This window comes from Lepidochelys kempii, chromosome 23 (assembly GCF_965140265.1).
Source record: "Lepidochelys kempii isolate rLepKem1 chromosome 23, rLepKem1.hap2, whole genome shotgun sequence".
NCBI classification, from domain to species: domain Eukaryota; kingdom Metazoa; phylum Chordata; order Testudines; family Cheloniidae; genus Lepidochelys; species Lepidochelys kempii.
The window spans coordinates 13,024,946-13,164,429 of record NC_133278.1 but is presented as its reverse complement, the minus strand read 5'-3'; the positions used below and the strand labels follow the sequence as shown (position 1 = coordinate 13,164,429).

Here is a 139,484-nt window from a genome sequence, read left to right as displayed (position 1 = left end):
CCGTGCTGCCGGCCCACGGTGGGGATGTGGAACTCGGCCCCGTCCCCAGCAGGGTCCATGTGTCGCGGCGGGTTCCGGTCTCCAGCCTTGTGCAGGAAGAACCTCACGTCCCGCCGCTGCCCCTGACACCGGATGGTGACGTCTGCCCCTGGGGCGGTGACCCCAGTGGGGCTCAGAGAGATGGAGGGTCTGGGTAAGCTGGGATCTGTGCACAGGAGACAGGCTGTGAGAGCCAGACCCGGGCACCCACCCAGCCCCGGCCTCCAGCTGCAGAAGAGAAGAGTGAGGGGGGATTTGAGAGCAGCCTTCAACTCCCTGAAGGGGGGCTCCAAAGAGGATGGAGCTGGGCTGTTCCCAGTGGGGGCAGATGACAGAACAAGGAGCGATGGTCTCAGGTTGCAGTGGGGGAGGTCTCCTTTGGATATTAGGAAACACTATTGTGACGGTGCTCCCATAAGGCTTTATGAAAATATACTTGTCAATCTATAAATGACATAACTAGAATGTGTTTTATGCTACATATGCCACATGACATATCTCTGTCAAGGTTATCAGCTACTGAATCTATTCACCCTATTTGTATGCATGTGTCCTTATCGTATTCGAAGTTATGAGTATTGGCTGCGTACTTGTTTGATTGTGAGTAGCTTTCAGTGAAGCAGTTGGTCAGCTTCCTGAGAAAGGACTGTTCTCAGTAAGTGCCCAATCAAGAAGCCCTTAAGCCAACAATGAACTTGGAGATGCCAGTCCACATCTGGGCTTTCCCAGGAATGTGGCGTGGCTGGTAAGGAACTCAGTCATGTGTGGACATGTGACTTGCCCAGGTGACTCCAAAACTCCATTTTGTAGCTGGACTTTGCATAGGAGAGAGGAGGGGATCTCCACCCACAAGAAAAGTCTAATTAAACCTCTGGAAGACCCCTCCATTTTGTCTTCAGCTGGCTAAAGAGAGAGCCTCTCCACCCCCAAAGATACCTGAAAGAAACTGGAACAAAGGACAGTAACTACAGGGGATGAGAGTGATAGCTGGACCCAGACTAGAAGGAGATTTGTCTGTAAAAGGAAGCTTCCTGGAACTGGTGAGGTTTTTATCTGTCTTCAGTTTGATTAGACATAGACATGCGTGTTTTATTTTATTTTGCTTGGTAATTCACTTTGTTCTGTCTGTTATTACTTGGAACCACTTAAATCCTACTTTCTGTATTTAATAAAATCACTTTTTACTTATTAATTAACAAAGAGTATGTATTAATACCGGGGGGGCAGAGGGGCAAACAGCTGTGCATATCTCTCGATCAGTGTTATAGAGGGCGAAAAATTTATGAGTTTACCCTGTATAAGCTTTATACAGAGTAAAACAAACTTATTTGGGGTTTAGACCCAACTGGGAGTTGGGCATCTGAGTGTTAAAGACAGGAACACTTCTGTAAGCTGCTCTCAGTTAAGCTTGTAGCTTGTGGGACGTGGTTCAGACCTGGGTCTGTGTTTCTGGCCGGCAAGCGCGTCTGGCGCAGCCAGGCAGGATTCTGGAGTGCCAAGCTGGCAAGGAGGGCAGGGGCAGAAGTAGTCTTGGCACATCAGTTGGGAGCCCCAAGGGGGTTTCTGTGATCCAACCCGTAACAACTATTTCACTAGCAGGGTGGTGAGGCACTGGAATGGGCTCCCTAGGGAAGTGGTGGAATCTCCATCCTTAGAGGTTTTTAAGGCCTGGCTTGACAAAGCCCTGGCTGGGATGATTTGGTTGGCGTTGGTCCTGCTTTGAGCAAGGGGTTGGACAAGATGACCTCCTGAGGTCTCTTCCAACCCTAATCTTCGATGATTCCCTGTCTGGCCCTGGCATGGGCAGATCCAGGGTCCCCCTGGCAGAGATTCTCTCCCAGATTCCAGAGTCCCCCTGACCCTGTGACCTGGGCTCCCAGTCCCACACACATGGAGCCGCGGCGGCCTAGTTCTTGGGGTCCTCATATGCCGTGTGTGGCCCCTGCCTCATTCACTGCATCCGCCCCCCCCCCCCCCCGAGCACAGGGCGACTCAGAGGCTGCTCTCTGGAGCCTGGCACTATAGGGCCTGAGCCCCACACAGGAAGGAAGTCAGCCCCTGGGAGGCAGCGAGGAGTCTTTATCCCCATTCTACGGGGGAAACTGAGTCACAGTCAGATTCACTTTCCTTCGTGAGCTCCCAGGGCAGGGACAGTCTCTTCACTCTGTGTTTATGCAGCGCCCGGCACAACGGGGTCCTGACCATGGCAGGGGCCTATATGCTCCCCCAACACAAGGGATCCAGCGCTACTGAGGCCAGTGTTTGCAGAGGTCTCCATTAACTGTGGGCATCTCTGTTTGTGGGCGGTTGGTCTGAGATCCCCCAAGATTGAGGCCCCCCGACAAAGAAGGACACTTCTGAAAACCGCGATGTGCTCCCATCACACAGAGTCTGTGGCCGCACCAGGAGAACAGTGGGGAGGGGATCACGGGATTAAATAGCGACTCACGGTTCCTACGCACAAGGGGCAGCGTTAAAGTCGCCTCCCTGCCCCGAGCCTCCAGGGGCTGCTGCTCCCCCCTGGCTGGGGAACCCCCCAGTGACTCCATCCCTGCTCCCCGGCTGGGCGTCCCCACTGTGGGGTCAGGGCTCAGGGCAGAGCCTGGCTCTGAGCATCCCACTAGCACCGAGCCCCCGTGAGGGTCAGACTGGGGGTGGGGCTGGGAATGGGGACACCGAGCTGAGCCCCTCACCTGTCACCACCAGCTCCACGGGGTCGCTGGGGGACGACGCGGCGGCTGACCCCGATCTGTTCTGATAGGAGCAGTTGTATCTCCCCCGGTCCTCCCGGCTCACGTTGCTGATGAAAAACACAGCCCCAGACCCGCTCGAAGCCACAGCTGGGAGATGGCGTCCCTCTTTGTTCAGCATGAACCGCATGCCCTGGCGCTGCCCCCGACACCAGATGGCCACGGCTCCCCCCAGGGAGACCCCCCCGCTGGGGCTCAAGGAGATGTTGGGTTTGGGGTAGCTGGGCTCTGCAGGGGGAAGCAGACAGGCCGTGAGACGCAGGCCCCGTCACCCAGTCCTGGGACCCGTCCTCACCACGCGGCCTCAGTGGGGGGTCAGACCTGGCAGCCCTGGGGACGGGCTCCTGGATGCCTTTCCACAGGGGCCCAGAGTTTCCTCTGAGCCCTGGGCTAACAGCATGAGACATGGAGCAACCCCAGCCCCTGGGGGCCCAAAGCTCTGCTCCCAAGTGGGTGACAGGCCAGTCCAGTCTCTAGGGGTCCATTCACAGGAAGCATCCAGCGCAGAGAGAGCACCCTGGAGAGGGGACACCCTCGCCCCTTCCTGAAGTGACCACAACCAGGTTGGGGGTCGAGCCCCCCGGGAATCTGGGCCCCAGTCTTGCCGGGGTTACGAGGACTCTGCCACATGGGAGGGAGGAAGGGGAGCCCTCGAGGTCAGGCAGGCCGCTGGGTAAAGGGAGTGGGAGCGAGGACTCAGATCCTTTCACCAGCCAATCCCACCGGGGCGAGTATAAGCCAGGAAAGTTTCCCCCAATAGCGGGACCATTCCCCCGCTTACACGCAGCACCACCCCTGACTTGTAGGGGACTGTGCAAGTCTCTACTATCCACTGAGGTTTATAACCTTCAGCTCCGCCCATCACCCCCTAACTGATGTGTTACCTGGGAAAGGCCCCCCTGCTCTGCAGCTCCCGCTGGGGGCAGGAATCCCCCCTCCCTCAGCCCTGAATGTCCAGTGGCTGCTTCTTCCCCCGGCTGATAAACCCCCCAGTGACTCTGTCCCCTCTGCTGGGCTCAGGGCAGAGCCTGGCTCTGAGCGTCCCAACAGTGCAGAGACCCACCTTTCCCCAGGCCTTGGGATCACGGGGTGGGCGGCTGTGAGTGCAGGGGAGGGAGGTGTTGGGAAGGGGGCTGATCTGGGGGGGGTCTTCCCCACGGCTGCACTGACCATGAATGTTTCGGTTACCCCGAGGGGATCTAGAGCCCACGGATGGGCCCTGTTAGTGTTTGTATGAGCTGAAATAAATCCACATTCCCCCCGCCCCCCACAATCTTCCCAGTCTGCGGGGGCAGGACACTGAACCAGTGGATGGTCCCCATCCGCTTTGTCAGACCCCGGGAGCCAAGGTCGGCTTCTCGTTACTCCCTGGTGGGGCGGGGCAGAGAAGAACTGGGACAGGTCTGAGCGCCCAGGGGGAGTTTGTGTTGAGTTTTGGGTAACGTTCAGGACTCAGATCCCCTCCCCCATCCTTGATGTTACTGTTCTCCCCCCAGACTGATACTCACCTCCCCACACGCCGCTGTGACCGGCCAGCCAGCAGCCTGGAGAGGAGACGGCTCGTTAGTGACCAGATCCCAGAGAAACTCGATCCCGCACCCTGGTCTCATTTCCACCCCACCCCACCCCGCCATGGGCACATGCCCTGGTCTCAGATCCACCCCCCACATGGACACACGCCCTGGCTGTCTCACTCGATACTCACCGAGGAAGAGGACAGTGAGAGCAGACGCCATGATGGGGCAGTGGGGGGCCCCTCAGCGCTGCCACCAACACCCCAGTGCTGAGCTCCACTGAGCTTGAGGCCCGAGTGCGAGCAGAATGAGGAACTGCGCTGGGGGCTGCAGCCCCAGGAAGCCCGTGATGCGCTCGGCCCCTTTCTTCCCCATCAGCTGGTTTCTCTGCAATCTCCAGCCCAAATCTACAGCAGTCAGAGCAAAGCCATCTCCCTGCAACGCCCAGCAAACCACATCCCCTCCTGCAGCTGCCTGGTCTCATGCCACCCCCCAGCCCCATCACCCCCCAGCCCCTCATGGGAGTTGCCTAATCTGGGTACCGGCTGGGAACAGGGAAATCTCAGGAGGTGTCATGAGGTGTCCAGGCTTCCCTGAGCTTTTCCAACAGGCCCGTCTTATCACCCTCGAGCAGCAGCTCAGAGCAGAGGAGGGCTTCTACCCCCCCCACACAGTGCCCCCCACAAAGAAACCCTCTCCCAAGGAGCGGGACAGAGATTCCTTCCTGACCCAGCTGGGCCCAGCCCCAGCCCTGGAGCATGAGGGTGGAGGGACCTGGCCAACCTCCTTCTCAGGTACCATCGCTGCACACGCCGTTCTTAGCTGAGTGATGTGGCACAGAGACATGACGGGGGGTTTGAGGGGGGGTGGGAGTTGTGGTTTCTGGTCCCCATGAGCAGGGGAGGGAGGGGTAAATGTAGATCCTGAGTTGATAAAGGAGCAGTGGATAAATCTGGGAAAGGGGAAGTCTGGCCAGAGCCGGCGCTCGCTTCCTGTCTCTGCTACTGCCAGTGAAATTCTGTGAAAACCTGATGCCCGGCACCTAGCCTGTTCTATACCCCGGCTCTGGGAGGGGAATGGGGTCTAGTGATTGGGGGGTGGGGGTGGCTGGGAGCCAGGACTCCTGGGTTCTCTCCTGGCTCTGGTTGGGGGGGTGGGGTCTAGTGCTAAGAGAAAAGGATGCAGATTTGAGCCAGCCCCCTAGAGGTGAAAGGTCCCGTGTACCTTCCCGATCCCATACCCGGGGCAGTGGGTCTGCGCATCTCAGGGCCCAGAGCACAGCTCACCTCAGGATGCTGCAAAAGGGACATGGGGGGTCGGGGGGAGCCAACCAGCCCCCCAGAAAGGGGAGGAGGCAAGTTAACAGGGACAGAGCTCAGGAGAATCTCCCCTCCCCCATGCCCGGCGGATGCCCAAGCTCTGGCTCCCCAGCTTGTTTACCCTTCACTCCCCACCCCTGACATTCACGCATTGGGATCCTCAGCCTCCTGGCCTGTATCCCCTCCCCCCTACATGTCCCACCATCCCATGTCCCCTCATGTCTCTGTCCCCATCTTTCTGCCCCCTGGCCTGTGTCCCTGTGACGAAGTGTGACTGTTCTTAATGTTTCCTCTGAATACTGTAGGGGTGCCTCAGTTTCCCCTATGCATTTCTTCAGTCTCTCGGTGGTGGGATAAGGGGGTGTAATTGTTGCAGAGCAAAGGGCCAGTGTACATAAATGGCCAACACTCTGTCTCCTGGCAAGTGATGGCCTGGGCCCTTCCCCCCTGCAAGGTGAGAGCTAAAGGGTTGGAGAACAAAGGAATCAGGTGCCCTCCTGGCCCAGGAAAGGGATGTCAAAGTTTGACTCAGACTCACAATTTATCAGACCACTCTGTTTTATTGGCAAAGCTGCTCTGCTAATACATTTAGAAGTGAGCCCCCTGAGTGGGGCTTGTGTCTTTTAATTTATACAGTTTTTTGGAGAACAAGTTACAGAGAAGTTACAGACAAAAGAAGAAAAAGATTTTAGTCGCCACCCTTCAAGATCCCTGAGACCAGTCATGTATCTTCAATTACCTACCACCCTTAACAATCTCCTTTAACAGCTTCCAGTTAACTTAACTAATTGCCCTTCACACCTTCCATTCTGATACCTGCTTCTTAGACGTGCTGGCTGTATCTTAATTGCTTCTCCATTCAAAAGCTAACTGTCCCTACGTGTGTGTCCCCTTATACAATGTTATACTTCCACAATCCCGCCTTTTGGTCAAGGCTACGCCCATGACCAATGACTTACTGGATTCCATACATCAATCGTTCTTTTCATTACTTTCACTGGTGACATTTAACAACATTAGATTAGCACTCTGGTTAGGGGTAACCTGATGGATGGTGTGTCTTGTGCAGTTTTGGATACAACAAGAAATCAATTGAAAACACACAAAGATTATTAGAATTCCAAATAGGATAGTCAGGATTCCTTGAAACAACCAGTTTCCCAGACTAGAGAAATTGAATAAGTTACTTATCCATTTCCACAAGGAACTTGGTTCTTCGTGGGGAAGGTATGCAATTTGCTCCAGATCGCTAGCACGATTTATTACCTCATTAGTATTATCAGGTATGTATACACAGCTTTCTGTTCCAATTAGAGCACAGGTCCCTCCTTTGGCTGCCAGTATTATATCTAATGCCTGACGGTTTTGGAGGGCCACTTGTCGGACCGTTCCTGCTTCTTTGGCTAGAGCTTTTAAGCTCTCTCCTGTTTCATTGGCCATGATCTCAACCACCGCTTGTAACCTTAAAAGCCTTTTTGCATGGTGGATTACCCCGCCTACTGGGACTAAAGAAATGCCAACAGCTTCTTCCCAAGTTAGGGGGCTTATGTTATCCACATACCATTTAGCATCTGGCAAGTCCCTCCTTTTTCGCCTGAAATTACGGAGGCGATTTCGTGGGAGGGATTGAAGCACCCGGAATTGTGGGAAAAGCTGATCAGGATAACAGATACCTGACCAATTTGCTGGTAACACCGTGTAAACATTTTCCCCACAAACCCAATGATGTCCCATTAAAGCTGGGAAGGGTTGACTGCAACCCTTTGACATGTAAGAATTTACGAAGGAGGAATAGTATCCCCCAAAGGGCACAGGATGATTTTCACTGGGAGAAGAGGTAGCATTCACATGACATTTGTAGATGGTGCTGTTTTTCTCAGGGAGGCTGTAGGGAGAGCAAGAGATTGAATCTTTGGTTTGATCGCAGGTTGAGAGGAAGTTTATCTTTCCATACCTGGTTCGCCATTCTCCAACCTTGTTTGAATAGTCCCATACACCATGGGACACGATGTATTGGAGACAGCTGCTCCTCCCTAGATTCAGCCCTGTCCCATTACACACCCAGCACCAGTGGCCCTTTCCTTTCACCACACTTATAAGTTTAGGAACATATGTTTTTCCCAGCCCCCAAGTGTCATTTTCCTTCCATGTCCTTTTAAGTGGATAGGGTTCTCCAGCAGGCTCTGAGGAATTCAAAGGGATTGCCATGGTGGGGATACTAGTTTGTGAGTGAGCTGGGATGTGGCTGCAGACCCAGCAATTAGAAATATTCAGGATCTGGGCTATCTGCCCCTGTTGTTGGATGAAAGAATTGTCACTGTCACTCTGGATTCCCCAGACCCTCAGGACACAGGAGCTGAGGATTAAGCTTCTCAAAGGACACATGTTGGAAGCAGGACCCTTTCTGGTTCCGACAGCCCCTTTCGAGGGATCCGCAGTCACGGTTTTACGTCCACCAGGCAGCAGACGCTAGGCTCACTACGGCTTCCTGTTTGTTGGGTCCTGCTGTCTGCTTACCCTCTGCTTCTGGCAACCCTTACGAGAGCGCAGATTGTAAGGTATTGCAGGCGGTTCCTCTTTGTCTTCTGGGGTTGAAGCTGGTTCGGCGTGGTCTTGCAGAGGTGCTGGGTCCCCTTGAGGTGGCGCTGGCTTACACTGTGGGGCGTGGATCCATGCAGCGATGCCGGATAATTTCGCTGCTGTCTGGGTGGTGAGCAGTACCTGGTACGGACCCTTCCACCAGGGTTCCAAGGCCGCAGGTAGACCCAGTCACCAGGCTCAGGGGTGTGACAGGCAGCAGAGGTGGGTTCCCTCGGCCAAGCTGCGCGAACGGAAGGAGCTCACCGCTTGCATTAACCCTTTGCAGTACTGGAGGAGCGTGCTGTGAGTTAGGTTTAGGTCTGGGGCTGGGCTAATAGTAGCCATTGTTCGCATAGGGCGTCCCATGACAATTTCAAATGGACTCAGTTTGTGTCTCTGGGATGGGGATGACCGAATTTCCATAAGGGCCAGTGGTAAAGCAGCTGGCCAGTTTAACCCTGTGGAACTACAGATTTTTGCCAGCTTATTTTTAAGCTCACCATTTCGCCTTTCAACTGCCCCTGCACTCTGTGGATGGTAAGGGCAGTGCAACAGGGGGGTGACATGTAATACCTGGTTTAGATGTTGAACAATTTTTCCAGTAAAATGTGTTCCCCGGTCACTAGACAAAGTGGCAGGAATTCCCTTGGTCAGGATAATGTGATTTAACAGACATTTTGCAACGGACAATGAATCAGCTTTGCGACAGGGAAAGGCTTCAATCCAACCCGAAAACAGACATATTATAACTAAAATGAATTCATATTTCTGACACTTTGGCATTTGTACAAAATCAAGTTGCCAGTGTAGGAAAGGTGCTTGAGGCAAACCCCGGAACCCTTGTGTTACTTTTACAGATTTGCCGACATTGTGGCTTTGACAAGTAACACAAGCGGCACAGGGGCGGGTTGCAAAGGAGCTGAAATGGGGAGCCCACCACCCCACCTTACTCATAGCAGAGACCATCCCCTCCTTGCCGACATGCGAAACACCATGTAGCAGGACGGCTAGAGACGGGTAGAGTGAGAGGGGGGCTACAAAGGTACCGGTGGGCGATTGCCAAAGGGAATCAGAATGCAAAGAGAAACCCAAAGCACTCCAGGAGTCTTTCTCTGTTTCTGGGGCAGAATCCTGGAGCTGAGCGAGATGAGACAGGGATGGTGGCGTTACAGAGACAGAGAGGGGACCAAGAAACGCTTCTGGTGAAGGTTTTATAGTGGTGGCATGTTTTACAGCAGCATCAGCAAGTGCATTACCTTTTGCCACCTCGGTGTCTGCCGCTGAGTGGCCAATACACTTAACAATTGCCAAGGCAGACGGTAGTAAAACTGCATACAGGAGGGCGGCAATGTAGGGGCCATTCTTGATAGGGGTACCAGTAGAGGTAAGAAAACCTCGAGCCTGCCAGAGGGTGCCAAAGTCATGCACAACCCCAAAGGCATACCGAGAATTAGTAAAAAGATTTAAGATTTAAAAAGATCTATCTGGCTTTAAGATTAAACTCAATAAGTTTATGGAGGAGATGGTATGATAGGATAACATGGTTTTGGTAATTAAATATTCATGGTAAATAGGCCCAATGGCCTGTGATGGGTTATTAGATGGGGTAAGATCTGAGTTACCCAGAAAAGAATTTTCTGTAGTATCTGGCTGATGAATCTTGCCCATATGCTCAGGGTTTAGCTGATCGCCATATTTGGGGTCGGGAAGGAATTTTCCTCCAGGGCAGATTGGAAGGCCCTGGAGGTTTTTCACCTTCCTCTGTAGCATGGGGCACGGGTCACTTGCTGGAGGATTCTCTGCTCCTTGAAGTCTTTAAACTACGATTTGAGGACTTCAATAGCACAGATATAGGTGTGAGATTTTTTTTTTTTTTGTAGGAGTGGTGCGTGAAATTCTGTGGCCTGCGTTGTGCAGGAGGTCAGACTAGATGATCATAATGGTCCCTTCTGACCTAAATATCTATGAATCTATGAAAAAATAGTGGCAGAGAGCCCCTCGGCTAGAAAGCAGGCACAGGTTAGAGCAATCAGTTCAGCCACCTGGGCAGAGGTCACAGAGGGTAAGGGCGCAGCTTCTATGGTCTCAGAGAGAGAGACCACAGCGTACCCTGCAAGAAGGTGGCCTTGGTCATTTCTATAACAGGACCCATCAGTGAATAATACCAGGTCAGAGTTAGGGAGAGGTACATCTGAAAGGTCGGGGCGCGGGAGAGTGATAGCGGAGACAGTTGCAAGGCAGTCATGGGGTTCACCATCACTAGGTAAAGGAAGGAGGGTAGCAGGGTTTAACCGGGAGCAGCGCTTAACAATCATATGTGAGGCTGAAAGCAGCAAAAGTTCATACCTAGTGAGGGCAGCAGAGGAGAGGTGAGCCGTGTTGCGTTGCAGAAGGAGAGTTTCCACAGAATGGGGAACCATGAGAGTGAGAGGAGAGCGGAGGACAAGGGACTCAGACATCTCGACCAGGCGCTCTGCAGCAGCTACAGCGCATAGGCAAGGGGGTAAACCCTGGGCTACAGGGTCCAAGGTTGCAGAAAAATAAGCCACCAGGCGATTTCTGTCACGGTGCTCCTGAGTAAGAACCCCGAGGGCACAAGCAGATTGTTCATGACAGAAAAGGGTAAAAGGCTTCTCATAGTTAGGTAACCCTAAGGCAGGGGCAGAGGCTAAATTCTGCTTAAGGGAGATGAAAGCAGCATTTGCTTCAAGTGGCCATGGCATGGGGTTAGGTACAGAGGATCGAGTGAGTTCTTGGAGTGGTTTAGCCAGAGAAGCATATTGGGGAATCCATTGCCTACAGAACCCTGTCATGCCTAAGAATTTTCTGACCTGGTGTGGAGAGCAAGGCTGGGGAAAGCTAAGGATGGCTTGTACCCGGGCTGGATAGAGTGTACGGGAGCCCTCGGAGAGAAGGAAGCCTAGGTATGTGACAGAGGTTTGGCAGAGCTGCAATTTTGTGCAAGAAGCCTTATGACCCTTGTTCGCTAAAGCTGTGAGAAGTGTTAGTGAATCAGTTTCTGAGGCAGACAGAGAGGGGGAGCACAGGAGTAAGTTGTCCACATATTGGATCAGTGTGGATCCTGACGGGAAAACCAGATCAGCGAGATCCCTGGCTAGGGCTTGAGAAAAATAGGATGGACTCTCTGTATACCCCTGGGGAAGGGTAGTCCATGTATATTGCTGACCCTTGTAGGAGAAGACAAAGAGATACTGGGAGTCAGAGTGAACTGGGACAGAGAAGAAAGCGGAGCACAAATCTACAACAGTGAAGTGGGTTGCATTTGGAGGAATAGACGCTGGTATTGTAGCAGGGTTAGGAACCACTGGAAAAGAAGGTCTGACAATACGGTTAATAGCTCAAAGGTCTTGAACAAATTGCCACGATTTGCCATCAGCCTTTTGAACTGGGAGGATAGGGGTGTTACAGGGGCTGGAACAAGGGACAATAATTCCTTGTTCTTTTAATGCAGATATAACTGGAGCAATCCCAGCCTCTGCCTCAGGATTCAAAGGATAGGAATTGTCTACAGGTTTGGAATTGTCTACAGTAATCCGAACTGGGTCAGTATTTAATCGGCCCGCTTCAGATGGGTGAGATGGCCATAGGGAGGAAGGAACCTGAGAGATTAGACGCCCTAGGGACGGAGTTAAGGGACAGCAAGGGACCGGAGTGGAGAGGGAAGTTTCAGACAGCAGGGAGGCTACAGAATCACATAAGGAAGACTGAGGGATTTGCAGATAGACACCATCTGGGGAGCAGTAAATAGAACAGCCAAGTTTGCATAGCAAGTCCCGTCCCAGAAGGTTTGCAGGGGTGGAATCAGAGAGGAGGAATGCATGCTCCTCAGAGAGGGGACCGACCTGAACAGACAAAGGTTTTGAGAGGGGAAAAGAGGTAGGGATCCCTGTAATGCCAACAGCAGACAAAGATTTTCCAGATTGGGGAACCTCAAGCAAGTCAGTGGTGTGGATTGTAGAAAGAGAAGCTCCAGTCAAGAGAATCTTTGCAGTCTGCTTTGGATTTCTTCTTCATAATATTTTGCAGAGCTGCGAGGCCAATGAGGGTATCTTCTTCACTTTCATTATCTGTAGTCACTGAAGATTTTTCCTTTTCTGATTTCTGATTTGCGCAGGAGTATGGTGGGGGTCGGGTTTGATCCGGATCATTGCACAGGACTGGGCAAAGGGGAGCGCTCAGACTAGTGGTGGGAGGGACTGCATCCAATTGAACTGTTAGTTTTTGGATAGAATTTTTAAGAGAGGTGAGTTTTGACTCAGTCCATCTACGATTTGCCTCTTCCCACCACTGCATGAAGCAGTCTACTTCTCCTCTCTCCAATTTGGTTTTTGGGAGGACGAGTTTGCTTTTTAAAGCGTCCACTCGATCCTTGTCCCAAGAACCTAACAGTGGCCACTGTAATTTGGGGTTCTCTAGAGCTAATTTGGACCATTTTTCAAGAAACCTACAAGAGTCCGGACGCCTCCTAAAATACATAAAATAAGCTGGAGTTCCCTTAGGGAACTGTTCTACCTTAGACTTCTGATTACCCATCCAGGAGGACTTCACACAGCACTCACACAAGAAGGAAATTCGGGCTCAGCAGAGCGGTGCCCGGTGCCACACACAGAAAGGAGCCCACAGGCTACTGCCTCAACTGCCCTTGCTTTCACACCGGGGTTATACCCAAGGCGTGGTGCGGCTGCAGCTGTGCAGATTCCACTTATTCAGACCGTGGGGACGGGGACCCCTTGGTCAGCCAGTCTCCGGACAGAGATGGCTCCCAGATTCACACACAAACCACGGGGAAGACGGATAGACACAAAGACAAGACAGTCCTCAAACCGGTTAAAGCACAAAAATAATAATTACCTGAGACTTCTGATTCCAGAAGCTGGATCCAAAGACCCCTGCCCGAACAGAGTGGGAACCAACAAGTTCAATGGCGTAGACTGCGCTGCTGCTGTGTACCTTTCTGTCTTGTGGAGGATCGCTTGGACTAAGCGCCCAGGCGCCAGCTGCCACGATCGTCCTGCAAGGCAGACAGGGATCACACAGCCTCAGTGAAGCCGCTTGCCATCTCGGTGGGACCTCCAAATTGTCAAAGTTTGACTCAGACTCACAATTTATCAGACCACTCTGTTTTATTAGCAAAGCTGCTCTGCTAATACATTTAGAAGTGAGCCCCCTGAGTGGGGCTTGTGTCTTTTAATTTATACAGTTTTTTGGAGAACAAGTTACAGAGAAGTTACAGACAAAAGAAGAAAAAGATTTTAGTCACCACCCTTCGAGACCCCTGAGACCAGTCATGTATCTTCAATTACCTGCCACCCTTAACAATCTCCTTTAACAGCTTCCAGTTAACTTAACTAATTGCCCTTCACACCTTCCATTCTGATGCCTGCTTCTTAGACGTGCTGGCTGTATCTTAATTGCTTCTCCATTCAAAAGCTAACTGTCTCTACGTGTGCTCCCTCAGATACTTTGTAACATGTTTTGGCATGCCCTCTCATATACAATGTATCCAGCATGTCCCCTTATACAATGTTATACTTATACAATGTTATACTTCCACAGGGACAAAGCCCAGAGGAGAAGGGGCTGGAGAGAGTTTCAGTTTGGGGCTGGCGGGGGACATGGAGTGAAGGGCAGACGTGGTTGTCTGGCTCACTGCCCCCCAAAATGGACCAGGCTGAGGGGTCTGGTTCTCTGCACCCACAAGCTCTGTTTTAGACCATGTTCCTGTTGTCTAATAAACCTCTGTTTTACTGGCTGGCTAAGGGTATGTCTACACTATGAAATTAGGTCGAATTTATAGAAGTTGGTTTTTAGAAATCGTTTTTATATAGTCGAGTGTGTGTGTCCCCACACAAAATGCTCTAAGTGCATTAAGTGCATTAACTGGGCGGAGCGCTTCCACAGTACCAAGGTTCGCGTCGACTTCCGGAGCGTTGCACTGTGGGAAGCGATCCCACAGTTCCCGCAGTCTCCGCCGCCCACTGGAATTCTGGGTTGAGATCCCAGTGCCTGATGGGGCAAAAAACATTGTCGCAGGTGGTTCTGGGCACATGTCATCAGCCCCCCCACTTCCCTCCCTCCCTCCGTGAAAGCAACGGCAGACAATCATTTCGCGCCTTTTTTCCTGAGTTACCTGTGCAGACGCCATACCACGGCAAGCATGGAGCCCGCTCAGCGCACTGTCACCCTACGTCTCCTGGGTGCTGGCAGACGCGGGACTGCATTGCTACACAGCTGCAGCTCATTGCCTTGTGGCAGCAGACGGTGCATAGGCCTGATAATCATTGTCCTTATGTCCTAGGAGCTCTTGGCCACCTCAGTAAGGTCGGTCAGGAGCTCCTGGGCAGACATGGCCACAGGGACTGAAATAGGAGTGACTCGAGCAGGTCATTCTCTTCAGTCCTGCCGGCAGCCCTATTACACCATCTTCTGCCGACCAGCCAGGAGATGTGGATGGCTTGCAGTCCTATTGCACCGTCTTCTGCCGAGCAGCCAGGAGCTGAGGATGGCTAGCAGTCCTATTGCACCGTCTTCTGCCGACCAGCCAGGAGATGTGGATGGCTAGCAGTCCTATTGCACCGTCTTCTGCCAGCCAAAAATGTAAAAGATAGATGGAGTGGATCAAAACAAGAAATAGACCAGATTTGTTTTGTATTCTTTTGCTCCCCTCTCCTTCCGTGAAATCAACGGCCGACGATCGTTTCAGTGAGCTCTGTCCGGGGCACCTGGAAAAGTTTAATGGAGATTCAGTCCTGCCTGGAATAGCAGGGGGAGGGATAGCTCAGTGGGTTGAGCATTGGCCTGCTAAACCCAGGGTTTTGAGTTCAATCCTTGAGGGGGCCATTTTGTGTGACAGTTGTTCCTGTTTCTCCTTGATGTAAAGCCACCCCCTTTGTTGATTTTAATTCCCTGTAAGCCAACCCTGTAAGCCATGTCGTCACTCGCCCCTCCCTCCGTCAGGGCAACGGCAGACAATGGTTCCACATTGTTGGGGACACTGGGGCATGGCCACTAGGTAACTCGAGGGGATGGAAGACCACGAGTGTCGATGGAGCCCTCTCGCACTAGGCCCAGGGTGTCTTTGCCCCCCGCCCCCCCTGGAGGCACTCGCAACAGCTCTGCGTACTAGGCCCAAGTGTCCTTGGCCCCCCCCGCCTGGAGGCACACACAGTAGTTATGCTGAGGATCTGCAACAATATGTTGCAGAGTCAGACTGCCTGAAACTAAACAAGGCCAAACAGGGCAGATATGGAAGAACAATGCTGAATAAAGCAGCTTTATGTGTGCTTTAACAGATGATACAGAGAACAAGGGAACTAGCTGGTAACTGGATTGGCTGGCTACATGGATACTTAGGGCAGCTTGCTATTGGATAAGTATGCTGAAGAAAGGATGTATAAAAGCCCGTGTAACTTTCTGCTCTGTGTGCAGGATTTGAGATTCAAATCTCCCTGTACCTTGTTTGCAGCTGCAAATAAACTTTTCTGCTTCTCCACCCCGTTGTGATTATTGGGTGACACACACCAGGTAACAAACCCCTGCTGTTGTTTTGCCTCTCGGCACTGGGTGCCAGCAACAGCTTTTGGTGTCCCTGGGTGGGTGACGAAGCTGCTATTTAGCCTTGCCCGGACCCCTCCTGGAGGTCGAGGATTGCGGCGAGAACCGACGCCCAGCGCGCACCGGTGAGTTCATCGGGGGCCTCGGAGGAGAAGTGATTTGATCGACCCCGGAGGGCACAACGGTGCAACACACTCATATAGTGGAGAAGCAGCTGTGGGCGACGGTGAGGAGCCGGTCCCTTGGACATAGGGGAGGAGCAGCTGCAGGCAACGATGAGGAACCGGTCCCTTGGATAAGGTAGGAACCTTTTGAAATCCGGATTGTATGCTCTGTTGGAACCTGGGGACGCCCAGAGTTACCCTGTAGGTATGGGACAGGGACAGAGCTCGGGGGTTAGGGCACGGTGCACGCCCCTAGAATGCATTCTAGCAAACTGGAAGGTATTTGGTGCAGATCTGATGACTAAGAGCCAATTAAAACGATTCTGTACAGTTGACTGGCCTCAATATCAACTGGAGGACCAGGAGTGGTGGCCACCAGGAGGGTCTATTAATTACAACACGATCCTTCAGTTACTCCTGTTCTGTCAGAGAACAAGGAAATGGAATGAACATAGGTATGCGCATTTGTTTCTGACTTTATGTACTCGACCAGATATTTTACAGCGCTGTAATCTGACTCCGACTGGTTCGGTAGCAGCTAATGTTAGTCCCCAGACCCCCACCCCCACTGTAATGGCAGAACCGGTGTCTGCTTCAGCCCCTACACCCACACCTTGTAAGTCCCCAATGGTTGGCCTATACCCCTTAATCACCGAAACTAAAGTCGCCCGGTCTGGATTGGACAGGCGTCCGGCCATGAGTATGCAGGTTTATACTCATGTGCCCTTTAATACTCTGGATTTGGCTGCTTTGAAAACACAGGCTGGGGAATTCTCCATGAACCTAAGCCGGTTTATTTCAGTCTTTGAGGGGTGCCTCAGTAGTCACAGCCTCACCTCAGTCCCTGGAAAAATCATGGAGCAGATCCTCAAGGAATCAATTCTGAAGCACTTAGAGGAGAGGAAAGTGATCAGGAACAGTCAGCATGGATTCACCAAGGGCAAGTCATGCCTGACTAATCTAATTGCCTTCTATGACGAGATAACTGGCTCTGTGGATGAAAGGAAAGCAATGGACGTGTTGTTCCTTGACTTTAGCAAAGCTTTTGACACGGTCTCCCACAGTATTCTTGCCAGCAAGTTAAAGAAGTATGGGCTGGATGAATGGTCTATAAGGTGGATAGAAAGCTGGCTAGATTGTCGGGCTCAACGGGTAGTGATCAATGGCTCCATGTCTTATTGGCAGCCGGTATCAAGTGGAGTGCCCCGGCGTCGGTCCTGGGGCCGGTTTTGTTCAATATCTTCATATATGATCTGGAGGATGGTGTGGATTGCACCCTCAGCAAGTTTGCAGATGACACTAAACTGGGAGGAGAGGTAGATATGCTGGAGGGTAGGGATAGGATACAGAGGGACCTAGACAAATTGGAGGATTGGGCCAAAAGAAATCTGATGAGGCTCAACAAGGACAAGTGCAGAGTCCTGCACTTAGGACAGAAGAATCCCATGCACCGCTACAGACTAGGGACCGAATGGCTCGGCAGCAGTTCTGCAGAAAAGGACCTAGGGGTTACAGTGGACGAGAAGTTGGATATGGGTCAACAGTGTGCCCTTGTTGCCAAGAAGGCCAATGGCATTTTGGGATGTATATGTAGGGGCATTGCCAGCAGATCGAGGGACGTGATTGTTCCCCTCTATTTGACATTGGTGAGGCCTCATCTGGAGGACTGTGTCCAGTTTTGGGCCCCACTCATAGAATCATAGAATCATAGAATATCAGGGTTGGAAGGGACCCCAGAAGGTCATCTAGTCCAACCCCCTGCTCAAAGCAGGACCAATTCCCAGTTAAATCATCCCAGCCAGGGCTTTGTCAAGCCTGACCTTAAAAACCTCTAAGGAAGGAGATTCTACCACCTCCCTAGGTAACGCATTCCAGTGTTTCACCACCCTCTTAGTGAAAAAGTTTTTCCTAATATCCAATCTAAACCTCCCCCACTGCAACTTGAAGGATGTGAAACTTGCACTCTACAAGAAGGATGTGAAAAAATTGGAAAGAGTCCAGCGGAGGGCAACAAAAATGATTAGGGGACTGGAACACATGACTTATGAGGAGAAACTGAGGGAACAGGGGTTGTTGAGTCTGCGGAAGAGAAGGGGGAGGGGGGGATTTGATAGCTGCTTTCAACTACCTGAAAGGGGGTTCCAAAGAGGATGGCTCTAGACTGTTCTCAGTGGTAGCAGATGACAGAACGAGGCGTAATGGTCTCAAGTTGCAGTGGGGGAGGTTTAGGTTGGATATTAGGAAAAACTTTTTCACGAAGAGGGTGGTGAAGCACTGGAATGCGTTACCTAGGGAGGTGGTGGAATCTCCTTCCTTCGAAGTTTTTAAGGTCAGGCTTGACAAAGCCCTGGCTGGGATGATTTAGTTGGGGATTGGTCCTGCTTTGAGCAGGGGGTTGGACTAGATGACCTCTTGAGGTCCCTTCCAACCCTGATATTCTATGATTCTATGACTGTAATATTCTCCTGAGAACCCTGTTGTCTGAGGTAGAGCAGAATCAGGTTACAGCTAAGGCAAGGGAAGTGTCAGCTTTCAAGCGAAAAAAAAAAAAGAAAGGAAGCTATCTGTCAAGTTCCTACCCCAAGTAATCGTAAGCGGCTCAGGGCATTTCTGGGTACGGCAGGCTTTTGCAGGATATGGATCCCAGAGTTTGGACTGTGGGCTAAACCCCTGTACGACTGTGTAAAAGGAGCAAATCGTGACCCCTTCTATTGGACCCGAGAAACTGACAGGGTATTTAAAATCCTGAAAAGAAAATTGATGGAAGCCCTGGCTCTGGGCCTGCCGGATCTCTCTAAGCCGTTTCAGTTGTATGTACATGAACGAAAGGGGGTGGCCCTAGGAGTACTCACATAGCTGTTAGGCGCATGGAGACGTCCCGTGGCTTATTTGTCTAAGCAACTGGATCAGATTGCAAAGGGTTGGCCGGCATGTTTACGGGCGGTCGCAGCTACTGCCCTAGTGCTTGAGGAAGCCGAGAAGCTAACATTGGGAGGGCTTATGCAAATCTATACTCCCCATACGGTCCAAGCCTTATTGGATGCAAAGGGAGGGCTTTGGCTCACCCAAGCTCGGATTGCTCGGTACCAGGCTAAGCTGTTAGAGAACTCTGAAGTCACCCTACAGCCTTGCCCCTCCCTTAACCCAGCCACTCTCTTGACAGAAACAGAGGAACAGAAACATGACTGTTCAGAGATCATAGATGTCCAGTACTCCAGCCGTCCGGATTTAAAGGATGTACCCCTCCCAAATGCAGATTATGAGTGGTACGCTGATGGTAGCAGTACTGTAATAGATGGGCAAAGGAGGGCGGGTTATGCTGTTGTGACCCTCCATGACATTGTGGAAGCTGAAGGTTTGCCTGCTGGGACCTCTGCCCAGCTTGCCGAACTAATAGCCCTGACCCGTGCACTTGAACTGTCAAAAGGAAAGCGGGTCAACATTTTTACCGATTCAAAGTATGCTTTTGGTGTGCTGCGTGCTCATGCTGGCCTATGGAAGCAAAGGGGAATGCTGACAGCCCAAGACTCCCCAGTCAAGTACGGGCCCCAAATCCTCCGGCTCCTAGAAGCCGTACAACTCCCCTCGGAAGTGGCGGGGGTACACTGTAAAGCCCATCAAAGGGAGGATCAAGATGTGGCCAGAGGTAACGCCCGGGCAGATAGAGAGGCTAAGCATGCTGCCACCCTGCCATCCCCTCAGGCTGAGAACGCCCATATGCATGCCCTTGTCCCATCAGTAGGGGAGCTTCCAACCCCTCAGTACTCTGGGGAGGAGAGACAGCTAACTGACAAACTCGGTCTCCGGGAAAAGGAGGGATGGCTCCATTCCCCAGAAGGGAAGGTCCTCTTACCAAAGAGCCTGATCCAGCCGGTGCTGCAGAAACTACATCAAACCACTCATGCTGGCAAGAAAACACTTATCCAACTAATGGGAAAATACTTTATCACTTCCGGACTCCAACCCCTGGCTGCCCAGGTACAGGCGGACTGCTTAGTCTGCCAAAAGAATAACCCCCGACCGGGACATCCTGTGCCACCAGCTGCCCTAGAACCCACTCCGGGCCCCGGACAAGTGTGGCAAATAGACTTTACTGAGTTTCCCCGGACCCAAGGGTTCAAATATCTCCTTGTTATAGTGGATCGGTTCAGCGGATGGCCAGAAGCCTTCCCATGCCGTAACTGCACTGAGGAAGTGAGCTGTAGCTCACGAAAGCTTATGCTCTAATAAATCGGTTAGCCTCTAAGGTGCCACAAGTCCTCCTTTTCTTACTGCCAGGACAGTGGCCCTCAAGTTTGTTAAGGAGATCATTCCTCGCTTTGGACTCCCCCTGTGGATGGAATCTGACAATGGGACACACTTCACATCAAAAATCATTCAAAGCATCTCACATGCCTTACAGATCCCCTGGAAACTCCATACGCCCTGGAGACCGCAAGCCAGTGGGGTCGTGGAGCGGACCAATCAGACCCTTAAACGGCATCTCTCAAAAGTGTGCCAAGAAGCCTCACTGCGATGGCTTGATGCTTTGTCCCTCGTCCTACTCCGTATCCGCGTTCTCCCAAAGGGTAGATTAGGGCTCAGTCCCTTTGAAATTATGTTTGGAAGGGCATGGCCTATGAATGGCACCCGGTTCTGTCAGGGGAATGGGAGCTGGGTAATGGTTTTTTGTCACAGTATATGTGTTCCCTGTCTGCTGTTCTCTTGTCTCTTCACAGGTATACCAAGGATTCCCAGCCTCTCCCCTTGGACTCTCCTGTCCACTCCTTACAGCCCGGTGACTCTGTGCTTGTTCGCACCTGGAAAGACGAGCATCTCCAGGAAAAGTGGAAAGGACCCTATACCGTCCTGCTGATTTCCCATACAGCGGCAAAGATCGAGGGACACAAGAACTGGATCCATCAATCTCGTCTGAAGGCAGTACCTGCCCCCTCGTCAGCAGAACAGTGGACCGTCCAGCCTGCTGACTCCTCATCTAGTGACAATCTCGAGCTAAAGCTACTGTTTAAAAGACACAAATAGCGGGCATCTTAACGCTAAAATGGGCCACCCAGGTACTGGAGACCCTGGGTTGGGAAGACTCTGGTGATAATTAATTGGGTAACATTGTTATTCTCTGTATTGGTATTTCCAAACTGTGCATATCGGGAGCATAACTCCTTTGTTTCGCTTGCGCACCATGTCGCCACTTTAACAAACCAGACTGATTGCTGGGTGTGTGCTCTGACTCCACTGTCCCCCAGAACGGGAATGCCCCTTGACATGCTGCCCCTGACCCTAGCAGAATTAGCCACCACCAAAGAACGAAGTCGCCGTTCTGGAACAAGACCTCTTTACAGCAAGTCACCTATCAGGACCAGGAGTATTCGGTTACAGTACTCACTGAGGGAGTGTTATGTTTTACCCCAAACCAATCTGATCACTATGGGCGTCCTGTGGGAAAAAGCTCCTGTGTTATTACACAGTGGGCTGATGGGTGTTGGATCAAGACCAAAAGGGGAGGCCAGCAGTGTGGGTGTAATGGTTCCTCCCCTTTTAGGGAAACTCTTACAAATAATCTTACCACAAAAGAGGGGTTTGGAAATATAACTTGCCGTCCAGTTAATATCTCCAATGTAGCAAGCCAATGGTGGGTTTGTAGTGGTCCCTATGGCGAGTGTAATTTGAACGGCACAATTAGAAACGCCCCCACTTGTACCCAGTCAGGAGGATGGGATGCCCCTTTAGGGGCATATGAACCGTTTGGAAAAGCAGCCAAAGCAGCCTTAAAGATCCCAGGAACCCCCTTAAGAAACAGTCCTTCCTGGGCCCTACAGGGTCACTATTTTGTATGTGGCCGAAAGGCTTACAAGGTGCTGCCAGCCAACTGGACAGGTAGCTGTTATATAGCTCATGGAGTTCCTCATCTGTCCATAACTGCCACACGCCCAAAGGAAAGATTAGAAATGCCCGAGACACCTCTGTTGAGTCATGAGAAAAGACCCTGCGGCGACTGACTACAGCATTGGAGGGCAATGTGAAGAATTCCCTCACAACCGAGAAGCTTGTAGGGTGCTCTGTACTGGGAATAGCGCCACTGTTTACCGGGCCAGCCATGGCACGCATAGGCCGCTATAATGTAAGGCTGCAAATGGTACTTGAGAAAGTTGCCTTAGAGTTAGAGGACTCGGTTAGTGATTTAGGGTCAGCAGTAAAAACATTAAATAAAGAGGTACAGCAGCTCAGGACGTTTTCCCTCCAAAACAGGCTGGCTTTGGACTATCTCTTGGCACCCCAAGGAGGGGTTTCTGCCCTCGTCGCGCCCCGATGGTGTGTATCTGTAAATGATAGCAGTTATGAGATCTATGAAAAGGTGGTACAGGCTGAGGCCCATGCCCGAGCCGGAGCACAGGTTGCCTATACTGCCCCCGAGAGCGATTGGTTGCAAACCTTGTTTTCAGGCTGGGGTTTGTCATCTTGGCTTGGTGGTTTATTTAGCCTGTTATTGAAACTTCTCTTTCCTGTATTGCTTGTATTAATGGTATTATGCTGTGCAGTCTCTTGTGTCAGGGCCCTTTTTGCAAAAGTTAATAAGTCATTCTCTTCAGGGCTATCACAAAGTGCTTATGCAAAGTCCTATTGTAAAGAAATAAGTAGCCCAAGTGAGAAAACTCAGACCCCAGGCTGTTGAGTGTTCTCAAAGGAGGGAGTTGTTGGGGACACTGGGGCATGGCCACTAGGTAACTCGATGGGATAGAAGACCACGAGTGTCGATGAAGCCCCCTCGCACTAGGCCCAAGTGTCCTTGGCCCCCTTGCCTGGAGGCATTCGCAGCAGCTATGCTGAGGATCTGCAACAATATGTTGCAGAGTCAGACTGCCTGAAACTAAACAAGGCCAAACAGGGCAGATATGGAAGAACAATGCTGAATAAAGCAGCTTTATGTATGGTTTAACAAATGATACAGAGAACAAGGGAACTAGCTGGTAACTGGATTGGCTGGCTATATGGATACTTAGGGCAGCTTGTTATTGGATAAGTATGCTGAAGAAAGGATGTATAAAAGCCTGTGCAACTTCCTGCTCGGTGTGCAGGATTTGAGATTCTATTCTCCCTGTACCTAGTTTGCAGCTGCAAATAAACTTTTCTGCTTCTCCACCCCGTTGTGATTATTCGGTGACACATACTGGGTAACGAACCCCTGCTGTTGTTTTGTCTCTCGGCACTGGGTGCCGGCAACAACGTCTTTTTTCCGTGCGGACGCCACACCACGGCAAGCATGGAGCCCGCTCAGATCACTTTGGCAATTAGGAGCACATTAAACACCACATGCATTATCCAGCAGTATATGCAGCACCAGAACCTGCCAAAGCGAAACCAGGTGAGCAGGCGACGTCAGCGCAGTGACGAGAGTGATGAGGATGTGGACACAGACTTCTCTCAAAGCACGGGCCCTGGCAATGTGGGCATCATGGTGCTAATGGGGCAGGTTCATGCTGTGGAACACCGATTCTGGGCCCGGGAAACAAGCACAGACTGGTGGGACCGCATAGTGTTGCAGGTCTGGGACGATTCCCGGTGGCTGTGAAACTTTCACATGCGTAAGGGCACTTTCATGGAACTTTGTGACTTGCTTTCCCCTGCCCTGAAGCGCAAGAATACCAAGATGACAGCAGCCCTCACAGCTGAGAAGCGAGTGGCAATAGCCCTGTGGAAGCTTGCAACCGCAGACAGCTACCGGTCAGTCGGGAATCAATTTGGAGTAGGCAAATCTACTGTGGGGGTCACTGTGATGCAAGTAGGCAACGCAATCAAAGATCTGCTGATATCAAGGGTAGTGACCCTGGGAAATGTGCAGGTCATAGTGGATGGCTTTGCTGCAATGGGATTCCCTAACTGTGCTGGGCCATAGACAGAACCCATATCCCTATCTTGGCACCGGAGCACCAAGCCAGTGAGTACATAAACTGCAAGGGGTACTTTTCAATAGTGCTGCAAGCACTGGTGGATCACAAGGGATGTTTCACCAAGATCAACGTGGGATGGCCAGGAAAGGTACATGACTCTCGCATCTTCAGGAACTCTGGTCTGTTTCAAAAGCTGCAGGAAGGGACTTTCTTCCCAGACCAGAAAAACACCCTTGGGGATGTTGAAATGCCTATAGTTATCCTTGGGGACCCAGCCTACCCCTTAATGCCGTGGCTCATGAAGCCGTACACAGGCAGCCTGGACCGTAGTCAGGAGCTGTTCAACTACAGGCTGAGCAAGTGCAGAATGGTGGTAGAATGTGCATTTGGACGTTTAAAGGCGCGCTGGTGCAGTTTACTGACTCAGTTAGACCTCAGTGAAACCAATATTCCCACTGTTATTACTGCTTGCTGTGCACTTCACAATATCTCTGAGAGTAAGGGGGAGACATTTATGCTGGGGTGGGAGGTTGAGACAAATCGCCTGGCCGCTGCTTACGCACAGCCAGACACCAGGGCTGTTAGAAGAGCACAGGAGGGCGCCGTGCACATCAGAGAAGTTTGAAAACCAGTTTCATGACTGGCCAGGCTACGGTGTGAAAGTTCTGTTTGTTTCTCCTTGATGAAACCCGCCCCCCATTTTGGTTCACTCTACTTCCCTGTAAGCTAACCACCCTCCCCTTCCCCTTCGATCACCACTTGCAGAGGCAATAAAGTCATTGTTCCTTCACATTCATGCATTCTTTATTAATTCATAACACATATAGGGGGATAACTGCCAAGATAACCCGGGACGGGTGGTGGAGGAGGGAAGGACAAGGCCACACAGCACTTTAAAACTTATTGAATACCAGCCTTCTGTTGCTTGGGCAATCCTCTGGGGTGGAGTGGCTGGGTGGCCGGAGGCCCCCCCACCGCATTCTTGGATGTCTGGGTGAGGAGGCTATGGAACTTGGGGAGGAGGGCGGTTGGTTACAGAGGGGCTGTAGCGGTGGTCTGTACTCCATATTAGTTTGATCCTCCAGCAGCTTCAGCATTGAATCCTGCCTCCTCTAATCACGCTGCCGCCATCTTTCAGCTTCAGCCCTCTCTTCAGCCTGCCACCTCTCCTCCCCGTCATTTTGTGCTTTCCTGCACTCTAACGTTGTCTGCCTCTATGCATTCATCTGTGCTCTGTCAGTGTGGGAGGACAGCATGAGGTCAGAGAACACATTTCATCGCAAGTGCGTTTTTTTCACCTTCTAATCTTCACTAGCCTCTGGGAAGGAGAAGACCTGTGATCCTTGAAACACATGCAGCTGGTGGAGAAAAAAAAGGGAGAGTGGTATTTAAAAAGACACATTTTATAGAACAATGGGTACACTCTTTCACGGTTGCTGTTAACATTACATACATAGCACGTGTGCTTTCGTTACAAGGTCTCATTTTGCCTCTCCCCACCATGTGGCTAACCCCTCTCCCCACCGCATGGCTAACAGCGGGGAACATTTCTGTTCAGCCACAGGCAAACAGCCCAGCAGGAACGGCCACCTCTGAATGTCCCCTGAAGAAAAGCACCCTATTTCAACCAGGTGACCATGAATGATATCACTCTCCTCAGGATAACACAGAGAGATAAAGAAAGGATGTTGTTTGAACGCCAGCAAACATACACTGCAATGCTTTGTTCTACAATGATTTCCGACTACGTGCTACTGGTCTGGCATGGTAAAGTGTCCTACCATGGTGGAGGAAATAAGGCTGCCCTCCCCAGAAACCTTTTGCAAAGGCTTTGGGAGTACATCCAGGAGCGCTTTATGGAGATGTCTCTGGAGGATTTCCGCTCCATCCCCAGACATGTTAATAGACTTTTCCAGTAGCTGTACTGGCTGTGAATGCTAGGGCAAATTAATCATTAAACACACTTGCTTTTAAACCATGTACACTATTTAAAAAGGTACACTCACCAGAGGTCCCTTCTCCACCTGGTGGGTCTGGGAGGCAGCCTTGAGTGGGTTCGGGGGGTACTGGCTCCAGGTCCAGGGTGAGAAACAGTTCCTGGCTGTCGGGAAAACCGGTTTCTCTGCTTTCTTGCTGTGAGCTATCTACAACCTCATCATCATCATCTTCCTCGTCCCCAAAACCTGCTTCCGTGTTGCCTCCCTCTCCATTGACGGAGTCAAAGCACACGGTTGGGGTAGTGGTGGCTGAACCCCCTAAAATGGCATGAAGCTCGTCATAGAAACAGCACGTTTGGGGCTCTGACCTGGAGCGGCCGTTTGCCTCTCTGGTTTTCTGGTAGGCTTGCCTCAGCTCCTTAAGTTTCACGCGGCACTGCTTCGGGTCCCTGTTGTGGCCTCTGTCCTTCATGCCCTGGGAGATTTTGACAAATGTTTTGGCATTTCAAAAACTGGAACAGAGTTCTGATAGCACGGATTCCTCTCCCCATACAGCCATCAGATCCCGTACCTCCCGTTCGGTCCATGCTGGAGCTCTTTTGCAATTCTGGGACTCCATCATGGTCACCTCTGCTGATGAGCTCTGCACTCACCTGCAGCTTGCCACGCTGGCCAAACAGGAAATGAGACTCAAAAGTTTGTGGGTCTTTTCCTGTCTACCTGGCCAGTGCATCTGAGTTGAGAGTGCTATCCAGAGCGGTCACAATGGAGCACTCTGGGATACCTCCTGGAGGCCAGTACTGTCGAATTGCCTCCACACTACCCCAATTTCGACCCAGCAAGGCCAATTTCAGCGCTCATCCCCTTGTCGGGGTGGAGTAAAGAAATCGGTTTTAAGAATCCTTTCAGTCGAAAAAAAGGTGCAGGGTTAAATCAATTTAATGCTGCTAAATTCAACCTCAGCTCCTAGTGTAGACCAGGGCTGAGAGTCACGTCTGACTGCAAAGTTGGGGGGCAGGACCCCGCCTGGGCAGACCCGCTGTGGGAAGCGCACAGAGGGGCAGGGGATGCTGAATGCTCTGAGGTCAGGCCCAGGAAGGTGGAAGCCGTGTGAGTTTCTTGCCCTGGAGACAGGCTGCTCACAGAGAGGAGACTTCCCCAGAGTCCTGCCTGTCATCGTAGGGAGCAGTTCCAGAGCATTGCCCGGGGTCTCCGTGACAGTCCCATCCCCTGTCCCCCCCATTAGGTCCCCATCCCCCCAATTCTGCCCCCTGTCCCATGTCCCTTCACCACCCTTGTGTCCTCTCACGCCGCTGTCCCCTCCCCCGTTCTGCCCTATCCCCATCCCTTATCCCCTCATACATCCCGACCTCCCTCCCTGGGGCAGAGGGGGTTGTATGGTGTTGTGGAGGCAGGAGACTGAGGGGAAAGAAAGTGAGGGACCCAGGACTGAGGGGGCAGGAGTAGGAGGGGGGTAGTGAGAAGGGGAAGCTGCCGAGGGGTGGAAATGGCAGCTCCCTCCTGGGGGGCACTGTCTGCCTCCTCCCCCCTCACACCCCCAAACAATCCTGGCCCCCGGCTCTGACCTTTGCGGGGGGCCTGTCTATCCTCAAACTCCTGCACCCATCCCGACCCCTCTCCCCCCAACCCCCCTCCCAACATCCCCAACCTACTTCCCTCAAATTCCCGGCTCCCCCCAGCTGGCTCCCCCCAAACACCCGCCTTGGGTGGGCCCAGAAGGCCTGGCAGCTAAATCACTCTGGGCCCTGTTGTGTTCATGGAGACGCAATAAAGGGCTGGAGGTGCCAACACGCCCCAGCTCCTGCCCCACATTGAACAGGGTTAATCACGGGCCGGGGCAGGGTCCAGAGCCCACAGCCTGCTCAGCCCCACGGCAAACCCCCCAGTGACCCCTGGGACCGGCTGTGACAGACCTAGCAGAGCAGGAACCAGGGAGCCGTGGCAGGCGCCGTGTGAAACGAGGGGTTTGTTCCAGCCCCGGCCCCATTCGCTGGAGCGAGTCTCTAGCTGGAAAATCCCCCGGGTTTGGGCATCGGAGACGCTAGTGACTGTCCTGGGGGCAGAGGAGATGGTGGAGCTGTGAAAAGTCCAACCCCATTTCCTCCTGGGTTGGGGGTTCAGCCAGGGGAGGAGCGATGGTGTCAGGGTCCCTCTCTCCAGCCACTCTGCTCAGGACGTCTCCACGGAGCAGGGTCAGGACGGCCTGGGGGGCCCAGGAAACAGGGGGTGGCAGCCAGGAGGGTGAAGCGAGTCTCTTGCTTCAAGGCCCCAAAGGGAGGTGGGTGGCACAGCCCGTCCCCGCAATATTTTATCCACCAATGAGGCCTCGTTTCTGACACCCCAATTTTGGGTCACAGATTTCTGCTCCCCAACTTCTCCCATGTCCCAGGTGGGCCCCAGCCCAGCCCAGCCCGTGGGGTCTGTCTGGTGGTCGCTTGGGTTGGACAAATCCCGTCTTTGTGTCTCACCGACTTTCCCCACAAAGTTAATTCGTCCAGGTTCTCGTGAGGCTGCCTGAACTTCTCACTCACCTTCGTCGGCTAAACCCACCACGGGGGGACATTGAGAGGCTCCGGTATCACAGCCCACCCTGGGGTGGGGAGATTTGGGGGCAGGGGAGCAGGAAACTCTGAGGGTTTGCACAATAGAAATACAGGGCAGGGGAGGTCTAGGGAGAAAGGGGGAGAGAAAAGAGGCTGGGGGACCCCGCTGCAGAGACAGGAGGGGGATGAACAGCGTGGGGGGGGGCAATAAGTGCCATTATTCCAGTGCCATGCAAGATGCAGCCTCCCCGCTGTCCACTGACAGCCCTGGGTAGAGACTGGCCCGTTTGGCGCTGTCCAGGGGCTGCTCTGCGGGGAGCCCAATGAGCCCAGCACAGGGGCAGTTCCTCTAACTGGTGCTGCAGGGGCTGGTGATTGCAGGGTTCGGGGTTCAATCCTGGGGTGTTGCTGTCAGGTCAGGAGCTGTTGAGGGGGGGATTCACCGAGGCAGGGGTGTTTGGGAGCAGGAGGTTTTGTGCCGGCGTTTCAGCCCCCCAAGGGGGAGCAGCTCGTCCTCCGGGGAGATTTTCTTCTCTGAACGGCTGGATCCAGGCTCCTGGGGGTGCAGAGAGATGGCAGGTTAGAGGGGCCCATGTCGCACTAGACCCAGCCCCTGGGGGCAGCAAGGGGCACAGAAGTGGGGGTCACCTCACCTAGGACACCAGCCTTGGGCGGCTGTAGTGGGCCTCAGCCAGGATCAGCCCCACGATGAGCAGGACCATGGCGCTCAGCGCCAGGCGGGCGATGTCTGCGTGGGTGAAAGCTGGGCATCCCGGGGGGCTGCTGCTGGGGGAAGGGGAGAGTCACTCGGCGGCTCAGACGGGGAGATCAGCAGCTGGGGGCCAAAGAGAGTGGGTGAACTGCCCCCCTGAGCCACCCGGCACCCAAGGGCCTGGCCAGGGGACTGTGACAGTCAGAGATGCAGGGTCCCAGGCCCCCCACGACAGGGAAGCACCCCAGCTCCCTGTCCCCGTAGGACCCCCTCAGTTTACGCCCACAGGTGCCTCTGCCCCGGCCTGTCTGCTGCGCAGTGAGCCCATCCCTGGGGTATCTCGGCTGCTGCCAATCACAGCCAGGCAGTGCGCACTGGGGGAGGCTGGGACGTAACCCGCTGCTCCCCCAACCCCGTGGTGCCCAGGGAGCAGCCAGAGGCAGCAAAACATCTGTGGGGGGTGGGGGAGGGCAAGCAAGAGCAGAGGGAATTCTGGATAATGATCACCCCTATTACCAGGGGGAGATCATGAGGCCCAGGGAGGGGGCTCATTGCCCCAGCCCCTGTGCACCCAGCAGGGCCCAGCCCCCACAGCCCCGTCCCTCCCCTGGGATCCCCCCACAGCTCCCAGGCAGTGACCTGCAGGGCAGCAGGCGTCCGGGGAGCTGAGGGCCTGGCAGTGGGCGAGGGGCAGTGGGTCTGTTTCTCCTTCCCCCCATGTCAATGAGCCCCTCCCTGTGGAGTCTGGGCCTCACCCACCCAGCTTCTCTCCCCCGTCATTCCCTGCAACCAACCCCAGCCCCTGGGCACCACAAGGCTGTTTCCAGGGCTGGCTGGACGGTGATTCCCGCCCCAGCCCTGGTACCTGGCCCTGCGCTGCTCGGGCAGGTGGGAGCCGGTGCCGCTCCAGGCTGGATCAGGGCGGTTCCCTCTGCGGGAATAGAACCAGCGTACACCAGGGCCTGGGGGGGGAAGAAACAGCGACTCAGCGATCTGCCCCCAGCTGCTGACTCAGCATCGATCTTCACTGTCAGTCCCAGGGAGAGGAGGGATGGATTTTAGTTGGTGAAGAATGGGGACCCCCCCCCGCCCTGTTCCCTCCCTGGGGGGGACGCTCACTTCCTCCTGTTTGCCTGTAGCAGAGGCAGGCCAGGAGGTGCCATTCACACCTGGAGTCACTGTGGAGCCGGTCTCGGTGCGGCTGTTCCTATTTGGGAGGAGGAACGTCCCTGTGTCTATAGAGCTAAAGGGGAGCTCGTCTGCCAAACGGGGCTGTATCAAACCCCGGCGGTGGGGTGTGGGGGTGGCTGGCTAATCCGACAGCCCAGACTTGTTCTGAGATTACCTTCGGGGGGCGGTTGGGAGCCACACGGGATTCGTCATTTCAGGTCCAGTTTTCATGTAGACAAGGTTTTAGTCCATCCTTCTATCCCTCACCAAACACGCTCCCATCTGTCCACCTCCCTACTTTCCATGGACCCACATTCCCACCGATCCGTGGCCGTCTGTCCCCATGGATCTGTCTATCACCCTCTATATAGAAGAAATGAGCCCATCAGCTCTGTCTGCAGGGACCATCCCCCTCCAAACAGCCCGACTGGCCCTGTGGGCGTCGGAGCGGGGAGCCCTGTTCCCTGGGGGATGAATTGTTCCATTTCTCCGGCTCACCTTCTCCCGCCGGCTCCGTCATGGGGGGATCCGGCTGCTGGGGCCCAGCTGGGTCGGTTCCCTCTGTGGGATGAAATCGAGCGTGGGCTGGGGCTGGGGAGGGACGGAACCAGCACCCAGGCCCGGGTGGGAAGAGGCTGAAATGGTGACTCAGTGACTGGGCCCCTCGCCCCATGACCAGGCATTTGTTATGGGTTTAATTATCCAGGTTGGTGGGGAGTGAATTCAGCGCTGGGGCAGGAGCCAGCTGGGCATCCTCTGAGCCCTGACTCCTCTGTGTGTCCCCAGAGCGGGGTCAGCTGGGGGAACATCCCCCTGGGAAAGGCCCCCCTGTTCTGCAGCCTCTCTGGGGGCAGGGATCCCCCCTCCCTCAGCCCTGAATTTCCAGCGGCTGCTTCTCCCCCCGGCTGGGGAACCCCCCAGTGACTCTGTCCCCTCTGCTGGGCTCAGGACAGAGCCTGGCTCTGAACGTCCCATCAGCGCAGAGACCCACCTTTCCCCAGGCCTTGGGATCGCGGGGTGGGCGGCTGTGAGTGCCGGGGAGGGAGGTGTTGGGGCGGGGGCTGATCTGGGGGGGGTTCTCCCCCAGGGCTGCACTGACCGTGAACGTTTTGGTAACCCCGAGGGGATCTAGAGCCCATGGATGGGCGCTGTTAGCGTTTGTATGAGATAAAATACACATTCCCTGAAATAAATCCACATTCCCCCCACCCCCCACAATCTTCCCAGCCTTGGGGGCAGGACACTGAACCAGTGGATGATTCCCATCTGCTTTGTCAGACCCCGGGAGCCATGGTCGGTTCCTCATTAGTCCCTGGTGGGATGGGGCAGAGAAGAACTGGGATGGGTCTGAGCGCCCAGGGGGAGTTTGTGTTGAGTTTTGGGTAAGGTTCAGGATTCAGTTCCCCTCCTCCATCCTTGATGTTACTGTCCTCCCCGCAGACTGACACTCGCCTCCCCACAGCCCCCTGTGCCCAGCTAGCCAGCAGCCTGGAGAGGAGATGGCTCGTTAGTGACCAGATCCCAGAGCAACTGGATCCTGCACACTGGTCTCATTTCCACCCCACCCCGCCATGGGCACACACCCTGATCTCAGATCCACCCCTCCATGAGCACATGCCCTGGTCTCAGATCCACCCCCCACATAGACACACGCCCTGGCTGTCTCCGATACTTACCGAGGAAGAGGACGGTGAGAGCAGACACCCTTCCAACCCTGATATTCTATGATTCTATCATATACTGGATAGGCTTTCAAAGTGTGTATTAATGTTTCAATTTCAATTCAAATTTCCAACCAGTGATTAAATTGGCAACACTGCACATAACTAGTTCACAACTGGGGAGGTGTTAGGGAAATTCACAGGGGGTGTAGGGAAATCCCTACTGCATGCCTTGCTGAGTCATAAGGTGTATCCCTTGCCTTCTCTCAGTGGGTCAGTTGTATAGCTGATGGCCCTTGATGGGCCGTCAAGCAGGCTAGGCAGTGCTGATGCCAGGCTATCTGGGGGTGTCATCCAGATACACAACACAAGTTTGGAACTACAGACATACTATAATATAGCTTACAATACAAAGGTGATACAAACACAGAAACGAGATTATCATACCTGGCAAATTATAACATTTTTGCAGATAATAACAAGGCATATCATAACTCATTGCAATTTTACAATATTGGTATTCATAATATCCTCACACGTCCCCCAAACTCCATACAGCATCACAGGGAGAGCACCGCCTGTGCCTGTGGGGAGCCCGGGGCACTGTGGGGCCAAGCACTCAATAACTAACCCTTTCCCGGCTGGATTTCCCACTCTGCCCGCTCCCTTTCCTTAGGGCCAGTACCCAGCATTTCACAGCCACGGTCACCCCACCCATCTGCCACCTGCCGCTTCGCAGCCAGCTCCTGCCAGGGGTCTCCATCAACTCTAAACCAGCCACCCCTCGGTTACAGCCTCCCCTCTAGGATCTAGGTCGTTCCCCGCCCATCCAGGGCCGCACTGGGCAGGGTGCGTTTGGCCCTAAATCCCCCCAGTAGTACCTATCAGGGCTCATCGCCCAGCCCTGAGCCAGGCCACCCGGCGTCCTAAGACAGAGCCCCTAGCCCCCTCTGTGTGGGGATGCTGCATCTGGTCCTGGTGATGGAATAACGGCACTTCCTGCCCCCCAGGTCTCTGTCCCCCTCCTCTCTCTGTAGCAAAGCCCCTTTTCTCTCCCTCTTTCTCCCTAGACCTCCCTGGCCCTGTATTTCTATTGTACAAACCCCCAGAGCTTCCCTCTCTCCTGCCCCCCAAATCTCCCCACCTCAGCGGAGGCTGTGATACCAGAGCCTCCCAATGTCCCCTCGTGGTGGGTTCAACCGACGAAGGTGAGTGAGAAGTTCAAGCAGCTTGATGAGAACCTGGATGAATGAACGTTGGGGGGAAAGTTGGCGAGACAGAAAGACGGGATTAGTCCAACCCGAGCGGCCGCCAGACAGAACCCACGGGCTGGGCTGGGGCCCGCCTGGGACACGGGAGAAATGGGGGAGAAGAAATCCGTGACCAAAATTGGGGTGTGTCACGGACTCACAGGATGTGCCCACTCTTGGCCCCATACACTCCCTGGGGGGAACCCCCTTCGGTGCCTTCTCAGGGGTCCACTCTCTCTCGGGGGTTAGGCCCCTCCGCCTCCTGGAACCGCACCTCTCTGAGCCTTAGCACACCTGTCTCCTGCCATGGGACCCCTCAGGGAATCCATTTCCTCTGGACCCCCAGGGCCTCCACTCCCAGAGGGAATAATGCCCCCCTGTTCTCTAGCCCGGAGCGACTCTCAGCCAGCGTAAAACAGGAGGGTTTATTGAGCATCTGAATCCAGCACAGGAAACTCTCCAGGCCTCAGGCCTGGCATCCCTCCGCACAGCACATCTAAGCTAATGCTTTATCATGGGGCGAGGGCCCTGAACTTCCCCAGGTGACTGGCTAAGTGACCCCGCTCAGTTCAGACTTGAAGGGGGAAGAGATCTGACAAAGTGGGGGGTTTTCTTGGTTTTTTCAATGGCTGCATGCAGAGGGGGTGGGACTCAGTTTCCCTGGGTGTTATTGGTTTCACAAGGTGATGGGAGAGGGAGTTGGTTGGTACAGGGGACCCGCGAGGGAACTTGGGACCCCGGCCAATGGCCTGGAGATCGGAGACCCCAGCGACTGGTGACCGGGAGGCCCAGCTCAGGAGTCACAGCCGGTCCGGCCAGTGGGAGGACAATGGGCTGTGAAGAGAGGACCCCGGTGACCGGACCGGCCGGTTCCGGCCAGAGGGGCCAGAGGACAGAAGAGGGGAGAGGGGGGCCTAGGCGACCCTGTTTACCTGGAGAGAAGACAATGGACAGATCGAGGGCTTGGGGCCGGTGATATCAGATGCCCAGCTGGGAAGCAGGGGGGCTCGGGACTGGAGAGAGGACCAGGTGTGACGTCGCCTAGCAGCCTGGACCCCGGACAAAGGCCTGGAGATGGGGAACCCCAGTGACTAGTGACCGGGAGTAGCCAGTTCTGGCCACTGGGAGGACAAAGGGCCAAGGAAGGAGGACCCCGGGGGCCTGACCAGCTGATTCCAGCCAGGGAGGAACAAAGGACAGAAGAGAGGAGACCCAGGTGGCCTGTTTAGCTGGGTCAGAAGACAAAGGGCGGAGGAGAGGGGCTGTAGGGGAAGGTGATATGGGGGGGGTCTGCTGGCCCCAGAGCAGGGACTGACTGGCTCAGGGGGGTGGGAATGGGGCACGAACCCTTTCCCCTCTAGGGGGCGCAGGCTCCCATCCAGCCCCAGGGCAGGGCCTGGCTGGCTCAGGGGGGCGGGAAATGGGGCAGGGGGCCTCTCCTCTCTAGGGCTGAGTTTTCTTGGAGTCCAGGGGGCATAACAGGGGGGCTGGGAGTCAAGACTCATGGGGTCTATCCCTGGCTCTGGGAGGGGAGTGGGGTCTACTGGTTAGAGCAGGGAGGGGTGGAAGTCAGGACTCCTGGGTTCTATCCTTGGCCCTGAAAGGAGAATGGGGTCCAGTGGGTGCTGAGCCCCCTGTGTTCCCCATGCCCCCTGGGCGTGGGTAATGGCATCTGACCTGGTGGGCAGGGCTGGAAATCCCCCCAGCCCTGGGCCGAGCGGTTAGACCAGGCCGTACTTGAGCAGGTAGCCTGGGTCTGGAAGCAGCAGCTGCAATGCTTGGGCAAAGCTTCTGCTCCAAAGGGGTCCCCTTCCCCGCAGACAAGGGCTGTGGGGTGAGCAGGGAATGAGGGGTCCAGGGTGTGGGAGGGGGCTCTGGGCCGGAGCAAGGGGTTGGTGTGTGGGAGGGGGTCAGGGCTCTGGGCTGGGAGTGCAGGCTCTGGAGTGGGGCTAGGGATGAGGGGTTTAGGGTGCAGGTCTGGCTTACCTCGTGTGGCTCCCGGTCAGTGGTGCAGCAGGGGCGCTGAGGCAGGCTTCCTACCTCTCCTGGCACCGCAGATCACGCAGCCCCCCCGGAAGCGGCCAGCTGCAGGTCCGGCTCCTATGCGGAGGCAAACAAGCAGCTCCACGCAGCTCTCGCCCGCAGGCACAGCCCCCCCACAAGGGAACAACTTTTCTCAATCTTTTTTATGGCAGCCTTTCAAGTATTTGAAGACCACGATCATAACCCCACTTAATCTCCTCTTTTCCAAACTAAACATGCCCGGTTCCTCCAGCCTTTGCTCACGTGGCTGCATTCCCGCCCTTTGATCATCGTTGTCGCTCATCTCTGGATCCTTTTTCCAGTTTCTCCACAACCTTTCTGCACAGCGGTGACTGGAGCTGGACGCAGCACTCCCGGCCTGCCCAGCGCCGAGCAGAGCGGGACTCGCACCGCCCGGGACTCGCACGCTGCCCCTCTCTTAATGCATCCTAAAGCTGCCTTTGCTTTTGGTTTTGCAACGGCATCGCATGGCTGCCTCATGCTGAGGGCGTGATCCACCCCAACTCCCCGATCCGTCTCCACCGAGCTGCTGCCAGGCCCGTTCGCCCCCACCCTGCCCTGCTGCGCTTGGTTTTTCTTCCCTACGTGCAGCACCTCTGTCGGCTTTGGAACAGTTCAGTGACGGGGTGCTCCACGCGCCACGCGCCACGTGCCTCCTGCTGGTCGTTCTGGGGAACGGCTCAACGCCCCTTCCCGCGGCTGCCTGCCGTCCCTCCGCCTCTCTCGCTCTCTTGCTCCAGCAGCTTCTGCTGCCTCTTCGTGACTCGGCCCTGCGGCCAGGTCACGGCGTGCGTGTTCCCCCGTTCAAAGTCTCCCTCCGCACCAGCGGCCTCAGACAGACTCCCCTTCTCTGCCCAGCGAGAGCCACTCCCCCAGGGGCTGGCAGCGCCCGGCCGCAGCTGGCTGCTCTGGCCCCACAGCAGCCTCTGCGGGGGGCAAAAGGCGGAACTGCAGCACTTCTCAGCCAGAATATATTTTTTGCGGGAAAAATCAAGATTATGCGGGACAGATTAATTCTGCGCATTCGCAGATGCACAGAATTCCCCAAGGAGTAAATAACGGTGAATGGTTCCAACATTGGTGTGACAGGTTGTCCCCCACTCTGGGGATGCCACCTGATGTACTGAGGTACCACAGAGCCCACCCCTTCCACCAGCCTGGGATCCCTCACCCTGTCCTGCAGAGCCAGGCCCTCAAGCCTTCTCCAGCACACACACAGGTAGGGACACACCCAGCTGCAGAAAGACACAGACACTGAAACCAGCCCTGCATAGGAAAGCTTTCAGCTAAGGAATTGACCTGTGCTCAGGTGCACACCCTCTCAGGGTACAAACCCAAAACTGTATTGTCTTGCGCTGCACAGAGAACAGTACTGCATAAGCTAATTGAAATTTGCCTCCTCCCTCAATGTGGAGGCAGATATGCACAGCGTTGTCCCCCCACCCGCCAGTAATGACTTCCACAAACTGGGTTTTGAGACAACAAAACAAGTTTATTAACTACAAAGGATAGATTTTAAGTGATTTTAAGGGATAGCAAACAGATCAAAGGCAGATTACTGAGCAAATAAAACAAACATGCAAACTATAGTTTAATACACAGTAGAAACTGGCTACAAGCAGTAATTTCTCACCCTAAATATTGTTTTCAGCAGGTTGCAGAGTTTCTTGAAGACAAATTCCTCTTGCTTGCAACTTGAAGCTCCAGGTATTTCTTTCACAGGCCAAACACCTTCTAGCCTGGGTTCAGTCCTTTCCTCCCCAGATCAGTTTTAGGTGTTTTCAGCAGTCAGCTTGGGCAGGGATTCAGTGAAGAACCAACCCTGATTATCTCACTCCCCAGCCTTAAATAGGATTTACATAAGGGGGGAATCCTTTGTTTCCCAGTTTGATCCCCACCTCCTACAAGTGGAAAACTACTATCAGTCCAAGATGGAGTCCAGTACCAGGTAATATTATCACATGACCCTGCCGTGTCAAAGCAGCCATAAGTCAAAGGTTGTTTGCAGCATCCCAGGAAACATCTGAGGAAGGTGGGAGATTAGCATCTTCAAAATCCTATTGTTCCCCCTAACGGATCATTGGCCAACCAGCCAGACTCATGGCATTTTGTGTGTGGGCGTTCCTCAGGTGCAAACATTTTTGTAATTGGTACATTACAGTTAGGAATATTGACTGATACAGAAATGAACCATGAATACAAACAGGATAATCATGTTCAGTAAATCATAATCTTTCCAATGATATCTTACATGACCCATCTTGCATAAAATACAACTTAGTAATGCCATATTCATATCAAAAGCATATCTCACTTAAGAATATGAAGTGCCACAACTGGGTCAGTGGGGATCCTACCCAATCACACCAGCCTGTGCTCCGGCGACAAAACCAGGCAAAAGTCTGGTGTCCTTGGGCTACTTCCTACCACAGCTTGGGTGGGTGGGGGGCGGGTTCCGCAGTCCAGGGGTCCTTTGTCTCCGTGGGGTACACTGCAGACGACAATCCTGGCACCACATCTCCAGGGTTCGTTTTCCCCCAGGGGAAGGGCACAGCACAGAGTCAGCTCTGCATTCAGCAGCAGGCTGGAGACATCTGCCTCCTTCCCCTGCAGGGCCCTCCCTTTATACTTCCTGCCCCGCCCCGGTACTTCCGGGAAGGGGGCGGGGCACATTTGGCTCCTCCCACCAGGGGAAATATAGTGGTCCCTTGCTCTCAAGTCCAGAGGGAGGCCGCTCTGCTCACTACACCCCGATTATGTGTGGAGCCTTCATATCCTCCGTTTCTCAGTGTATTATGTGATGGTACGGCCAATGGATTTGTTATTTCCTATACAATCAACGGATGCTCCTTAGACTGGGGTTGCAGGATTAGCGCAGTATAGGATAGATAAGAAGGCGTGAGGAGTGTGTATTAGGTATTAGTAAAGCACGGTTAATAGCAAGGCCTACAGGCTGAGATCTGTACGATTTTAGCTTCGCCAGACTAGGCCAGAGGCTTAAGATGATTGCGTGACCTAGCAATAACCGCTAAGACCAAAGGTTACGGCATAAGCTGTGCCAACAGGTGAGGTTATGGGGAAATGGATTGCAATAGACACACGATATTGTCCAAAACCAACTGCCGCCCGATTGTAACATCTTTAAATGTCTGTCCTGACCGCAGGGTACCTGCCATGCGTAGCTGCACGTGAGACGAAAAGGAACTACAAACAACCTATGAAAAACAGGGCAGACCAATAATCATGGGGTGTGGAAGTGCAGCTAAGGAAAAGCGGGTTGACGCCTTGTGACGAAGCGGGGCATTTTCTTCGTGTTGTGCATGAGTACTGTGCGTGCCTCAGTTTCCCCTGTGCGCTGCCGTGTGTGTCACGAGGTGGTGGGAGTGAGGGTTTGCCGGTACAGAGGGCCAGGTGTGATCTCACCTAGCAGCCTGGACCCCAGACAACGGCCTGGACATGATAGATCTCAGCAACTGGTGACCCAGAGGCCCAGCCTGTGTTGGGAGCCGGGCAGTTCTGGCCAGTGGGAGGACAAAGGACGGAAGAGAGAGGGCCCCGGTGATCTGTTTGTGCGGAAGGAAGACGCAGGGCGGAGGAGGGGCTGTGGGGAAGGTGATATAGGGGGATCAGCTGGAAGGAAGTTGCTTCTGGACTGGGGACAAAGAGGGGTCTGGCTGCACCTGGACTGGGACAGACACACCTGGACTGGGACAGACCAGCTGGAAGGTGCTGAGACTGGCCAGCCCCGAGGCCCCTGAGTACTGCCGAGGCTGGGTTCGGCCATACAATAAACCCTCCTGTTTTACGCTGGCTGAGAGTCCCTGCAGACTGGAGATCGGGGGGCATCGCTCCATCTGGTGGGGGTGGCCCCAGGTAGCCAGAGCAAGGGGACCCCCCAAGGGGGCTCACAAAGGGAGCCAGGCGGGCTGGAGGCTCTGAGAGGTGCAGTTCCAGGAGATGGTGGAACCCAGGGCTTAGCCCCCAACAGAGAGTGAACCCTGAGAAGGGCTGTCAGACGGAGGGGAGTTCATCCCGGGGATCCTACAGAGCCGAGAGAGCTTGCAGGGGCCTGTGAGTCCGTGACACACCTTCATGCATAAACGGTGAGGTGGCAAAATTTGCAGATGATACAAAACTACTCAAGTTAGTTAAGTCGCAGGCAGACTGCCAAGAGCTACAAAGGGATCTCCCGAAAGTGGGTGACTGGGCAACAAACTGGCAGATGAAATTCAATCTTGATCAATGCAAAGTGATGCACGTTGGAAAGCATCATCCCAGCTCTACATATACAATGATGGGGCCTCAATTAGCTGTTACCAGGCAAGAGAGAGATCTGGGAGTCAGTGCGGAGAGTTCTCTGAAAACTTCCACTCAATGTGCAGCGACAGTCAAAAAAGCCAGCAGAAGGATGGGCATCATTAAGAAAGGGAGAGATAATAAGACATAAAATATCATGTTGCCTCTATATAAATCTGTGACGCAGCAGGGAGGGGGAGTGGTGACCTGGGACCCACACTCCGTGACAAAATCCATGGTACGCGCACACCTTGAATACTGCGTGCAGATGTGGTCGCCCCATCTCAAAAAAATTAGACTGGAATTGGAAAAGGTTCAGAAAAGGGAAACAAAAATGATGAGGGGTATGGAACGGCTTCTGTATGAGGAGAGATTACAACTTTTCAGCTTGGAAAAGAGACAGCTCAGGGGGGATATGATGGAGGTCTGTAAAACCATGACTGGTGTGGAGAAAGTAAATCAGGAAGTGTTGGTTACTGCTTTTCATAATGCAAGAGCTTGGGGTCACCCAATGAAATGAATAGTCAGCAGGTTTAAAACAAACAAGAGGAAGTATTTCTTCATGCAACGCACACTCAGCCTGTGGAACTCCTTGCCACAGGATGTTGTGAAAGCCAAGATTATAGCAGGGTTTGAAAAAGAACTAGATAAGTTCATGAGGATAGGTCCATCAATGGCTATTAGCCAGGATGGGCAGGGATGGTGTCCCGAGCCTCTGTTTGCTGGGAGAACTACAGGGGATGGATCACTCTCTGATTCCCTGTTCTGTTCATTCCCAATGGGGCACCTGGCACTGGCCACTGTCGCAGACAGGATACTGGGCTAGATGGCCCTTTGGTCTGACCCAGTGTGGCCGTTCTTATGTGTCAGGTGTAGTCAGGGCTACAATATCAAAGAGGGAAGACCCAAGGGAAACCCCAGGAGGAACCATCCCGCTAGCGACGCTTGTCTACTGAGAGGCCTATCGGAGCCGAGAACACCGGGGAGGATGTGAAGATGGCCACGGCTGTAATTGTTGCACAGGGTTTTGTAGGATTTCTTTCTGCAGGACTTTACTTAGCACTGGGGCCGGCACTGACGGCCAGGGGAGAGCCCCCTAGTGACCTCTGCCCCCACTCCCTGCAGCACAGCGCCCCCAAGCAGTGCACTGGGGTATCAGGGCCAGCAGTGACGGCCAGGGGAGACTGCCCCTCTACTGAGCCCCTTCCCCTGCAGCATAGCACCCCCTAGTGCAGCAGTGGAGTATTGGGGCCTAATGGGTTAGAACAGGTGGGCTGGGATCCAGGTCTCCTGGGTTCTATCCCTGGCTCAGGGAGCGGAGTGGAGTTTAGTGGTTAGAGTAGGGGGGCTGGGAGCCAGGACTCCTGGGTTCTATCCCTGGCTCTGGGAGGGGAGCGAGGGCCAGTGGTTAGAGTGGGGGGAGGGGGCTGGGGGCTAGGACTCCTGGGTTCTCTCCCTGGCTCTGGGAGGGGAGTTAGGGCTAGTGGTTAGAGCAGGGGGCCTGGGAGCCAGTATGCCTGGGTCCCGTTCCCCTGCTCTGGGAGGGGAGTGGGGCCTAGTGTCTCTGGGGAAGGGGGCTGCCCCTGCCCCGAGTTGCCCACTGCTGACGAGAGCCTTAGTCCTGACCCGTGTCAGAGTAGCAGCCGTGTTAGTCTGTATTTGCAAAAAGAAAAGGAGGACTTGTGGCACCTTAGAGACTAAATTGGTTAGTCTCTAAGGTGGCACAAGTCCTCCTTTTCTTTTAGTCCCGACCTGCAGTCCCACCGTGGGCAGGGAATTTCTCTCCCACTCGGAGCAGGGGCCCATCTCCCCTGGTATCCCGGCTGTGCCCCGGCCCAACCCTCTGCTATGAGAGAGTCCCCCGGGTGGCCAGTGAAGGGTAAAGTCCTCCCATCTGGTGCCCTTTGAGCCCCCCAACAGCTGTTTCTCCTTCCAGCTGTTGCCGGGGGGCGGCTGGATCCCGGCTCCAGCTGACCCTCAATGGGGCTGTGCTGGAGCTGCTGTTGAGCCACCCGGGGGGCATCCCCCTGCGGGATTTGGGGAGGCTCTTCCACCAGCACCATGGCCGGCGCCTGGATCTGCCCCGGCACGGCTACCGCTCGCTGCCCCAGCTGCTGGGTGACCGGAAGGAGCTGGTGGTCCTGGACGAGGAGGGCAAGGAACCGTGGGTCAGGTACCGGCACGCAGCCTGCGACCTGCTGCCGGAGACCAAGCCCCCCAAGAGACGCCGCCATCACCCCCGGATCCACAAGGAGGCGCCACCCGAACGGCAGCACCCAGGGGCTCCTAAAGCAGGTGTGGTCATGGGTTGTGGGCGGGCTGCCCCCTACTGGGGGGAGTGGGAACTGCATGTGGTGGCTGTGTCACCTTGCCCTTCCCTTTGTTGGGGTAGCATTACAGGTGCTGTCTACACTACTAGGTGCATCAGTGATTTTCAGGGTAGATCTGTGTCAGGACTCCTGGGACCTCTCCCTGGCTCAGGGAGGGGAGTGGGGGTCTAGTGATCAGAACAAGGCTCTGGTCCCAGTTCTGCCATCTACCTTGGGCAAATTCTCTCCCTCTCCCTCTCAAAAATGGCAGAATAACTTTTGCCTGCAGATTGCAAAGCTTAACTGCAGCTCTGGCTTTGATGCCCTCTGGCTGGAGGGCACAGTCCAGCCCTGAGAATGCCGCTGTCTCTGGGGTGGAGCGTGTCAACTTGCTGTAATAAGGCAAACCGTCTGGTCCTGCCTCTGCTTTGGGGCAGGTGAAATCAATGATGGGGCGCCTGGGGGTACCCTGAATCACCGACGGGCATCATTTAAACAGGCCTGGTACAGAGCTGGCTGCAAAGGGGACGCACGAAACCCCCCTCACTGAGAATCTCTGCCTTGAATGCGGGCGCCAGGTCCCAGGGAGCGACACTGTGCCTGGGGAATCGAGGCTGGTGGGAAATTGAACGCTGCCCCCACCAAAGTTGGGAGTGAACTTGGATCCCTCTCCCACCCCCGCCCCCCGATTCTTTGCACAAGTCTCGAGTGATGAAGCTGAAAGACCCAGGCCTGTGCTATGGGGCCCAAGCGCCCCTAGAGGGAGCCTCGGCTCCGTGCAAAATCTGCCCTGGCTTACAACAGCTCCATTGCAAAGGGGTCCGGCTCAGTGCGACTGGCGCCCCCTAGAGGGGCTCGTGCATCCTAACGGGGATGGCAGCATGTCACCGAGCATCTCTTCTCTCCTCTCCCTCCAGCTTCCAGGCCTTGGATTCCCTCTGGCTGGAGGGCACAGTCCACCACCTGGCTGCACCTCCCAACCATCCGCCGGCCGGATCTGCCCCCGGCCACCAAGCCAGCACCTGGCTGCCCCGAGGTGTCTCGCTGAGCCGCTTCCCCAGCTCCCGCCTTACTGTGGCCGCCCCCCGGCAGCCGCCCCTGCTAATCTTCACCAACCAGTCACTGGGTCTGGCAGCGTACCAGGGGGCAGCCCTGAATAGCCCCGCGCAGGCCCCCAGCCGGCTGCCCCGCTCCACCCACCCGCCCAGCCAGCCCCCAGCTGGAACCTCTCATGGCCGAGCGGGCTGAGCTGGAGCAGAATGTGGCGTGGGTCCTGCGGGGCCACCCCGGGGGCATCTCCCTCTTCCGCTTCCGCCAGGCCTACGGTGCCGCCTACAGCCACCCCTTCCCCCTGGACAGCACGGCCTCGGTGAAGGAGCAGCTGGCGGCCACGCTGGGAGTTGTCAGGGTGGAGGGCTGGGGGGTGCAGATGATGCTCTTCCTGATCTGCCCCCAGGAGCTCCCCAGTGAGAAGAATGGTACGTGCTGGGAGTCGGGCGGGGTGGGGGGAGAAGGACCATCCCAGGGATCGAACCTGGGGAGCGAGGGCCTCTGCAGCTTGAGCTATGAGTCCGGGCAGGAGTCCTCACCTGTGGGTCAGGCTGGGCTTGAGCGGGATTGAGCTAAGCAGGGCCAGAGGGCCTGGGCTGCGGGGAGCAGGGGGCTCAGCAGGGGGCGCTAGGCTGAAAGGAGTGGGGCGGGGGGCTTGGCAGGGAGTAGGGCAGGGGTTCAGCAGGGAGCGCTGTGTGGCAGGGAGGAGGGCAGGGGGCGCTGTGTGGCAGGGAGTTGGGTGGGAGGGTCAGCAGAGGGTGCAGGGTTGGAAGGGACCTCAGGAAGTCATCTAGTCCAACCCCCTGCTCAAAGCACGACCAATCCCCAACTAAATCATCCCAGCCAGGGCTTTGTCAAGCCTGACCTTAAAAACTTCTAAGGAAGGAGATTTTTGTCAATCAATATTCATGGTGGAATAGGTTTCAGAGTAACAGCCGTGTTAGTCTGTATTCGCAAAAAGAAAAGGAGGACTTGTGGCACCTTAGAGACTAACCAATTTATTAGAGCATAAGCTTTCGTGAGCTACAGCTCACTTCTTCAGATGCATATCGTGGAAACTGCAGCAGGCTTTATATATACACAGAGAATATGAAACAATACCTATTCCCACCCCACTGTCCTGCTGGTAATAGTTTATCTAGAATAGGAGTTTCTATTTTCCTTATTCTGCATCTATCTATCTGTGGGCTTGGGCTTCTCATTTCCCCAAGATAATAAAAAGAGTGCCCACCTGAGTGCTAAGATACGGGTTGATGAATCCAGACCTTGTAGTACACACCTAGAGTGCAACATTGCACATGGCTGTGTCACACGTCCATTCAAAGTTACCTTATTTGCAGCCTAAGTAATTTGAGACCGTATATTTGTATAATTTGAAAATATAGTTTTCCTTCTTTTATTCTAAAATTTTATTTTAAAATTTGTCTTAAGTCAGCTTAAAATATCTAAAATAACTGGTTGACTATGCCTTTTTTATTGCTTAGCAAATTCTGGAGTTCTGTACAGCATCACAGACCCTTCTGCAGCTTCGCCCCGAGTCAGGGTGTGAACACTGGCATCCTGCCCAACGGACGACCTTCCCCAGAGGAGCTGCAACCCAGTGCCAGGCGAGGGGTCCCTGTATAACCAGCACCCCACCCCACATGGAGCTGCGTCCCTGTGTTGGACGAGAGGTCCCTGTATAACCAGCCCACGCACGCCACCCCATCTCGCCCAGGTGTTACACACATTCACAGCAGGGGCGCAGGGGGGCTGGTTTGTGGTTCTGTGTTTATTACAAAGCTGGAGATTAACAGGATGCAAAATAACATAGACAGCCTCGGCACATCCTCTCCCACTCCCGGTGCTAAGCCCCCCACACTGGCCCTACATGTGGGTCTGGACGGGGCAGGGGGCCAGCAGCTCGATGGGACGGGGCAGCAGCGGGAAGAGGGCAGCGTCTCCCCTAAAGCTTCTTAGAAGCAGAGTTCTCTGGGACTGGCGCTGCGGGAGGGGGGGGGTGAGTCTGTCACCCCCTGGGGCCAGGTGCCCCATGGCTGCAGGGGGCTCTCACTGTGGGGCCCCCTGGGGCATGTTGATCGCGGTGTACATGCTGGGCTGGGCAGACTCAGGGGCAGCTTTCCCCCTGTGAAAATAGAATGAGCAGGGGGCTGGGAGCCAGGAGTGGACGGGGAACTAGAGCGGGAAGGGAGGGTGGCCCCAGGGAGCTCCTGGGAGTCCAACACTCTCAGCTGACACCAGCTACCTCTGGGACCCCCTCCTTAGTCCCGCCCAGCAGCAGCTGTAAATGAGACTCTGCCCCATGTGGGTGGAGCCCCCACAAGCCCCGTCCCTCCCTGGGGTCCTGCCCCACCCTGGTACCCCCTTGGGTGTGTTACTCACAGACGGGGTCTTTCTGAGCTGATGCCTTTAATGCCCCCATAGGGCTGGTGCTAAAAGAGAAAATCCCCTTGTAAATGTCATATCCCCCCACCCGTGAAGAGATTCCCCAACACACCCAGAAAGCCCCCCATCCTGCTTCACACTGAACCCAGTTCCCTAGAACCCAGGACTCCTGGTCACCCCGCAACACACACACCCACACCTCCCTGCTGTAACCACTAGACCCCCACTCCTCTCCCAGACAAAGGAGAGAACCCAGTAGCCCTGTGACCCCGGCAGGTTGATTGGGAGAGGGAGGAGCTGGGTTCCTACCTGCTGGGTCTCAGTGCAGCTCCTTTTCCTGCAGAGGGACACAAACCAGAATCCCCCATGAGCAGATCGGGATCCCCCGGTCCCAGCACAGGGCAGCAGGGGTGGGGGGCAGCACAACACTGTAGCATGGGCCGGGGCGGGGCAGATTAACTTTGGGGGGCTTTTCCTGTCCCTATTCCTCCCTCCTTAGTGACTCGCTATAACAAACCTGATCCATAGGTCAGCTCCCCTGGCACCCCATGTACCAGAGAGGCACAGTGTCGGTGGCTCCTTATAAATGAAGATGCGGCCACCTCTGGGATGGGGCAAGGGGACTGGTTATATGGGGACCCCTCAGCCTGTGCTGAAATGCGGCCCCTCTGGGGTGGGACCGATGTGTGTGTACAGGGATAACCCATGCAGTAGAACACCCTGCTGAGCCCCCACCCCACTCCTTGGCTTTCCTGGCACCGCCCCCCATCCAAGCCGTAACGCCATCCCGCCCTGCTTAGCGGCAGGTTTAACCCTTTCCTCGCTGGGTGGGGCACTTACTGGCTCGGGTTTTTCGGAAGCAGAGGAAGGCCACCAGGAGGAGGAGGCCGGCGGCTGCCGCGCTCGCCCCGGCGAGGATGTGGCTGGTCAGACACAGAGGTCCCAATTCACCTGGGAAACAGCAGCAGGCCGTGAGTGCTGGGAGGGGCTGGTCTGTTCCCCCCGGCCCCTCCCACCTCAGGCAGCACCCAAGGGGCTGGGACACCGCAGGGCACAGCCAGGAGAAAATTCTATGGGGAGGATGTTGGGGGGGCCCCAGGGTATCAAGTGGGGTCAGATCAAGCAAGACTTGGGGGATTAGTAGTGCTTGGGGGCGCTGAGCTGCAGGGGGCGGGGGGCTCAGTAGGGGGCGTTCACCCCATTGGTCAGAGCTGGCCCCATTGCCCCAGCACGCCACTGGGGGCGCTGTCTGATACAGCCTGGCTGTCATTTCTAAGGCATTTCACCCCCTTCCTCATGGCCACACTGACTCAGGCCAAGGGGCCCATCTAACCTGGTATCCTGCCTCCCATGATGGCTGCCCCTGGCAGCCTCACAGGGACCTCCAGGGCACCACCCCCACGGCCACTGATGGGCCCTGCTGCCCCCAGAGCGGGGATGTGGAGCTGGGCCCCTCCCCTGCTGCCACCAGCTGCACGGGGTGGCTGGGCTGCGAGGAGACGAAGGGCTCTGACCGGGGCCGGTAGCTGCAGCCGTAGCTCCCTCCGTGCTGCCGGCCCACGGTGGGGATGTGGAACTCGGCCCCGTCCCCAGCAGGGTCCATGTGTCGCGGCGGGTTCAGGTCTCCAGCCTTGTGCAGGAAGAACCTCACGTCCTGGCTCTGCCCCCGACACCGGATGGTGACGTCTGCCCCTGGGGCGGTGACCCCAGTGGGGCTCAGAGAGATGGAGGGTCTGGGTAAGCTGGGATCTGTGCACAGGAGACAGGCTGTGAGAGCCAGACCCGGGCACCCACCCAGCCCTGGCCTCCAGCAGCAGAAGAAAAGAGTGAGGGGGGATTTGATAGCAGCCTTCAACTCCCTGAAGGGGGCTCCAAAGAGGATGGAGCTGGGCTGTTCTCAGTGGGGGCAGATGACAGAACAAGGAGCGATGGTCTCAGGTTGCAGTGGGGGAGGTCTCCTTTGGATATTAGGAAACACTATTGTGATGGTGCCCCCATAAGGCTTTATGAAAATATACTTGTCAACGTATATATGACATAACGAGAAGGTGTTTTATGCTACATATGCCACATAACATTTCTCTGTCAAGGTTATCACCTACTGAATCTATTCATCCTATTTGTATGCATGTGTCGTTACCGTATTCAAAGTTACGAGTATCGGCTGCGTACTTGTTTGATTCTGAGTAGGTTTTAGTGAAGCAGTTGGTCAGCTTCCTGAGAAAGGACTGTCCTCAGTAAGTGCCCAATCAAGAAGCCCTTAAGCCAACAATGAACTTAGAGACGCCAGTCCACATCTGGGCTTTCCATGAATGTGGCGTGGCTGGTAAGGAACTCAGTCATGCGTGGACATGTGACTTGCCCAGGTGATGCCAAAACTCCATTTTATAGCTGGACTTTGCATAGGAGAGAGGAGGGGGTCTCCACCCACAAGAGAAAGTGTATTTAAACCTCTGGAAGACCCCTCCATTTTATCTTCAGCTGGCTAAAGAGAGAGCCTCTCTACCCCCAAAGACACCTGAAAGAAACTGGAACAAAGGACAGTAACTACAGGGGATGTGAGTGATAGCTGGACCCAGACTAGAAGGAGATTTGTCTGTAAAAGGAAGCTTACTGGAACTGGTGAGGTTTTTATCTCTATTCAGTTTGATTAGACATAGACATGCGTGTTTTATTTTATTTTGCTTGGTATTTCACTTTGTTCTGTCTGTTATTACTTGGAACCACTTAAATCCTACTTTCTGTTGTTAATAAAATCATTTTTTACTTATTAATTAACCCAGAGTATGTATTAATACCTGGGGGGCAGAGGGGCAAACAGCTGTGCATATCTCTCGATCAGTGTTATAGAGGGCAAACAATTTATGAGTTTACCCTGTATAAGCTTTATACAGAGTAAAACAAACTTATTTGGGGTTTAGACCCGACTGGGAGTTGGGCATCTGAGTGTTAAAGACAGGAACACTTCTGTAAGCTGCTCTCAGTTAAGCTTGTAGCTTGTGGGACGTGGTTCAGACCTGGGTCTGTGTTTCTGGCCGGCAAGCGCGTCTGGCGCAGCCAGGCAGGATTCTGGAGTGCCAAGCTGGCAAGGAGGGCAGGGGCAGAAGTAGTCTTGGCACATCAGTTGGGAGCCCCAAAGGGGTTTCTGTGATCCAACCCGTAACAACTATTTCACTGGGAGGGTGATGAGGCACTAGAATGGGCTCCCTAGGGAGGTGGTGGAATCTCCATCCTTAGAGGTTTTTAAGGCCTGGCTTGACAAAGCCCTGGCTGGATGATTTAGTTGCCCTTGGTCCTGCTTTGAACAGGGGGTTGGACAAGATGACCTCCTGAGGTCTCTTCCAACCCTAATCTTCGATGATTGCCCGTCTGCCCCTGGCATGGGCAGATCCAGGGGCCCCCTGGCAGAGATTCTCTCCCAGATCCCAGAGTCCCCCTGACCCAGAATCCCAACCCTGTGACCTGGGCTCCCAGTCCCACACACATGCAGCCATGACTGCCTAGTTCTTGGGGTCCTCATACTGTGGCCTCTGCCTTATTCACTGCATCCCCCTGCCCCCCGCCCAAGCACAGGGCGACTCAGAGGCTGCTCTCTGGAGCCTGGCACTATAGGGCCTGAGCCCCACACAGGAAGGCAGTCAGCCCCCCGGGAGGCATCAAGGCGTCTTTATCCCCATTCTACAGGGGGAAACTTGAGTCACAGTCAGATTCACTTTCCTTCGTGAGCTCCCAGGGCAGGGACGGTCTCTTCACTCTGTGTTTATGCAGCGCCGGGCACAACGGGGTCCTGACCATGGCAGGGGCCTACATGCTCCCCCAACACAAGGGATCCAGCGCTACTGAGGCCAGTGTTTGCAGAGGTCTCCACTAACTGTGGGCGTCTCCGTTTGTGGGCGGTCGGTCTGAGATCCCCCAAGATTGAGGCCCCCCGACAAAGAAGGACACTTCTGAAAACCGCGATGTGCTCCCATCACACAGAGTCTGTGGCCGCACCAGGAGAACAGTGGGGAGGGGATCACGGGATTAAATAGCGACTCACGGTTCCTACGCACAAGGGGCAGCGTTAAAGTCACCTCCCTGCCCCGAGTCCCCAGGGGCTGCTGCTCCCCCCTGGCTGGGGAACCCCCCAGTGACTCCGTCCCCGCTCCCCGGCTGGGCGTCCCCACTGCGGGGTCAGGGCTCAGGGCAGAGCTTGGCTCTGAGCATCCCACTAGCACCGAGCCCCCGTGAGGGTCGGGCTGGGGGTGGGGCTGGGAACGGGGACGCCGAGCCGGGCCCCTCACCTGTCACCGCCAGATCCACGGGGTCGCTGGGGGACGACATGGCTTGACAAAGCCCTGGCTGGGATGATTTAACTGGGAATTGGTCCTGCTTTGAGCAGGGGGTTGGACTAGATGACCTTCTGGGGTCCCTTCCAACCCTGATATTCTATGATTCTATGATTCTATGGCGAACGGCTCCGATCTGTTCTGATAGGAGCAGCTGTAGCTCCCCCGGTCCTCCCGGCTCACGTTGCTGATGGGAAACTCAGCCTCCAACCCCTTCGAAGCCACAGTTTGGAAACGGCGTCCCTCTTTATTCAGCACGAACCGCATGCCTTGGTGCTGCCCCCGACACCAGACGGCCACGGCTCCCCCCAGGGAGACCCCCCCGCTGGGGCTCAGGGAGATGCTGGGTTTGGGGTAGCTGGGCTCTGCAGGGGGAAGCAGACAGGCCGTGAGACGCAGGCCCCGTCACCCAGTCCTGGGACCCGTCCTCACCACGCGGCCTCCGTGGGGGGTCAGACCCGGTGGCCCTGGGGACGGGCTCCTGGATGCCTTTCCACGGGGCCCAGAGTATCCTCTGAGCCCTGGGCTAACAGCATGAGACATGGAGCAACCCCAGCCCCTGGGGGCCCAAAGCTCTGCTCCCTAGCAGGAGACAGGCCAGTCCAGTCTCGAGGGGTCCATTCAAGCCCTGGCTTCTCTGCTGGGAGGGGGCTGGGAGCCAGGACTCTGGGTTCTGTCCCTGGCTCTGGGAGGGGCTTGGGGTCTAGGCTGGAGAGCAGGAGGATGTGGGCCAGGACTCCGGGTTCTGTCCCTGGCTCTGGGAGGGGAGTGGGGTCTAGTGGGGAGAGCAGGGAGGGTGGGGGCCAGGACTCCTGGGTTCTGTGCACATGTAACGGGGCTGTTGTCCCCTTACTGACATTCACTCGGGGTGTTTTGGTTGCTAGCTCCCAGCACCAAGGGGAAGGATCGATGGGAATCCATGACCCTGAGACAGACAGTCCCCAGGAACAATGGGGAGAGGCCAACGCTCCAGGTGAGCCTGATTGCCAGGGCCAGCGGGCTAGTCACAAATCCAGGGGATCCCGTCCTCTGGGTGAGCTGGAATCGCCTGGGGCAGACAGAGTGGGGCCGAGCTAAGGAGAAAGCAGGGGCCCGAGCTGAGCTGGGACCACCCAGAGCCGGGCCAGCCAGAGGGGCCAGAACAGCAGCCCGGGGAGGAGGTCCGTGCTGGGAGCAGAGTCAAAGCAGCAGCCCACAGAGCAGCCCTGTCCTGGGAGCGGAGCTGCAGCCACCGGAGCCCAGAGACGCTGGCTGTGACGTCCCCGGGCCACAGAGCGGGGTGACGGGTTTTCCTTTCACCTTCCCCATTTTTTTCCTTATTTTTAAAAATTGATTGTTGTGTAATAAATTGTCTGTAATGATCAGGGGGTCAGGGAAGCGTCCAGCGCAGAGAGAGCACCCGGGAGAGGGGACACCCTCGCCCCTTCCTGAAGTGACCACAACAAGGTTGGGGGTCGTGCCCCCCGGGAATCTGGGGCCCAGCCTTGCCGGGGTTACGAGGACTCTGCCACACTGCGGGGAGGAAGGGGAGCCCTCGAGGTCAGGCAGGCCGCTGGGTAAAGGGAGTGGGAGCGAGGACTCAGATCCTTTCGCCAGCCAATCCCACCGGGGTGGGTATAACCCAGGAAAGTTCCCCACAATAGCGGGACCGTTCCCCCGCTTACACGCAGCACCACCCCTGACTTGTAGGGGACTGTGCAAGTCTCTTCTATCCACTGAGGTTTATAACCTTCAGCTCCGCCCGTCACCCCCTAACTGATGTGTTACCTGGGAAAGGCCGCCCTGCTCTGCAGCTCCCGCTGGGGGCAGGAATCCCCCCTCCCTCAGCCCTGAATGTCCAGTGGCTGCTTCTTCCCCCAGCTGATAAACCCCCCAGTAACTCTGTCCCCTCTGCTGGGCTCAGGGCAGAGCCTGGCTCTGAGCGTCCCAACAGTGCAGAGACCCACCTTTCCCCAGGCCTTGGGATCGCAGGGTGGGCGGCTGTGAGTGCAGGGGAGGGAGGTGTTGGGGCGGGGGCTGATCTGGGGGAGTTCTTCCCCATGTGACCGTGAACGTTTCGGTTACCCTGAGGGGATCTAGAGCCCACGGATGGGCCCTGTTAGCATTTGTATGAGCTGAAATAAATCCACATTCCCCTGCCCCCCCCCCCCGCAATCTTCCCAGCCTGGAGGGGCAGGGCAATGAACCAGTGGATGGTTCCCATCTGCTTTGTCAGACCTCGGGAGCCAAGGTCGGCTTCTTGTTACTCCCTGGTGGGGTGGGGCAGAGAAGAACTGGGACAGGTCTGAGCACCCAGGGAGAGTTTGTGTTGAGTTTTGGGTAAGGTTCAGGACTCAGATCCCCTCCCCCATCCTTGATGCTACTGTTCTCCCCCCAGACTGATACTCACCTCCCCACGCCCCGCTGTGACCGGCCAGCCAGCAGCCTGGAGAGGAGACGGCTCGTTAGTGACCTGATCCCAGAGCAACTGGATCCCGCACCCTGGTCTCAGATCCACCCCACCCCACCCCGCCATGGGCACACGCCCTGGTCTCAGATCCCCCCTCCATGAGCACATGCCCTGGTCTCAGATCCACCCCCCACATGGACACACTCCCCGGCTGTCTGCAATACCTAGCGAAGAAGAGGAGGGTGAGAGCAGACGCCATGATGGGGCAGTGGGGGGCCCCTCAGTGCTGCCAGCAACACCCCAGTGCTGAGCTCCACTGAGCCTGAGGCCCGAGTGTGAGGGGAATTTGGAACTGCGCCTGGGGCTGCAGCCCCAGGAAGCCCGTGATGCGCTCGGCCCCTTTCTTCCCATCAGGTGGTTTCTCTGCAATCTCCAGCCCAAATCTACCGCAGTCAGAGCAAAGGCAGCTCCCTGCAATACCGAGCAAACCACATCCCCTCCTGCAGCTGCCTGGTCCCACGCCACCCCCCATAACCCCCAGCCCCACATGGGAGCTGCCCAGTCCGGGGACCAGCTGGGAACAGGGGAATCTCAGGAGGTGTCAAGAGGTGTCCAGGCTGCCCTGAGCTTTTCCAACAGGCCCGTCTAGCCTCCCTGGAGGAGCAGCTCAGAGCAGAGGAGGGCTTCTACCCCCCGCACACACAGTGCCCCTCACAAAGAAACCCTCTCCCAAGGAGCGGGACAGAGATTCCTTCCTGACCCAGCTGGGCCCAGGCCCAGCCCTGGAGCATGAGGGTGGAGGGACCTGGCCAACCTCCTTCTCAGGTACCATCGCTGCACACGCCGTTCTTAGCTGAGTGATGTGGCACAGAGACATGACGGGGGGTTTGAGGGGGGTGGGAGTTGTGGTTTCTGGTCCCCGTGAGCAGGGGAGGGAGGGGTAAATGTAGATCCTGAGTTGATAAAGGAGCAGTGGATAAATCCGGGAAAGGGGAAGTCTGCCCAGAGCCGGCGCTCACTTCCTGTTTCTGCTACTGCCAGTGAAATTCTGTGTAAACCTGATGCCCGGCACCTAGCCTGTTATATATCCCAGCTCTGGGAGGAGAATGGGGTCTAGTGATTGGGGGGTGGGGGTGGCTGGGAGCCAGGACTCCTGGGTTCTCTCCTGGCTCTGGTTGGGGGGTGGGGTCTAGTGCTAAGAGAAAAGGACACAGATTTGAGCCAGCCCCCTGGAGGTGAAAGGCCCCGTGTCCCTTCCCGATCCCATACCCGGGACAGTGGGTCTGCGCATCTCAGGGCCCAGGGCAGAGCTCACCTCAGGATGCTGCAAAAGGGCCACGGGGGGTGGGGGGAGCCAACCAGCCCCACAGAAAGGGGAGAGGGCAAGTTCACTGGGACAGAGCTCAAGAGAAACTCCCCTCCCCCACCCCCAGCGGATGCCCAAGCTCTGGCTTCCCAGCTTGTTTACCCTTCACCCCCCACCCCCGACATTCATGCCTTGGGATCCTCAGCCCCCTGGCCTGTATCCCCTCCCCCGTACATGTCCCACCATCCCGTGTCCCCTCATATCCCTGTCCCCATCTTTCTGCCCCCTAGCCTGGGTCCCTGTGACGAAGTGGGACTGTTCTTAATGGTTCCTCTGAATACTGTAGGGGTGCCTCAGTTTCCCCTATGCATTTCTTCAGTCTCTAAGTGGTGGGATAAGGGGGTGTAATTGTTACAGAGCAAAGGGCCAGTGTACATAAATGGCCAACACTCTGTCTCCTGGCAAGTGATGGCCTGGGCCCTTCCCCCCTGCAAGGTGAGAGCTAAAGGGTTGGAGAACAAAGGAATCAGGTGCCCTCCTGGCCCGGGAAAGGGACAAAGCCCAGAGGAGGAGGGGCTGGAGGGAGTTTCAGTTTGGGGCTGGCTGGGGACCTGGAGTGAATGGCAGAGGTGGTTGTCTGGCTTACTGCCCTCCGAAATGGACCTGGCTGAGGCAGGGGGACCCTGCTGTAGAGAGAGGAGGGGGATGGACAGCGGGTGTGGGGGCAATAAGTGCTATTATTCCAGTGCCACACAAGACGCAGGCTCCCCGCTGCCCACTGACAGCCCTGGGCAGAGACAGGTCTGGTAGGGCCAGGGAGTGGGACCTGGCGCTGTCCAGGGGCTGCTCCACTGGGAGCCCAATGAGCCCAGCACAGGGGCAGTTCCTCTAACTGGTGCTGCAGGGGCTGGTGATTGCAGGGTTCGGGGTTCAATCCTGGGGTGTTGCTGTCAGGTCAGGAGCTGTTGGGGGGGGATTCACTGAGGCAGGGGTGTTTGGGAGCAGGAGGTTTTGTGCTGGCGTTTCAGCCCCCCAAGGGGGAGCAGCTCGTCCCCCGGGGAGATTTTCTTCTCTGCACGGCTGGATCCAGGGTCCTGGGGTGCAGAGAGATGGCAGGTTAGAGGGGCCCGTGTCGCACTAGGCCCTGCCCCTGGGGGCAGCAAGGGGCACAGAAGTGGGGGTCACCTCACCTAGGACACCACCCTCGGGAGGCTGTAGCGGGCCTCAGCCAGGACCATGGCGCTCAGAGCCAGGCGGGTGATGTCGGCGTGGGTGAAATCCGGGCATCCCGGGGGGCTGCTGCTGGGGGAAGGGGAGAGTCACTCGGCAGCTCAGATGGGGAGATCAGCAGCTGGGGGCCAAAGAGAATGGGTGAACTGCCCTTCTGAGCCGCCCGGCATCCCAGGGCCTGGCCAGGGGACTGTGACAGTCAGAGATGCAGGGTCCCAGGCCCTCCAGGACAGGGAACCACCCCAGCTCCCTGTCCCCGTAGGACCCCTCAGTCCACCCCCACAGGTGCCTCTGCCCCGGCCTGTCTGCTGCGCAGTGAGCCCATCCCCGGGGTATCTCGGCTGCTGCCAATCACAGCCAGGCAGTGCGCACGGGGGGAGGCTGGTACGTAACCCGCTGCTCCCCCAACCCCGTGGTGCCCAGGGAGCAGCCAGAGGCAGCAAAACATCTGTGGGGGATGGGTCGGGGGTCCCCTGGAACCCCATGAGGGAGGGCAAGCAAGAGCAGAGGGAATTCTGGATAATGATCACCCCTATTGCCAGGGGGAGATCATGGGGCCCAGGGGGGGGCTCATTGCCCCAGCCCCTGTGCAACCAGCAGGGCCCAGCCCCCACAGCCCCGTCCCTCCCCTGGGATCCCCCCACAGCTCCCAGGCAGTGACCTGCAGGGCAGCAGGCGTCCGGGGAGCTGAGGGCCTGGCAGTGGGCGAGGGGCAGTGGGTCTGTTTCTCCTTTCCCCCATGTCAATGAGCCCCTCCCTGTGGTGTCTGGGCCTCACCCACCCAGATTCACTCCCCCGTCATTTCCTGCAACCAGCTCCAGCCCCTGGGCACCACAAGGCTGTTTCCAGGGCTGGCTGGACGGTGATTCCCGCCCCGGCCCTGGTACCTGGCCCTGCTCTGCTCGGGCGGGTGGGAGCCGGTGCCGCTCCAGGCTGGATCAGGGCGGTTCCCTCTGCGGGAATAAAACCAGCGTACACCAGGTCCTGGGGAGGGGAAGAAAGAGCGACTCTGCGATCTGCCCCCAGCTGCTGACTCAGCATCGATCTTCACTGTCAGTCCCAGGGAAAGGAGGGATGGATTTTAGTTGGTGGAGAATGGGGACCCCCCGCCCCGTTCCCTCCCTGGGGGGGACACTCACTTCCTCCTGTTTGTCTCTAGCAGAGGCATGCCAGGAGGTGCCATTCACACCTGGAGTCACTGCGGAGCTGGTCTCGGTGCGGCTGTTCCTATTTGGGAGGAGGAATGTCCCTGTGTCTAGAGAGCTAAAGGGGAGCTCGTCTGCCAAACGGGGCTGTATCAAACCGAATGGGACGGCTAATCCGACAGTCCAGACTTGCTCTGAGATCACCGCGGGGGGGGGGGCGGTTGGGAACCACATGGGATTCGTCATTTCAGGTCCAGTTTTCATGTAGACAAAGTTTTAGTCCATCTTTCTATCCCTCACCAAACACGCTCCCATCTGTCCACCTCCCTACTTTCCCATGGACCCATATTCTCACTGACCCGTGGCTGTCTGTCCCCATGGATCTGTCCATCACCCTCTATATAGAAGAAATGAACCCATCAGCTCTGTCTGCAGGGACCAGCCCCCGCCAAACAGCCTGACTGACCCCGTGGGTGTTGGAGCGGGGAGCCCTGTTCCCTGGGGGATGAATTGTTCCATTTCTCCGGCTCACCTTCTCCCTCCGGCTCCATCATGGGGGGATCTGGCTGCTGGGGCCCAGCTGGGTCGGTTCCCTCTGTGGGATGAAATCGAGCGTGGGCTGGGGCTGGGGAGGGATAGAACCAGCACCCAGGCCCGAGTGGGAAGAGGCTGAAATGGTGACTCAGCGACTGGGCCCCTCGCCCCACGACCAGGCGTTTGTTATGGGTTTAATTGTCCAGGCTGGTGGGAAGTGAATTCAGCGCTGGGGCCGGAGCCAGCTGAGCATCCTCTGAGCCCTGACTCCTCTGTGTGTCCCCAGAGCGGGGTTAGCTGGGGGAACATCCCCCTGGGAAAGGCCCCCTGTTCTGCAGCCTCCCTGGGGGCAGGGATCCCCCCTTCCTCTGCCCTGAATCTCCAGCAGCTTCTGCTCCCCCTGGCTGGGGAACCCCGCAGTGACTCTGTCCCCGCTCCCCAGCCGGGTGTCCCCTCTGCTGGATCCAGGGCTCAGGGCAGAGCCTGGCTCTGAGCGCCCCATTGGGGCTAAGCCCCTCTGAGTATCCAGCTGGGTGTGGGGCTGGGAGCAGGGATGCTGAGCCGGGCCCCTCACCGGCTACTACCAGCTCCATGGCGTCGCTGGGCTCTGACCAGACAGACAGGTCGGATTTGATGCTATATCGGCAGCTGTAGCTCCCTGCATCTCTCTGGCTCATGTTGTGGATGGAAAATTGAGCCACATCCTCTGGGGGGTCTTTGTCCTGTCGTGCTTCTGGGTCTCCAGCTTTATACAGAAGGACCCTCGCTCCCCGACACCAACACTCACACCGGACGGTCACGGCTCCCCCCGGGGCGACCCCCCACTTGGGAGCAGGGAGATGTTGGGTTTGGGGTAGCTGGGCTCTGCAGGCAGGAGGAGACAGGCCGTGAGACACAGACCCCGGCACGGTCACTGTTCCCCGTCCCCACAGCCCGGCCCCAGTGACGAGGCCGAGACGGGGGCTGCAGGGAGAGAGTCTCCTGGATGCTTTTTCCCCAAATCCAAGAGCGAGAGAGCTGGGCTAGCGACACAAGAGACACGGGGCCCCCCACCCCTCAGCAGGGCAACGGCACGGCTCCATCTGCCAGGAGCCCATGGAGGGGTGGCTGGGGCAGGGCAAGGAGAGGCCAAGGCGACCTAGAGGCCAATTGCGTTTTATCTCCATCAGCTGGGGAAGGAGAAATCAGTGGGCACGTGCACTGGCTTTCTCTGACACTCACCGAGAAGAGGACGGTGAGAGCAGATGGCATGACAGAGGCAGCGAGAGGCCCCTCAGCACTGCCACCAACGCCCCAGAGCCCAGCTCCACCGAGCCCCAAATAACAAACTCAGCTGGTGTCTCCAGCTACAGGAAGCCGACGATGTCTCGTCTCTTCCTGTGTGCATCACACGTTGTCTCTAATCTGCAGGGGAAATCTAGTGCGGTCAAAGTAAGCAGAGGCGCCTGCAAAACCGAAGCCTGGGCCCATCGGCCTGGCCAAATGTCATGCAGCTCCCAGCTTGTCTGTGTCTCTGTGGGGAGGGGGGACAGTTCTCCCTCCATGTTCCCTGCAGCCTTGGGGAAGGTGCACCAGGCTGGGAGCCAAGAGAGCATGGGGTCTGGTCTTCAATCTGCCACTGACCACGATTTCCATGCAGATTCCCCCACACCCGTCCTTTCTTACATTCTGGGTTCAAACATGGGTGGTGGCCTGTCCTAAATATCAAGGGAAGGGTACCCACCTTTCTGTACACAGTGCTATAAAATCCCTCCTGGCCAGAGGCAAAACCCTTTCACCTGTAAAGGGTTAAGAAGCTCAGGTAACCTCGCTGGCACCTGACCCAAAAAGAACAATGAGGGGGCAAGATACTTTCAGACCTCGAGGGGGCGGAAAAGGCTTTTGTCTGTCTGTGTGATACCTTTGCCAGGAACAGATCAAGGATGCAAGCCCTCCACTCCTGTAAAGTTAGTAAGTAATCTAGCTAGAAAATACATTAGGTTTTCTTTGTTTTGGCTTGTAAATTCGCTGTGCTGGAGGGAATGTGTATTCCTGTGTCACGGAGTGTGGGGGAGTCCAGACCCTGCACCCCTCTTCCTGGGATTCACTGAGACTCTCAGCCAGCCAGTAAAACAGAAGGTTTATTGGACAACAGGAACACAGTCTCAAACAGAGCTTGTGGGTACAACCAGGACCCCTCAGTCAAGTCCTTCTGGGGGAGCAGGGAGCTTAGACCCCAGTCCTGGGGTTCCCTGCCTTCCTCCACCCAGCCCCAAACTGAAACTAAACTCCCCCCAGCAGGCTCTCTCCTGCAGCCTCTGTCCACATTCCTGGGCAGAGGGGTTACCTCCCCCTCCCGCTCCTGGCTCAGGTGACAGGCTCTCAGGTCTCCCATCCCCAGGGCACATTCCCAGGTCAACACTCCCCCCTCCCTGCTGCATCACATCCTCACATCCTGTTTATGTGTCTTTTTGTAATTTAAGGTTTTCCCTAGAGGGATTCTCTGTGTTTTGAATCTGAGTGCCTGTGAGATTATCTTCCATTCTAATCTTACAGAGTGTTTCTTTCTTCTTTGTTTTGTTCTTCTAATAAAGTTCTGTTTTTTAAGAATCTGACTGGATTTTCAGGGTCCTAAGAAATCCAAGATGGTCTGTGCTCAACTTGTTTATTCTCAAGCCTGCCCAGGAAAGGGGGTGTGAGGGCTCGGGGGGATTGTTGGGGGAAGAGGAACTCCAAGTGGTCCTTTTCCCTGGTTCTTGGTTAAAGCGCTTGGTGGTGGCAGCATTCCTCGTCCAAGAACAAATAGAGATTTTGTGCCCTGGGAAGTTTTTAACCTAAGCTGGTAGAAATGTACTTAGGGGGTCTTTCATGCAGGTCCCCACTTCTGTACCCCAGAGTTCAGAGTGGGGAAGGAACCTTAACATGGCCCATGAAGATAAAATTAATATGTGATCACAAAATTAAAGGATGGCGCCGTAATGCATGTGCACAAGGGGGCAGAGTTAAGGGTGTTTGGGAAACTTTGTGGCATTCTCTGATACTGGAGGGTTTGACTGCAGCCTTCCCGCTCAGTCTGCCAACTGCCCACCTGCAACACAAGCCGTGGCACCGTTTTAAGAGCGGGCACGATAGGGAAGGCCTGGGTTTTCTGCCCCTTGCGCCTTAGCTGAGCGGTGATGACGGGTTTACACTGTAATGCCTGGTTCTAAGGGGCTTTTCTCAGCATGTGAATTAAATAAACCAGGTTCAAGTAATTCTATCCCAGGCCCCCAGCGGGTCACCAACTGGGAGAGACCCAGGGACCTTCTAATGCCCCTGCGGAGACCCTGTCCTCCGAGCTGGAGGAGACACTGTCAGTGGTTATGTGGCCAGGCCCCTAGAGAGGGATGTGACAGGCTTTGTTTATATGCCATTGGTTAGTGGCAGCAGAAAGCTGGGGATCAGGAAGGTTTGACTCAGTTCTGGGCTCTGGCAGGGGAGTGGGGACTAGTGGTTCGAGCCGGGGGGTGGAGCTGGGGCCAGGACTCCTGGTGTCACCATCGCCACAACTGTGAAGTTGGGGCCATTATAGGGCAGGGAATGTGGGGCAGAGGGGCTGTGAGGGGGGAAACTGAAGGGACAAAAACCAAAAATGGGGCCACCTCGTTAGCAGCAGGTTCGTGTCTGAAGCAGGAGGCTTCTCTCCCAAATCCCTTGGTGAGTTTCAGGGGGAATCACTGCCCCTGAGAACAGTCTCCATCCCTCTCCCTGGGCAACCACTGCCTGGGGAACTGCCCCATAAGCTGTGACTTAGTAGATTCCCCCAGGCCCTGGTACCAGGCCTGGGCTGCCCTGGTTGGTGGGAGCTGGCGCCGTTCCAGGCTGGGTCGGGTCCCCCTGTGGGAATAGAACCAGCGTCCGTCAGCGATCCCCTCCCCCTCCCCTCCGGTGACTCAGCATCAACCATCAGGGTCCTTCCTGGGTGTGTGTGTGGGGACTTATGTGGCTGGACGGTGCCAGCTGGGCAGCCCCTGGGCCCTGACTCCTCTCTGCGATCCCTTAACGGGGGCAGCCTCGGGGAGCATCCCCCTGGGAAAGGCCCCTGCTCTGCAGCTCCCCCGGGGGCAGGGATCCCCTTCCCTTATCCCCGAACCTCCAGCGGCTGCTGCTCCTCCCTGGCTGGGGAACCCCCGCAGTGACTCTGTCCCAACTCCCTGGCCAGGCGTCTCCTCTGCTGGGCCCAGGGCAGAGCCTGGCTCTGAGCGTCCCATGAGTACAGAGTCCCCCTGAGGGTACGGCTAAGTGTGGGGCTCTGGACACCAAGCCGGACCCCTCACCTGCTACCACCAGTTCCTCGGGGTCGCTGGGCTCTGACCAGGGGAAGGGATCTGTTGCATAGTGATAATAGCAAGTGTAGCTCCCTCCGTCTCCCCATCTCACGCTGCAGATGAGCAATTGCCCCCCAGCCCCAGCAGGCTCCGCATGTCCCAGCGGGGTCCAATCCCTGACCTTAAACAGAGAGAAGCTGGCGTCCCGGCGACCAGCCCGACCCCGAACGGTGACATCCTGCCCCAGGACGGTCACCCTGCTGGGGCTCAGGGAGATGGCGGCTTTGGGGTACATCTCTGCACTCCGAAGGAGACAGAGGGTGAGACACCGAACCCGGCCCACTCCCTGGGGTCTCACAGCTTCCCCCCGCTGGGATCCCACAGGCTGCACCGAGCTCCTGTATCCCGGCCCCCTGGAACTGGGCTACCCAGAGCAACCCACCAGCCAGGAGGGGTGTGCCCTGCTCCCCTGACTCCCCCAGCCTGGGACTGCTCCCCGCCTACCTCTCACCGGCCCCGGGGAGTACTTAAAATACTGCACAGGATCTGTTCAGGGGGAATAAGGCAAAATGCCATGTTTATTGGTTATACATATATCAATTAACGCTGTATCATATGCATATGATATATATTACACACACGCTCACATACACACAAGCACACTCCGTCTTGTTGTTGTTACCAACTTGTTGCTCCCTTTAACTTCACTAGCCAGGTGAGTTAGTTGGGGGAGAAGTGGAGCCGGGCTTCTGCCGATCCGGATCGATGCTCCGATGTTGACAAGACGAGACCCGGGGTCCTCTGCAAGAGACTTCACATTTACAGCCGCTTCCCTCTCGTGCAAATCCATCCCAGATACAAAATCTGTGTCTGCGTCCCCCGCTTCCTTCTGGGTGTTGTCTTGCTGCTAGAAAGAGGGTGTTTTCAAAAGAGGGTGCTCACTTCTAACCCCCAAGGCCATCCATACGTCTGCTCTTCTTTAGTGAGCCCAGCTGACAAGTTTTATTGTTCTTGGGTCTGCCTTTCATCCCCTCTCCAACTGTTGCAGCTGTCTGGAGGTGCTGCCTTCCACGTCTTACTCATTCACATGTCGTTCATTCAACAGGGCAACTGCTTAAAAGCGGGGGCCGGGGGGGGAGATCTTATTCTACTCCTAGCAAAAAGACATTTGTTTAACATTATACCAAGGCTCAATACGAAGTTTTCTATATAAGGATCTGATACAGAGTTGTAGGAAAATAGAGGCATAATACAAAGCCATATGAAAGTTATGTGAAGATGCTTAATGCAGAGGTTTACCTACAGGAGCTCTGAACTCTCCCCACCCACTGCCCTAGGGGTGACATCACACCACTGCTGTCCAAACAGAACCACGACCCAAATCAGAGACCAACATGACCCATAAGTACCCGTAAGGACTGATCAGTTGATGTACCCGACACAGCGCTGGGAATGATGCCCTGGTCTCAGATCCCACCCCCATGGACACACACTCTGGTCTGTGACCCCCGCCCCGCCCCCACCATGGACACATTCCCTGGTCTCAGATCCCTCCCCCATGGGCACACAGCCTGGTCTCAGATCCACCCGCCATGGACACACAGCCTGGTCTCAGATCCACCCACCATGGACACACACCCTGGTCTCAGATCCAACCGCCATGGACACACACCCAGGTCTCAGATCCCACCATGGACACATGCCCTGGTCTCAGATTCCCCCCCCCCCCCCATGGACACATGCCCTGGTCTCAGATCCACCCCCATGGACACACACCCTGGTCTCAGATCCACCCCCCATGGGCACACACCCGGGTCTCAGATCCCCCATGGACACACGCCCTGGTCTCAGGTCCTCTCCCCCCCACCCATGGGCACATGCCCTGGTCTCAGATCCACCCCACACGGGCACACACCCGGGTCTCAGATCCCCCATGGACACATGCCCTGGTCTCAGATCCACCTGCCATGGACACACACCCTGGTCTCAAATCTCCCCCATGGACACACGCCCTGGCTGTCTTGGATAGCGAGAGCAGATGCCATGATGAGGCAGTGAGGGGCCCCTCAGCACTGCCACCAATGCCCTGGAGCCCAGCTCCACTGAGCCCCAAATGAGGCGCTGAGCTGGAGGCTGCAGACGCAGGAAGCCGGCGATGGCTCATGTCTTCCTGAGTACCTCAGAGCTTGTCTCTAATCTGCCGGCCAAATCTAGTGCGGTCAAAATAAGCTGAGCTCACTGCAACATCCAGCAAACCCAGGAGCCGTCAGCCTGGCGAAGTGTCACGTAGTTCGCAGCTTGTCTGTGTTTCTGTGGGGAGGGGGGAAAGATCACCTTCGATGTACCCTGCAGCCTTGGGGAAGGTGCTAGGAGACCACAGAGTCTGATCTTCAACCTTTGGCTGACGATTGCGAATATTTCCATCTGTTCCAGGCTCTGGCAGGGGAGTGGGGACTAGTGGTTAGAGCTGGGGCGGGAGCTGGGGCCAGGACTCCTGGTGGCACCATCGCAGTGTCGCCCCTCCGGGGCTCGCACACAGCGTTGGGCCGGGCCAGGGCTGCATTCAAGGAACATCAGCTGCCCGGCCGAAGGGTCCCAATGAGCCTCCTTCAATCAGCACCCTCGTGCCAGGACCCCGACCCCCCTGCTAACCAGCCCCCCTGGGAGCTCTTGCCCCCAGCCCCCAGAGCAGGAGGGAGACGAGCAGCAGGTTCATTGTGAAGCAGGGACATTTCCCCCCCAACCTGACCCCACTGCCTGACCCCCCACAATCCCCCAGCTTGCTGCCCTCCTTGGCAGGGGCAAGGAGAGAGGTGACTGTGGGGTTGGGGCCCTTATCGGGCAGGGAATTTGCAGCACAGGGTGTGAGACAGCAGGGTGGGGGGAGTGTTGACCTGGGAATGTGGCAGGGGAGTTTCAATGGGAGACCTGAGAGCCTGTCACCTGAGCCAGGACAGGGAGGGGGAGGAAACACCTCTGCCCAGGAATGTGAACAGAAGCTGCAGGAGGGAGCCTGCTGGGGGGGTTTAGTTTCAGTTTGGGGCTGGGTGGAGGAACGCAGGGAACCGCAGGGCTGGGGTCTGAGCTCCCTGCTCCCCCAGAAGGACTTGACTGAGGGGTCCTGGTTGTACCCACAAGCTCTGTTTTGGACTGTGTTCCTGTTGTTCAATAAACCTTCTGTTTTACTGGCTGGCTGAGAGTCTCAGTGAATCCCAGGACGAGGGGTGCAGGGCCTGGACCCCGCTACACTCCATGACACAGGGGCTGTGAGGGGAGACTGAGGGGACTAAAATGAAAATGGGGAACCCTGAGGCTGAGGGGGCTGGAACTGCGGAGGGATGTGGAGGGAGGGCAGTGAGAGGGGAGGCTTCTGGGAGAAGAAGTGGCAGCCCAGGGAGTACTGGGGGGTGCTGCTCCCCCCTCGCTCCTCACATGCCCAGCAATCCTACCCCCCGGTCCCCCAGCTCTGACCTTCTTCGGGGAGCCTGTCTGCTGATGTGCTTTAACTAACTCTGAGTCTCTTTTCCCTGCCAGCTAAGGACTTCAGTGTCCTGTCCGGTTTGAGCCAGACCCGCCAGCCTGCTACAAACATAGACCAGGGTCTGAACCACACCCCCAAAGCTGCAGGCTTTAATTCAGAACCACTCAGCAAGTATTCCTGTCTCCAGCACCCAGACACCCAGCTCCCAATGGGATCCAAACCCCAAATGAACCTGTTTTACTCTGTATAAAGCTTATACAGGGTAAACTCATAAATTACCCACCATCTATAACACTGATAGAGAGATACGCACAGCTCTTTCCTCCCCCAGGTAGTAATCACTTACTCTGGGTCAATTAATACACAAAAGTGATTTTATTAAGTATAAAAAGTTGGATTTAAGTGGTTTCAAGTAATAACAGACAGAACAAAGTAAGTTACCAAGCAAAATAAAACAAAACACGCAAGTCAAAGCCTAATACATTTCAGAAACTGAATACAGGTAAATCTCACCTTCAGAGATATTCCAATAAGCTTCTTTCCCAGACTTGACTCCTTCCTAGTCTGGGCCCAATCCTTTCCCTGGTACAGTCCTTGTTAATTCCAGGAGATATCTTAGGTGAAAAGCAGGGGATTCAACATGACTGAGACCCACTTTGTTCTGTTCCTTTAATAGCTTTGGCAGAAGGCAGGAATCCTTTGTCTCCTTCAAAATGGAAAAGCATCCTGTTAAAGATGGATTTCCGTTCAGGTGACATGATCACATATCCTGTGAGACTTCATTACCCGCTTGCTGGCACACAGGTATACAGGAAGTCTCACAAGTAAACAGAGCCGTTTACAACCAATTGTCCTGGTGAATGGGAGCCATCAAGATTCCAAACCACCATTAATGGCCCACACTTTGCATAATTACAATAGGACTTTGGAGTTATATTTCATATTCCTAGTTTCAGATACAAGAATGATACATTCCTACAAATAGGATGACCACACTCAGTTGATTATAAGCTTTGTAATGATACCTGACAAGAAAACTTTTGCATAAAGCATATTCCAGTTACATCATATCCACACATATACAAATATTTTTATAAAAATATGGAGTGCAATGTCACACCGACCTCATTTCCTCCCGGGTTGGGGGTTCAGCAGGGGAGAGGTGATGGCGTCAGGGTCCCTCTCTTCGACCGCTCTGCTCAGGACGTCTCCGCAGATCAGGGCCCAGACAGCCCGGGGGGACCAGAAGACAGGGGCTGGCAGCCAGGAGGGTGAAGCGAGTCTCTTTCTTTACGGCCCCCAAAGGGTGGTGGGCGGCACAGCCCGTCCCCGCAATATTTTATCTACCAGTGAGGCCTCGTTTCCAACACCCCAATTTTGGGTCACGCATTTCTGCTCCCCCCCTTCTCCCGTGTCCCAGGCGGGCCCCAGCCCGACCCGTGGGGTCTGTCCGGCGGCCACTCGGGTTGGACAAATCCCGTCTTTTTTTCTCGCCAACGTTCCCCCCAACGTTCATTTGTCCAGGTTCTCGTGACGCTGCCGGAACTTCTCACTCATCTTCATTGGCTGCGACATTTGGAGGCTCAGTTATCACAGCCGCCCTCTGCGGTGGGAAAATTTGGGGGGCAGGAATTTCTGGGGGGGTTCTACAATAGAAATACAGGGAGGGGGAGTTCTAGAGAGAAAGGGGGGACAGAAAAGGGTCTGGGGGACCCCACTATAGAAAGAGGAGGGGGACAGACACTGGGGGTGCAGTAAGTGCCGTTATTCCAGCACCAGGGCCAGACTCATCCTCCCCACACACAGGGGGACGGGGGCTCTGTCTAGGGATGCTGGGGAAATGCGATTTTGCGGGATGGGGGGAGAGGCCCAGCTCAGGGCTGGGCGATGAGCCCTGGTGGTCCTGGGGGATTTAACTACCCAGCCACCGGTTGGGAAAGCGCTGGAGCCAAATGCGCCACGCCCAGTGAGGTCCTGGATGGACGGGGGACGACGGCGGGTGTCTGAGAACGAGGCCATAACTGGGGGTGGCCAGTTTAGACTTGATGGGGACCCCCAGGCAGGAGCTGGCTGCGAAGCGGCAGGCAGGTGGGGTGACCGTGGCTGAGAAATGCTGGGTGCCCAGCCCCAAGGAAAGGGAGAGGGCAGAGTGGGCAGTGCTGGGAATCCAGCTGGGAAGGGGCTAGTTATCGAGTGCCTGGCCCCCCAGAGCTCTGGGCTCCCCGCAGATCATAGAATCATAGAATATCAGGGTTGGAAGGGACCTCAGGAGGTCATCTAGTCCAACCCCCTGCTCAAAGCAGGACCAATTCCCAATTAAATCATCCCAGCCAGGGCTTTGTCAAGCCTGACCTTAAAAACTTCTAAGGAAGGAGATTCTACCACCTCCCTAGGGAACGCATTCCAGTGTTTCACAACCCTCCTAGTGAAAAAGTTTTTCCTAATATCCAACCTAATGCAGGTGGTGCCTTCCCCATGCTGAGCCCTGCTTCATCCCTGCTCCCCACTGGCAGCCCTGGGCAGAACCAGCCTGGCTGGGCCAATGAGTGGGACCGCATCACCCTCCAGGGGCTGCTCCGTAGGGAGGCCAATGTGCCCAGCCCAGGGGCATTCCTCTAGCTGGTACTGCAGGGGCTCGTGCTCACGGTGTGACGGGTTCAGTCAGAGAGACACCCTTCGGACTGCCACCTGATGTTCTGAGATTACCTCTGAGCCGTTTTCCACTGCCACCTTGAGACTCCAGAACCCTGCCTTGTTGAGCCAGACACACTAGTCCGCTGCAAACACAGACCCAGGTCTGGTCCACACCCCCAAAGCTGGAGACTTTAACCAAACCCCGCTCAGCAGGTCACCTATCTCCAGCACCCAGACACCCAGCATCCAATGGGATCCAAACCTCAAATAAACCCATTTTACTCTGTAAAAAGCTTATACAGGGGTAAACTCATAAATTATCCGCCCTCTATAACACTGATAGAGAGATATGCACAGCTGTTTGCTCCCCCAGGTATTAATCACTTACTCTGGGTTAATTAATAAACAAAAGTGATATTATTAGGTATTAAAAGTAGGATTTAAGTGGTTTCAAGTAATAACAGTAAGTTACCAAGCAAAATAAAACAAAACACGCAAGTCTAATCCTAATGCATTAAGAAACTGAATACAGGTAAATCTCCCCCTTAGAGATGTTCCAAGAAGCTTCTTTCCAGACTAGACTCCTTCCTAGTCTGGGCCCAATCCTTTCCCCTGGTACAGCCCTTGTTAGTTTTAGCTCAGATGGTAACTAGGCAATTCCTCATGTCTGGGAGCCCCCTTTGTTCTGTTCCACCCCCTTTTAGAGCTTTGGCCAAAGGCGGGACTCCTTTGTTTCTCTCTGGGTTCCCACCCCTCCTTCTAAATGGAAAAGCACCAGGCTTAAGATAGATTCCAGTATCAGGTGACATGGTCACATGTCCCTGTGAGACCTCCTTCTTCATTACCCACAGCCTAGTCCCCACATCCACAAGAAAGCTTGCAGGTAAATAAACCATCTACAGTCAATTGTCACACACGGCGTCGGAGGGTCAATCCTGGGGAGCTGCTGTCAGGTTGGGAGCTGTTTTGCGGGGGGGATTCTCTGAGGAAGGGGTATTTGGAGGCAGGGGGGTTTGTGCTGGCATCTCAGTCCCCCGAGGGGAAGCGGCTCGTCCCCCGGGGAGATTCTCTTCCCAGCACGGCCGGATCTAGACTCCTGGGGGCACAGAGAGACGGCGGGTTAGAGGGGCCCGTGTCACCCTGGGCCCAGGCCCTGGGGGGAGCAAGGGGCTCAGAAGGGGGGATCACCTCACCTAGGGCACCTCCCTCGGGCGGCTGTAATAGGCTTCGGCCAGGATCAGCCCCAGGACGAGCAGGACCACGGCGCCCAGCGCCATGCGGGCAATGTTGGCGTTGGTGAAATCAGGGCACCCTGGGGGGGATGATGAAGGGGGAAGGGAAGAGTCACTTGGCAGCTCGGATGGGGACATCGGCTTCTCCGGGATTGGAGCCCCCCAACACCCCATCCAGCAGGACCGGCCCAGCCCCCCACTGGGGGTTTCCCAGGAGCTGCGGCTTTGGAGCCTCCCTGGGGCTGGACCCCCAAGGGGAGGCCACATCCTGCTGCCCCAGGGGCCCTGAGCCTCAGTTTCCCCGGTGAAGGGGGCTCCCAAGTGGACGAACTGCCCCTGAGACACCCGGCACCCCAGAACCAGGCCAGGGGATAGGAACAATCAGAGTCTCAGGGCTTTAGCCCCCCACAACTGGGAACCACCCCAGCTCCCTGTCCCCATAGGACCCCTCTGTCCACCCCCACACGTGCCTCTGCCCCGGCCTGTCTGCTGTGCGGTGAGCCCATCCCCGGGGTATCTCGGCTGCTGACACACACATCCAGGCAGTGCCCACCAGGGGAGGCTGGAACATCACACGCTGCCCCCCACACTCGGGTGGTGCCCAGGGCCCTGGGGACCAGGGCGCAGCCAGAGGGGGCAGAAAATCTACTGGGGGAGTGTCAGGGGGTACCATAGACCCCCAGTGGGGGGAGGGGAAGCAAGAACGAAGGGAATTCTGGGTAATCCTCACTCCTATTGCCAGGGGGATGTCATGTGGCCTGATAAGGGGGGGGTATTTCCGCAGGACTCTGGCACCAGCTGGGCCCAATTTCACAGCTCAGCCCACCAGAGCCTGTCCCTCCCCTGGCATACCCCAGCAAACTCCAGGCAGTGACCTGCAGAGCAGGAGGCATCGGGGGAGCTCTGGGTCCGGGGCTGACCCTCCCCATGACGTCTCAGCCCCACCCACCCCTGGGCACCACGACCTGTTTCCACAGTAATTACCCACCACCCCAGACCCAAACTCCTCTATGGCTCCCAAGAACGGGAGCAACGCAAGGGAACATCCCCCTGGGAAAAGCCCCCTTCTCTGCAGCTCCCCCTGGGGGAAGGGTTGCCCCCTCCCTCTGCCCATATCTTCCAGTGGCTCCTGCTCACCCCCGGCTGGGAAACCCCCAAGTGACTCCGTCCCGGCTGCCAGGCAGGGTGTCCCCTCTGCTGGGCCCAGGGCTCAGAGCAGACCCTGGTTCTGAGCGTCCCATCAGTGCAAAGCCCCGGAGGATCAAGCTGGGTGTGGGGCTGGGTCGGGGGACAGAGCTTCTCTTGGGCTCACAGTGGGCGGGAGCAGAAAGAAGCAAATGGGTTGCAGGGCTGCAGTGGGGGGACGGAATGGGGCGGGACCGGGGAAGGGGCAGAAGGGGGTGGGGCTGTGGGCGGGGCCACAGGCCAAGGAGGCGGGACAGGAGAGGGAGGGCAGGTGAAAAGGTGGGGAGAGACTCCCTCTTGCTCTGGCCCAGGGCCCCAGGAAACCTTAATCCAACTCTGCCCGTGACTCAGCATCGATCGTTACTGTCAGTCCCGGGGAGGGGGGTTTGTGGCTGGGGACGGAGCTGGCTGGGCAGCCCCTGGGCCCTGATTCCTCTGTGAGTCCCCAGTGCTGGGGAAGCCGGGGGAGCATCCCCTGGGAAAGACCCCTGCTCTGCAGCTCCCCCTGGGGACAGGGATCCCCCCTCCCTCAGCCCGGAAACTCCAGGAGCTGCTGCTCCCCCCTGCCTGGGGAACCCCCCAATGACACTGTCCCCGCTCCCTGTCTACGGGAGTCCCAGGGCTCTGGGCAGAGCCTGGCTCTGAGCATCCCATCTGGGTGCCGACCTTCTGAGGGTCCAGCTGGGAGCGGGGACGTGGAGCCGGGCCCCTCCCCTGCTACCACCAGCTGCACGGGGTGGCTGGGCTGCGAGGAGACGAAGGGCTCTGATTGGGGCCGGTAGCTGCAGCTGTAGCTCCCTCCGTGCTGCCGGCCCACGGTGGGGATGTGGAACTCGGCCCCGTCCCCAGCAGGGTCCATGTGTCGCGGCGGGTTCCGGTCTCCAGCCTTGTGCAGGAAGAACCTCACGTCCCGGCGCTGCCCCCGACACCGGATGGTGACGTCTGCCCCTGGGGCGGTGACCCCAGTGGGGCTCAGAGAGATGGAGGGTCTGGGTAAGCTGGGATCTGCGCACAGGAGACAGGCTGTGAGAGCCAGACCCGGGCACCCACCCAGCCCCGGCCTCCAGCTGCAGAAGAGAAGAGTGAGGGGGGATTTGATAGCAGCCTTCAACTCCCTGAAGGGGGGCTCCAAAGAGGATGGAGCTGGGCTGTTCTCAGTGGGGGCAGATGACAGAACAAGGAGCGATGGTCTCAGGTTGCAGTGGGGGAGGTCTCCTTTGGATATTAGGAAACACTATTGTGACGGTGCCCCCATAAGGCTTTATGAAAATATACTTGTCAATCTATAAATGACATAACTAGAATGTGTTGTATGCTACATATGCCACGTAACATTTCTCTGTCAAGGTCATCACCTACTGAATCTATTCATCCTATTTGTATGCATGTGTCCTTATCGAATTCGAAGTTACGGGTATTAGCTGTGTACTTGTTTGATTCTGAGTAGGTTTTAGTGAAGCAGTTGGTCAGCTTCCTGAGAAAGGACTGTCCTCAGTAAGTGCCCAATCAAGAAGCCCTTAAGCCAACAATGAACTTGGAGAAGCCAGTCCACATCTGGGCTTTCCCAGGAATGTGGCCTGGCTGGTAAGGAACTGTGACTTGCCCAAGTGACTCCAAAACTCCATTTTGTAGCTGGACTTTGCATAGGAGAGAGGAGGGGGTCTCCACCCACAAGAGAAAATCTATTTAAACCTCTGGAAGACCCCTCCATTTTATCTTCAGCTGGCTAAAGAGAGAGCCTCTCCACCCCCAAAGATACCTGAAAGAAACTGGAACAAAGGACAGTAACTTCAGGGAATGTGAGTGATAGCTGGACCCAGACTAGAAGGAGCCCCAAGGGGGTTTCTGTGATCCAACCCGTAACAACTATTTCACTAGGAGGGTGGTGAGGCACTGGAATGGGCTCCCTAGGGAGGTGGTGGAATCTCCATCCTTAGAGGTTTTTAGGGCCCGGCTTGACAACGCCCTGGCTGGGATGATTTAGTTGGCGTTGGTCCTGCTTTGAGCAGGGGGTTGGACAAGATGACCTCCTGAGGTCCCTTCCAACCCAAATCTTCGATGATTCCCCGTCTGGCCCTGGCATGGGCAGATCCAGGGGCCCCCTGGCAGAGATTCTCTCCCAGATTCCAGAGTCCCCCTGACCCAGAAACCTGGCCCTGTGACCTGGGCTCCCAGTCCCACACACATGGAGCCGCGGCTGCCTAGTTCTTGGGGTCCTCATACGCCGTGTGTGGCCCCTGCCTCATTCACTGCATCCCCCTTTCCCCCTGAGCACAGGGCGACTCAGAGGCTGCTCTCTGGAGCCTGGCACTATAGGGCCTGAGCCCCACACAGGAAGGAAGTCAGCCCCCTGGGAGGCAGCGATGCACCTTTATACCCCTTTTACAGGGGGCAACTGTGGCACAGACAGATTAACTTTCCTTTGTGAGCTCCCAGGGGCAGGGACAGTTTCTTCACTCTGTGTTTATGCAGCGCCCGGCACAACGGGGTCCTGACCATGGCAGGGGCCTACCTGCTCCCCCAACACAAGGGATCCAGCGCTACTGAGGCCAGTGTTTGCAGAGGTCTCCCCTAACTGTGGGCGTCTCAGTTTGTGGGTGGTCGGTCTGAGATCCCCCAAGATTGAAGCTCCCCGACAAACAAGGACACAGAGTCTGTGGCCGCGCCAGGAGAACAGTGGGGAGGGGATCACGGGATTAAATAGCGACTCACGGTTCCTACGCACAAGGGGCAGCATTAAAGTCACCTCCCTGCCCCAAGTCCCCAGGGGCTGCTGCTCCCCCCTGGCTGGGGAACCCCCCAGTGACTCCGTCCCCGCTCCCCGGCTGGGCGTCCCCACTGCGGGGTCAGGGCTCAGGGCAGAGCCTGGCTCTGAGCATCCCACTAGCACCGAGCCCCCGTGAGGGTCAGACTGGGGGTGGGGCTGGGAACGGGGACGCCGAGCCGGGCCCCTCACCTGTCACCGCCAGATCCACGGGGTCGCTGGGGGACGACATGGCGAACGGCTCCAATCTGTCCTGATAGGAGCAGCTGTAGCTCCCCCGGTCCTCCCGGCGCACGTTGCTGATGGGAAACACAGCCTCCAACCCCTTCGAAGCCACAGTTTGGAAACGGCGTCCATCTTTATTCAGCATGAACCGCATGCCCCGGTGCTACCCCCGACACCAGACGGCCACGGCTCCCCCCAGGGAGACCCCCCAGCTGGGGCTCAGGGAGATGCTGGGTTTGGGGTAGCTGGGCTCTGCAGGGGGAAGCAATGTAATGATCAGTGGGTCAGGGAAGCATCCAGCGCAGAGAGAGCACCTGGGAGAGGGGACACCCTCGCCCCTTCCTGAAGTGACCACAACAAGGTTGGGGGTCGAGCAGGAATCTGGGCCCCAGCCTCGCCGGCGTTACGAGGACTGTGCCACACGGGAGGGAGGAAGGGGAGCCCTCGAGGTCAGGCAGGCCGCTGGGTAAAGGGAGTGGGAGCGAGGACTCAGATCCTTTCTCTAGCCAATCCCACCGGGGTGGGTATAAGCCAGGAAAGTTCCCCACCATAGCGGGACCATTCCCCCGCTTACACACAGCACCACCCCTGACTTGTAGGGGACTGTGCAAGTCTCTCCTATCCACTGAGGTTTATAACCTTCAGCTCCGCCCGTCACCCCCTAACTGATGTGTTACCTGGGAAAGGCCCCCCTGCTCTGCAGCTCCCGCTGGGGGCAGAGATCCCCCGCCTCCCTCAGCCCTGAATGTCCAGTAGCTGCTTCTCCCCCCGGCTGGGGAACCCCCCAGTGACTCTGTCCCCTCTGCTGGGCTCAGGGCAGAGCCTGGCTCTGAGCGTCCCATCAGTGCAGAGACCCACCTTTCCCCAGGTCTTGGGATCACGGGGTGGGCGGCTGTGAGTGCTGGGGAGGGAGGTGTTGGGGCGGGAGCTGATCTGGGGGGGTTCTGCCCCACGGCTGCACTGACCGTGAACATTTTGGTTATCCCGAGGGGATCTAGAGCCCACGGGTGGGCCCTGATAAGGTTTGTATGAGTTTAAATAAATCCACATTCTCCCCTCCCTCCCCGCAATCTTCCCAGCCTGGGGGGGCAGGACACTGAACCGGTGGATGGTCCCCATCCGCTTTGTCAGACCCCGGGAGCCAAGGTCGGCTCCTCGTTACTCCCTGGTGGGGTGGGGCAGAGAAGAACTGGGACGGGTCTGAGCGCCCAGGGGGAGTTTGTGTTGAGTTTTGGGTAAGGTTCAGGACTCAGATCCCCTCCCCCGTCCTTGATGTTACTGTTCTCCCCCCAGACTGATACTCACCTCCCCACGCCCCGCTGTGACCGGCCAGCCAGCAGCCTGGAGAGGAGACAGATCGTTAGTGACCAGATCCCAGAGCAACTGGATCCCACACCCTGGTCTCATTTCCACCCCACCCCACCCCCCACATGGACACACGCCCTGGTCTCAGATCCACCCCCCACATGGACACACGTCCTGGCTGTCTCCGATACTCACCGAGGAAGAGGACGGTGAGAGCAGACGCCATGATGGGCAGTGGGGGGCCCCTCAGCGCTGCCACCAACACCCCAGTGCTGAGCTCCACTGAGCCTGAGGCCCGAGTGCGAGCGGAATGAGGAACTGCGCCGGGGGCTGCAGCCCCAGGAAGCCCGTGATGCGCTCGGCCCCTTTCTTCCCATCAGGTGGTTTCTCTGCTATCTCCAGCCCAAATCTACCACAGTCAGAGCAAAGCAGGCTCCCTGCAACACCCAGCAAACCACATCCCCTCCTGCAGCTGCCTGGTCCCACGCCACCGCCCATCACAACCCAACCCCACATGGGAGTTGCCCAGTCCGGGGACCAGCTGGGAACGGGGCAATCTCAGGAGGTGTCAAGAGGTGTCCAGGCTGCCCTGAGCTTTTCCAACAGGCCCGTCTAGCCTCCCTGAAGCAGCAGCTCAGAGCAGAGGAGGGCTTCTACCCCCCTCCCACACACAGTGCCCCCCACAAAGAAACCCTCTCCCAAGGAGCGGGACAGAGATTCCTTCCTGACCCAGCTGGGCCCAGCCCCAGCCCTGGAGCATGAGCGTGGAGGGACCTGGCCAACCTCCTTCTCAGGTACCATCGCTGCACACGCCGTTCTTAGCTGAGTGATGTGGCACAGAGACACAACGGTGGGTTTGAGGGGGGTGGGGTTGTGGTTTCTGGTCCCCGTGAGCAGGGGAGGGAGGGGTAAATGTAGATCCTGAGTTGATAAAGGAGCAGTGGATAAATCCAGGAAAGGGGAAGTCTGGCCAGAACAGGCGCTCGCTTCCTGTTTCTTCTACTGCCAGTGACATTCTGTATAAACCTGATGCCCGGCACCTAGCCTGTTCTATACCCCGGCTCTGGGAGGGGAATGGGGTCTAGTGATTGGGAGGTGGGGGTGGCTGGGAGCCAGGACTCCTGGGTTCTTTCCTGGCTCTGGTTGGGGGGCGGGGCTAGACCTCAGGTGCTAAGAGAAAAGGACACAGATTTGAGCCAGCCCCCTGGAGGTGAAAGGCCCCATGTCCCTTCCCGATCCCATACCCGGGGCAGTGGGTCTGCACATCTCAGGGCCCAGGGCAGAGCTCACCTCAGGATGCTGCAAAAGGGACACCTCAGGATGCTGCAAAAGCCAACCAGCCCCCCAGAAAGGGGAGAGGGCAAGATCACGGGGACAGAGCTCAAGAGAAACTCCCCTCCCCCACACCCGCGGCAGATGCCCAAGCTCTGGCTCCCCAGCTTGTTTAGCCTTCACCCCCCACCCCCAACATTCATGCATTGAGACCCATCCCGTGTCCCCTCATGTCCCTGTCCCCCTCTTTCTGCCCCCTGCCCTATGTCCCTGCGATGAAATGGGACTGTTCTTAAAGTTTCCTCTGAATACTGTAGGGGTGCATCAGTTTCCCCTATGCATTTCTCAAGTCTCCAGGTGGTGAGATAAGGAAGTGTAATTATTACAGAGCAAAAAGAAAAGGAGTACTTGTGGCACCTTAGAGACTAACCAATTTATTAGAGCATAAGCTGTCATTATTACAGAGCAAAGGGCCAGTGTACATAAATGGCCGACGCTCTGTCTCCTGGCAACTGATGACCTCGGCCCTTCCCCCCTGCAAGGTGACTACTAAAGGGTTGGAGAACAAAGGAATCAGGTGCCCTCCTAATCCGGGAAAGGGACAAAGCCCAGAGGAAGAGGGGTTGGAGGGAGTTTCAGTTTGGGGCTGGCTGGGGACGTGGAGTAAAGTGCAGGGGTTGTCTGGCTCACTGCCCCACAAAATGGAGCCGGCCGAGGGGTCCTGTTCTCTACACCTACAAGCTCTGGTTTAGACCATGTTCCTGTCATCTAATAAACCTCTGTTTTACAGGCTGGCTTAGAGTCCCATCTGACTGCGGAGTTGGGGGGCAGGACCCTCTGGCTTCCCCAGGATACCTGCCTGGGCGGACTCGCTGTGGGAAGCACACGGAGGGGCAGAGGATGCTGAATGCTCCGAGGTCACACCCAGGAAGGTGGAGCCGGGGGAGCTGTGTGCCCTGCAGACAGGCTGCTCACAGAAAGGAGACTTCCCCAGAGTCCTGCCTGGCTTCATGGGGAGCAGGTCCAGAGCATGGCCCAGGGACTCCGTGACAACTGGTGGCAGCGGTGGGATGTGCTGCACTTTGCGGAAGGCGCTTCCTGCAGTAAGTGACTGGGGAGCAGTAAAACGAAGGGGGATTGACGAGGACCAGGCGTGCTGAAGGCTCAGAGAGGAGCGGTTTTGGGGGGCGGTTAGCCCCTGGGAGCGTGTGACCAGCGAGAAGGACTATGCAGTAACGGGGGTGAGCAGTCTCAGAGGCGGAGGAGTCTGCGGCTTGGCCCTGGGAGAGAGAAGGACTTTTGCAGTAACAGGGTTCCCCTGGGGATTGCAGCGAGCGGTCCCAGGGGCAGAGGAGTCTGCAGCTCGACCCTGGCAAAGAGGTGGTGACCTCGAGAAGGGCTGGCACACGAGAGGTTCTCCCTGGAAACTGTGGGGAGCTGAGAGCACCCAGGCCTGTGAGTCCACAACAACTTGGGAAGAGTGGAGTGACGGCCTGTCACCGTCTCCTTAAGAAGGACATTGTAACCCTGTGCAAAAAGAGAGAGTTGAGCCTTGGAACGTTCACCAAAGCACAGTTAATCGTGCAGCTGGAGGAGGATGACCGCTCTAAGGAACAGATTTCTGACCCCAAATGGGGCTATAGCAGGATCTGGGAGCAGCTGGAGTGGTAGCCAGGTGTCATGGAGTGTGGGGAAATCCAGGCCCTGCACCCCTCTTCCTGGGATTCACTGAGACTCTCAGCCAGCCAGTAAAACAGAAGGTTTATTGGACAACAGGAACACAGTCCAAAACAGGGCTTGTGGGTACACCCAGGACCCCTCAGTCAAGTCCTTCTGGGGGAGCAGGGAGCTTAGACCCCAGCCCTGCGGTTCCCTGCGTTCCTCCACCCAGCCTCAAACTGAAACTAAACCCCCCCAGCAGGCTCTGTCCTGCAGCCTCTGTTCACATTCCTGGGCAGATGTGTTACCTCCCCGTCCTACTCCTGGCTCAGGTGACAGGCTCTCAGGTCTCCCATCCCCAGGGTACATTCCCAGGTCAACACTCCCCTCTCCCTGCTGTGTCACATCGTCCTACTCCTGGCTCAGGTGACAGGCTCTCAGGTCTCCCATCCCCAGGGTACATTCCCAGGTCAACACTCCCCTCTCCCTGCTGTGTCACATCCTCACATCTCTCCCCCCTTCGAGAATGAACTGAGCGGGGTCACTCTGACCAGTGACCTGGGGAAGTTTGGGGACCCCTCTCCGGGACAGCGCATCCGCTATCAGGTTGGCACTTCCCTTCACATGGACCATGTCCATGTCGTAATCCTGCAGGAGCAGGCTCCACCTCAGGAGCTTGGTGTTGGCTCCTTTCATCTGGTGCAGCCAGGTCAGGGGAGAGTGGTCGGTGTAGACGGTGAAGTGTCACCCGAAGAGATAGGGCTCTAGTTTCTTGAGGGCCCACACCATGGCCAGGCACTCCTTCTCGATGGCCGCGTAGTGTTGCTCCCGGGGTAGCAACTTCTTGCTCAGGTACACGATGGGGTGTCTCTCCCCCTTTTCATCCTCCTGCATTAACACCGCCCCCAGTCCCGTGTCTGAGGCGTCGGTGAACACCACAAAGGGCTTGTCAAAGTCTGGGTTTGCCAGAACTGGGCCACTGACCAGAGCCTCCTGGCACTGCTCGGTCCAGACCACCTTGTCTGGCTTCCCCTTCTTGCATAGCTCAGTGATGGCGGTGGCTATGGCGCTAAAGTGGGGCACAAATCGTCGGTAGTATCCTGCCATCCCAATAAAGGCTTGGACCTGCTTTTTGGTGTGGGGAGCGGGCCAGTCTCTGATCACCTCCACCTTGGCTGGTTCCGGCTTTAGGCGGCCGCTCCCCACCCGATGGCCCAGGTAAGATACTTCGGCCATCCCCACCTTGCACTTCTCTGCTTTTACAGTCAGCCCAGCCCCCTGGAGTCGGTCCAGCACTTGTCTAACCTGGGACACGTGTCCTCCCAGGTCTGGCTAAAGACACAGATGTCATCAATATACGCCACGGCAAAACTCTCCATCCCCCTCAGTAGCTGGTCCACCAGGCGCTGGAAGGTGGCCGGCGCTCCCTTGAGGCCGAAAGGCAGGGTCAGGAATTCATAGAGCCCCAGAGGGGTGATAAAGGCTGATTTCAGCCGGGCATCTGCATCCAGCGGCACTTGCCAGTAGCCCTTTGTAAGGTCCGTGGTGGTAAGGTACCGAGCTCCTCCCAGCTTGTCTAGGAGCTCATCAGGCCTGGGCATGGGGTAGGCATCAGATACAGTGATGGCATTGAGCTTCCAATAGTCTACACAGCACCGGACCGACCCATCCTTTTTGGGGACCAGCACCACGGGTGAGGCCCAAGGGCTGGCAGATGGCTGGATCACCCCCAAAGCCAGCATTTCCTGGACCTCTCTTTCCAGGTCCTGAGCAGTTTTCCCTTGTGACTCGGAATGGGGAGCATCTTATCGGCGGGGGGGCCTTTCCCAGGTAACACATCAGTTAGAGGGTGAGGGGCGGAGCTCAAGGTTATAAACCTCCGTGGATAGGAGAGACTTGCACAGTCCCCTACAAGTCAGGGGTGGTGCTGTGTGTAAGCGGGGGAATGGTCCCGCTATTGTGGGGAACTTTCCTGGCTTATACCCACCCCGATGGGATTGGCTAGCGAAAGGATCTGAGTCTTCGCTCCCACTCCCTTTACCCAGTGGCCTGCCTGACCTCGAGGGCTCCCCTTCCTCCCTCCCATGTGGCAGAGTCCTCGTAACCCCGGCAAGGCTGGGCCCCAGCAAGGTGGAGGGGCCTAACCCCCGAGAGAAGGCACTGAAGGGGGTTCCCCCCAGGGAGTGGGTCCAAGAATGGGCACGTCCTGTGAGTCTGTGACACACCCCAATTTTGGTCACAGATTTCTGCTCCCCAGTTTCTCCCGTGTCCCAAGCGGGCCCCAGCCCGGCCCGTGGGTTCTGTCTGGCGGCCGCTCGGGTTGGACTAATCCCGTCTTTCTGTCTCGCCAACTTTCCCCTCAACGTTCATTCGTCCAGGTTCTCGTGAGGCTGCCTGAACTTCTCACTCACCTTCGTTGGTTGAACCCACCACGAGGGGACATTGGGAGGCTCTGGTATCACAGCCTCCCCTGGGGTGGGAAGATTTGGGGGGCAGGGGAGAGGGAAGCTCTGGGGGTTTGTACAATAGAAATACAGGGCCGGGGAGGTCTAGGGAGAAAGAGGGAGAGAAAAGGGGCTGGGGAACCCCACTGCAGAGAGAGGAGGGGGACAGAGACCTGGGGGGCAGGAAGTGCCATTATTCCATCACCAGGACCAGATGCGGCATCCCCACACAGAGGGGGCTACGGGCTCTGTCTTAGGACGCCGGGTGGCCCGGCTCAGGGCTGGGCGATGAGCCCTGATAGGTACTACTGGGGGGATTTAGGGCCAAATGCACCCTGCCCAGTGCGGCCCTGGATGGGTGGGGAGCGACCTGGATCCCCGACGGGGAGGCTGTAACCGAGGGGTGGCTGGTTTAGAGTTGATGGGGAACCCCTGGCAGGAGCTGGCTGCGAAGGGGCAGGTGGCAGATGGGTGGGGTGACCGTGGCTGTGAAATGCTGGGTACTGGCCCTAAGGAAAGGGAGCGGACAGAGTGGGAAATCCAGCCGGGAAAGGGTTAGTTATCGAGTGCTTGGCCCCACAGTGCCCCGGGCTCCCCACAGACACAGGCGGTGCTCTCCCTGTGTCACGGAGTGTGGGGGAGTCCAGGCCCTGCACCCCTCTTCCTGGGATCCACTGAGACTCTAAGCCAGCCAGTAAAACAGAAGGTTTATTGGACAACAGGAACACAGTCCAAAAACAGAGCTTGTGGGTACAACCAGGACCCCTCAATCACGTCCTTCTGGGGGAGCAGGGAGCTTAGACCCCAGCCCTGGGGTTCCCTGTGTTCCTCCACCCAGCCCCAAACTGAAACTAAACCCCCCCAGCAGGTTCCCTGCTGCAGCCTCTGTCCACATTCCTGGGCAGAGGTGTCACCTCCCCCTCCCCCTCCTGGCTCAGGTGACAGGCTCTCAGGTCTCCCATCCCCAGGGCACATTCCCAGGTCAACACTCCCCTCTCCCTGCTGAGTCACATCGTCACATCTCTCCCCCCTTTGAGACTGAACTGAGCGGGGTCACGCTGACCAGTGACCTGGGGAAGTTCGGGGCCCCCTCTCCGGGACAGCGCATCCGCTATCAGGTTGGCACTTCCCTTCACGTGGACCACGTCCATGTCGTAATCCTGCAGGAGCAGGCTCCATCTCAGGAGTTTGGCGTTGGCTCCTTTCATCTGGTGCAGCCAGGTCAGGGGAGAGTGGTCGGTGTAGACGGTGAAGTGCCGCCCGAAGAGATAGGGTTCTAGTTTCTTGAGGGCCCACACCATGGCCAGGCACTCCTTCTCGATGGCCGCGTAGTGTTGCTCCCGGGGTAGCAACTTCTTGCTCAGGTACACGATGGGGTGTCTCTCCCCCTTTTCATCCTCCTGCATTAACACCGCCCCCAGTCCCGTGTCTGAGGCGTCGGTGAACACCACAAAGGGCTTGTCAAAGTCTGGGTTTGCCAGAACTGGGCCACTGACCAGAGCCTTCTTCAGCGCCTGGAAAGCCACCTGGCACTGTTCGGTCCAGACCACCTTGTCTGGCTTCCCCTTCTTGCATAGCTCCGTGATGGGGGTGGCGATGGCGCTAAAGTGGGGCACAAATCTTCGGTAGTATCCTGCCATCCCAATAAAGGCTTGGACCTGCTTTTTGGTGTGGGGAGCGGGCCAGTCTCTGATCACCTCCACCTTGGCTGGTTCCGGCTTTAGGCGGCCGCTCCCCACCCGATGGCCCAGGTAAGATACTTCCGCCATCCCCACCTTGCACTTCTCCGCTTTTACAGTCAGCCCAGCCCCCTGGAGTCGGTCCAGCACTTGTCTAACCTGGGACACGTGGTCCTCCCAGGTCTGGCTAAAGACACAGATGTCATCAATATACGCCACGGCAAAACTCTCCATCCCCCTCAGGAGCTGGTCCACCAGGCGCTGGAAGGTGGCCGGTGCTCCCTTGAGGCCGAAAGGCAGGGTCAGGAACTCATAGAGCCCCAGAGGGGTGATAAAGGCCGATTTCAGTCGGGCATCTGCATCCAGCGGCACTTGCCAGTAGCCCTTTGTAAGGTCCATGGTGGTAAGGTACCGAGCTCCTCCCAGCTTGTCTAGGAGCTCGTCCGGCCTGGGCATGGGGTAGGCATCAGATACAGTGATGGCACTGAGCTTCCGATAGTCCACACAGAACCGGACCGACCCGTCCTTTTTGGGGACCAGCACCACCGGCGAGGCCCAAGGGCTGGCAGATGGCTGGATCACCCCCAAAGCCAGCATGTCCCGGACCTCTCTTTCCAGGTCCTGAGCAGTTTTCCCTGTGACTCGGAAGGGGAGCATCTTATCGGCGGGTGCGACCCTGTCTGCACCCGGTGGACAGTCAGATTAGTGCGTCCAGGCTGGTTGGAAAACAGCTGTCGGTACGGATGCAGCACCCCCCTGACCTCAGCTTGCTGGGCAGGGGTTAGCTGATCCGAGAGGGGAATTGTTTCCAGGGGGAAACCAGCTCTGGTCCCAGGGAATAGATCTACTAAAGGGTCATCTCCCTGCTCTTCCCACTGTCCACACACGGCCAACACCACATTCCCCCTGGCATAATATGGCTTCATCATATTCACATGGTACACCCGGCGGTGGTGCGCCCGGTTTGACAGCTCCACCACATAGTTTACCTCATTGAGCTGCTTGACGACCTTGAAAGGGCCCTCCCAGGCGGCCTGTAGTTTGTTCTTTCTCACTGGGATGAGAACCATCACCTGATCCCCGGTGGCGTAAGCACGGGCCCGTGCCATGCGGTCATACCAGACCTTCTGCTTCCTCTGGGCTCTGGCCAGATTCTCCCTGGCCAGGTCCATGAGTTCAGCCAGTCTCTCTCGGAAGATCAGGACATACTCCACCACTGTCTCTCCATCGGGAGTGGCCTTCCCCTCCCACTCGTCTCTCATCAGGTCCAGGGGGCCCCTCACCCTCCTGCCATATAACAGTTCGAAAGGCGAAAATCCGGTAGACTCCTGGGGCACCTCCCTGTATGCGAACAGCAGGTGAGGTAAGTACTTGTCCCAATCCTGTGGGTGCTGGTTCATAAAGGTTTTCAGCATCATCTTTAGCGTCCCGTTAAACCTCTCCACCAGCCCATTGGACTGGGGGTGATAAGCTGAGGCCCAGTCGTGCCGGACCCCACATTTCTCCCACAAGCACCGGAGCAGGGCCGACATGAAGTTGGAGCCTTGGTCTGTCAAGACTTCCTTGGGGAACCCCACTCGGCTGAAAATGGTCAGGAGCGCATCGGCCACGGTGTCTGCTTCAATGGAAGGTAAGGGCACTGCCTCGGGGTAGCGGGTGGCAAAATCTACCACCACCAGAATGTATTTCTTCCCCGACCGGGTCGTCTTGCTGAGAGGCCCCACGATGTCCATGGCCACCTTCTGGAAAGGCTCCTCTATGATGGGCAAAGGTCTCAAAGCCGCTTTCCCCTTGTCCCGGGCCTTCCCCACCCTCTGACAAGGGTCACAGGATCGGCAATACTGCCGGACTGTGGTAAAGACCCCGGGCCAGTAAAAGTTCTGTAGCAACCTCTGCCGGGTGCGCCGGATTCCCTGGTGCCCTGCGAGGGGGATGTCATGGGCCAGGTACAGGAGCCTGCGGCGATACTTCTGGGGGACCACCAGCTGCCTCCTGATCCCACAGGACTCTACTTCCCCTGGGGGAGCCCATTCTCGGTACAGGAACCCCTTCTCCCACAGGAACCTCTCCTGGCAGCCTCTCCTCATGGTCCGTACCACACTGAGGTCGGCCAGGTCCCTGAGCTTCCGCAAGGAGGGATCTTTCCTCAACTCGGCCTGGAACTCAGCGGCTGGGGAAGGGATGGGGCCCGGTTCCCTCTCGCTGGCCAGGTCCGAGGCCTCCGCCTCTCTGAGCCGTGCCCCTCGGCCCTCCCTCCCCACCAGGGTAGGGTCCTGCGCCTCCGGTGTGATACCCTCCCCGAGGTCAGGGCGCAGTGCCCCTCGCCGGCTCTGGCTACGCGTCACAACCAGGGCGGCCTGGGGCTTGCTTGGCCAGTCCTCTAGGTCTCCCCCCATCAAAACTTCAGTGGGCAAATGGTGGTGTACCCCCACATCCTTGGGGCCCTCCTTGGCCCCCCATTTCAGGTGTACCCTTGCCACGGGCACCTTAAATGGGGTCCCGCCCACCCCTGTCAGGGTCAGATAGGTGTTGGGCACCACCCGATCTGGGGCCACCACCTCGGGCCGGGCCAGCGTCACCTCCGCGCCCGTATCCCAGTATCCATTGACCTTCCTCCCATCCACCTCCAGGGGAACAAGGCACTCTCTCCGGAGGGACAGCCCCGCGCCCACCCTGTAAACTGAGCACCCTGAGTCCAGAGCCTCCAGCCCTCTGGTGGAGCTGGCCGGGGATACTCTTCCCTCCGGAGCAGGTGGTAAACTGGTAGCCCCCCTTTCCTGGGTCGTCTGCCCCTCGTCCAGCTGGGTCCCTACCCAGTTAACCCTGGGTAGGTTGGGTCTGCTCAGTTTGTCCCTGAGCCCGGGGCACTGGGACCGTACGTGGCCTCTCTGGCCACAGTGATAGCAGCTCAGGCCACGTTGGTCCCCTCGAGCGGGTCGGAGGGGCCCGACGCCAGGCGTTCCCCGTGGGAGGGGGTTCTCCCTATTTCCCCGCTGGGAGGCCCCCTGGTGACTCTCTCTCTGCATCGGGGGGGGCCTGTTCTTTTGGGGCTCCTCCCGGCTACCCCCTGACCGACTGTTCACAAACTCGTCGGCCAGCTGCCCTGCGTGCTGGGGGTTCTCGAGCTTTTTGTCCACCAGCCACAGCCTTAGGTCGGACGGGCACTGTTCATACAGTTGCTCCAGTACGATTAGGTCCAGCAGGTCCTCTTTAGCTTGGGCCCCAGCTGTCCACTTGCGGGCATATCCCTGCATCCGGTTGGCCAGTTGTAGGTAGGTGACCTCAGGCGTTTTACGCTGACTCCGGAACCTTCTCCGGTACATCTCGGGGGTCAGCCCAAACTCACGGAGCAGGGCCTGTTTGAACAGTTCATAGTCCCCTGCCTCCGCCCCTGTCATTCGGCTGTACACCTCCACGGCTTTGGGGTCCAGTAAGGGGGTGAGGAACTGGAGCCTGTCTGCAGGGTCAACCCTGTGCAGCTCACAGGCATTCTCAAAGGCCGTCAGGAAGCTATCTATGTCCTCCCCCTCCTTCCGCTGGGCCAGGAAGCACTTATCAAAGTTCCTTGCAGTCTTGGGTCCCCCCGCACTCACCGCAGCCGCAGCCGGGGCCCCACTGCTCCTCAGCCTGGCCAGCTCCAGTTCATGCTGTCTTTGTTTCTCCTTCTCCTGCCGCTCATGTTGACGTTGTTTCTCCTTCTCCTCCTGCTCATGTTGACGTTGTTTTTCATGATCCTCCAGCTCCCTCATTTTCATCTCCCTCTCCCATTCCAGCCGCCTCCGCTCCAGGGATGGGGAGCTCCGCCGGGAGGATCCCCTGCTGGGTGCCGGGGTCAGGGTGCCCTCGGTATTCGCCGGGCTTCCCCCAACCCCTCCCCCGGACATAGGTAGGAAGGGTCTCGGGATGTCCTCAGCAGCAGTCTGACCCCTCCCAGCCCGGTCAGGCCCCAGGGCCCATGCTGCGTCTGCCGGGCGGCTTCCCTCAGGGACAGGGATCGGGTCATCCAAGCGATCCCTCTCCTCCAGCTGGGCAATCAGCTGTTCCTTGGTGGACCTCCCGATGCGCAGCCCCCTCTGCCTGCACAGCTCCACCAGGTCGCTCTTCAGGCGTTTAGCGTACATCTCCCTGCTGGCCACTCGCAGGCCGGGCAGCTTCCCACGGTTTCCAGGAAAAGCCCCTCGTGTGCCAGTCCTTCTCGAGGTCACCACCTCTTTGCCAGGGTCGAGCTGCAGATTCCTCCGCCCCTGGGACCGCTCGCTGCAATCCCCCGGGGGACCCTGTTACTGCAAAAGTCTTTCTCTCTGGTCACACATTCCCAGGGGTTAACCGCCCCCCGAAACCGTCTCTCTCTGAATCTTCAGCACGCCTGGTCCCCGTCACTTCCCCTTTGTTTTACTGCTCCCCAGTCACTTACTGCAGGAAGCGCCGTTCACGGGGTGCAGTAGATCCCACCGCTGCCACCAGTTGTCACGGAGTGTGGGGGAGTCCAGGCCCTGCACCCCTCTTCCTGGGATCCACTGAGACTCTAAGCCAGCCAGTAAAACAGAAGGTTTATTGGACAACAGGAACACAGTCCAAAAACAGAGCTTGTGGGTACAACCAGGACCCCTCAATCACGTCCTTCTGGGGGAGCAGGGAGCTTAGACCCCAGCCCTGGGGTTCCCTGTGTTCCTCCACCCAGCCCCAAACTGAAACTAAACTCACCCAGCAGGTTCCCTGCTGCAGCCCCTGTTCACATTCCTGGGCGGAGGTGTCACCTCCCCCTCCCCCTCCTGGCTCAGGTGACAGGTTCTCAGGTCTCCCATCCCCAGGGCACATTCCCAGGTCAACACTCCCCCCTCCCTGCTGAGTCACATCGTCACACCCTGTGATGCTGTATGGAGTTTGGGGGACGTGTGAGGATATTATGAATACCAATATTGTAAAATTGCAATGAGTTATGATATGCCTTGTAAGGTATCTGCAAAAATGTTATAATTTGCCAGGTATGATAATCTCGTTTCTGTGTTTGTATCACCTTTGTAAGTTATATGTATAGTATGTCTGTAGTTCCAAACTTGTGTTGTGTATCTGGATGACACCCCCAGACAGCCTGGCATCAGCACTGCCTAGCCTGCTTGATGGCCCATCAAGGGCCATCAGCTATACAACTGACCCACTGAGAAAGAAGGCAAGGGATACACCTTATGACTCAGCAAGGCATGCAGCAGGGATTTCCCTACACCCCCTGTGAATTTCCCCAACACCTCCACAGTTGTGAACTAGTTACGTGCAGTGTTGCCAGTTTAATCACTGGTTGGAAATTTGAATTGAAATTGAAACATGAATACACACTTTGAAAGCCTATCCAGTATATGATATAATACGTGTATCTGAAAAAGTGTAATAGATTTGGAAAGTATGAACAAAGACTAGCTTCCTTATACAGCTGTTGTTTTTTTTGACAATGTTGGTTCATTCATTTCAGCGATGGTGGCCAACCTAATAATTTCAAATTATGATTTGTAAGCAAAGTCTAAATGAGCTCTCCCTGCCAGCTAGTGATGAGCTGGGGGCTGTGGGGAAAGGCTTCAGGACCAGATTATATTTACATTCATACCTCATCTACCTAGGTATCCAGCAAACAGAGCTGCGTTGCCCAAGTGATGGATTCTGGCTGGGGTTGGGTTATAAATCACTTGAATGCGGCGGGGTGTGTGTATGTAATGAAATGTTGTTGTTTTGATTGTATGACTAAAGGGTAGTAGAACTGTACTTGGCCTGTGCTGACTGAGGGCATCAAGAGAGAGGGTGGGGACAGGTGTTTTGCTTGATGATCTGCCTGAGTCCCAAGTACGATTTGACCTGCCCCTCTCCACTCTTTAGAGACAGAGCTGAGTAGGCTCCATAGAGAGTCTTTTGTTTTCTTAAGTGACCACTGCAGCTGAAATCACTGAGAATCAGGTCTAAGTGCTTAGACCTGCTGTGGGACAGTGTTTCTGTGGAAGAGACGGCCCAGCCCGCACGAGCAGCGAGGTTCCCCCACTGAGAGCTCAGCTGAAATCACTGAGAGCTGGGTGGAACCTCAAGAGACCCACTCGCAGAGGTCACGGTGGCAGGCGGCAGCAGAAGGTGACGGCGCAGGGCCCTGGCCACAGAGCGATGGAGTGAACGGTGGCACAACGAACAACAGGGGCCAGAGCGAACGGTGAGCAGCTGGAGGAACGAGCAAGGTGCCTTCTTGCCCCCCACCTAGGAAGTGAACTCACGTAAAAGCACCTCTGAACTCTGAGTGTCCACTGACCAAGGACAACACCAGTGAGTGGGGTGCGGTGGAGGGAAAAGTGAGGGGCCCGTTAAATGTACATTTGTTTGTTGGACTAATTTCAGTGACTTTGCTCCTGATTGCTAGATTTGTGACTGGGAATATAAATATAAATAAGTTTCCTAGTAGGCCAAGATCTTTAAAAGGCATTATTTGCCAAGGTTGTTGTCTCACCTCGTTGCTATCTTGAGAGGCCATTATGTCAGGGAGTTTCTGTATTAAACATTTTTTTATTATTATAATTATTTTTTACATAAGAACGGCCAGACTGGGTCAGACCAAAGGTCCATCTAGCCCAGTATCCTGTCTGCCGACAGTGGCCAATGTCAGGTGCCCCAGAGGGAATTAACAGAACAGGGAACCATCAAGTGATCCATCCCCTGTTGCTCATTCCCAGCTTCTGGCAAACAGGCTAGGGACACTCAGAGCCTGGTGTTGCATCCCTCCCGGTCCGGGCTAATAGACACTGATGGACGTAACCTCCATGCACTTATCTAGTTCTTTTTTTAATCCTGTTATAGTTTTGGCCTTCACAGCATCCCCTGGCAAAGAGTTCCACTTGACTGTATGTTGTGTGAAGAAGTTCTTCCTTTTGTTTTTTTTAAACCTGCTGCCTATTAATTTAATTGGGTGACTGCTAGTTCTTGTCTTATGTGAAGGAGTAGATAACATTTCCTTATTGACCTTCTTCACACCAGTCATGATTTTATAGACCTCTATCATATCCCCCCTTAGTCGTCTCTTTTCTAAGATGAAAAGTCCCTGTCATTTTAATCTCTCCTCCTGTTTCATACCCCTAATCATTTTAGTGGCCCATCTCTCTACCTTTTCCAATTCCAATATCCCTTTTCTGCGATGGGGTGACCAGATCTGCATGCAGTATTCAAGGTGTGCGGGTACCATGGATTTATTTAGTGGCTCTATGATATTTTCTGTCTTGTTATCTATCCCTTTCCTAATGGTTCTGAACGTTCTGTTCGCTTTTTGACTGCTGCTGCGCACTGAGGGGATGTGAACCATCGCATCAGAGAACCATCCACAATGACTCCAAGATCTCTTTCTTGAGTGGTAACAGCTAATTTAGACCCCATCATTATGTATGTATAGTTGAGATTATGTTTTCCAATGTGCATTACTTTGCATTTATCAACATTGAATTTCATCTGCCATTTTGTTGCCCAGTCACCCAGTTTGGTGAGATCCCTTTGTAACTCTTCACAGTTGACTTTGGACTTTAACTATCTTGAATTGTATCATCTGTAAATTTTGCCACCTCACTGTTTACCAGATTATGTATGAATACGCTGAATAGGACTGGTCCCAGTACCGACCCCTCCAGGACACCACTATCTCTCTCCATTCTGAAAACTGATCATTTATTCCTACCCTTTGTTTCCCATCTTTTAACCGGTTACTGATCCATGAGAGGACTTTCCCTCTTATCCCATGATGGCTTACTTTTTAAAAGTCAATTTAAATAATTAAAATAAAAAAAGTATATTTGTTTTAGAAATATAGAACTGTTCTGTGTTTTGGTGTAATTTTCATGATCCTTATGTTAAATTTGCATTATCCTAGCGAAACATTTAATTTATTCAGATCTCTTCTATATGTTGCAGGTCAAAGTGAAAATGAAAAGAGAAAAAACAATCCACTCAAAGGCCTCAAAAAACAACCAAGGTGAAGAACACACCACGAAAATATCAACATGTCATCTGAAGCTTCCAGTGGTGTATCTACATCTGACCAGCACAGATACAGCTACCTACTAAAGAAACAGAGTATCCAAAACCTAAAGGCAGCTCCCAATGTTTGTCAGTCAGAGTGTTCCCATTTATTGAAGTTACAAAAGATGGCGACTGGCGCACCTCTTCCAAAAAAGCTTACAAAGAAGGAAAGCTTCCCAATGCTATAACTGGTAAAAGTGGAGGAGCTTGGTTTGCCAGACCAATCAGCAAAGCCAATGCTGACAAACTATGTGAAAAGGCTGCAAAACACCAGGACTCTGGAGTGCATCAACATGCAGAAAGCCTTATAAGCCCACTTTCAAAGCCAATTTTTAGAAGTACTTAATGAGGCTGCTAAGAATGCTGGAGACACAACACAGTTCATGCGAACAAACATGGCCGTGGCATCCTACTTTTTATTTAAGCAAGAGATACCACACACTACAAACTGGAGGCCAGTGTTAAGTGCACTGTCAGTTGAACAGTGATGGACGGGCAGATGCTCACTACCTTTCTGCAAGAAACTCAGCTGACTGGTTAGAAGCATGCGGTGCAACAGAGAAAGACTAAAAAGTTGAAAAAGTGAAGAACTCTCTCACCACATTCAAAAAATTTGCATACATGGCTGATGAATGCACCGATGCAAGTGGGCATCAAGTATTAAGTCATTGTGTATGTTATCTTGATGTCAGTGGTAGGCCAGTAGATTCATTTCTAGATGTTCAAGTTATAGAAGACACATCTGCTGCATCTGTGACAACCCACATCTCAGAAGAGTTAAATGCTTGTCAATTGGATCCCAAACAGATGGCTGCTTGTACATTTGAAACTTCTCAGGAAGACATGGTGGAGAACAAGCTTTGCTTAGAGAAAAGTGTAACCCTGATCTCTCCTATACACACTGCAGAGGCCATCTACTTCAACCAGCGCTAGTACGAGCTGCAGAATCTTCAAACATTAAAAAAGCTATAAATTTAAGGTCTTCATTATATTCTTTTTTCAGCAAGAGTCCAAAAAGACTGAATGTCTTGGAAAATATAGAAGATACAGTGGGACTGAAGTTCATATTAGTCCAACCTGGAAAACCCCCCTGGTTTTCTCATGAGCCATCCTTGGCTGTTGTCTTGAAATTACTCCAGACGTTATTACTGGCTTTGGAAAGTATCTACCAAGATGGGATGGATCTAAGTGGTGAGGCTGGTGGACTACTTTTGCTACTACATTCAGAGAAGACTATCACTGTTCTCTCTCTTGTAACTCGACTGTTGAAACCACTTGGGTCATTAAACAATGTCATCCAGGCATCTGCTACAACAGTAGTAGATCTTTGTCCAGCAATAGAAGCTACCCTTGGATCAATCCGAGAGAGATGCATTGAAAATGTACTGGAAGAAGCAAAGACTTCAGAAATTGACTGATGAAGGCACTTATATTGATTCCTTAAATGAAGAGGAAAAGAAGTGTCTGTTAAGCCTGCTGAAAAAGTACACAGGCTCGATTCTTACAAATCTACAACAGTGACTTCTAGATTCGACTCAACTTCTACGTAGCTTTTACAGATCCCTGTCCTATAAAACACCGACCATTGAGTGGAGTGAGGCACGACCAGCAATGGGGCTGCCGTGTGCTCAGGACAGAATAGAGAATTTGAAAACAGAGTGGAATATCGTACGACAAATGAATGAAGATTTGACTTCAACTTCTTTTTTATCCTCACTCGTGGCTCGCCCCGATCTTTGTGCTACGTTTCCTGGGCTGAGAGAAGTAGGAATTCATCTCTTGCTACTCCCCGTCACAACAGCTACAGTGGAACGTTCTTTTTCATCACTGAGTAGTATTTTGTGTTCTGAAAGATGTCGCCTTCTGCCTGATCATGTGAAGGAACTAATGAGCATATCAGTTGAAGGAATGGAAGTACTGGACACACAAGAAGCCACCGAAGATGAACGCATTGCATTCAAGAAGTTCGTTAACAGAGTCATGCAAAATTATAACAAGAAACCAAGAAGGATGTAGACACAGTGCTCCATGGAAGGCTTGAGTAGCCAACTTTAATTTGTGATGATTTTAAAACGTGTTAAATCTAATAAAATGGTCATGAAACATTTTTCAGTTTTTACTATGGTGCCATACAGCCCCCCTTTGCCCTCATCGGCCCTGACCGACCCCCCGTATAAATTCAAACACCCCCCCCAACTTCAATTCCTGGGGAAAACACTGGAGTGATATGGGTTGGGAGGGACAAAGGGATACGGGACGCCCACCCACCGGTGAAAGAATAGTTGAGTCTTCTTGTGCCCCTACCTTGGGGCTGGATCGGAGCCAGTGCCCCCCCAGAGGGAGAGACCCCGTGTCCCATTGCCCACCCCCCTGAGCCAGCCCTGGAACAAGGGAATACCCCACTCCCCTCCCAGAGCCAGGGGTGTGTGACGTTCCCCTGGTGTTATCTGGACTGGTGATCTGCTAGGTCACTCCAATCCTCGACTCTGGGAGCCAGCCTTGCCCTCCTCCATGGTGAGAACCTCCACTCCTGGACTGTTCCCGCACAGCCTCTGGCATGTGAGCTGCTCCCAGCTATGGGAGTGAGCACTTTTGGCCAGCCGCTGCTTGGATTGTGCAACCGAATGACACTAGCCAATATCTCTGGTCCCAGACATAACCCTAGGAACCTCCATCTTGCAGTGTCCAGTTATGCCTGCTGGACGCTGCAAGCTTTTACGAGTTCATCCATTTAACAAAGAAATTGATATGTACCAGGCTTGTTATCCCAACGGGAGTCTCTGACAGGCTTCAAACCAAATGCACGGCTTCAGATAAAATAAACAAACAAATGTATTAACCTCACCCAGGTCATAGAATCATAGAATATCAGGGTTGGAAGGGACCTCAGGAGGTCATCTAGTCCAACCCCTGCTCAAAGCAGGACCAATCCCCAACTACATCATCCCAGCCAGGGCTTTGTCAAGCCTGACCTTAAAAATATCTAAGGAAGGAGATTCCACCACCTCCCTAGGTAACGCATTCCAGTGGTTCACCACCCTCCTAGTGAAAAAGCTTTTCCTAATATCCAACCTAAACCTCCCCCACTGTAACTTGAGACCATTACTCCTTGTTCTGTCTTTTTTGTTCTGTCCCTAATCATTTTTGTTGCCCTCCGCTGGACTCTTTCCAATTTTTCCACATCCTTCTTGTAGTGTGGGGCCCAAAACTGGACACAGTACTCCAGATGAGGCCTCACCAATGTCGAATAGAGGGGAACGATCACATCCCTCGATCTGCTGGCAATGCCCCTACATATACATCCCAAAATGCCATTGGTCTTCTTGGCAACAAGGGCACACTGTTGACTCATATCCAGCTTCTCGTCCACTGTAACCCCTAGGTCCTTCTCTGCAGAACTGCTGCCGAGCCATTCAGTCCCTAGTCTGTAGCGGTGCATGGGATTCTTCCTTGCTAAGTGCAGGACTCTGCACTTGTCCTTGTTGAACCTCATCAGATTTCTTTTGGCCCAATCCTCTAATTTGTCTAGGTCCCTCTGTATCCTATCCCTACCCTCCAGCATATCTACCTTTCCTCCCAATTTAGTGTCATCTGCAAACTTGCTGAGGGTACAATCCACACCATCCTCCAGATCATTTATGAAGATATTGAACAAAACCGGCCCCAGGACCGACCCTTGGGGCACTCCACTTGATACCGGCTGCCAACTAGACATGGAGCCATTGATCACTACCCGTGGAGCCCAACAATCTAGCCAACTTTCTATCCACCTTATAGTCCATTCATCCAGCCCATAATTCTTTAACTTGCTGGCAAGAACACTGTGGGAGACCATGTCAAAAGCTTTGCTAAAGTCAAGTAACAACACATCCACCACTTTCCCCTCATCCACAGAGCCAGTTATCTTGTCATAGAAGGCAATTAGATTAGTCAGGCACGACTTGCCCTTGGTGAATCCATGCTGACTGTTCCTGATCACTTTCCTCTCCTCTAAGTGCTTCAGAATTGATTCCTTGAGGACCTGCTCCATGATTTTTCCAGGGACTGAGGTGAGGCTGACTGGTCTGTAGTTCCCAGGATCCTCCTTCTTCCCTTTTCTAAAGATGGGCACTACATTAGCCTTTTTCCAGACGTCCGGGACTTCCCCCGATCGCCATGAGTTTTCAAAGATAATGGCCAATGGCTCTGCAATCACATCCGCCAACTCCTTTAGCACTCTCGGATGCAACGCATCCGGCACCATGGACTTGTGCTCGTCCAGGTTTTCTAAATAGTCCCGAAGCACTTCTTTCTCCACAGAGGGCTGGTCACCTCCTCCCCATGCTGTGCTGCCCAGTGCAGTAGTCTGGGAGCTGACCTTGTTCGTGAAGACAGAGGCACAGAGGTCACGAAGACAGAGGTCACACAGCCCCTCAGCATCTGAGGCTGCACCACCCGGGGCCTGACAACAGTTCTTTCTGTCCCAGGGTCTCGCCACCCCAGGAATGTCTCCTCATTGACCATCACCTTCTGCTCCCACTGGGGGTCCGAGGGGCCTGACCTCAGGAGACTCCACACAGACATACAGGTTGGGGTCAGGAGTGGGAGCCTGTCCACCACCCCACCCATCTGGCTGACGGAGTCGATGGCCTTGGGACCCAGCAAGGGAGCTAGACACCGGGGCTTTTCCACAGGGTCCCCCTGGTTCAAATCTCCAGCCTGCTCAAAGGCAGTGAGGTGGCATCCACATCCCCCCCTCCTTAACCAGGGGCAGCAATTTACTCTCGAGGTTCCCTGCGGAACTGGCCCCCCGGGGTCTATCCCCATTCACCCCTGGGGGGTCCCCTAGGCCTCTCTGCTCCCCCACCGCCAGTTCATGCTGCTGCTGCTTCTGCAGCTCTTTCTCGGACACTCGCTGTCTCTCACAGTCCTCTTGCTCTCTCTGACTCAGCTCCAATCCCGTCCGTCTCCGATCCCCCGATGGGGAACCCAATCATGAAGACCCCCGTCTGGTTGGGGACAGGAGTCTTTGGGATGCCTGGCTCCCACTCCAGCTGCTCCCAGATCCTGCTATAGTCCCATTTGGGGTCAGGAATCTGTTCCTTAGAGCGGTCATCCTCCTCCAGCTGCACGATGAACTGTGCTTTGGTGAACTTTCCAATGTGCAACCCTCTCTTTTTGCACAGGGTTACAACGTCCTTCTTAAGGAGACGGTGACAGGCCGTCACTCCGCTCTTCCCAAGTTGTTGTGGACTCACAGGCCTGGGTGCTCTCAGCTCCCCACAGTTTCCAGGGAGAACCCTCGTGTGCCAGCCCTTCTCGAGGTCACCACCTCTTTGCCAGGGTCGAGCTGCAGACTCCTCCGCCCCTGGGACTGCTCATCGCAGTCCCCAGAGGGACCCCATTACTGCACAGTCCTCCTCGCTGGTCACACACTCCCAGGGGTTAACCGCCCCCCGAAACCGCTCCTCTCTGAGCCTTCAGCACGCCTGGTCCTCGTCAATCCCCCTTCGTTTTACTGCTCCCCAGTCACTTACTGTAGGAAGCGCCATCCGCGGGGTGCAGTACATCCCACCGCTACCACCAGTTGTCACGGAGTCCCCGGGCGATGCTCTGGAACTGCTCCCTATGAAGCCAGTCAGGACTCTGGGACAGTCTCGTTTCTGTGAGCAGCCTGTCTTCAGGACACACAGCTCACCCGGCTTCCACCTTCCTGGGTCTGACCTCGGAGCATTCAGCATCCTCTGCCCCTCTGTGCGCTTCACACAGAGAGTCCGCCCAGGTGGGGTCTTGGGGAAGCCAGAGGGTCCTGCCCCACAACTTCACAGTCAGACGTGACTCTCAGCCAGCCAGTAAAACAGAGGTTTATTAGGCGACAGGAACATGGTGTGACGAACTGGGACTGTTCTTAATGTTTCCTCTGAATAGTGTGGGGGTGCCTCAGTTTCCCCTATGCAGTTCTTAAGTATCTAGGTGGTGGGGTAAGGGTGTACAATCACTGCAGAGCCCTAGAGGGCAGGTGTGTGCAGGGGTCTGGACACAGAGAATGGCCGACACCCTGTTTCCTGGCAACTGATGGCCTGGGCCCTTCCCCCCTGCAAGGTGAGAGCTAAAGGGTTGGAGAACAAAGGAATCAGGTGACCTCCTGGCCCGGAAAAGGGACAAAGCCCAGAGGAGGAGGGGCTGGAGGGAGTTTCAGTTTGGGGCTGGCTGGGGACATGGAGTCAAGGGCAGTCGTGGTTGTCTGGCTCACTGCCCCCCAAAATGGACCCAGCTGAGGGGTCCTGTTCTCTGCACCTACAAGCTCTGTGTTAGACCATGTTCCTGTCGTCTAATAAACCTCTGTTTTACAGGCTGGCTGAGAGTCACGTCTGACTGCGAAGTTGGGGTGCAGGACCCTCTGGCTTCCCCAGGAGCCCCACCTGAGCGGACTCGCTGTGGAAAGCGCACGGAGGGGCAGAGGATGCTGAATGCTCCGAGGTCAGGCCCAGGAAGGTGGAAGCTGTGTGAGCTTTATGTCCTGCAGACAGGCTGCTCACAGAAAGGAGACTGCCCCAGAGTCCTGCCTGGCTTCATGGGGAGCAGTTCCAGAGCATCACCCAGGGACTCCGTGACACATGGTCTAAAACAGAGCTTGTAGGTGCAGAGAACTGGACCCCTCAGCCGGGTCCATTCTGGGGGGCAGTGAGCCAGATAACAACATCTGCCCTTGACTCCATGTCCCCAGCCAGCCCCAAACTGAAACTCCCTCCAGCCCCTCCTCCTCTGGGCTTTGTCCCTTTCCTGGGCCAGGAGGGCATCTGATTCCTTTGTTCTCCAACCCTTTATCTCTCACCTTGCAGGGGGAAAGGGCCCAGGCCATCACTTGCCAGGAGACAGAGTGTCAGCCATTTATGTACACTGGCCCTTTGTTCTGCAATAATTATACCCCCTTATCCCACCACCTGGAGACCAGAGAAATGCATAGGGGAAACTGAGGCACCCCTACAGTGTTCAGAGGAAACATTAAGAACAGTCCCATTTCATCACAGGGACATAGGGAAGGGGGCAGAAAGAGGGGGACAGGGACATGAGGAGACATGGGATGGTGGGACATGTATGGGGCAGGAGATATAGGCCAGGTAGCTGACGGTCCCAATGCGTGAATGTTGGGGGTTGGGGGTGAAGGCTAAACAAGCTGGGGAGCCAGAGCTTGGGCATCTGCTGCGGGTGTGGGGGGAGTTTCTCTTGAGCTCTGTCCCCGTGATCTTGCCCTCTCCCCATTCTACCCTCCACCCCCAGTGTCCCTTTTGCAGCATCCTGAGGTGAGCTCTGCCTTGGGCCCTGAGATGCGCAGACCCACTGTCCCGGGTATGGGATCGGGAAGGGACATGGGGCCTTTCACCTCTAGGGGACTGGCTCAAATCTGTGTCCTTTTCTCTTAACACTAGACCCCACCCCTCAACCAGAGCCAGGAGAGAACCCAGGAGTCCTGGCTCCCAGCCATCCCCACCCCCCAATCACAAGACCCCATTCCCCTCCCAGAGCCAGGGTATAGAACAGGCTAGGTGCCGGGCATCAGGTTTACACAGAATTTCACTGGCAGTAGCAGAAACAGGAAGTGAGCGCCGGCTCTGGGCAGACTTCCCCTTTCCCGGATTTATCCACTGCTCCTTTATCAACTCAGGATCTACATTTACCCCTCCCTCCCCTGCTCACGGGGACCAGAAACCACAACCCCCACCCCCCTCAAACCCCCCGTCATGTCTCTGTGCCACATCACTCAGCTAAGAACGGCGTGTGCAGCGATGGTACCTGAGAAGGAGGTTGGCCAGGTCCCTCCACCCTCATGCTCCAGGGCTGGGGCTGGGCCCAGCTGGGTCAGGAAGGAATCTCTGTCCCGCTCCTTGGGAGAAGGTTTCTTTGTGGGGGGCACTGTGCGTGGGGGGGTAGAAGCCCTCCTCTGCTCTGAGCTGCTGCTCCAAGGAGGCTAGATGGGCCTGTTGGAAAAGCTCAGGGCAGCCTGGACACCTCTTGACACCACCTGAGATTCCCCTGTTCCCAGCTGGTCCCCGGACTGGGCAACTCCCATGTGGGGCTGGGTTGTGATGAGGGGTGGCGTGGGACCAGGCAGCTGCAGGAGGGGATGTAGTTTCCTAGGTGTTGCGGGGAGCTGGCTTTGCTCTGACCGTGGTAGATTTGGGCTGGAGATTGCAGAGAAACCACCTGATGGGAAGAAAGGGGCCGAGCGCATCACGGGCTTCCTGGGGCTGCAGCCCCTGGCGCAGTTCCAAATTCCCCTCACACTCGGGCCTCAGGCTCAGTGGAGCTCAGCACTGGGGTGTTGGTGGCAGCACTGAGGGGCCCCCCACTGCCCCCAACATGGCGTCTGCTCTCACCGTCCTCTTCCTCGGTGAGTATCGGAGACAGCTAGGGCGTGTGTCCATGTGGGGGGTGGATCTGAGACCAGGGCGTGTGCCGATGGCGGGGTGGGGTGGGGTGGAAATGAGACCAGGGTGTGGGATCCAGTTGCTCTGGGATCTGGTCACTAACGAACTGTCTCCTCTCCAGGCTGCTGGCTGGCCGGTCACAGTGCGGCGTGGGGAGGTGAGTATCAGTCTGGGGGGAGGACAGTAACATCAAGGATGGGGGAGGGGATCTGAGTCCTGAACCTTACCCAAAACTCAACACAAACTCCCCCTGGGCGCTCAGACCCGTCCCAGTTCTTCTCTGCCCCGCTCCACCAGGGAGTAACGAGGAGCCGACCTTGGCTCCCGGGGTCTGACAAAGCAGATGGGAACCATCCACTGGTTCAGTGTCCTGCCCTACCAGATCCCCTCGGGGTAACTGAAACGTTCACGGTCAGTGCAGCCCTGGGGAGAACCCCCCCAGATCAGCCCCCGCCCCAACACCTTCCTCCCCTGCACTCACAGCCGCCCACCCCACGATCCCAAGGCCTGGGGAAAGGTGGGTCTCTGCACTGATGGGACGCTCAGAGCCAGGCTCTGCCCTGAGCCCAGCAGAGGGGACAGAGTCACAGGGGGGTTTATCAGCCGGGGGAAGAAGCAGCCACTGGACATTCAGGGCTGAGGGAGGGGGGATCCCTGCCCCCAGCGGGAGCTGCAGAGCAGGGGGGCCTTTCCCAGGTAACACATCAGTTAGGGGGTGACGGGCGGAGCTGAAGGTTATAAACCTCAGTGGATAGGAGAGATTTGCACAGTCCCCTACAAGTCAGGGGTGGTGCTGTGTGTAAGCGGGGGAACGGTCCCACTATGGTGGGGAACTTTCCTGGCTTATACCCACCCCGGTGGGATAGGCTGGCGAAAGGATCTGAGTCCTCGCTCCCACTCCCTTTACCCAGCGGCCTGCCTGACCTCGAGGGCTCCCCTTCCTCCCCGCAGTGTGGCAGAGTCCTCGTAACCCCGGCAAGGCTGGGCCCCAGATTCCCGGGGGGCACGACCCCCAACCTTGTTGTGGTCACTTCAGGAAGGGGCGAGGGTGTCCCCTCTCCCGGGTGCTCTCTCTGCGCTGGACGCTTCCCTGACCCCCTGATCATTACAGACAATTTATTACACAACAATCAATTTTTAAAAATAAGGAAAAAAATGGGGAAGGTGAAAGGAAAACCCGTCACCCCGCTCTGTGGCCCGGGGACGTCACAGCCAGCGTCTCTGGGCTCCGGTGGCTGCAGCTCCGGGGACAGAGCTGCTCTGTGGGCTGCTGCGTTGACTCTGCTCCCAGCACGGACCTCCTCCCCGGGCTGCTGTTCTGGCCCCTCTGGCTGGCCCGGCTCTGGGTGCTCCCAGCTCAGCTCGGGCCCCTGCTTTCTCCTTAGCTCGGCCCCACTCTGTCTGCCCCAGGCGATTCCAGCTCACCCAGAGGACGGGACCCCCTGGATTCCTGACTAGCCCACTGGCCCTGGCAATCAGGCTCACCTGGAGCGTTGGCCTCTCCCCATTGTTCCTGGGGACTGTCGGTCTCAGGGTCCTGGATTCCCATCGACTCTTCCCCTTGGTGCTCGGAGCTAGCAACCAAAACACCCCGAGTGAATGTCAGTAAGGGGACAACAGCCCCGTTACATGTGCACAGAACCCAGGAGTCCTGGCCCACATCCTCCTGCTGTCCTGCTTGGACCCCAAGCCCCTCCCAGAGCCAGGGACAGAACCCAGGAGTCCTGGCTCCCAGCCCCCTCCCAGCACAGAAGCCAGGGCGTGAATGGACCCCTCGAGACTGGACTGGCCTGTCTCCTGCTAGGGAGCAGAGCTTTGGGCCCCCAGGGGCTGGGGTTGCTCCATGTCTCAGGCTGTTAGCCCAGGGCTCAGAGGATACTCTGGGCCCCGTGGAAAGGCATCCAGGAGCCCGTCCCCAGGGCTGCCGGGTCTGACCCCCCACGGAGGCCGTGTGGTGAGGACAGGCCCAAGGACTGGGTGACGGGGCCTGCGTCTCACGGCCTGTCTGCTTCCCCCTGCAGAGCCCAGCTACCCCAAACCCAACATCTCCCTGAGCCCCAGCTGGGGGGTCTCCCTGGGGGGAGCTGTGGCCATCTGGTGTCGGGGGCAGCACCGGGGCATGCGGTTCGTGCTGAATAAAGAGGGACGCCGTTTGCAAACTGTGGCTTCGAAGGGGTTGGAGGCTGTGTTTCCCATCAGCAACGTGAGCCGGGAGGACCGGGGGAGCTACAGCTGCTCCTATCAGAACAGATCAGAGCCGTTCGCCATGTCGTCCCCCAGCGACCCCGTGGATCTGGCGGTGACAGGTGAGGGGCCCGGCTCGGCGTCCCCGTTCCCAGCCCCAACCCCAGTCTGACCCTCATGGGGGCTCGGTGCTAGTGGGATGCTCAGAGCCAGGCTCTGGCCTGAGCCTTGACCCCGCAGTGGGGACGCCCAGCCGGGGAGCGGAGATGGAGTCACTGGGGGGTTCCCCAGGCAGGGGGGAAGCAGCAGCCCCTGGGGACTCGGGGCAGGGAGGTGACTTTAACGCTGCCCCTTGTGTGTAGGAACCGTGAGTCGCTATTTAATCCCGTGATCCTCTCCCCACTGTTCTCCTGGTGCGGCCACAGACTGTGTGATGGGAGCACATCGTGGTTTTCAGAAGTCTCCTTCTTTGTCGGGGGGCCTCAATCTTGGGGGATCTCAGACCGACCGCCCACAAACGGAGATGCCCACAGTTAGTGGAGACCTCTGCAAACACTGGCCTCAGTAGCGCTGGATCCCTTGTGTTGGGGGAGCATGTAGGGCCCCCGCCATGGTCAGGACCCCGTTGTGCCGGGCGCTGCATAAACACAGAGTGAAGAGACTGTCCCTGCCCCTGGGAGCTCACGAAGGAAAGTGAATCTGACTGACTCAGTTTCCCCCTGTAGAATGGGGATAAAGACGCCTTGATGCCTCCCGGGGGGCTGACTTCCTTCCTGTGTGGGGCTCAGGCCCTATAGTGCCAGGCTCCAGCGAGCAGCCTCTGAGTCGCCCTGTGCTCGGGGGAGGGGGGGGGCGGATGCAGTGAATGAGGCAGGGGCCACACACGGCGTATGAGGACCCCAAGAACTAGGCAGCCGCGGCTCCATGTGTGTGGGACTGGGAGCCCAGGTCACAGGGTCAGGGGGACTCTGGAATCTGGGAGAGAATCTCTGCCAGGGGGACCCTGGATCTGCCCATGCCAGGGCCAGATGGGGAATCATCGAAGATTAGGGTTGGAAGAGACCTCAGGAGGTCATCTTGTCCAACCCCCTGCTCAAAGCAGGACCAACGCCAACTAAATCATCCCAGCCAGGGCGTTGTCAAGCCAGGCCTTAAAAACCTCTAAGGATGGAGATTCCACCACCTCCCTAGGGAGCCCATTCCAGTGCCTCACCACCCTGCTCATGAAATAGTTGTTACGGGTTGGATCACAGAAACCCCCTTGGGGCTCCCAACTGATGTGCCAAGACTACTTCTGCCCCTGCCCTCCTTGCCAGCTTGGCACTCCAGAATCCTGCCTGGCTGCGCCAGACGCGCTTGCCGGCCAGAAACAGACCCAGGTCTGAACCACATCCCACAAGCTACAAGCTTAACTGAGAGCAGCTTACAGAAGTGTTCCTGTCTTTAACACTCAGATGCCCAACTCCCAGTCGGGTCTAAACCCCAAATAAGTTTGTTTTACTCTGTATAAAGCTTATACAGGGTAAACTCATAAATTGTTTGCCCTCTATAACACTGATCGAGAGATATGCACAGCTGTTTGCCCCTCTGCCCCCCAGGTATTAATACATACTCTGGGTTAATTAATAAGTAAAAAATGATTTTATTAACAACAGAAAGTAGGATTTAAGTGGTTCCAAGTAATAACAGACAGAACAAAGTGAAATACCAAGCAAAATAAAATAAAACACGCATGTCTATGTCTAATCAAACTGAATAGAGATAAAAACCTCACCAGTTCCAGTAAGCTTCCTTTTACAGACAAATCTCCGTCTAGTCTGGGTCCAGCTATCACTCACATCCCCTGTAGTTACTGTCCTTTGTTCCAGTTTCTTTCAGGTGTCTTTGGGGGTGGAGAGGCTCTCTCTTTAGCCAGCTGAAGACAAAATGGAGGGGTCTTCCAGAGGTTTAAATAGACTTTCTCTTGCGGGTGGAGACCCCCTCCTCTCTCCTATGCAAAGTCCAGCTACAAAATGGAGTTTTGGAGTCACCTGGGCAAGTCACATGTCCACGCAGGACTGAGTTCCTTACCAGCCACACCACATTCCTGGGAAAGCCCAGATGTGGACTGGCATCTCCAAGTTCATTGTTGGCTTAAGGGCTTCTTGATTGGGCACTTACTGAGAACAGTCCTTTCTCAAAAAGAAAAGGAGTACTTGTGGCAGCTTAGAGACTAACCAATTTATTTGAGCATGAGCTTTCGTGAGCTACAGCTCACTTCATTGGATGCATACCGTGGAAACTGCAGTAGACATTATATACACACAGAGACCATGAAACAATACCCCCTCCCACCCCACTGTCCTGCTGGTAATAGCTTATCTAAAGTGATCATCAAGTTGGGCCATTTCCAGCACAAATCCAGGTTCTCTCACCCTCTGCCCCCCCACACAAAAACTCACTCTCCTGCTGGTAATAGCTTATCAAAAGTGACCACTCTCCCTACAATGTGCATGATAATCAAGGTGGGCCATTTCCAGCACAAATCCAGGTTCTCACCCCCAACCCCATACACACAGAAACTCAATCTCCTGCTGGTAATAGCTTATCCAAAGTGATAATAATAAATCGTGCTCAAATAAATTCGTTAGTCTCTAAGGTGCCACAAGTACTCCTTTTCTTTTTGCAAAGACAGACTAACACGGCTGTTACTCTGAAACCAGTCCTTTCTCAGGAAGCTGACCAACTGCTTCACTAAAACCTACTCAGAATCGAACAAGTACACAGCTAATACTCATAACTTTGAATACGATAAGGACACATGCATACAAATAGGATGAATAGATTCAGTAGGTGATAACCTTGACAGAGATATGTTACGTGGCATATGTAGCATAAAACACATTCTAGTCATGTCATATATACATTGACAAGTATATTTTCATAAAGCCTTATGGGGGCACCATCACAATAGTGTTTCCTAATATCCAAAGGAGACCTCCCCCACTGCAACCTGAGACCATCGCTCCTTGTTCTGTCATCTGCCCCCACTGAGAACAGCCCAGCTCCATCCTCTTTGGAGCCCCCCTTCAGGTAGTTGAAGGCTGCTATCAAATCCCCCCTCACTCTTCTCTTCCGCAGCTGGAGGCCGGGGCTGGGTGAGTGCCTGGGTCTGGCTCTCACAGCCTTTCTCCTATGCGCAGATCCCAGCTTACCCAGACCCTCCATCTCTCTGAGCCCCACTGGGGTCACCGCCCCAGGGGCAGACATCACCATCCGGTGTCAGGGGCAGCGCCGGGACGTGAGGTTCTTCCTGCACAAGGCTGGAGACCTGAACCCGCCGCGACACATGGACCCTGCTGGGGACGGGGCCAAGTTCCGCATCCCCACCGTGGGCCGGCAGCACGGAGGGAGCTACGGCTGCAGCTACCGGCCCCGGTCAGAGCCCTTCGTCTCCTCGCAGCCCAGCCACCCCGTGCAGCTGGTGGCAGCAGGTGAGGGGCCCGGCTCCACGTCCCCGCTCCAAGCCGGACTCTCAGAAGGTCGGCACCCAGATGGGATGCTCAGAGCTTTGGGCAGAGCCTGGCTCTGGGACTCCCGTGGACAGGGAGCGGGGACAGTGTCACTGGGGGGTTCCCCAAGCAGGGGGGAGCAGCAGCAGCTGCTGGAGGTTCAGAGCTGAGGGAGGGGGATCCCTGCCCCCAGGGGGAGCTGCAGAGCAGGGGCCTTTCCCAGGGGATGCTCCCCCAGCTGCCCCCGCACTGGGGTTGCACAGAGGAATCGGGGCCCAGGGGCTGCCCAGCCAGCTCCGTCCCCAGCCACAAACCCCCCTCCCCGGGACTGACAGTAACGAGTGATGCTAAGTCACGGGCAGAGTTGGATTAAGGTTTCCTGGGGCCTTGGGCCAGAGCAAGGGGGAGTCTCTCCCCACCTTTTCACCTGCCCTCCCTCTCCTGTCCTGCCTCCTTGGCCTGCGGCCCTGCCCACAGCCCCACCCCTTTCTGCCCCCTCCCTGGTCCCACCCCATTCCATCCCCCACTGCAGCCCCGCAACCCATTTGCTACTTTCTGCCCCCCCAACTGCGGCCACGAGAACTCTGTCCCCTGACCCCGGCCCAGGGGTGCAGCAGGGAGTCAGAGTCCAGTGTGGGACCAGGGGAGAATCTCTTGAGTCACAGATTATGGGGCAGCTTCCTCCAGCGGTTGCCCAGGGGGAGGGATGGAGGCTGTTCTCAGGAGCAGTGACTCCCCCCCCCCCCCCCGCCGATGGATTTGGGAGGGGAGCGAAGCCTCCTGCTCAGACACGAACCCGCCCCACTATCAGGGCAGCCGGAGGCCCCCTCTGGGGGCAGCTGGGCCCATCAGTGGCCATGGGGGTGGTGCCCTGGACGTCCCTGTGAGGCGGGATACCAGGCTAGATGGGCCCGTTGGCCTGAGTCAGTGTGGCCATGAGGTGAAATGCCTTAGAAATGACAGCCAGGCTGGATCAGACAGCTCCCCCAGTGCCGTGCTGGGGCAATGGGGTGAACGCCCCCTACTGAGCCCCCCGCCCACTGCAACCCAGTGCCCCGTAGCACTACAAATCCCCCAAATCTTGCTTGATCTGACCCCACTTGATACCCTGGCCCCCGCCCCCCCCCCCCCCAACATCCTCCCCATAGAATTTTTTCCTGGTTGTGCCCTGCAGTGTCCCAGCCCCTTGGGTGCTGCCTGGGGTGGGAGAGGCCGGGGGGGAACAGACCAGCCCCTCCCAGCACTCACGGCCTGATGCTGTTTCCCAGGCGAATCGGGACCTCTGGCACCTCCGTGTCTGACCAGCCACATCATCGCCGGGGCGAGCGCGGCAGCCGCCGGCCTCCTCCTCTTCCTAGTGGCCTTCCTCTGCTTCAGGAAAACCCGAGCCAGTAAGTGCCCCACCCAGAGAGGAAAGGGTTAAACCTGCCGCTAAGCAGGGCAGGATGGCGTTACGGCTTGGATGGGGGACGGTGCCAGGAAAGCCACGGAGTGGGGTGGGGGCTCAGCAGGGGGTTCTGCTGCATGCGTTATCCCTGTACACACACATCGGTTCCACCCCAGAGGGGTCACATCTCAGCACAGGCTGAGGGGTCCCCATATAACCAGTCCTCTTGCCCCACCCCAGAGGTGGCCGCATCTCAGTGCCGGGCGAGGGGTCCCTTTAAGAGCCACCGACACTGTGCCTCTCTGGTACATGGGGTGCCAGGGGAGCTGACCTATGGATCAGGTTTGTTATAGCGAGTCACTAAGGAGGGAGGAATAGGGACAGGAAAAGCCCCCCAAAGTTAATCTGCCCCGCCCCGGCGCATGCTACAGTGTTGTTCTGCCCCCCACCCCTGCTGCCCCGTGTTGGGACCGGGGGATCCCGATCTGCTCATGGGGGATTCTGGTTTGTGTCCCTCTGCAGGAAAAGGAGCTGCACTGAGACCCAGCAGGTAGGAACCCGGCTCCTCCCCCTCCCAATCGACCTGCCGGGGTCACAGGGCTCCTGGGTTCTCTCCTTCATCTGGGAGGGAAGTGGGGGTCTAGTGGTTACAGCAGGGAGGTGTGGGTGTGTGTGTTGCGGGGTGACCAGGAGTCCTGGGTTCTAGGGAACTGGGTTCAGTGTGAGGCAGGATGGGGGGCTCTCTGGGTGTGTTGGGGAATCTCTCTGCGGTGGGGGGATATAACATTTACAAGGGGATTTTCTCTTTTAGCACCAGCCCTATGGGGGCATTAAAGGCATCGGCTCAGGAAGACCCTGTCTGTGAGTAACACACCCAAGGGGGTACCAGGGTGGGGCAGGACCCCAGGGAGGGACGGGGCTTGTGGGGGCTCCACCCATATGGGGCAGGGTCCGATTTACAGCTGCTGCTGGGCAGGACTAAGGAGGGAGTCCCAGAGGTAGCTGGTGTCAGTGAGAGTGTTGGACTCCCAGGAGCTCCCTGGGGCGACCCTCCCTTCCCGCTCTAGTTCCCCATCCACTCCTGGCTCCCAGCCCCCTGCTCTAACCACTAGTCTAGACCCCACTCTCCTCCTGAGCCAGGGCGAGAACCCAGGCCTTCTGACTACCCACCCCCCCGCCCCCGCTGTAACCCCCTCGACATCTTTGTGACTCAGTTTTCCTCTCTGTAACTCGGGGCTAATGACCCTGGCCCATGGTGTGGGGCGGGGAGGGGGTGGCTCTGCCAGGCTCTGACCCCCCGGGATGGATGTGGGGGGTTGGAGCTGGGTGTGGGGTCCTGCTCTGGGCCAGCCGGGGGTGCAGCTCAGCGAGTGTCTCTGTTCCGCAGACACCTCTATCGACGAGGGAAAAGAGCCACAGACCCTGGTAAGTGTCCCCTGTTCCCCCATGGGGCCTGACCCCCCAACCTTGCCCCACATGGGCCCCAGCAGCCCCCTCACAGCCCCCCCCCCCACAAATACACCTTTCCTGGCACACTCAGTGGCGTGGGGTGGGGGGGTCAGGCTGGTAGGAGAGAATGTGTGTGTGTGTACCCTGTGCTGTGTGTATTGGGGTGTTGGTAGATTCACACACACGCTCACACACACCCCAGTGACTCTCTCCCCTCCCTGCCCCAGGAGCCCGACCCCGGTGTCCAGGGACTCACCTACGCTGAGCTGGACGTCCAGGTGCTGCAGGCCAAGCGGGGTGTCAAAGTCAGATTCAGGACTCACATAATTTGTCAGACCACTCTGTTTATTAGCAAAACGCTTTGCTAATGCACCCAGGTGTGACCTTGAGCCTCAGAGAGGGGCTAACTTATTCATACAGCTAAGTCAAAGCCAATTTAACATAAGGGACAAAAGGAAGCAGAAACTGACAAATATACATACATATCTTATTTGCATACTAACATTTACCAATCTCCTAGCTCAGTAGGAGCTCTAAATTAATTAGTTTGAGGACCCATTGTCTCACACTCCTTAATGTTTCTCTTCCTGACAACTATATTTCAAACCAACCCTTCAGGTAGCATTTCTTTAATGAATTATAATTTCAATATAATTCATTCTACTTTCACAGGGGGAAAGCTGCCCCTGAGTCTGCCCAGCCCAGCATGTATGCCACGATCAACATGCCCCGGGGACCCCACAGTGAGAGCCCCCTGCAGCCATGGGGCACCTGGCCCCAGGGGGGGACAGACTCACCCTCCTGCAGCGCCAGTCCCAGAGAACTCTGCTTCTAAGAAGATTTAGGGGAGATGCTGCCCTCCCCCCACTGCTGCCCCGTCCCATCAAGCTGCTGGCCCCCTGCCCCGTCCAGACCCACATGTAGGGCTGGTGTTGTGGGCTTAGCACCGGGATGGGGAGAGGATGTGCCAAAGCTGTCTATGTTATTTTGCATCCTGTTAATCTCCAGCTTTGTAATAAACACAGAACCACAAACCAGCCCCCCTGCGCCCCTGCTGTGAATGTGTGTAACACCTGGGCGAGATGGGGTGGGGTGCGTGGGCTGGTTATACAGGGACCCCTCGTCCAACGGAGGGATGCAGCCCCATATGGGGTGGGGTGCTGGTTATACAGGGACCCCTCGCCTGGCGCTGGGTTTCAGCTCCTCTGGGGAAGGTCGTCCGTTGGGCAGGATGCCGGGGTTCAAACCCTGACTTTGGGCGAAGCTGCAGAAGGGTCTGTGATGCTGTACAGAACTCCAGAATTTGCTAAGCAATAAAAAAGGCATAGTCAACCAGTTATTTTAGATATTTTAAGTTGACTTAAGACAAATTTTAAAATAAAATTTTAGAATAAAAGAAGGAAAACTATATTTTCAAATTATACAAATAGATGGTCTCAAATTACTTAGGCTGCAAATAAGGTAACTTTGAATGGACGTGTGACACAGCCCTGTGCAATGTTGCACTCTAGGTGTGTACTACAAGGTCTGGATTCATCAACCCGTATCTTAGCACTCAGGTGGGCAGTCTTTTTATTATCTTGGGGAAATGAGAAGCCCAAGCCCACAGATAGATGCAGAATAAGGAAAATAGAAACTCCTATTCCACCATGAATATTGATTGATAAAAATCTCCTTCCCTAGAAGTTTAAGGTCAGGCTTGACAAAGCCCTGGCTGGGATGATTTAGTTGGGCATCGGTCCTGCTTTGAGCAGGGGGTTGGACTAGATGACCTCCTGAGGTCCCTTCCAACCCTGCACCCTCTGCTGACCCTCCCACCCCACTCCCTGCTACACAGCACCCCCTGCCCTCCTCCCTGCCACACAGCGCCCCCTGCTGAGCCCCCCACCCCACTCCTCTCAGCCTAGCCCCCCCTGCTGAGCCCCCCGCTCCTCGCAGCCCAGGCCCCCTGGCCCTGCTCAGCTCCATCCCGCTCAAGCCCAGCCTGACCCACAGGCGAGGACTCCTCCCCGGACTCATAGCTCAAGCTGCAGAGGCCCTCGCTCCCCAGGTTCAATCCCTGGGATGGTCCTTCTCCCCCCACCCCGCCCGACTCCCAGCACGTACCAATCTCCTCGCTGGGGAGCTCCTGGGGGCAGACCGGGAAGAGCATCGTCTGCACCCCCCAGCCCTCCACCCTGACAACCCCCGGCATGGCCGCCAGCTGCTCCTTCGCCGAGGCCGTGCTGTCCAGGGGGAAGGGGTGGCTGTAGGCGGCACCGTAGGCCTGGCGGAAGCGGAAGAGGGAGATGCCCCCGGGGTGGCCCCGCAGGACCCACGCCACATTCTGCTCCAGCTCAGCCCGCTCGGCCATGAGAGGGTCCAGCTGGGGGCTGGCTGGGCGGGTGGGGCGGGGCAGCCGGCTGGGGGCCTGCGCGGGGCTATTCAGGGCTGCCCCCTGGTACGCTGCCAGACCCCGTGACTGGTTGGTGAAGATTAGCAGGGGCGGCTGCGGGGGGGCAGCCACAGGAAGGCGGGAGCTGGGGAAGTGGCTCAGCGAGACACCTCGGGGCAGCCAGGTGCTGGCTTGGTGGCCGGGGGCAGATCCGGCCGGTGGATGGTCCGGGGGTGCAGCCAGGTGGTGGCAGGAGTTCCAAGGCCTGGGAGCTGGAGGGAGAGGAGAGAGATGCCCAGTGAAATGCTGCCATCCCAGTTAGGATGCACGAGCCCCTCTAGGGGGTGCCAGTCACTGAGCTGGACCCCTTTGCAATGCACCCGCTTCGCATGGGCGCTGTTGTAAGCCAGGACAGATTTTGCACGGAGCCGAGGCTCCCTCTAGGGGCGCTTGGGCCCCATAGCACAGGCCTGGGTCTTTCAGCTTCATCACTCGAGACTTGCGCAAAGAATCGGGGGCGGGGGTGGGAGAGGGGTCCAAGTTCACTCCCAACTTGGGTGGGGGCAGCGTTCAATTTCCCACCAGCCTCGATTCCCCAGGCACAGTGTTGCTCTCTGGGACCTGGCACCCGCATTCAAGACAGAGATTCTCAGTGAGGGGGGTTTCGTGCGTCCCCTTTGCAGCCAGCTCTGTACCAGGCCTGTTTAAATGATGCCCGTCGGTGATTCAGGGTACCCCCAGGCGCCCCATCATTGATTTCACCTGCCCCAAAGCAGAGGCAGGACCAGACGGTTTGCCTTGTTACAGCAAGTTGACACGCTCCACCCCAGAGACAGCGGCATTCTCAGGGCTGGACTGTGCCCTCCAGCCAGAGGGAATCAGAGCCAGAGCTGCGGTTAAGCTTTGCAATCTGTAGGCAAAAGTTATTCTGCCATTTTTGAGGGGAAGAGGGAGAGAATTTGCCCAAGGTAGATGGCAGAACTGGGACCAGAGCCTTGTTCTGATCACTAGACCCCCACTCCCCTCCCTGAGCCAGGGAGAAGACCCAGGAGTCCTGACACAGATCTACCCTGAAAATCACTGATGCACCTAGTAGTGTAGACAGCACCTGTAATGCTACCCCAACAAAGGGAAGGGCAAGGTGACACACAGCCACCACATGCAGTTCCCACTCCCCCCAGTAGGGGGCAGCCCGCCCACAACCCATGACCACACCTGCTTTAGGAGCCCCTGGGTGCTGCCGTTCGGGTGGCGCCTCCTTGTGGATCCGGGGGTGATGGCGGCGTCTCTTGGGGGGCTTGGTCTCCGGCAGCAGGTCGCAGGCTGCGTGCCGGCACCTGACCCACGGTTCCTTGCCCTCCTCGTCCAGGACCACCAGCTCCTTCCGGTCACCCAGCAGCTGGGGCAGCGAGCGGTAGCCGTGCCGGGGCAGATCCAGGCGCCGGCCATGGTGCTGGTGGAAGAGCCTCCCCAAATCCCGCAGGGGGATGCCCCCCGGGTGGCTCAACAGCAGCCCCAGCACAGCCCCATTGAGGGTCAGCTGCGAGCCAGGATCCAGCCGCCCCCCGGCAACAGCTGGAAGGAGAAACAGCTGTTGGGGGGCTCAAAGGGCACCAGATGGGAGGACTTTACCCTTCACTGGCCACCCGGGGGACTCTCTCATAGCAGAGGGTTGGGCCTGGGCACAGCCGGGATACCAGGGGAGATGGGCCCCTGCTCCGAGTGGGAGAGAAATTCCCTGCCCACGGTGGGACTGCAGGTCAGGACTAAAAGAAAAGGAGGACTTGTGCCACCTTAGAGACTAACCAATTTAGTCTCTAAGGTGCCACAAGTCCTCCTTTTCTTTTTGCAAATACAGACGAACACGGCTGCTACTCTGACACGGGTCAGGACTAAGGCTCTCGTCAGCAGTGGGCAACTTGGGGCAGGGGCAGCCCCCGTCCCCAGAGACACTAGGCCCCACTCCCCTCCCAGAGCAGGGGAACGGGACCCAGGCATCCTGGCTCCCAGGCCCCCTGCTCTAACCACTAGCCCTAACTCCCCTCCCAGAGCCAGGGAGAGAACCCAGGAGTCCCAGCCCCCTCCCCCCCACTCTAACCACTGGCCCCCACTCCCCTCCCAGAGCCGGGGAGAGAACCCAGGCATCCTGGCTCCCGCCCGGTCTTACCTGCCATAGCCTCCGGCTGGAAGCCCTCCGGGAGGGGAGGGGACAGGGCGCAGCTGAGCTCGCCCGTGGGGACCTTTGTAGCCAAGGTTCCTCGCCCCGCCCCCTCCCGGCTGAGGCTGGGCTCCTGTTAACCCTTTTCAGAGTAACAGCCGTGTTAGTCTGTATTCGCAAAAAGAAAAGGAGGACTTGTGGCACCTTAGAGACTAACCAATTTATTAGAGCATAAGCTTTCGTGAGCTACAGCTCACTTCTTCAGATGCATATCGTGGAAACTGCAGCAGGCTTTATATATACACAGAGAATATGAAACAATACCTATTCCCACCCCACTGTCCTGCTGGTAATAGCTTTAGATAAGCTATTACCAGCAGGACAGTGGGGTGGGAATAGGTATTGTTTCATATTCTCTGTGTATATATAAAGCCTGCTGCAGTTTCCACGATATGCATCTGAAGAAGTGAGCTGTAGCTCACGAAAGCTTATGCTCTAATAAATTGGTTAGTCTCTAAGGTGCCACAAGTCCTCCTTTTCTTTTTGTTAACCCTTTGGATGCTGTCACAAAACTGCGCAGTAGAGGCGGGGAGCCAGGACTCCTGGGCTCTCTCCTCGGCTCTGGGAGGGGAGTGGGGGCTAGTGGTTAGGGCAGAGGGGGCTGGGAGTCAGGACTCCGTCCCCAGGTCTGGGAGGGGAGAGGGGTCCAGTGGTTTTGGAGGTGGTGGTAATGGGGCTGGGAGCCAGGACTCCTGGGTTCTATTCTCCGCCAGTGTTTTGGGCAAGTCATGCTACCTCTCTGCTAGCCCGCCTAGATGTAGGGTCCCCAGTGAGCTCCCCGCCCTGGTCCCTACTGCACCGCACCTCAACAGTCTATTGTCCCTTAGGGAGCAGGGGGCAGGACCATCCCCTCCAGGTTATTCCCCATCCTCGGGTAACCCAAGGTACCCCCTCGGCACCTAGATTGGTCCATCCATACCACAGTCTTTACTGGGGCAAGGGTAGACAAAGGTAGGAAAGGAGCCCAAGCGGCCGGGCATGGTGTTGCCCCAGGGCAGCCAGAGCCTCCCTGCTCCTCATCCAGCCTTTTCTTTCCTGTCCAGTTCAGGCACGGTGCGCCCCCCCCATACGCCCTCCCTGCCCCCAATAGATCCCTGTCCAGCTCCCTGCCACCCCCACCCATGCACTCCTTGTGCCCAGATTGCTGGGTCACACCCACCCTTGCTGCCCCTCCCTGATCCCAGCCAGGATTGGCAAGTGCCCGGGTCCAAAGGTGCCCTGGGAGGCTGGGAACTAGCTGCTGAGAGGAAAAGCGGGGAGCAATGCCCAGCCTTCAAAATAGAACCCAGGAGTCCTGGCTCCCAGCCTCCCACTCGCTCTAGTCACAAGACCCCAGTCCCCTCCCAGAGCCAGGGATAGAACCCAGGAGTCCTGGCTCCCAGCCCCCCTGCTCTAACCACTAAACCCCACTCCCCTCCCGGAGCCAGGCACAGAACCCAGGAGTCCTGGATCCCAGCCCCCCTGTTCTAACCCATTAGGCCCCAATACTCCACTGCTGCACTAGGGGGTACTATGCTGCAGGGAGCAGGAGGAGGGGCTCAGTAGAGGGGCGTTCTCCCCTGGCGGTCACTGCTGGCCCTGATACCCCAGTGCACTGCTTGGGGGCGCTGTGCTGCAGGGAGTGGGGGCAGAGGTCACTAGGGGGCTTTCCCCTGGCCGTCAGTGCCGGCCCCAGTGCTAAGTAAAGTCCTGCAGAGAGAAATCCTACAAAACCCTGTGCAACAATTACAGCCGTGGCCTTCTTCACATCCTCCCCGGTGTTCTCGGCTCCGATAGGCCTCTCAGTAGACAAGCGTCGCTAGCGGAATGGTTCCTGCTGGGGTTTCCCTTGGGTCTTCCCTCTTTGATATTGTAGCCCTGACTACACCTAACACATAAGAACGGCCACACTGGGTCAGACCAAAGGGCCATCTAGCCCAGTATCCTGTCTGCGACAGTGGCCAGTGACAGGTGCCCCATTGGGAATGAACAGAACAGGAAATCAGAAAGTGATCCGTCCTCTGTCATCCTCCCAGCAAACAGAGGCTCGGGACACCATCCCTGCCCATCCTGGATAATAGCCATTGATGGACCTATCCCCCATGAACTTACTAGTTCTTTTTCAAACCCTGTTATAATCTTGGCTTTCACAACATCCTGTGGCAAGGAGTTCCACAGGCTGGGTGTGCGTTGCGTGAAGAAATACTTCCTCTTGTTTGTTTTCAACCTCCTGACTATTCATTTCATTGGGTGACCCCTAGCTCTTGTATTATGAAAACGAGTAAGCAACACTTCCTGATTTACTTTCTCCACACCAGTCATGGTTTTACAGACCTCCATCATATCCCCCCTGAGTTGTCTCTTTTCCAAGCTGAAAAGTTTTAGTCTCTCCTCATACAGAAGCCGTTCCAGACCCCTCATCATTTTTGTTTCCCTTTTCTGAACCTTTTCCAATTCCAGTCTATCTTTCTTGAGATGGGGTGACCACATCTGCACGCAGTATTCAAGGTGTGCACGTACCATGGATTTTATCACAGAGTGTGGGTCCCAGGTCACCACTCCCCCTCCCTGCTGCGTCACAGATTTATATAGAGGCAACATGATATTTTATGTCTTATTATCTCTCCCTTTCTTAATGATGCCTAACCTTCTGCTGGCTTTTTTGACTGTCGCTGCACACTGAGTGGAAGTTTTCAGAGAACTCTCCGCACTGACTCCCAGATCTCTCTCCTGCCTGGTAACAGCTAATTGAGGCCCCATCGTTGTATATGTAGAGCTGGGATGATGCTTTCCAACGTGCATCACTTTACATTGATCAACACTGAATTTCATCTGCCAGTTTGTTGCCCAGTCACCCACTTTTGGGAGATCCCTTTGTAGCTCTTGGCAGTCTGCCTGCGACTTAACTAACTTGAGTTGTTTTGTATCATCTGCAAATTTTGCCACCTCACCATTTATGCATGAAGGTGTGTCACGGACTCACAGGCCCCTGCAAGCTCTCTTGGCTCTGTAGGATCCTGGGAGGAACTCCCCTCCGTCTGACAGCCCTTCTCGGGGTCCACTGTCTCTTGGGGGCTAAGCCCTGGGTTCCACCGTCTCCTGGAACTGCACCTCTCAGAGCCTCCAGCCCGCCTGGCTCCCTTCGTGAGCCCCCTTGGGGGGTCCCCTTGCTCTGGCTACCTGGGGCCACCCCCAACAGATGGAGCAACGCCTCCCAATCTCCAGCCTGCAGGGACTCTCAGCCGGCGTAAAACAGGAGGGTTTATTGTACGGCCGAACCCAGCCTAGGCAGTTCTCAGGGGCCTCGGGCCTGGCCAGTCTGAGCACCATCCAGCTGGGTCTGTCTCAGTCCAGGTGGGCCCAGACCCCTCTTTGTCCCCAGTCCAGAAGCAACTTCCTTCCCGCTGATCCCCCTATATCACCTTCCCCACAGCCCCTCCTCCGCCCTGCGTCTTCCTTCCGCACAAACAGATCACCGGGGCCCTCTCTCTTCCGTCCTTTGTCCTCCCACTGGCCAGAACTGGCCGGCTCCCAACACAGGCTGGGCCTCTGGGTCACCAGTTGCTGAGATCTATCATGTCCAGGCCGTTGTCTGGGGTCCAGGCTGCTAGGTGAGATCACACCTGGCCCTCTGCACCGGCAAACCCTAACTCCCACCACCTCGTGACACACACGGCAGCGCACAGGGGAAACTGAGGCACGCACAGTACTCATGCACAACAGAAAGAAAATCCCCTGCTTCGTCACAAGGTGTCAGCCCGCTTTCCCTGAGCTGCACTTCCACGTCCCATGATTATTGGTCTGCCCCATTTTTCATAGGTTGTTTGTAGTTCCTTTTCGTCTCATGTGCAGCTACGCATGGCAGGTACCCTGCGGTCAGGACAGACATTTAAAGATGTTACAATCAGGCGGCAGTTGGTTTTGGACAATACCTTGTGTCTATTGCAATCCATTTTCCCATAACCTCACCTGTTGGCACATCTTATGCAGTAACCTTTGGTCTCAGCGGTTATTGCTAGGTCACTCAATCATCTTAAGCCTCTGGCCTAGTCTGGCGAAGCTAAAATCGTACAGGTCTCAGCCTGTAGGCCTTGCTATTAACCGTGCTTTACTAATACCTAATACACACTCCTCACGCCTTCTTATCTATCCTATACTGCGCTAATCCTGCAACCCCAGTCTAAGTAGCATCCGTTGATTGTATAGCAAATAGCACATCCATTGGCCGTACCATCACATAATACGCTGAGAAACGGAGGATAAAATGAAGGCTCCTCAAATAATCGGGGTGTAGTGAGCAGAGCAGCCTCCCTCTGGACTTGAGAGCGAGGGACCACTATGTTCCCCCCTGGTGGGTGGAGCCAAATGTGCCCCGCCCCCTTCCCGGAAGTACCGGGGTGGGGCAGGAAGTATAAAGGGAGGGCCCTGCAGGGGAAGGAGGCAGATGTCTCCAGCCTGCTGCTGAATGCAGAGATGACTCTGTGTTGTGTAGTGCCCTGCCCCTGGGGGAAACCAGTCCTGGAGACATGGTGCCAGGACTGTCGTCCGCAGTGTACCCCATGGAGACAAAGGACCCCTGGACTGTGGAACACCCCTGCCCCCCAGACTGTGGTAGGAAGTAGCCCAGGGATACCAGACTTTCGTCCGGTTTTGTCGCCGGAGCACAGGCTGGTGTGTTTGGGTACGATCCCCGCTGACCCAGTTGTGGCACTTCATATTCTTCATCGGGATATGCTTTTGATATGAATATGGCATCACTAAGTTGTATTTTACGCAAGATGGGTCATGTAAGATATCATTGGAAAGATTATGATTTACTGAACATGATTATCCTGTTTGTATGCATGGATCATTTCTGTATCAGTCACTATTCCTAACTTTAATGTACCAATTACAAAAATGTTTGCACCTGAGGAACGCCCACACACAAAATGCCATGTGTCTGGCTGGTTGGTCAATGAACCATTAGGGGGAACAATAGGATTTTGAAGGTGCTAATCTCCCACCTTCCTCAGACGTTTCCTCGGATGCTCCAAACAACCTTTGACTCATGGCTGCTTTGACACGGCAGGGTCATGTGATAATATCACCTGGTACTGGACTCCATCTTGGACTGATAGTAGGCTGCATTAAGAGAGGGGCAGCGTGTGAGTCCTGGGCGGTGAGAGTCCCGCTCTGCTCGGCGCTGGGCAGGCCGGGAGTGCTGCGTCCAGCTCCGGTCACCGCTGTACAGAAAGGATGTGGAGAAACTGGAAAAAGGATCCAGAGATGAGCGACAACGATGATCAAAGGGCGGGAATGCAGCCACGTGAGCAAAGGCTGGAGGAACCGGGCATGTTTAGTTTGGAAAAGAGGAGATTAAGTGGGGTTATGATCGTGGTCTTCAAATACTTGAAAAGCTGCCATAAAAAAGATTGAGAAAAGTTGTTCCCTTGTGGGGGGGCTGTGCCTGCAGGTGAGAGCTGTGTGGAGCCGCTTGTTTGCCTCCGCATAGGAGCCGGACCTGCAGCTGGCTGCTTCCGGGGGGGCTGCGTGGTCTGCGGTGCCAGGAGAGGTAGGAAGCCTGCCTCAGCGCCCCTGCTGCACCGCTGACCGGGAGCCACACAAGGTAAGCCAGACCTGCTTCCTGCACCCTAACCCCTCATCCCCAGCCCCACTCCAGAGCCTGCACTCCCAGCCCAGAGCCCTGACCCCCTCCCACACACCAACCCCTTGGTCCTGCCCAGAGCCCCCTCCCACACCCTGGACCCCTCATTCCCCGCTCACCCCACAGCCCTTGTCTGCGGGGAAGGGGACCCCTTTGTAGCAGAAGCTTCGCCCAAGCATTGCAGCTGCTGCTTCTGGACCCAGGCTCCCTGCTCAAGTTCGGCCTGGTCTAATCGCTCGGCCCGGGGCTGGGGGGATTTCCAGCCCTGCCCACCAGGTCAGATGCCATTACCCACGCTCAGGGGGCATGGGGAACACAGGGGGCTCAGCACCCACTGGACCCCATTCTCCTTCCAGGGCCAAGGATAGAACTCAGGAGTCCTGACTTCCACCCCTCCCCACTCTAACCAGTAGACCCCACTCCCCTCCCAGAGCCAGGGATAGACCCCATGAGTCTTGACTCGCAGCCCCCCTGTTCTGCCCCCCGGACTCCAAGAAAACTCAGCCCTAGAGAGGAGAGGCCCCGTGCCCCATTTCCTGCCCCCCTGAGCCAGCCAGGCCCTGCCCTGGGGCTGGATGGGAGCCTGCGCCCCCTAGAGGGGAAAGGCTTCGTGCCCCATTCCCCACCCCACTGAACCACTCAGTCCCTGCTCTGGGGCCAGCCAACCCCCCCATATCACCTTCCCCTACAGCCCCTCCTCCGCCCTTTGTTTTCTGACCCAGCTAAACAGGCCACCTGGGCCTCCTCTCTTCTGTCCTTTGTTCCTCATTGGCTGGAACAGGCAGGTCAGGTCCCCGGGGTCCTCCTTCCTTGGCCCTTTGTCCTCCCACTGGCCAGAATTGGCTACTCCCGGTCACTAGTCACTGGGATTCCCCATCTCCAGGCCTTTGTGCGGGGTCCAGGCTGCTAGGCGAGGTCACACCTGGTCCTCTCTCCAGTCCCGAGCCCCCCTGATTCCCAGCTGGGCATCTGATATCACCGGCCCCAAGCCCTCGATCTGTCCATTGTCTTCTCTCCAGGGGAACAGGGTCTCCCGGGCCCCCTCTCCCCTCTTCTGTCCTCTGGCCCCTCTGGCTGGAACCGGCTGGTCCGGTCACCGGGGTCCTCTCTTCACAGCCCATTGTCCTCCCACTGGCCGGACCGGCTGTGACTCCTGAGCTGGGCCTCCCGGTCACCAGTCGCTGGGGTCTCCGATCTCCAGGCCATTAGCCGGGGTCCCAAGTTCCCTCGCGGGTCCCCTGTACCAACCAACTCCCTCTCCCATCACCTCGTGAAACCAACAGGGAAACTGAATCCCAACCCCTCCGCATGCAGCCATTGAAAAAACCAAAAAAAACCCTCACTTCGTTACATCTCTTCCCCCTTCAAGTCTGAACTGAGCGGGGTCACTTAGCCAGTCACCTGGAGAAATTCAGGACCCCCACCCCGTGATAAAGCATTAGCTTGGATGTGCTGTGTGCAGGGATGCCAGGCCTGAGGCCTGGAGAGTTTCCTGTGCTGAGTTCAGTTGCTCAATAAACCCTCCTGTTTTACGCTGGCTGAGAGTCGCTCCAGGCTAGAGAACAGGGGTGCACTATTCCCTCTGGGCGTGGGGGCCCCGGGGGTCAGAGCGAGGGGACTCCCTGCTGAGGCCCAGGGCAGAGACAGGCGTGCTAAGGCTCAGAGAGGTGCGGTTCCAGGAGGTGGAGGGGCCTAACCCACGACAGAGAGTGGACCCCTGAGAAGGCACTAAAGGGGGTTCCCCCCAGGGAGTGTATGGGGCCAAGAGTGGGCACGTCCTGTGACACACCCCAATTTTGGTCACGGATTTCTGCTCCCCCATTTCTCCCGTGTCCCAGGCGGGCCCCAACCCGGCCCGTGGGTTCTGTCTGGCGGCCGCTTGGGTTGGACTAATCCCGTCTTTCTGTCTCGCCAACTTTCCCCCCCAACGTTCATTCGTCCAGGTTCTCGTGAAGCTGTAGCTCACGAAAGCTTATGCTCAAATAAATTGGTTAGTCTCTAAGGTGCCACAAGTCCTCCTTTTCTTTTTGCGAATACAGACTAACCCGGCTGTTACTCTGAAATCACTCACCTTCGTCGGCTGAACCCACCACGAGGGGACATTGGGAGGCTCCGGTATCACAGCCTCCCCTGAGGTGGGGAGATCTGTGGGGCAGGGGAGAGGGAAGCTCTGGGGGTTTGTACAATAGAAATACAGGGCCGGGGAGGTCTAGGGAGGTCTAGGGGGGCCCGGCTCAGGGCTGGGCGATGAGCCCTGATAGGTACTACTGGGGGGATTTAGGGCCAAACGCACCCTGCCCAGTGCGGCCCTGGATGGGCGGGGAATGACCTAGATACCCAAGGGGGAGGCTGTAACCGAGGGGTGGCTGGTTTAGAGTTGATGGGGAGCTGGCTGCGAAGGGGCAGGTGGCAGATGGGTGGGGTGACCATGGCTGTGAAATGCTGAGTACTGGCCCTAAGGAAAGGGAGCGGGCAGAGTGGGAAATCCAGCCGGGAAAGGGTTAGTTATCGAGTGCTTGGCCCCACAGTGCCCCGGGCTCCCCACAGACACAGGCGGTGCTCTCCCTGTGATGCTGTATGGAGTTTCGGGGACGTGTGAGGATATTATGAATACCAATATTGTAAAATTGCAATGAGTTATGATATGCCTTGTAAGGTATCTGCAAAAATGTTATAATTTGCCAGGTATGATAATCTCGTTTCTGTGTTTGTATCACCTTTGTATTGTAAGCTATATTATAGTATGTCTGTAGTTCCAAACTTGTGTTGTGTATCTGGATGACCCCCCCAGATAGCCTGGCATCAGCACTGCCTAGCCTGCTTGACGGCCCATCAAGGGCCATCAGCTATACAACTGACCCACTGAGAGAAGGCAAGGGATACACCTTATGACTCCGCAAGGCATGCAGCAGGGATTTCCCTACACCCCCTGTGAATTTCCCCAACACCTCCCCAGTTGTGAACTAGTTATGTGCAGTGTTGCCAATTTAATCACTGGTTGGAAATTTGAATTGAAATTGAAACATTAATACGCACTCTGAAAGCCTATACAGTATATGATAGAATCATAGAATATCAGGGTTGGAAGGGACCTCAGGAGGTCATCTAGTCCAACCCTCTGCTCAAAGCAGGACCGATCCCCGACTAAATCATCCCAGCCAGGGCTTTGTCAAGCCTGACCTTAAAAACTTCAAGGGAAGGAGATTCCACCAACCCCATAGGTAACGCATTCCAGTGTTTCACCACCCTCCTCGTGAAAAAGTTTTTCTTAATATCCAACCTACATCTCCCCCACTGCAACTTGAGCCCATTACTCCTTGTTCTGTCATCTGCTTCCACTGAGAACAGTCTAGAGCCACCCTCTTTGGAACCCCCTTTCAGGTAGTTGAAAGCAGCTATCAAAATCCCCCCTCATTCTTCTCTTCTGCAGACTAAACAATCCCAGTTCCCTCAGCCTCTCCTCATAAATCGTGTGTTCCAGTCCCCTAATCATTTTTGTTGCCCTCTGCTGGACGTTTTCCAATTTTGCCACATCCTTCTTGTAGTGTGGGGCTCAAAACTGGACACAGTACTCCAGATGAGGCCTCACCAATATCGAGTAGAGGGGAACGATCACATCCCTCGATCTGCTGGCAATGCCCCTACATATACATCCCAAAATGCCATTGGCCTTCTTGGCAACAAGGGCACACTGTTGACTCATATCCAACTTCTTGTCCACTGTAACCCCTAGGTCCTTTTCTGCAGAACTGCTGCCGAGCCATTCGGCCCCTAGTCTGTAGCGGTGCATGGGATTCTTCCCTCCTAAATGCAGGACTCTGCACTTGTCCTTGTTGAACCTCATCAGATTTCTTTTGGCCCAATCCTTTAATTTGTCTAGGGCCCTCTGTATCCTATCCCTACCCTCCAGCATATCTACCTCTCCTCCCAGTTTAGTGTCATCTGCAAACTTGCTGAGGGTGCAATCCACACCATCCTCCAGATCATTAATGAAGATATTGAACAAAACCGGCCCCAGGACCGACCCTTGGGGCACTCCACTTCATACCGGCTGCCAACTAGACATGGAGCCATTGATCACTACCCGTTGAGCCCGACAATCTAGCCAGCTTTCTATCCACCTTAGAGTCCATTCATCCAGCCCATACTTCTTTAACTTGCTGGCAAGAATACTGTGGGAGACTGTGTCAAAAGCTTTGCTAAAGTCAAGTAACAACACGTTCACCGCTTTCCCCTCATCCACAGAGCCAGTTATCTTGTCATAGAAGGCAATTAGATTAGTCAGGCAGCTCTTTCTTGGACTCTCGCTATCTCTCACAGTCCTCTTGCTCTTTCGGACTCAGCTCCAATCCCGTCAGTCTCCGATCCCCGGATAGCGAACCTGATCGTGAAGACCCTCATCTGGTCGGGGACAGGAGTCTTGGGGATGCCTGGTGTGAAGTTGTGACCCAGCAGGGAGGGGGAGTGTTGACCTGGGAATGTGCCCTGGGGATGGGAGACCTGAGAGCCTGTCACCTGAGCCAGGAGGGGGAGGGGGAGGTGACACCTCTGCCCAGGAATGTGGACAGAGGTCGCAGGAGGGAGCCTGCTGGGGGGGGTTTAGTTTCAGCTTGGGGCTGGGTGGAGGAACACGGGGAACCCCCGGGCTGGGGTCTGAGCTCCCTGCTCCCCCAGAAGGACTTGACTGAGGGGTCCTGGTTGCACCCACAACCTCTGTTTGAGACTGTTTTCCTGTGGTCCAATAAACCTTCTGTTTTACTGGCTGGCTGAGAGTCTCAGTGGAAGAGGGGTGCAGGGCCTGGATTCCCCCCACACTCCGTGACAACTGGTGTCAGCGGTGGGATGTACTGCACCCCATGAACGGCGCTTCCTGCAGTAAGTGACTGGGGAGCAGTAAAACAAAGGGGGATTGACGGGCACCAGCTCTGCTGAGGATTCAGAGAGAGACGGTTTCAGGGGGCGGTTAACCTCTGGGAGTGTGTGACCAGAGAGAAGGACTTTTGCAGTAACAGGGTCCCCCGGGGGATTGCAGCGAGCGGTCCCAGGGGCGGAGGAGTCTGCAGTTCGACCCTAGCAAAGAGGTGGTGACCTCAAGAAGGACTGGCACACGAGGGGTTTTTCCTGGAAACTGTAGAAAGCTGCCCGGCCTGCGAGTGGCCAGCAGGGAGATGTACGCTAAACGCCTTAAGAGCGACCTGGTGGAGCTGTGCAGGCAGAGGGGGCTGCGCATTGGGAGGTGCACCAAGGAACAGCTGATTGCCCAGTTGGAGGAGAGGGATCGCTTGGATGACCCGATCCCTGTCCCTGAGGGAAGCCGCCTGGCGGACGCAGCGTGGGCCCTGGGGCCTGACTGGGCTGGAAGGGGTCAGACTGCTGCCGAGGACATCCCGAGACCCTTCCTACCTAGGCCTGGAGAAGGGGTTGGGGGAAGCCCAGCGAATACTGAGGGCACCCTGACCCCAGCAGCCAGCAGGGGATCCTCCCGGCAGAGTTCCCCATCCGTGGAGCAGATGCGGCTGGAATGGGAGAGGGAGATGAAAATGAGGGAGCTGGAGGATCATGAAAAACAACGTCAACATGAGGAGAAACAACGTCAACATGAGCAGGAGGAGAAGGAGCGGGAACGTCAGGAGAAGGAGAGGCAACATAGGCATGGGCAGGAGGAGGAGGAGAAACCTCTCCTGGCTCCGCTGACCACGCAGCCCCCCCCGGAAGCGGCCAGCAGCAGGTCCAGCTCCTATGCGGAGGCAAACAAGCGGCTCCACGCAGCTCTCGCCCGCAGGCACAGCCCCCCCACAAGAGAACAAGTTTTCCTCAATCTTTTTTATGGCAGCCTTTCAAGTATTTGAAGACCACGATCATAACCCCACTTAATCTCCTCTTTTCCAAACTAAATATGCCCGGTTCCTCCAGACTTTGCTCACATGGCTGCATTCCCGCCCTTTGATCATCGTTGTCGCTCGCCTCTGGATCCTTTTTCCAGTTTCTCCACATCCTTTCTGCACAGCGGTGACCAGAGCTGGACGCAGCACTCCCGGCCTGCCCAGGGCCCCGCAGAGCGGGACTTTCACCGCCCGTGATTCGCACGCTGCCCCTCTCTTAATGCATCCTAAAGCTGCCTTTGCTTTTGGTTTTGCAACGGCATCGCATGGCTGCCTCATGCTGAGGGCATGATCCACCCCAACTCCCTGATCCGTCTCCACCGAGCTGCTGCCAGGCCCGTTCGCCCCCACCCTGCCCTGCTGCGCTTGATTTTTCTTCCCTACGTGCAGCACCTCTGTCGGCTTTGGAACAGTTCGGTGACGGGGTGCTCCACGCGGCTGGCGCCTCCTGCTGGCCATTCGGGGGAACGTCTCGACGCCCCTTCCTACAGCTGCCTGTCGTCCCTCCGCCTCTCTCTCTCTCTCGCTCCAGCTGCTTCTGCTGCCTCTTTGAGACTCGGCCCTGCGCACAGATCACAGCGTGCGTGTTCCCCCGTTCAAAGTCTCCCTCCGCACCAGCGGCCTTAGGCAGACTCCCCTTCTCTGCCCAGTGAGAGCCACTCCCCCAGGGGCTGGCAGCGCCTGGCTGCAGCTGGCTGCTCTGGCCCCACAGCAGCCTCTGCGGGGGGCAAAAGGCAGAACTGCAGCACTTCTCAGCCAGAATATATTTTTTGCGGGAAAAATCAAGATTATGCGGGACAGATTAATTCTGCGCATTCGCAGATGCACTGAATTCCCCGAGGAGTAAATAACGGTGAATGGTTCCAACATTGGTGTGACAGGTTGTCCCCCACTCTGGGGATGCCACCTGATGTACTGGGGTACCACAGAGCCCACTCGTTCCACCAGCCTGGGATCCCTCACCCTGTCCTGCTGAGCCAGGCCCTCAAGCCTTCTCCAGCACATACACACACAGGTAGGGACACACCAGCTGCAGAAAGACACAGACACTGAAACCAGCCCTGCATGGGAAAGCTTTCAGCTGAGGAATTGACCTGCGCTCAGGTGCACACCCTCTCAGGGTGCAAACCCAAAACTGTATTGTCTTGCACTGCACAGAGAACTGTACTGCATAAGCTAATTGAAATTTGCCTCCTCCCTCAATGTGGAGGAAGATATGCACAGCTTTGTGAAGAGTTCATGTTTAGCTATTCCACCTGGAAGCAGGCAGGGCACACCCTGACTGTTTCCTAGAAGCAATGCACACATTGCTCTATCCAAGGACAAGGGCTAGATATGAACCATGAGAACTTGATTGTTTGGACGGCAACTGTGGGAGGCTTTCTTAGCCTGGGCTCAAGGCCTGAGAACCAGGATTGTAGTAGATAAAGGATGGTAACTAAGTATATGAATCAACGTCATACATTCCTTTGTGTATCTTTTTGCGGTAGCAGTGTGTAATGCTTAGGGGGGAGAAATATAATAAAAGGAGAAGGTGGAAGGCGGGGGGGGGGGGCAGAACAGCCCATCTCCGCTGACCAGCCTGCTTGCTTGCAGAAAGCTGTGTTCTGTCTCATCATTGAACCGCCACAACTGGCGCCCAAACGTGGGGCCCTCAGCACTCACCTTGCCCGGCAAGGGTTTCAGACGCGTCACTCATCCGCTTCATGGATCCCGGTGAGTATTTTTCATTGTGGTAAGTATGGGAAGCTCCCTCTCTGCTTTGCAAGTGCAACACCGCAATGAGCTGCAGTATTTGCTGCGTAAGGCTCAGCATGACTGCCCGGCTCGAGAACTCACTCTCCTGCTACAGGAGGTGCGTGCCCAGTGCCTGTGGTACCCTGAAGCCGGAAGCCTTAAGCTAGCGGACTGGGAGCGATTGGGCCAGACATTGCACAAAGAGCCTCGGGCGCCCATGCAGGCTTTACATGCCTGGCACCTCTGCCGCGACGTGGTACAGCGTGTCGCCTCGGACAGACCCTCCCTCGCGAGGCTGGTGATCTCGCCACGCCCGTCCGCTCCTGCAGCCATCCCCCCTCCTGGCGATGCGACACAGCGTGTCGCCTCGGAAAGGCCCTTTCCAGCACCAACAGAGGGGCTGCCAATCCCGCCACCCCCGTCCGCTCCTGCAGCCATCCCTCCCCCTGCTTCGCCCCCAGTGCCTCTATTACCACCGCCTCCCTGGCCTTCCCCACCGGAGCCGGTGTGTGATCACCCTCCCCCCGTGGGGCCCCCCGGAGGGTCATCTGCATCTGCTCAGAAGCTTTCGCTGGTGCAACAAATGGTTCACGCAGCGAAAGCTCGATCAGATCTTACAGCGGAGGAGCTGGCTGATCTGGTCTCCGTTTGCCCGGTGACCTGGCAGAATGACGACCAGGGCAACCCCGTGGGCACCTGGACCACTCTGCCATACTCGGTGGTTAGAGAGGTAAAGAAAGCAATTCGTGAATTTGGCCTGACTAGCACCTTTGTGCGTGGTCTCATTGAAGGGATAGGTACTGGGTACTCCCTAATCCCTGAGGATTGGAAAACGCTGCTGCGCATGATGTTATCACCCAGTCAGTATGTTATTTGGATTAGTGAGTATCGGCAGATGGCAGAACGCCAAGCTCAGGTACATAGAGAGCACAGTATCATTTATGACAGGTTTCAGAGGAACAGCCGTGTTAGTCTGTATTCGCAAAAAGAAAAGGAGTACTTGTGGCACCTTAGAGACTAACCAATTTATTTGAGCATGAGCTTTCGTGAGCTACAGCTCACTTCATCAGATGTTTACCGTGGAAACTGCAGCAGACTTTATATACACACAGAAATCATGAAACAATACCTCCTCCCACCCCACTGTCCTGCTGGTAATAGCTTATCTAAAGTGATCAACAGGTGGGCCATTTCCAGCACAAATCCAGGTTTTCTCACCCTCCACCCCCCCACACAAATTCACTCTCCTGCTGGTGCTAGCCCATCCAAAGTGACAACTCTTTACATAATCAAGTCGGGCTATCCTTGATCTATGCAGGAAATAGCCCGACTTGATTATGTAAAGAGTTGTCACTTTGGATGGGCTAGCACCAGCAGGAGAGTGAATTTGTGTGGGGGGGTGGAGGGTGAGAAAACCTGGATTTGTGCTGGAAATGGCCCACCTGTTGATCACTTTAGATAAGCTATTACCAGCAGGACAGTGGGGTGGGAGGAGGTATTGTTTCATGATTTCTGTGTGTATATAAAGTCTGCTGCAGTTTCCACGGTAAACATCTGATGAAGTGAGCTGTAGCTCACGAAAGCTCATGCTCAAATAAATTGGTTAGTCTCTAAGGTGCCACAAGTATCATTTATGAGCATTTGGCAGGGGAGGGCCCGTTTGCTACTATTGAGATGCAGTCTCAACTCCCTCAGGCCGTCTTCCCCATTATTTCCACCTGTGCCCAGCATGCTTTCAAGAAGGTCCCGGATTCAGGCAAGCCTACCAAAAGCTTTGTCAGTATCCGTCAGGGTGTCTCAGAGTCCTTTTTGGATTTTACCAACAGATTGCATGAGGCTATCCTCCGACAGGTGGATAACACTGAGGCAGCTCACGAGCTCCTGTTAAAATTGGCAGTTGAAAATGCAAACGAGGATTGCCGCCGTGCTCTCCAGGCAGCGCAAGCCTCTGGTATTTTAGAGCTCTCAGACATGCTGCGGGCGTGCCAGAACATTGGCACACAAGCCCACAAGGCTGGAGTTCTGGCTGCCGCCCTCAGAAAAACTGGGAAGGAGGGGAAGCGCTGTTACCGCTGTGGAAAGGAGGGTCATTTTCAGCGGGAGTGCCGCTCATCTAAGGCACCAGCCCGACCCTCAAAGAAGTGCCCCAAGTGTGGGAAAGGTTATCACTGGGCTAATCAGTGTCGTAGCGGGTCGGGAAACCGCGCGACGGGTCCCCCCCGAACCCAGGGCCAAACGGGGGTGTTTCCCACTCAGACAACCGCTCCTCTGCCTTAAAATCCCTAGACTCTATGAGGGTGGCGACTGCTGGAAGTGCAGGGCTTGATTTGATCATGCAGGAGGACACTGACTTTCGGCTGCCAGGGGAGGTCTGTGCCATACCTACACAGGTGACGGGACCTCTCCCTGCCGGCTTTGTAGGTCTTGTTCTCCCTCGCTCACATGCTGGGAAACAGGGCTTTTTTGTCATTCCAGGGGTCATTGATGCTGATTACACTGGCATTATTAAGGTTCAGGTGTGGACTCATCTTCCACAGTCGCTCCCACGTGGACAGTCAATTGCACAATTGATTTTAGTCCCCTATCAGGTGCCAGCTGCCGAGGATCGAACTCGGGGCGGAGGCGGCTTTGGATTGACGTTGTCTCACTCGCCGTCTCACAGTGCGTCTTCTCCACTTGTTGCTCTGACAATGTCAGTCCGCCCCTCGAAACCTCAGTTCACACTTCTCTTAAATGATGTTCCTTTTACAGGGCTGGTGGACACTGGAGCTGACGTTACGGTGATTCGTGATCTGGAGTGGCCGGTTAGTTGGCCTACGGTTCCTTCTAAAGAATTGTGGGGGATCGGGGGTAGTAAACCCGGGCGCCAAAATTTGTCTTGGGTCACGGTCTCTAAACCGGGAGGCCGTACCCTTGCTACAATCCGCCCTTTTGTGCTCCCTGTCCACCTCAATATTTGGGGCCGTGATTTACTTACAAAGTTAGACACCACCCTCGATATTAACATCTGATGGCCCAAAACCCTCCCTCACCCACCGTGCCCTCCGCATTACCCTTGGTATGGCAATCCTTAGAGCCCGTATGGATTGACCAGTGGCCCCTCCCTCTAGGAAAGCTAAAAGCACTTCATTCGCTTGTGCAGCAGCATTTGCAAGCACAGCGATTGGAGAGCTCCACCAGTCCCTGGAACACCCCGGTGTTCGTTATTAAGAAAAAATCGGGTGCTTGGCGGCTGTTACATGATTTGAGAAAAATAAATAAACGCATCCAACCTATGGGCCCCTTGCAATTTGGCTTACCAAATCCAAATTTAATTCCTCAAACCGATCAACTTTGTGTGTTAGATTTAAAAGATTGTTTTTTTACCATCCCCCTTTGCCCTCAGAATTAGCTGCTGTTATTTTGGCCTTTCAACCTTTTGCTGATTGTCCCTTTGATTTAATTGTGGATACCCATTATGTTTATCAGGTAATTGATCATTTACCCCTTGCCCTTATTACCCCTCAGGTTGATGCAGACCTCCTTCACCTGTTTTTGTCTTTGCAGCATCTTCTTGCCACTCGTCATTTCCCTTACTTTGTTGCTCATATTCGCAGTCATACCCCTCTGCCTGGGCCACTCACTGAGGGCAATGCACGCGCCGATCGCGCGTTGCGTGGTCAGGTAAATTCCCTTTTTTCTGACCCCATTGAAAGCCATGCCTTTTTTCATCAGTCTGCCTCTGTTTTGGCCGGGCAGTTTCACATTCCTGCTGATCATGCCCGTTCCATTGTTCGTTCCTGCCCCCACTGTGCTGCTGCTGCTCCTACTTTCTCTTATGCCGTTAACCCCCGAGGTACCGCAGCAAATCAGCTGTGGCAAATGGATGTTACTCATGTGCCACAATTCCGCCCCTATTCATTTTTACATGTTTCCGTTGATACTTATTCAGGCTTCCTTTGGGCAACCCCACAACGTGGGGAAGCCACTAACAAAGTTATTCACCATTTGCTGGCCTGCTTTTCTGTTATGGGTCGCCCTTGCCAAATTAAAACAGGTAATGCCCCAGCCTACTGCTCTGCAGCCCTCTCCACCTTTTGTGCCCGCTGGGACGTCCGTCTTAAACACGGAATCCCTTATAATTCCACGGGCCAAGCCATTGTTGAACGTGCCAATCGCACACTCAAAACCGTGCTAGATAAACAATTAAAACAAGGGGAGCTGCGTCTCCGAACCTTAGGAGACATTCTACAACAAATGCATATCCTCTTGTTTACTTTTGTAAGCAGTGTCAGGATGAGCTCCACCCTGACATCTGGTGGTGAGGTGTGGCAAGTTGTGGAAAAGAACTTCAGGGGCCGATCTCATTTGCATAGGCACACCCACCACGCCTAGAATGAGACCATAGCTGCCCAAATGGTCACTTTGGCTGCTGTGGGATCCCCAGTGTCTCTGTTATTGGGGCAGGAAGAATAAATTGCTATTACCCTGATTATGGGAACTGTGCTTGGAACTGTACGTGGCCTTTTGTTATGATGGAGGGATTCACCATCAACTAAGTAGCACTCGCTAGGCAAGGGTCATGGGTTCCAAAACTGTGTGAATGGAGAGAGGCTGGGGACAAGTATTAATACTTGGTGGCATGGGCCCCTTGGTGAGGGCCTTACATGCTGATTGCACTTCCTCCTCTCTCCACTGTGGAATATCAGAGCTAATTTTGATTTCATTAGAAGTCTAGTTATAGGCTGCTGAGCTCACTTTGGGCTGACAGTGCACCAGCACTGGGGCTCCCCTACTATAAGCTGAATTCACCTAAGAGCTGAAATCACTGAGTGTTGTGTTAAGTAGTGGGGGAGCCTGAAGATATATTGTGGAGCAATTTGCGGGACGGCTGGTGAAGCAGTTCGACGCGGAGCAGTGTGTGGATGGCAGGAGCTGCTTGTGGGCCGTGGAGCTGAGTGAAGGAGTTCGTGGGGCGGCTGGCGGAGCGGAGCGCAGCTGAGTGAAGGAGTTCGTGGGGCGGCTGGCGGAGCGCAGCTGAGCGAAGGAGTTCGTGGGGCGGCTGGCGGAGCGGAGCGCCGCTATGGAGCTATGGGGCGGTCAGCTTCAGATCACGTAAGGTGCCTCTTACCCCTGTCCCATTTCCACCCAGATTGGGAGGTAAAGCTCCGCCGATAAACTTTCGAACTCTGGGGCTGCCCTGACCAGGGACAGAGACTTTTGGGGCATTGGACTTTTGGGACTTTGGGTGATTTTGGATTGCTGGACTCAAGAACCAAAGGGAAAGGACACGCCCCAATTTGCTTGGGGTGGGTTTTTGCTCATGGGTTGTGTTATGAATCCTGTTGGGGGTGTTTCCCCAACATAATGCCACATTGTTTCTCTCTGTTATTAAAAGGCTTTTGCTACACTCAGACTATGTGCTTGCGAGAGGGGAAGTATCGCCTCTTGGAGGCGCCCAGCGGGGGTGGTATATATTTGTCCCAGGTCACTGGGTGGGGGCTCGAGCCGGTTTGCATTGTGTTATTGGAATGGAACCCCTAGATATTGAACCCGGCCCTTGTTGCTGCCAACTCTGATGGGCAGAAGGGTTACATTTTTGGGGGCTCGTCCGGGATCGCCTGGGTCAGTACCCCTCGCAAGCACCTGTTGAGTGATCCACTACATTGGGAAACAATTTATATATTTTTTTGTTTGTGCTTATATTTTGAGGAAATTACTGTTTGTATAATGGCTAATATGTCAGGTTTGTTGGGCCCTGGCTCAGCAGCTTCTAGCTCGGAGGCTGCAGCCTCGGCTGATGATTGGACAAAAGCTCTGGGGCAAATATTGGAAAAGGTTGCGCTGCCCCATGCTGAGTCAGACTCTTGTCGTAAGTTAAGATTATTTGCTGGGGAGGAGGAGTTTGAACCCTGGTTAGAGCATACCACTGAAATGCTGCAAGAGTGGGCCGTACCAGATGCAGAAAAGCGAAGATGCCTTATAGAGAGCCTTGGCGGCCCAGCATTAGATGTGATTCGCACCCTGAAGCTCATTGACCCTGGGGTCAGTGTGAAGGACTGCCTAGAGGCCCTTGAACACAACTTTGGGAGCGTAGAGGGCCCTGAAGACAGCTACTGTAAGTTCCTTAATTCCCGACAACAAAAGGGCGAGAAGGCTTCAGCCTACATACAGAGACTGGAGAGACTGCTTCAGAGAGCTGTCATGAGGGGAGCAGTGACTGCTGAGCAGATGGATCAGACCAGACTGGCTCAAATTGTAAGAGGAACTCAGTATCAGAACCCGATTCTACTTCATCTCCGGCTAAGAGAACGACGGGAACATCCCCCAAGTTACTCCCAGCTGATAAAAGAGGTCCGAGAGGAGGAAGAAAGGCAGGCTGCCAGTGAGTTTTGGGAAGCCCAAACATCGGAGCCAGCCAGCACAACACCACTGCAAATGGCCAGTGTACTGATGGTGAGCACCAGAGAGGAACTTGCCCAACAAATGCAGGTCCTGACGGAACGGATAGCTGAGCTGCAAAGTACCGTTGACCGAGTTAAGACTTCTAGGAATAAGAAGCCTCAAACTGTGGCGATTGAGAAGCCCGCACTTAGAGCCACCATCCCCCCCAGGCGAAGGGGGAAAGGTCAATTCTTCTGCTACCGATGTGGTCAGGATGGACACAGTGCTGCCAAGTGCCGTAATGAAGAAAACCCCTCCTTAGTGTATGGAAAGCTGAGGATCAGTTGGGAGAGATCCGGTAGCTGCCAGAGGGTCTGGGGACGGGGACCCCCCAGGTCTGCAGGATTTGAAGATTCCCCCAGAAAAGACTGTCCAGCTGGGATCCCTGCAGGACTGATAGGGCCTCGAGCAGAGGTCATGGTGAGGATCGAAGGGGTGGAGTGTAAAGCAGTGCTTGACACTGGATCTCAAGTGACTATTATATTTCAGTCATTCTACCAACAGATGCTTAGGCACCTGCCTATACAGCCACTGACTGGCCTTGGCCTATGTGGCCTCAGCATGGATGAATACCCCTATCAAGGGTATGTCATAGTGCACCTGGAATTCCCAGAGGAGGTTGCTGGGGTAAGAGAAGAGGTAGACACAGCTGCCTTAATATGCCCTGACCCTAAAGGGACTTCTGATGTGTCTGTGCTGATAGGGACCAACTCCAGTCTCTTCAAGGTACTCGCGGATTACTGCAGAAGGCGGGCTGGGGACCAGTACCTGAATACCCTGATGATCCATACGCTTTGTGCTGAAGCCTATAGGAAAATTGAGAGCGCTAAAAGGGACACATCTGAGCTACCGCTTGGGGCACTGAAGTACGCGGGCACAACCCCCTTAGTAGTGCCTGCAAGGACGGAGCAAGAAGTGCTTGTCATGAGTACCTGTCTGAAAGGCAGTAAAGGGACGTTAGCAATGATAGAGCAGCCGATGGGAGGAGAGCTCCCTGAAGGAGTGCTGGTCCCCAGTGGAGTCATAACCCTACCTGCTGAAGCCCAGGAAAGGGTGACTATATTGATTGCTAATGAAACGAGTCGTGATATTTTTGTGAAGCAAGGACAAAAGATAGCAGACCTCTTTGAGCCTGAGTCGATTGTAAAACCCCAGTATGAAACTCCAGTTTCGGCAATAGACCCAGCAAAGTTTGACTTTGGAGATTCACCAGTGTCCGAGGACTGGAAAGATCGCCTGAGGAAGAAACTTTGTGAAAGATCCAAGGTGTTCTCACTGCATGAGTGGGATGTGGGATGTGCAAAAGGAGTAGAGCACAATATCAGACTACATGACTCTCGACCTTTCAGGGAGAGATCTAGGAAGATTGCTCTCTCTGAGATGGAAGATGTGCGACATCATCTTCAGGAGCTGGCTGCGAATGGCATCATTACAGAGTCCCGCAGCCCATACGCCTCACCCATTGTGGTAGTCCGCAAAAAGAATGGGAAAATCCGGATGTGTATTGACTACCGCACCCTAAACAGCCGTACTGTGGTCGACCAGTACACTATGCCTCGAGTGCAAGACGCCTTAGACTGTTTGCTGGGAAGCCAGTGGTTCTCTGTGTTGGATCTTCGAAGTGGATACTACCAGATCCCTCTGGGAGAAAAAGATAAGGAGAAGACAGCCTTCATCTGCCCATTAGGGTTTTATCAGTTCGAACGCATGCCCCAAGGGATTTCTGGAGCACCTGCCACCTTTCAACGTCTCATGGAGAAAGTTGTGGGAGACATGAATTTACTGCAAGTGTTAGTTTATTTGGATGACCTGATTGTGTTTGGAAGAACCTTAGAGGAGCATGAAGAAAGACTTCTTAAAGTGCTTGATAGGTTGGAGGATTATGGTCTGAAGCTTTCAATTGACAAATGCCAGTTCTGCAGAACCTCAGTGAAGTATGTGGGTCACATTGTGTCCCAAGAAGGTGTGAGTACTGATCCTGATAAAATAGAAGCACTCACTACATGGCCACGTCCAAGTAACTACAGAGAACTCAAGACCTTCCTTGGATTTAGTGGCTACTACCGCAGATTTGTGAAAAACTATGCTACGATTGTAAAGCCTCTGAATGATCTTACCAGGGGACATCAGTTCAGCAAGAACAAATCTAAGTCCAAGAATAAGGGGAGGTCCCCAAAGCCTCCTGTGCAGAGACACAATGGCCCCTTTGCACCATTTGGGCCACGGTGGGATGAGAGATGTGAAAGGGCTTTTCAAGAAATCATTACTTGCCTAACTCATGCTCCAGTCCTAGTTTTTGCTGACCCAAGCAAACCATTTATCCTGCATACTGATGCCAGTTTGGAGGGTCTGGGAGCAGTCCTGTACCAGGAAGTGGAAGGCAAATGTAAACCTGTAGCCTTTGCCAGCCGAGGATTGTCTGATAGTGAAACTCGCTATCCCACCCACAAGCTGGAGTTTTTGGCCTTGAAATGGGCCATCACTGAGAAATTTCGAGACTACTTGTATGGTGCTCAGTTCCAGGTGTGGACAGATAACAATCCACTGACTTATGTGTTAACAAGTGCTAAGCTGGATGCTACAGGGCAGAGATGGGTGGCCGCCTTGGCTAGCTATGAGTTCAGCATTCAGTACCGATCAGGGAGAAGCAATGTAGATGCAGATGCATTGTCCAGGCGTCCGCAGGCTCCAGAAGTTGCTGTGATACCCACAGATGGAGTGAGAGCTATTTGCAGTGTGAGTCGCCGAGAGCCAGAGGCCCGTGAAGACTTTCAGGGATGTGTTGCAGAAGCTTTGGGCCTGCCCCCTGAATGCATGCCTTCTGCTTCGGTGAACTATATTGCATTAGACCAATCTCCTTTGCCCATGCTCAATGCGGCTGACTGGCAAGAAGCCCAGCGGCAAGATATTGACATTCGTGATACACTACTTGCCAAAAGGGAGGGGCGAAGCCCAACTGCGGTTGTCCCACCTAACCCGGAGGGTAAACTACTATTGAGAGAATGGACCAAACTAAAACTGATTCAGGGAGTGCTACACCGAATGACCACTGACCCTTTACAAAAACAACGAGCACAACTAGTACTGCCAAAAAAGTACAGAGCCCTGGCCATGAGGGCCCTGCATGATGACTTTGGGCATTTAGGGATGGAGAGGACCCTGGAACTTATTCGTAGTAGGTTCTATTGGCCCCGAATGGCTGAAGATGTTCGCAGGAAATGTGAGACTTGCGCTCGATGTGTTCAAAGGAAAACTCTGCCCACGAGGGCTGCATATCTCAAGAACATCACCAGCAACAAACCTTTGGAGTTGGTATGCATTGATTTCTTGTCTGTAGAGGTAGACAAGAGGAATGTTGGAAACATTCTAGTAGTGACTGACCATTTTACACGGTATGCACAAGCATATCCCACACGTGATCAGAGGGCCACCACCGTTGCTCGAGTATTGTGGGACAAATATTTCTCAGTCTATGGATTCCCGGCTCGGATACACTCTGATCAGGGGCGGGATTTTGAGAGTCACCTTCTGAAGGAGGTGCTGAAGATAGCAGGAATTAAAAAGTCTAGGACAACGCCTTATCACCCCCAAGGTGATCCTCAGCCAGAGAGGTTCAATCGAACCCTATTAGATATGTTGGGAACTTTGCGACCAGAGCAGAAGGCAACCTGGAGCCAGCATGTCGCATTTCTGGTGCATGCCTACAATGCCACAAAGAACGATGCTACGGGAGTCACCCCATATCTCTTGATGTTTGGGCGAGAACCAAGATTACCCATAGACTTGTGCTTTGGTGTATCAGAGGATGGAGATAGCTATGAAACTCATCAGCAATATGTATCCCGACTAAGAGAAAAGCTGCGGGATGCTTATCGCTTAGCTACCGCTGCGGCTCGGAAGAACGCAGACCGCAACAAACATCGATATGATGCTAGAGTGCGTTCGCAGGAGCTCCAGCCGGGGGACAGAGTCCTGCTGCGAAATTTGGGTATTGCTGGCAAACACAAGATAGCTGACAGATGGAAGGCAATACCTTACCTGGTGATGGAAAAGCTGGGAGATCTGCCGGTCTACAAGATCAAACCTGAAGACGGTCCAGGGCAAATAAAGACGGTGCATAGAAACCTTTTGCTCCCTGTGGGGGAATTGGTAAGCACCCCTTGTGAGATGGGCCACGGCAGGGCCGCCGGGCAGAACAGAGGTGCTAGACCAAAGCCGCCATCCAACACAGACAGTGGGCCCCCTGCAGCTAACTTACCCCTATTCTGCACATCTGAGAGTGAGTCTGAGGAGGAAGACACAACCCTGGTGTATCCTGGGATGGAGACAAGATTTCAGTCTCGATCAGCTGAACCAAACGAGAGTTCTCCCTTTTCCGCCCTAAACCCATTGGCGGAACTATTTAGGCCCCTTTCTGATACCCCGGTGCTGCTGATGAGACCCCCCTGTGATGACAAACACAGGTTATTGGACAATGGGGACAGACAGGTAGAGGATGTCCTGGGCACCTTGGACCCTCCAGCGTTAGAACTAGGAGTGCAGGGGCCTACGCCAGTAGCCGAGGGACCCTCCAGGGAAGCCTCTCCATCCGTCACTCAAGAGGATGTTCCCCTTACTTCGGCAACAGAGATTCTCAATAGACGAGACAGGGTGATAAGACCAGTGAAACGGTTAACTTATGATGCACCTGGGGTGACTAGTGAGGAGCCAATACATTTAGCACACAGGCTTGTGGAAGCTAAAGTGGGCTTCCTGAGGCCCTTTGGAGGAAACCAATGAGTTGGTATAAAGGGAGTGTGATTTGTCGGGACGACAAAGTCTCGGCTGGGGGGAGGATGTAAGCAGTGTCAGGATGAGCTCCACCCTGACATCTGGTGGTGAGGTGTGGCAAGTTGTGGAAAAGAACTTCAGGGGCCGATCTCATTTGCATAGGCACACCCACCACGCCTAGAATGAGACCATAGCTGCCCAAATGGTCACTTTGGCTGCTGTGGGATCCCCAGTGTCTCTGTTATTGGGGCAGGAAGAATAAATTGCTATTACCCTGATTATGGGAACTGTGCTTGGAACTGTACGTGGCCTTTTGTTATGATGGAGGGATTCACTATCAACTAAGTAGCACTCGCTAGGCAAGGGTCATGGGTTCCAAAACTGTGTGAATGGAGAGAGGCTGGGGACAAGTATTAATACTTGGTGGCATGGGCCCCTTGGTGAGGGCCTTACATGCTGATTGCACTTCCTCCTCTCTCCACTGTGGAATATCAGAGCTAATTTTGATTTCATTAGAAGTCTAGTTATAGGCTGCTGAGCTCACTTTGGGCTGACAGTGCACCAGCACTGGGGCTCCCCTACTATAAGCTGAATTCACCTAAGAGCTGAAATCACTGAGTGTTGTGTTAAGTAGTGGGGGAGCCTGAAGATATATTGTGGAGCAATTTGCGGGACGGCTGGTGAAGCAGTTCGACGCGGAGCAGTGTGTGGATGGCAGGAGCTGCTTGTGGGCCGTGGAGCTGAGTGAAGGAGTTCGTGGGGCGGCTGGCGGAGTGGAGCGCAGCTGAGTGAAGGAGTTCGTGGGGCGGCTGGCGGAGCGCAGCTGAGCGAAGGAGTTCGTGGGGCGGCTGGCGGAGCGGAGCGCCGCTATGGAGCTATGGGGCGGTCAGCTTCAGATCACGTAAGGTGCCTCTTACCCCTGTCCCATTTCCACCCAGATTGGGAGGTAAAGCTCCGCCGATAAACTTTCGAACTCTGGGGCTGCCCTGACCAGGGACAGAGACTTTTGGGGCATTGGACTTTTGGGACTTTGGGTGATTTTGGATTGCTGGACTCAAGAACCAAAGGGAAAGGACACGCCCCAATTTGCTTGGGGTGGGTTTTTGCTCATGGGTTGTGTTATGAATCCTGTTGGGGGTGTTTCCCCAACATAATGCCACATTGTTTCTCTCTGTTATTAAAAGGCTTTTGCTACACTCAGACTATGTGCTTGCGAGAGGGGAAGTATCGCCTCTTGGAGGCGCCCAGCGGGGGTGGTATATATTTGTCCCAGGTCACTGGGTGGGGGCTCGAGCCGGTTTGCATTGTGTTATTGGAATGGAACCCCTAGATATTGAACCCGGCCCTTGTTGCTGCCAACTCTGACGGGCAGAAGGGTTACACTTTAAATAATTTAACACTGAATGCAGATCAGCAGACTCCTGCGGATCGGCATTTTCACAAATCTGAGGTACTGGAAAGACCGCGTGTCTTTTACCGTCAGCTGCCCGATCCACAGTGGCTGGGCCCAGCACCTCTAATCACTTGGGGTCGGGGATATGCTGCTGTGTCTCTCCCTGCAGGACCGTTGTGGGTTCCAGCCCGGTGCGTGCGACCGGCACTTAAACAACATGGCATGGCACCAGGGGCTGTCGAATCCCATACCAGAGTTTCAGCTGACCTTGGAGGAGACCGCGTTGCCCACCGAGTCGACAACGGCGGGACGGAAACGGAGGAGGCGTAGCGTCCCAAGCCAGCCCGTGACATGGGGAGCAGTAAAAGCATTGGTCGCCACGGCTCAACGAAAACTGGCAGCAGATCAGCAGCCAGAAACTCCTAAGACTTTGTTTGTGGCGATTCTCGCCCAAATCACTGCTAATTCTGCGATGATTGTGTGCCTTTTGTGCCTGCTATTTCCTGTAGGGGTTGGCTCGGAAGCGCTTCCCCCGTTACAAGCCCGAAGGAGAATAAGACACTGTTCTCTGCTTATGCTAATCTTTTCTCCCAGTACTCTAGCATGGCTAATTGGGGCCCGGCCAACTATACTCTGCCTCGCACGGCTATATCCCTCCACACACCGCACCCGGCCGGGGCTCACAATGTCACCTGTGCGCGTGTAGTTAACTGCACTAGTGCAAAGGTGCCCTTGGGCTGTCAAAAAATTTCTCAACCCCTTTTAAATTGTTCCCATGCTGTTAATGTTTCATACAATTATGGCCATATCATCCTACCATCAGGATGGGTTTTTACTTGTGGTTCATGCACCTTTAATAATATTCCTGCAAATTTAAGTGATGGCACCCTTTGCTGTCTTAGTAGAATGACACTTATATTGCCTTTTGCTGGTCACAATTGTAGTAAAAGAAGTGTACCTCTTTTAGATGATTATATTGCAGATGTTAAGCTTTTGGTTATTCTGTGTTTGTAATTATTGGGCTTATTTTTTGCTGCTGCTGTGTACAATGTATTCCTTCCTTGTTAAGACTTTGTAAAATTTTTGCCCTGGAAAGCTCCCCAGGTTATGTCCTTGTCTGTCTGGGAGTTAAATAGCATGATAAAACAAATTGGCGGCTACCATGAGATGGCCAAATATCAATAAACAAAAAAAGGGGAGATGAAGGGTTAATGTCTAGCTATTCCACCTGGAAGCAGGCGGGGCACACCCTGACTGTTTCCTAGGAGCAATGCACACATTGCTCTATCCAAGGACAAGGGCTAGATATGAACCCTGAGAACTTGATTGTTTGGACAGCAACTGTGGGAGGTTTCTTTAGCCTGGGCTCAAGGCCTGAGAACCAGGATTGTAGTAGATAGAGGATGGTAACTAAGCATATGAATCAACGTCATACATTCCTTTGTGTAGCAGTGTGTAATGCTTAGGGGGAGAAATATAATAAAAGGAGAAGGTGGAAGGCGGGGGGGGGCAGAACAGCCCATCTCCGCTGACCAGCCTGTTTGCTTGCATAAAGCTGTGTTCTGTCTCATCACTGAACCGCAACAGTGGAGCCTTCATTTTATCCTCCGTTTCTCAGCGTATTATGTGATGGTACGGCCAATGGATTTGTTATTTCCTATACAATCAACGGATGCTCCTTAGACTGGGGTTGCAGGATTAGCGCAGTATAGGATAGATAAGAAGGCGTGAGGAGTGTGTATTAGGTATTAGTAAAGCACGGTTAATAGCAAGGCCTACAGGCTGAGATCTGTACGATTTTAGCTTCGCCAGACTAGGCCAGAGGCTTAAGATGATTGCGTGACCTAGCAATAACTGCTAAGACCAAAGGTTACTGCATAAGCTGTGCCAACAGGTGAGGTTATGGGAAAATGGATTGCAATAGACACACGATATTGTCCAAAACCAACTGCCGCCCGATTGTAACATCTTTAAATGTCTGTCCTGACCGCAGGGTACCTGCCATGCGTAGCTGCACGTGAGACGAAAAGGAACTACAAACAACCTATGAAAAACGGGGCAGACCAATAATCATGGGGTGTGAAAGTGCAGCTAAGGGAAAGCAGGCTGACACCTTGTGACGAAGCAGGGGATTTTCTTCGTGTTGTGCATGAGTACTGTGTGTGCCTCAGTTTCCCCTGTGCGCTGCCATGTGTGTCACGAGGTGGTGGGAGTGAGGATTTGCCGGTGCAGAGGGCCAGGTGTGATCTCACCTAGCAGCCTGGACCCCAGACAATGGCCTGGACATGACAGATCTTAGCAACTGGTGACCCAGAGGCCCAGCCTGTGTTGGGAGCCAGGCAGTTCTGGCCAGTGGGAGGACAAAGGACGGAAGAGAGAGGGCCCCGGTGATCTGTTTGTGCGGAAGGAAGACGCAGGGCGGAGGAGGGGCTGTGGGGAAGGTGATATAGGGGGATCAGCTGGAAGGAAGTTGCTTCTGGACTGGGGACAAAGAGGGGTCTGGACCCACCTGGACTGAGACAGACCCAGCTGGACGGTGCTCAGACTGGCCATGCCCGAGGCCCCTGAGAACTGCTGAGGCTGGGTTCGGCCGTACAATAAACCCTCCTGTTTTACACCGGCTGAGAGTCCCTGCAGGCTGGAGATCAGGGAGCATCGCTCCATCTGGTGGGGCTGGCCCCAGGTAGCCAGAGCAAGAGGACCCCCCAAGGGGGCTCACAAAGGGAGCCAGGCGGGCTGGAGGCTCTGAGAGGTGCAGTTCCAGGAGACGGTGGAACCCAGGGCTTAGCCCCCAACAGAGAGTGAACCCCAAGAAGGGCTGTCAGATGGAGGGGAGTTCTTCCCGGGGATCTTTCAGAGCCGAGAGAGCATGCAGGGGCCTGTGAGTCCGTGACAAACTTTCATGCATAAACGGTGAGGTGGCAAAATTTGCAGATGATACAAAACTACTCAAGTTAGTTAAGTCGCAGGCAGACTGCCAAAAGCTACAAAGGGATCTCCCGAAAGTGGGTGACTGGGCAACAAACTGGCAGATGAAATTCAATGTTGATCAATGCAAAGTGATGCACGTTGGAAAGCATCATCCCAGCTCTACATATACCATGATGGGGCCTCAATTAGCTGTTACCACACAGGAGAGAGATCTGGGAGTCAGTGTGGAGAGTTTTCTGAAAACTTCCACTCAATGTGCAGCGACAGTCAAAAAAGCCAGCAGAAGGTTGGGCATCATTAAGAAAGGGAGAGATAATAAGACATAAAATATCATGTTGCCTCTATATAAATCTGTGATGCAGCAGGGAGGGGGAGTGGTGACCTGGGACCCACACTCCGTGACAAAATCCATGGAACGTGCACACCTTGAATACTGCGTGCAGATGTGGTCGCCCCATCTACTGGAGTAGGAAAAGGTTCAGAAAAGGGAAACAAAAATGATGAGGGGTCTGGAACGGCTTCTGTATGAGGAGAGATTAAAACTTTTCAGCTTGGAAAAGAGACAACTCGGGGGGATATGATGGAGGTCTGTAAAACCATGACTGGTGTGGAGAAAGTAAATCAGGAAGTGTTGGTTACTGCTTTTCATAATACAAGAGCTAGGGGTCACCCAATGAAATGAATAGTCAGCAGTTTGAAAACAAACAAGAGGAAGTATTTCTTCAGGCAATGCACACTCAGCCTGTGGAACTCCTTGCCACAGGATGTTGTGAAAGCCAAGATTATAACAGGGTTCGAAAAAGAACTAGATAAGTTCATGAGGATAGGTCCATCAATGGCTATTAGCCAGGATGGGCAGGGATGGTGTCCCGAGCCTC

At 55.4% G+C, this 139,484-nt stretch overlaps 5 protein-coding genes and 2 long non-coding RNA genes across 9 annotated transcripts in view; 3 read left to right on the top strand and 4 right to left on the bottom strand.

Moving 5' to 3' along the window:
* The window catches only part of LOC140902228 (osteoclast-associated immunoglobulin-like receptor), a 7,742-nt gene extending 3,148 nt beyond the window's left edge, over nucleotides 1–4,594 (bottom strand). For 2 of the 3 annotated variants that reach the window (XM_073322091.1, XM_073322093.1), the window contains exons 1-4: nucleotides 4,495–4,594; nucleotides 4,298–4,333; nucleotides 2,733–3,017; nucleotides 1–205 (exon numbers count right to left, since the gene is read on the bottom strand). The exon at nucleotides 1–205 is cut by the window's left edge and continues 86 nt beyond it. In XM_073322091.1, coding sequence (XP_073178192.1) covers nucleotides 1–205; nucleotides 2,733–3,017; nucleotides 4,298–4,333; nucleotides 4,495–4,525 — 557 coding nt within the window. In that variant the 5' untranslated portion in view covers nucleotides 4,526–4,594. The remainder of the gene's footprint in view (nucleotides 206–2,732; nucleotides 3,018–4,297; nucleotides 4,334–4,494) is intronic. The other variant, XM_073322094.1, reaches the window with a different exon arrangement.
* Nucleotides 4,595–60,981: 56,387 nt separating this feature from the next.
* Nucleotides 60,982–65,704, bottom strand: LOC140902287 (uncharacterized). Its single transcript, XR_012156041.1, has 3 exons — nucleotides 65,028–65,704; nucleotides 64,417–64,609; nucleotides 60,982–61,575 (listed from the first exon to the last, which is right to left on the bottom strand). It is a non-coding gene; the product is annotated as an uncharacterized lncRNA (long non-coding RNA).
* Nucleotides 65,705–66,372: 668 nt separating this feature from the next.
* Nucleotides 66,373–73,542, bottom strand: LOC140902266 (osteoclast-associated immunoglobulin-like receptor). The gene is made up of 6 exons (XM_073322180.1): nucleotides 73,444–73,542; nucleotides 73,249–73,284; nucleotides 71,911–72,195; nucleotides 69,621–69,959; nucleotides 67,731–67,849; nucleotides 66,373–67,633 (listed from the first exon to the last, which is right to left on the bottom strand). Exons 3-5 carry the CDS (start codon nucleotides 72,095–72,097, stop codon nucleotides 67,731–67,733), a joined length of 645 nt encoding a protein of 214 aa, XP_073178281.1. The 5' UTR covers nucleotides 72,098–72,195; nucleotides 73,249–73,284; nucleotides 73,444–73,542; the 3' UTR covers nucleotides 66,373–67,633.
* A 23,131-nt stretch (nucleotides 73,543–96,673) lies between these two features.
* LOC140901869 (alpha-1B-glycoprotein-like) lies at nucleotides 96,674–103,839 on the top strand. The gene is made up of 4 exons (XM_073321295.1): nucleotides 96,674–96,704; nucleotides 98,763–99,047; nucleotides 102,108–102,398; nucleotides 103,685–103,839. Exons 1-4 carry the CDS (start codon nucleotides 96,674–96,676, stop codon nucleotides 103,837–103,839), a joined length of 762 nt encoding a protein of 253 aa, XP_073177396.1.
* A 674-nt stretch (nucleotides 103,840–104,513) lies between these two features.
* LOC140902109 (uncharacterized) lies at nucleotides 104,514–106,416 on the top strand. The gene is made up of 3 exons (XR_012156006.1): nucleotides 104,514–104,664; nucleotides 105,191–105,228; nucleotides 105,925–106,416. It is a non-coding gene; the product is annotated as an uncharacterized lncRNA (long non-coding RNA).
* A 739-nt stretch (nucleotides 106,417–107,155) lies between these two features.
* Nucleotides 107,156–109,892, bottom strand: LOC140901868 (uncharacterized). Its single transcript, XM_073321294.1, has 3 exons — nucleotides 109,794–109,892; nucleotides 108,842–109,201; nucleotides 107,156–107,898 (listed from the first exon to the last, which is right to left on the bottom strand). The coding sequence occupies exons 1-3, from the start codon at nucleotides 109,798–109,800 to the stop codon at nucleotides 107,156–107,158; spliced, it is 1,110 nt and encodes a 369-aa protein (XP_073177395.1). The 5' UTR covers nucleotides 109,801–109,892.
* Nucleotides 109,893–138,577: 28,685 nt separating this feature from the next.
* Nucleotides 138,578–139,484, top strand: part of LOC140901867 (uncharacterized) — a 4,272-nt gene continuing 3,365 nt past the window's right edge. Inside the window, exon 1 of the mRNA XM_073321293.1 lies at nucleotides 138,578–138,588. Coding sequence (XP_073177394.1) covers nucleotides 138,578–138,588 — 11 coding nt within the window. The remainder of the gene's footprint in view (nucleotides 138,589–139,484) is intronic.

What these genes read in the sequence shown, in the direction of transcription:
- LOC140902266 (XM_073322180.1), bottom strand. Translation starts at nt 72,097, where the DNA reads ATGCGGTTCATGCTGAATAAAGATGGACGCCGTTTCCAAACTGTGGCT. An exon ending in CGTGGATCTGGCGGTGACAG is followed by an intron (nt 69,960 to 71,910) that starts GTGAGGGGCCCG and finishes TCCTGTGCGCAG; the next exon opens with ATCCCAGCTTACCCAGACCC. An exon ending in CCCAGCTGGACCCTCAGAAG is followed by an intron (nt 67,850 to 69,620) that starts GTCGGCACCCAG and finishes CATCCCCCCCAG; the next exon opens with GGTGCCCTGATTTCACCAAC.
- LOC140901869 (XM_073321295.1), top strand. Translation starts at nt 96,674, where the DNA reads ATGGCGTCTGCTCTCACCGTCCTCTTCCTCG. An exon ending in TCTCACCGTCCTCTTCCTCG is followed by an intron (nt 96,705 to 98,762) that starts GTGAGTATCGGA and finishes TTCCCCCTGCAG; the next exon opens with AGCCCAGCTACCCCAAACCC. An exon ending in CGTGGATCTGGCGGTGACAG is followed by an intron (nt 99,048 to 102,107) that starts GTGAGGGGCCCG and finishes TCCTATGCGCAG; the next exon opens with ATCCCAGCTTACCCAGACCC.
- LOC140901868 (XM_073321294.1), bottom strand. An exon ending in CCCAGGGGCTCCTAAAGCAG is followed by an intron (nt 107,899 to 108,841) that starts GTGTGGTCATGG and finishes CTCTCCCTCCAG; the next exon opens with CTCCCAGGCCTTGGAACTCC.